This window comes from Euprymna scolopes, chromosome 40 (assembly GCF_053919585.1).
Source record: "Euprymna scolopes isolate OS-2025 chromosome 40, ASM5391958v1, whole genome shotgun sequence".
Classification (NCBI taxonomy): domain Eukaryota; kingdom Metazoa; phylum Mollusca; class Cephalopoda; order Sepiida; family Sepiolidae; genus Euprymna; species Euprymna scolopes.
The window spans coordinates 12,716,445-12,860,623 of record NC_136521.1 but is presented as its reverse complement, the minus strand read 5'-3'; the positions used below and the strand labels follow the sequence as shown (position 1 = coordinate 12,860,623).

Sequence of the window (144,179 nt, the reverse complement as noted above, 5' to 3'; positions counted from 1 at the left end):
TTGAACAAACGTTACTTAGCTCTCTTGAGACAACTGGCTTTCGGCCTGTGATTAGAGTCGTGTTTCGCTTTTTTTTATACCGAAAACCGAATGTAACGCGTGCCGATGCGGGAAATGTTGAATAATTAACGTTTGAAAGTCAATAAAATTAAATAGACAGGCGAGCTCCGTGGATAACTCTGAGATATTACAATTTATAGATGATATAAAAAGTTTTAGTTGTGAACCGAGCAAGCGCTTCTCTGAATGAAGCCTTTTGTGGACATCGAGGAAAAGCGTACATACATACATACATACATACATACATACATTTTCGCTTTTATATATATGTATAATTCTAAATATGCATTGAATTTTATGTTGAAACTTGAAAATGTAAACATTCAAATTTCTTAAGATTTTTATTTTTTGGGGGGTCTGAAACGTCGCTCATGAATGTGAGAACCAAATAAGGGATGTGAGTAAACGAGGCTGCCAAAAGTAAAACCAAGGTTCATTTTCTATTCTTCATTTGATGATGATCGTTAAGAAGGGCTTTCTCTTTATAATCACGAGTTAATGGAAACAAAACCCAAATTCTTTACACTTGGTATGAATTAATAAATGGTTGGATGAAGCCCTGCCACAACAACTGTTTAGCAATTTTATGCGGCTTATTTGTGTGTATAGCTCGGAGAGCTTCGTCACATAGTTGAGAACAAGATTCTACCACTTATCATAATCTTCCAGATATGAGAGACAGCATAGGAGTACTAGAAGTAATGCCTCCTATACTTTTAATTCCGCCCAAATTGATCAGAGGGGATTGCAAATTGTATTGTTATGATGACTGAACTTATGCATTCATGACCTAAAAGTTTCATCTATTTGTTCCAGATATTGATGATGTGAGACTCTAAGAAAGCAATCCGTGTCATGAATGTGTGTGTGTCAGAAATAGAGACATATCATTGAATACCTGGCAAAAGTTCATTGAGAATGCTAGTGACTATGTAAATATATATAGTGAAAATATATTCTGGAGTACAAAATGTTACTCGTCTTAGTGATACTACTCCTGTCTTCGTAACTCTTCAACTTTTTGAGTTTAAAAAATAGGCTTTACTTTTGTGACGACTCTCATTAACATTTACGTGGTTATCCTCTTGATCTTTTATAAAATTTTCTTTTTGTGATTTCTTAACACAGCTACAGTCTAGTAGCCAGGAAATCTGTTCAAACCACATCAAAAGAAGAATTTGTCAATTTAGTTCAGTTGTGATTTGACAAAATCCATAAGGGAGTATATAAATTTGAAAAAAAAAAAAAAAAAAAAGAAAGTGGGATTTTCATTAACCCTTTATGACCTGAATTATGACGTAGATGATTAAAAAATATTCATTGTTAATTTTAGATGGTTTAAAGAGTAATGATACTATGATTTCACGACTTTTCATGATAACAATCTTTCATTATGAAGTTCAATAGTTAAACAACCACTAAGAATAGATTAATTAATTGGAATTCATTATTGAGATGAGTATTATTTATTAATTTATTTATTGCGGGCTATTACCACCTGACGAAGGCCAGAGGAATAGTTGGCGAAACGTCATGAAACAACAACTAAAAGATGAGGATAATAGTCCAAAAATAAATAAATGAATACCACTGAGAATTTTTGCATTTCATAAACTTATTTTGATTATTATCCATTGTGATTGAAAAAAAGTGTTTGACAACAAACAAAAATCCTCCACTCTTTGAGACAGATGGCGGCATACAGATTATTAGCAATGGACAGTTGCAATCTGGAGGTATTTGGCATCTATCCAGATACTGAATACATACAAGGCGTGTTTGAATCAATTCTCACTTTATTTATGCCATTATATTCATTTATTTACAACTGAATGAATTAGTTCAACCAGGTCATAAAGAGTTAAATTCAATCAAACTTTATGAAATGTTGAAATTTAAACCCCATAAATACTTCTAAGTTGTCTTTTACTCTTTAAGTTAGAAATAACACTTTTTTTGATTTGTCTCTAAATTCCAATATTTTTTATAATGATATATATATATTTAAACTTTCAATCAATTAATTCTTCTGGCAGTTTTTTTCTTGGACACTATTGTGCATATTTTTTTTTTTTGTGACTTCATAAACCAAGATGGCTGAACTTTTTAGGTAGCAATTGCAAAGTCTGACTTTTAGGGGAGATGTAATCAATGCAAATTAATTTTTTTTCATTTTTTAATTTTTTTTATGAGTTTTATTTTTTACTGCCTTGTTATGTATTTTTCTAAAGAACTTTTTTTTGGTTTCTGGGTAGTCCATATATGGAAGATCCATGGTTGGCATAGAAATTTTGGCTGTACTTCTGGGAATGAAACGGTTCCTAAAAATGTACCAAATTTTTTCTTTCAAAAGTAAAGGATTTATCTCTTTGATTTTTAAATTGTATTGATTGGTTTTGTTTTAAATTGGCATTGTTTGTTTTCTGTCTTTTCAGAGGAAATGTGACCAGTATTGGCCAAATGAAGGGACGGAAGATTACGGCATTATGTCCGTGCGACTGTTGAGCACTTTCGCACGAGCTCACTATACTGTGAGAATCTTTTCCCTCAGAAATACTAAGAAGAGAAAGGTATGCTGGCAATCTTTTTTATTTTCTACTATTGCAATTACGTGGGGGGGGGGGACAGAGAAAGTAATGATATTACTATAACTACTACTAATAATAATGGTAGTAAGTTGAAAACTAATAGGAAATCATGGTGATGGTGGCATGCGTTTTCTTGTTACAAAAGGAGGGTTAATGAAATATAAATGAAGATTGCAACGTTCTTCTCAGTATACTTTTGGAATTCAGGTGAAGTTGTTTTGATATGCTGTGAGTTATGAAACTCTGGAATTATAAAAGAAATTTGTGAAAACAATAATTATATTGTTGATCTGATGTCAAATACATTATTTGTTTTAATTTCGATATTTCTGTAAAAATCAATTGTTTACATATTCCATGCCCATGGCGATCTTGGGGATCAGATTTGAAAGTTAAGTTAGAGTATCCTTTAATTACGAACTCATCTAGGGAAATAGTCTGTCCAAAGCCAGTTTCGCTTAAAAATAAAAGGTCTGGTTTAGTCTCCTGTAATTGGGTTTCAACTTCTGGAATAAAAGTCTAACTGACATATGTAAGGGAAATTATGGTGATAGATTCCCCTCTCATGAACTAAAAATGAATAAAATAAATAAATAAAATAATCAGCTGGAATTCATCACTGTCAACTTTCTTTCTCAATTTCGTTGCGTTCTCCCACCACCTCTGTCAAGAGGCATTTTATTACGTTTACGTTTCTTCATTTTTGAGATGAGGATTGGTTATCCATATTATTTGCGTTCATCGCATCACTGTTCTCACCATGAGCGCCATTTTCACAACGTTTCAACTCTCCGGAAACAGCTTATGAGAGTCAAGCCCCCCCTAAAGAAAAAAATCATGACCTGTGTATATGAGATCCCATGTAAATGCAGAAAGCTATTCAAAGGTGAGACATGTCGTTCACTAAAAGTACAGTTAGAAGAACATCAAAAAGCCGCAATACATGGAGAGATTGAAAAATCAGGTATAGCTGATCATATCCGGAGGATGAAGTAAAAATTATAAACAATGGTGAAAGCCAAGTGGAAAAGAAGCAATTACTAAGTAGATCTAGTATAGAATTTAACATGGGAACCGTTAATTATAAGTAATAGATAATATATACAATAATAAGTAATACAATTTGTGTGTGTGTGTATATATATATATATATATATATATATATATATATATATATACTCAGTAATGTATAGTAATTATAATTAGTAATAAATAGTGATATTTACAACTAGAAATAAGAATAGGTCTCAGCCTCCTAAAATTCATACTAAAACTGTCCACAAGTGCAGTGGTTGGAGTACTTTAAAAAATCAATTGTAAAAGTGATATTCTCGTGAAGGTCGACAGTTCAATTCTCAGTGTGGGCGATAGAACAAGAGTCTGCTACCCCTATGAAGTAAATAAAGGATTTCATTTGAAATTCCGTCCAAGTTCCCAAGTTTGACAGAAATATTCCCGAGTTTGAGAAATACGCCTGGAGAAAGTCGGAGGTGAAACAAAATACTCAAGATGAGAACAGTAGTCCGGAGAATCCAAATAAAATCAATTGTTAAATTTGACTCAAAAACCAAATTGAATTTTCATTTTTCACTGCTTATGTCATCAACAAAATATAAATTATTATATATAAATTATAAAGAGCAATGTGTATTTATTTGTATAAAAATGAATTGCTTTTGTCAACATTAATAACTGTTGGTTAGTAGCAAACTGAAACCCATTCTAAAAACTAAACTAATCTTTTTTTTATTTTTATTTTTTTATTTCTTTAAATATTTTGAAATTTTTTTTTTTTTTTTTGTCTTTTCACATTTTCCTTCACCTGTAAAGCACTCAGCTGAACGAGTGGTGTATCAGTACCATTATACGGAATGGCCTGATCACGGTGTGCCAGATTACACATTACCAGTGCTTACTTTTGTGCGCAAATCTGCTGCTGCCAACCCCCCAGGGGCTGGTCCAATTGTTGTACACTGCAGGTACGTCACACATACATACTCCACTCCATTTTTTTTCCTCTCCTATGCATTTACATGCCAAAATCCAATAAATAATAGAAAACATGTTTAAAAAATATTTTTAAATGATTACTCGTTCTGTTCTATACTCTAAAGCAGTGGTTCCTAAGCTTTATTACATGGTGGCATGCTACTGAGCTGTTTCAATTTTCTGTAATACACCTATCATAAAAAAAAATTGATAATTAAATGAATGTTTAATATTTGTCAGTGCTTATACTTATGGAAAATTCCAAACATCCGAAAATTTAAACAAATAAATTTTATACTTTTTTTTTTTCTTTTTAGGTTATCAATATCACATACATAATAATGTGTTTGTTAATATTTATTAATGATGGGATGATTTCAATATTTTTCCCCAATTCCGATACATTTACTGATTCTAATTCTTTTAAAATTTCTAAACATAGAGTTGTGTGTAGAGGAAGGTTGGGTTATCACAAATGTACATATATTTTTGTAAATGTAAAACAATAGATTTATGATTGTTATCAATAGATTTTAGTTTCACTGGTATTTTAAAATCAATAAATATTTATATCATCGTAATTATGAGTTGTGGAAAATGAAGTTTAAAATAAAATCAAAGGGATAAAAAAAAATAAATAGAATTGTTTTAGACATTGGAAAATAGGCACAGATTTTTCTGAGTCCAAAAAGTTCTGTTTTTTTTTTTTTTCAATTCTTGATTCCGATTATTCATCTCAACCCTAGTTCATACCATCACAAACATCTTTGTTTATGATGATATGAAAGCTGTATTCGACTTAGAACAAATTGTAACGTTAACTTTTAACCTATTCATGGCACAGCAGTAATAATTGGGAACAATTGCTTTAAAGCAAAGAAGAGAGAATAAGTAATTATAAGTAATTATAAGTAATACTCAACACATACTTCTTAATTTAAATCTTGAAATATTTGTTATTCAAAAAGAAAAATTACATGTTTAATGTTGAATTAACACATGGTGATGACATCAGAAAATATTAATTCTGAAAATTAGTTTATAGATCGAAAGAGTAAATCGGTTTGAGAGGAAAAATGAAGTGAAATTATCTTCCTTTCCAAGTTAATAAATTGGTGACTGAGTTTTGATAGACAGAGGGAATGCGTTTTAAGTGACATAAATAGAGAGTATCTGTTTTGAAGGAGAGACACAGACGAAGCTGACTAGTTTTAAGAGAAGCGAATGGACTGAGCGGATGAGTTTTAAGAGGTGGACAGACAGGACAAGTTTTGACAGGTGTGCAGATGGAGTGGACGAGTTTTGAGAGGTGTATGAATGGAGTGGGTGAGTTTTGAGAGGTGTGCGGATGAAGCGGACAAGTTTAGAAAGGCATAGAGAGACAAGCGAGCTGACGTGTTTTCAGAGAAATAGAAAGAACCGAGCTGACGTGTTTTTAGAGATGGACTGACAAAGCGGACAAGTTTTCAGACAGACAGACAGAATCAAGTTGATGAGTTTTTAAAGAAAGGCGAATCTGACAAGTTTTCAAGAGAGAGATAAAACGAGCTGAAGAATTTTGAGAGTGGTACGAAGCGAGCTGATGAGTTTTGAGAGTGAGACGAACGAGCTGATGAGTTTTGAGAGTGGTACGAAGCGAGCTGATGAGTTTTGAGAATGAGACGAACGAGCTGGCAAGTTTTGAGAGAAAGAAAAATTGGGAGACTTTTAGAAATCTTTTTTTTAAGAGGGAAGCTGCATTATTAACAGCATGTTGAGAGAGAGTGAGTGACAAATTTCGAGTGGAAAAGAAATGGAATAAATTTTTTAGAAAGAGAAGGAACGAGTTACAGAACGAAAAAAGTAAAACAAAGATGGAAATGTCTTGATTTGATTTTAAATGTTTTTTTTCTTTTTCTTTGTCTTTCAGTGCTGGAGTTGGTCGCACGGGGACGTACATCTTGATTGACAGTATGATTCAGCAAATTAAAGACAAAGGCACTGTGAATGTTGCAGGATTTCTATTACACATTCGCCAACAGCGAAACTTCCTCGTCCAAACAGAGGTAAGCGTACACATGCATGCCAAATAGATTTGGTAGAAAATCTTATTTTTAGCAATATTTCTGCTACCTCTTTCTAATTTAGATATTTTTTAAAACGTATGGTCGTCAGATGATGGGGCTGCATTTTTTTAATGCACTATTTGCATTGCTATATGCTGCAAGGTCTTTCAAGCTGCACCAGTTAGGCAGTAAAGAGCAGACGAGGCAGAGTTGCATCATATCGTCCACTCTCTACCCGCAGATAGTTGGGTTGCTTTTATAGCCCCATTTAGTAATAACAACTTTTGCTCGTCCTATTCCCATTCTCGGGCAGTTAAGTGTTTCCCACTGTACCCAGGCTGCTTCACAGCTAGAAAGGGAGGGCCCTAGAAGCCAGAGATTCTTGTGTCAAATTCTCTAACCCTCTGGTTCACACTTATAGTCTGGTCCCTTCTTGGGGTGTTGTTAGGGGCTCAACATCGCTGAGGAAGCTTTTTTAGTTAAATCGTTTGGTTGTTGGTTCCTGCATTTATTACTCGTAGCTAAACAGATCGTTATGAACATGTTACATATATGAATGTGCTGTGATCATCAAGTTTCTCTTGGCTGTATAAATAAAAAATTATTTTTGTTTAAAATGAATACGAGACACTTTCCTCTCTTCCGTTTTATTTATAACGATTGACCTGATGACCTTTTTCTCGCCAGCTTTGCTTTGCAAACTCTCTGAGACAGAGTTCCCTGTGTCGATTGACCTGATGACCTTTTTCTTGCCAGCTTTGCTTATTGCTTTGCAAACTCTCTGAGACAGAGTTCCCTGTGTCGATTGACCTGATGACCTTATTTTTCACCAGCTTTGTTTATTGTTCTTTTGCTGATTTTGGTCTAACCCATTTTAATATCGGTTAGCTTTTTTGGCCGATTGACGTAATATTGACGCATTCCAGGCACCATGAATACAGGTCACTTTATTCCCGGGATTGTCTCATTGTGTTCTGGCGATTCCCAGGACACCCTCTCCGTGACAGACAGAGACACACATACACACATCTCTACTATTTGTATACGTTTGGTGTCAAGCCACATAAAGATCGTACTGCTGCCATATGAGCATTTTTTTTTCTTAGAGTGTCTTTGAAGCATGTTTTCATACAACAGTTTCCCCACTTTTTGCACAGTCGTTTCCATTATTCTTGTGTTCTGCAAAATTTTTCAAACGGTACCGATTGAGCAGTAGAGGGCAGACAAAAACATATTGCATCGTATAGTCCTTCTTTCTGTTGTCTCCCTTTATATTAAGATGAAAGAGCTTTTTTTCTTTGTGTTAAGTTCTTAGAGTGATCTCCCTTGCTTGGTGATTGTGGATTATTGATTGGAAAACAAATAATGAATCACCATCAATCTGTGATGGGAGTCATGTGAAGAGTAAATCAACGTTAGTCATGAATGTTGTAACATTGGAATGATTAATCGGCTTCATAATCGGGGAATTGGAAAAAATAGAACTTTTGGGGGAATCGGAAAAATTTGGAGCCTATCTTTCGGTGCCAAAAGCTATTTGAATTGTCTGTCTTATTTGATTTTGTTTAAAACAAAATCTACTTTTACTGATAGTAATAATAAAATATTTATTGATTTTAAACTACTAGTAAAACTAAAATCCAAAAATCATCCCCCAACAAACCTATTTTTTATGAAAATATCTGCATACTTATGTTTGGGTTTTTACTGGATTTGAGACTAAATAAGAATTCTATTGTTAAACATTTAGAGATTTCTAAAGAATCAGGAATTTATCGGAATTGTCTCATCACTGTCTTTCTTTTTCTTTTTTTTTCTTTTTTTTTTATAAGAAATCATCTTATTCAGAAAATGCACCGATTAAGCAATAGAGGGAAGACAAAATTGTGTAGCATCGTATGCTCCTCGTTCCTTTCCATATTTGTAGATGGTTGGGTCGGTTATGTAGCCCCCATCTAGCAAGAGCAACTTTTTAATTGCCCAATTCTCAAACATTTGTACCTCCCCGACGTAACTACCCCCGACAAACCCGACAAGCTACTAAGTCTCATCCCTTTACAGTAGCGATCCCTAGGTGCAAGAAAGCCTTTTACTCCAATAGTTTCTTCCCCAGAACTGCGGGTCTTTGGAACTCCCTTCCGGGATTCTGCTTTCCCAACTGCAATGATATGCAGAAGTTCAAGTGTAATGTTAACAAACCTCTTTCTACTCATCTCCCTTCATAATGACCCCGCTAATTAAGTCCTAATAGTAGCCCCCTGCTTCAAAGTGACACTGTGCCTTGTTTGGGGTGAAAATTGAAAAAAAAAAAAAATTTTTTTTAAATTCTCATTTTTAGTTGTGTTTTTAAGACGAGTTTGTGTATTTTATGTGGCGTCTGCAATATCAAATCATTCACTTTGTGTTTTTCTTTTTTCCAGGACCAATACATGTTTATCCATGATGTCTTGGTCGAATTTATCCTCGGAGGAGGGGATACGGAAATCCAAGATGCGAAGATAATGAAATATTTTGAAGATTTAGAAAAACCAAATACGCATGGAGAGAATCATCTAGAGAGACAATATGTGGTAAAAGTTTTTTTGTCTTCTGTTTTATTTGTACCATTGTCCAATGAGCTGTCATCTTCCACTGACCAATGGCCTGTCATCATCCCTTCCACTGACCGATGACGTGCCCTCTTCCGTCCCGCTTACCGATGACGTGCCCTCTTCCGTCCCGCTTACCGATGACGTGCCCTCTTCCGTCCCGCTTACCGATGACGTGCCCTCTTCCGTCCCGCTTACCGATGACGTGCCCTCTTCCGTCCCGCTTACCGATGACGTGCCCTCTTCCGTCCCGCTTACCGATGACGTGCCCTCTTCCGTCCCGCTTACCGATGACGTGCCCTCTTCCGTCCCGCTTACCGATGACGTGCCCTCTTCCGTCCCGCTTACCGATGACGTGCCCTCTTCCGTCCCGCTTACCGATGACGTGCCCTCTTCCGTCCTGCTTACCGATGACGTGCCCTCTTCCGTCCCGCTTACCGATGACGTGCCCTCTTCCGTCCTGCTTACCGATGACGTGCCCTCTTCCGTCCCGCTTACCGATGACGTGCCCTCTTCCGTCCTGCTTACCGATGACGTGCCCTCTTCCGTCCCGCTTACCGATGACGTGCCCTCTTCCGTCCCGCTTACCGATGACGTGCCCTCTTCCGTCCCGCTTACCGATGACGTGCCCTCTTCCGTCCCGCTTACCGATGACGTGCCCTCTTCCGTCCCGCTTACCGATGACGTGCCCTCTTCCGTCCCGCTTACCGATGACGTGCCCTCTTCCGTCCCGCTTACCGATGACGTGCCCTCTTCCGTCCCGCTTACCGATGACGTGCCCTCTTCCGTCCCGCTTACCGATGACGTGCCCTCTTCCGTCCCGCTTACCGATGACGTGCCCTCTTCCGTCCTGCTTACCGATGACGTGCCCTCTTCCGTCCCGCTTACCGATGACGTGCCCTCTTCCGTCCCGCTTACCGATGACGTGCCCTCTTCCGTCCTGCTTACCGATGACGTGCCCTCTTCCGTCCCGCTTACCGATGACGTGCCCTCTTCCGTCCCGCTTACCGATGACGTGCCCTCTTCCGTCCCGCTTACCGATGACGTGCCCTCTTCCGTCCCGCTTACCGATGACGTGCCCTCTTCCGTCCCGCTTACCGATGACGTGCCCTCTTCCGTCCTGCTTACCGATGACGTGCCCTCTTCCGTCCCGCTTACCGATGACGTGCCCTCTTCCGTCCTGCTTACCGATGACGTGCCCTCTTCCGTCCCGCTTACCGATGACGTGCCCTCTTCCGTCCCGCTTACCGATGACGTGCCCTCTTCCGTCCTGCTTACCGATGACGTGCCCTCTTCCGTCCCGCTTACCGATGACGTGCCCTCTTCCGTCCCGCTTACCGATGACGTGCCCTCTTCCGTCCCGCTTACCGATGACGTGCCCTCTTCCGTCCCGCTTACCGATGACGTGCCCTCTTCCGTCCTGCTTACCGATGACGTGCCCTCTTCCGTCCCGCTTACCGATGACGTGCCCTCTTCCGTCCCGCTTACCGATGACGTGCCCTCTTCCGTCCCGCTTACCGATGACGTGCCCTCTTCCGTCCCGCTTACCGATGACGTGCCCTCTTCCGTCCTGCTTACCGATGACGTGCCCTCTTCCGTCCCGCTTACCGATGACGTGCCCTCTTCCGTCCCGCTTACCGATGACGTGCCCTCTTCCGTCCCGCTTACCGATGACGTGCCCTCTTCCGTCCTGCTTACCGATGACGTGCCCTCTTCCGTCCCGCTTACCGATGACGTGCCCTCTTCCGTCCCGCTTACTGATGGTCTGTCCACTTCCCTCCCATTGACGAATGGCGTGTCCCCTCCATTTATACTAGCCAATGGCCTGTATCCTTCTCTTCCAATTGCAAACTGGATTTTAATGTGGCACATCATAAGCCAACTCACACCTTACGAATAAAAGGATTGAGTCTGTAAAACTATTTTTTTTTCTCTTTTCAGCTGGCCACGACTCGAAGACCAAAGGAACATGAATATTCACAAGCTGTTAAACCTGTGAACGTACCAAAGAACCGTATTCAAGAGATGTTGCCAATTGATATGAAGAGGGTTTTATTGCCAGTTAAACCAGGAGTCGATGGCTCCGACTACATCAATGCTTCATATCTACAAGTAAGTCATCGTTGATATATAAAACTTTCTTTGTTGAGATGTAAGATAGAATGAGGAGTTCTTTGACACATGCTCCCCCTCCCAATCAGATGCCATTCAATCATTATAAATGGAATAACAGAACTGATTAAAAAAGAACAACAAATAACGCCACTGTTTACTCTGGGATTATGTTTACTTTTTACAGCATTTGACATTAAAATTTCACTCTTTGATATACATTTTTGACGGAAGTTCTTCCTTCCTTTTTCCAATCTTGTGGTGGTGGTGCCAGCCTCAGTAAAACAAATATCTGTTCTTTTTGATGCTGTACACCCTAGAGAGAACCTTGATCTCACTTTGTTGACATGTCGGTTTTCTGCCGAGGCACAAGTTCCTGTAGAACCTAACTTCTAATAGTGGGGCAGATTGCTGAAACAATCTTTTATCACTTGGTGCTTGTATCACTAAGTGAAAGATTCTTATGGAATATTGAGATAACCTGCCCCACTATAACTGAAATTTAATTCTATGAAATATCGAAAATTTAATTAAAGGATGTTAAAAAGAAATTGAAATCTTGCTTAATTGCTGTCGAATAACAGCCATGGTCAGCCTGCAGGCAACCAAGCAATTTAAGTCAGCACTGAATTCATCATAGTTGCCAATCTTTGGATAATTACCGCTCATTTAAGCAGTAGAGATTCCGTGGGGATTCTGGTATAAACATGATAAATGAGAATTAACATGTACCTTTTCAGAAGTTACTCGGGATTGATGAGGATCAATGAATATTTTATCATATCCAGGTTTAGTCATTTTCTCTGTTTTTCTTTTTTTTTTCTTTTTCTTTTTTTTTCTCTTTTTTCTTTTTTTTTTATTTTTTTTTTTTATTTCTTTTTCTTTATTTGTTTTTCTTTTTTTCTTTGTTTTTCCTTTTTTCTTCGTTTTTCCTTTTTTCTTTGTTTTTCCTTTTTTCTTTGTTTTTTCCTTTTTTCTTTGTTTTTTCCTTTTTTCTTTGTTTTTTTTCTTTTTTCTTTGTTTTTTCCTTTTTTCTTTGTTTTTTTCTTTTTTCTTTGTTTTTTTTCTTTTTTCTTTGTTTTTTCCTTTTTTCTTTGTTTTTCCTTTTTTCTTTGTTTTTTCCTTTTTTCTTTGTTTTTTCCTTTTTTCTTTGTTTTTTTTCTTTTTTCTTTGTTTTTTCCTTTTTTCTTTGTTTTTTCCTTTTTTCTTTGTTTTTTTTCTTTTTTCTTTGTTTTTTCCTTTTTTCTTTGTTTTCCTTTTTTCTTTGTTTTTCCTTTTCTCTTTGTTTTTCCTTTTTTCTTTGTTTTTTTCTTTTTTCTTTGTTTTTTCCTTTTTTCTTTGTTTTTTCCTTTTTTCTTTGTTTTTCCTTTTCTCTTTGTTTTTCCTTTTCTCTTTGTTTTTCCTTTTTTCTTTGTTTTTCCTTTTTTCTTTGTTTTTCCTTTTTTCTTTGTTTTCCTTTTTTCTTTGTTTTTCCTTTTCTCTTTGTTTTTCCTTTTTTCTTTGTTTTTTTCTTTTTTCTTTGTTTTTTCCTTTTTTCTTTGTTTTTTCCTTTTTTCTTTGTTTTTCCTTTTCTCTTTGTTTTTCCTTTTCTCTTTGTTTTTCCTTTTTTCTTTGTTTTTCCTTTTTTCTTTGTTTTTCCTTTTTTCTTTGTTTTCCTTTTTTCTTTGTTTTTTCCTTTTTTCTTTGTTTTTTCCTTTTTTCTTTGTTTTTTCCTTTTTTCTTTGTTTTTTCCTTTTTTCTTTGTTTTTTCCTTTTTTCTTTGTTTTTTCCTTTTTTCTTTGTTTTTCCTTTTTTCTTTGTTTTTTTCTTTTTTCTTTGTTTTTTTTTTCTTTTTCTTTCCTTTCTTTTTTTTCTTTTTTTTTTTACTCCAATGCTAATTTGTAGCCTCCGTGAGACCCAGAAAAGATGTACCATTAGCATTTTGTCTTATTAAAATAAAAAAAATTTCTCTGTCTGTGATTTTGTGCTATGAAGCAACCTACCAAAGTTAGTGACAATAGCTATCATATATAAACATACACATGCGTGCCTTGTTGCACTTAGTTTTATTTATTGATTTTTTTTTTTTTTTTTGCCAATAAATTGGGTTTGATTTTCAGATTAGTATATGTCCTCAGATCACAAAGCCATTATGATTGTGCTTTACAGATAGCGTCAAACAATCTGAAATGGTAACTCATCTACGCATATGCTAACATACAAGTCCACCAGAAATCAAAAAAGAGGCAGCTAATGAGATGACATTTACATAGATGTCCAGATATGTTATTATTTTGGGTGGTGCTGAATCCATGTAAGCATTCTCTGGTAGAGGCGCCTCAGGTGATTAGCAATAAACTAAAAGAGAAAAGGCAAAACTTGGAAGGGTGGACCACCTAGAACTGCACAGGACCAACAACATACCACAGTCAATAGGGAAAATGTCAATTCAGAAATGGCATAAATTTTATTGATTTTTGTACCAAGGGGAAAATATTTCAAGATTCAGGTTTAAAGTTGCTTGGCCACGCCTTCTAACGATAGACATACACATGCTCTATACATGGCTTGTTGCACGTTGCTATTTTTTGCCAATAAATTGGATCTGATATCCATGACCCTAACATAATATCAATAGAAAATAGATAATTGCAGTCATAATGTTTATTTTCTTAATTTTTTTTGTTTGAAATTTTTAATAAACATTTGATTTTTTTTATTAAAGATTTTCTTTTTTTTTTTTTAACTTATCAAAATCTTGTTTAAAATTTTTTCTTTGTTTAATTCTACCCTAAATATTGTTTTGATTTTCCAGGGTTACAATCGTACGGATGAGTTCATCATAACACAGCATCCTTTGGAATCAAGTGTTGAAGATTTCTGGAGAATGGTCTGGGATCAGAACAGTGCTGCCATCGTCTTACTTACAAAGATGGATGGTGATGTAAGTCTCTCTCTCTCTCTCTATTTGTTTTGCCTTCTCTCTCCATCTTTTCTCCCCCTCTCTCTATCTTTTCTTCCCCCCTCTCTCTATCTTTTCTTCCCCCCTCTCTCTATCTTTTCTCCCCCCTCTCTCTATCTTTTCTCCCCCCTCTCTCTATCCTTTCTCCCCCCCTCTCTATCTTTTCTCCCCCCCTCTCTATCTTTTCTCCCCCCCTCTCTATCTTTTCTCCCCCCTCTCTCTATCTTTTCTCCCCCCTCTCTCTATCTTTTCTCCCCCCCCTCTCTATCTTTTCTCCCCCCTCTCTCTATCTTTTCTCCCCCCTCTCTCTATCTTTTCTCCCCCCTCTCTCTATCTTTTCTCCCCCCTCTCTCTATCTTTTCTCCCCCTCTCTCTCTCTCTCTCTCTCTCTCTCGACTTTATCAATCTTAATCTCTTTGTATCTCTCACTCACTCTTTCTTTCACGCCTTCTGTTTTGCTTTACGTGTTTGCCTTTTCACTTTTTATGTGACTCTTCCACACTAATGCACTTATTGTAAATTTTCATCTTGTCGACAGGACTATGAATTCGCCAATTACAACCCAATGTAGACGATTGATATGTTGTAAACCAAATAAAACTTAACATGCAAAAAATCACATCACATTCATTACTTCAATTATAAAATGTATGAATTCACATTGGTTAAATAGCAGTTTGTGTTCAATTGATCGTTTACAATCAGCTCCTTTCTCTTTCGTTATCTCTCCTTTATCAATCTCAATTCTCTCCCTTTCTTTGTCTTCTCTCCGTTTGTCATAATTACATGTTAAACTTTAAGATTCAAATCCTGTCACATCTATTGTGTTCATTTATTCATTAATTATATTGCAAAAGGTATGAACCCCCATTCCTTCAATTTCAATAAAAGTCATTTGTGTTAAATTTTCAGTGAGTTTTGCATTTTCAAATTCCATCAGAGACAATCCAAACTTCAATCAACAACTTTTTTCTTTTAATATCCATTTTTTTCTTTTTTTTTTTTTCTTTTTTTTTTTTTTCTTTTTTTTTTTTTTTTCTTTTTTTTTCCAGGAATTTAAAGAATTTTGGCCTGAAAAAGGTGATTCCATCCAAGTTGATGCTGGGAACTTTAAACTGTTTCACCGAGAAGAAGACACGAGTTTAGATCCTGTCACTCATGATTTCATTATGGAGTCGACACAGGTTTGAGCGACTTTTATTTTACTTCCCTTTTTTTGTCTTTTCAGCAGTCTCCTCCATTTATATATAGTTTAAAATTTGAATAAACAGATAAAGCAGTTTTTTAAAACCGTTTAAGTTGCCCACATTTTATTTAATGAGAAACAAAAATTGTTCATAAGTGTGGGCTTTGGGGAGTGTGCCATTGCTCCCAGGTCCACTCTGACCCGGAGTGATAGTACCTGTTATGGTCCCAACTATGGGTTAAATAGAAACCGACTTGAAAACAACAAATATATTCTAATTAAAAAATTTTTCTTCAAAATCTTTGGATTCGGCATTAAATAACCTGGAAAGGGTTGATATGCCGTAAAACAAAAACAACCAACCAATTTCCCTTTTTATCTGTGCTTAAATCTAAGCGAAAATGCCATGAACAGTTTTTTACCCTAGTGTTGCTCGTCTGTGGAACAATTCTGGACAAGCAGTGATTTATTCTATTTTCCATGCCCCAAAAAGTTGCAAAGCACTTGTTGATGTGCAAATGACCTCACAAAGCAGTGACTGTAATGAATCTTGAGAGGGGTGGGGGGTGGGGGTATATGTTCATCAAGGAAAGTAAAGAAAGAAATTAGATAAAAAGATGTATATATTCGCATCATATGAATGACTTCTAACGGCTTTATTGGTGACTTTTAAAAAAAAGTATGTTTTGCTAAATGAAACTTGCTAAATATAAGTATGTTTTTTTTTGTTTTTTTTTGTCATATAATTAAATTATAAATTGTGTTTGGGAGATAAGTGGGTGCTGGGTAAGCTATAGTTGACAATTCGATTTTTAAGATATATCGTTTTAAGCAAAAACATAAAGCCACACTTAATTGTCATGTTGAAAAATAGTTAATATATCCAAAAATTACGAAAAACCATTGAGTAGAACAACTATTGTTTTTAGTAAAATAAAACGTCTATTGCTATAGACAACCAATATTATAGCCATGACACAAGTAATCTAAAATATTCTTTTCGGAGTTATGTTCCCTGCATATACTCTCCTACTTCCTACTCTATAACGTCTTGAGAAAAATGCGATTTTGCCCAATTTTCCGTAAAAATTACTTTTAACTAGAAATAAATTTCAACTTGATTTTTCATAGTTTTTGGATATATTACTATTTTCGGCATGACAATTACATACATAATGTTGTTTTTGCTTAAAACAACATTTAAAAACTGTCAACTGTCTTAACACGCACTGAAAATTGTATGCAAATACTTAATACTTTGTTTTTAATAATACAAAATTGAACAAGGGAAGTACAATTACCTCCCTTACTTTTGAAATTTTTTTTAGTAATCCAAATGTGTGTATGTGTGTAAATATTTAGCCGAGAAACTCTTAAACTACTGGTCACATAACACAGAAATTAACAAGGATGGCTTATAATGAGTAAAATCTTTGTTTGGATGGATGCGTAACGTATACAAAAATGTCGGCCAATTGAAATGCAAAATGTTCATTTCAACTAGCTTACCTATTTCTATTACTTTTGTGCATGTGCAAATTCATTCATAACTTGAAAAACTTTAATTTTAAATCTTTTTCATTTATCTGTCAATAGCTTAGATGTTAGGGACCGTGACTGAGACGCTAAATGTTTTGGTTTCAATTCTAGCTGATGGCATCCAAGTGATTTCTTTTTAACTTTTGAAATCGGTACTATATATTAGGTACAATGTAATATTCAATACAGAATTTGCTCTGCAATAATAAATATGAAATCTGCATGAATTAAAATATATTTAAACATATTTTACGACCGGGCAAGGTCGGATCCCCATGTTAGTATGAAAATATATTACATTCCATTTAATTTAAACCAAAAAGTTTGTTTTTAACAAATTAAATTCACAAAAAAATATATTTTTTAAATATCATTTGATTGAATTATAAATTAATGATTTTTTTTTTTCTTCATTTTCTTTAGGATGACTATGTCTTAATGAGTAGGATTATTGCTACTACAGAATGGCCAGAGGAATGTCAGCCTCTTTACACAGTGTTTGAATTCATTGAAACTTGCAGGAAGTGGTACCAACAATATAACAGTGGACCTATTATTGTTATAGACAAGTAAGTAATATTGTGTTCATCATTCTCTGTAAGGGTTGTGCTTTCTGTATGAATAAAGATTCATGGCCGCCATCGATATACAAATACATTTAACAAATACAAACCGATTTTTTTTTGTATTTGGATTTTTAGATGGTTATTATTAATATAATAGACAAGTAGTGTTGGTCTCCCCTTCCTAAATTTGCAAAGTCATTGCAATTTCTCTCAAATTTAATTTAATAACAGAATGAGTTTTTTTTTTTGTTTTTTGTTTTTTTTTAAGCAAATGCTTGCCTGAGGTCCAATCTATGGTCCTCCCTTGCCAAACTTTCACAAACGATACGCGACTAGCTATAACCAATATTAACAATTTCCCCCACTCTCTAACTGCCTAAATCTAAACATAGATTCCATGAACAAAGTTTCTTTCTTTTATATATTATTTTCTGGTTAAATCTTACACTGAGGTCATCAGAACTAAGGCCATTTGTAACATTGACATTACACATCCATCGTATCATTCTTATATCATTTCTCTCCATGCAACACATATCCTCAACTCTCACTGCTCAGGTTTCATTTCCATACATAATTAGACTGCACACACATATCTGACAGACTATTCAATGCTCCACTGGTTGATAATCGCAAAAGTTACCTGAACTTACTCCAACTTCTGACTCGTGCAACCAGACTAACACCTGCTCCACCAAGGTAGCAAATATTCTGAATCACTTCAACAGCTTCTCTATCCAATTATACTTCCTCCGCACTCTGAGTTCTTATCGGTCTTTGTTATCTTATACTTTTTAAAAATTTGACTAAAAGTAACCAGTAAGGGTCAATGTTCATTTGTTTTCATTGTAGAAAGTTCAGAAATGTCAAGGGTATTTAAAATAAATTTATACATTTTTTGTTTTTTTGTTTTTTTTTGAGCAGGCGACAATGTGAAAGAATTAATTAATTGTGTGTGTGTTAGTGTGTGTATGCTTATGACTGCAAGCATGAATTGAGAAATGTATCATTTTAACTTTACCAATGCCCAAAAGAGGGACAAGGGAAGTGGACATAAAGCAAATGTTAGCCCCGTTGTGGACTTTTGGCACCAACATTTTATTGAAGAAAAACTCTTGCTTTTAATGCTATGCACTTGATAAATGTTTTAATAAATTCAGAGAAATGAATTTAATTGGCTTAAAATATTTTTATTTGATTTTGTGCACTGAGCTATATGTGCTGAAACGATTTTAAGCATTTTCATTTTGGCCACCAAAGAGTAATATATATCTACATGGTGTGTTGGCTACATGCCAGTAACATAGAACACGACTACTTCAGAATATGATCATTGGACATCCAGAAAATCTAAAATAATGCAGAGACACATTAATTCTTTGTGAGTGTTTTTAAATCCTTGATTCCCTTTGAATTTTTCCGGCATTCCTGATGACCATCTTTACCGATCCTTTAGACTGTAACTTTATTTGTTCCTATGTTTACCTTGTTTAGCAACCCTTCACAATTTTTGCGTTTCTTTTTCCAGACATGGAGGATGTCAAGCAGCCCTTTTTTGTGCTCTGTGGACTTTATATGACCAGCTGCATCATGATAAGTCCATCGATGTCTACCAAGTTGCCAAACTCTATCATCTGAAGAGAACTGGCATCATTGGGACTAAGGTAAGGGCATTGAGGCTACTTTTACTTTTGGATCTATGGTAAGAACATTGATACTTTACTTTTGGGTCTATGATGAGAACATTTTTTTAATTTTTACTTTTTGGGTTTAAGGTAAGATCATTGGGACTTTTGGGTTTAAGGTAAGGACATTAAAACTATTTTTACTTTTGGGTGTAGACATCGAAATTACTTTATATTAGGACTATCTTGAGCATTAAAGTCAGGATATTGAGACTATTTTTACTGGTAAAGTAATTGTACCCAGCGTTAAAGTTACTCATAACTGAGGCTATGACAACACCATGTTCTTTTCATTGTGTTGACTCTCGAGTATATATCCAACACAGACACAATTAATCAACCGAGAACCACATCACTCTACATAAAAATATATAAAATTAGCATTGCTCAGGTGTTTCGAGGTGTATATTGAGCAAAAAAAAAAAAAAAAAAAAAAAAGCGGTCAATTTTTTTAAGTTTGACCCCTATTATGACCCCTTAACATTTATTATTTTGGGCTCAAATCAAGTTATTAAGTTAGATCCATGTCCAAGGAACCTATATCTAAAATTTCAAGTCTTTAGACCCAAAATTGTCGGAGTTTGGTAGAGTTTTCAACGGGCAAATCGTTGAACTTTGACCCCCTTTACAGCCAAATTTTTGGCCGAAAATCGATTACAAAGATTTTCCCAAATCTCAGTACCCTCTATAGCAAATTTCGAGTCTGTAGACTGAAAATTGACAGATGTTGCGTAGGAAAATGTACACAGACAGACAGACACACACACAGACACTTTCACTTTTATAGATATATAGATATCAATGGATATATACCTGAGAATCAAAACAAGGAAAAGAATATGCTGTTGTCATAGCGCTAATTATAATAGAAGAAAAATATTGTTTTGATTCTTCCTTTCTATTTTGCTTTTGACTTTTTCTTTTTAAGATTTTTAACTTTATTAATTTTTACATGAAGCTCAACTTTAATTTTTGCTATCATTTAAATAAAGATAAAAGTTGGGCCTGTTTTTTGTGCTAATGGTAAAATCAAAAATGCAATATTTCAAGTTGATTCGACTTTACAAAATAAATGAACCATCTTAATTATATGTAATAGGCTAACTAATTTGCATATTGGCTTTGAAAAAATACATTAAAGTTTACAAATTTTTTTCTCTCTTTTTTCAATGATTAGTAAATCATTTTATTTTTCTATTTTCTGAGACAAATATTAATCATTTGTGTTTGTTTCTTTAGAAGGACCAACTTGATTTTCAATAAGTTGTGATCTGTTTCTAAATGAAATGCAAATTGATTTCTTTATTTTTCTTTCTTTATGGTCACATTTAAAAGTTAGATAAATTGGACTAAGTATTAAAAATCATGTATTTGTGGCCCAAATAAACTGGCTTTTACGATGAATGGGGCATCTTCTCAAAGTGATGTTACCTCAAGTAACAGCATGAAACTAGATACTCCACCAGACTAGATAAATTCTTGTCCTGGAATCCAGTAAGACAAAGAGACCAAAAACAAAGATGTGTTATAACATATTTAAATGGTCCCAACTTCTTTACTAACATTGTTTGAAATTTAAAGGAGAACTTTAATGGAATATTTGAATAGCTATGTGTCTTATTTAGATAGCAAGTGTTAGCCCCCGAAAGTGGAGCCTCCTTGATTTCTGAGAATTTTGACTGAAGTAGAATGGAACAAAAACAAATTTAAAAAATTATATTCTAATGTATTGGAACAACCTATTTATGTATTCATCAACGTTTCATCTTTATTTCAAGACTTCTTCAGAATGATTGAACTGACGGGGGGGCGGGGGATCAATCATCCCAAAGAAGTTTTGGGATAAAGATGAAATGTAGATAAATGTGTGTGTATATAATATAAATATATAATATATATATATATATATATATATATATATATATATATATATTATACCTTATTAATATTTTTTAACCAAAAATTTTAATATATTAAAATTTGGTAAAGTTAATATACCAATAAAAATTAGTCAAAATTAATTGATTCAATTATTAAGCTTCATGATTATCAGTTTTTAGATCAAGCAAACTTTTTCACAAAATCAAGACAATAAAAAATGATAGCATAATATTCATTACAATTGTTTCATAACTATTCACACAATTTCAAACATTGTCATTCAAAAATATTCCAAAATAGCCACTCAACTGACAGTGAAATACACTATTTATACATATATGAACATTCTTCTTGATCTCTATTTAAGAGAGCAAGCATATATATATATAAAGAGAGAGAATAAATGACAAAAATTTATATTGCCAAATTCATGATGTTGACCATCTTAGGATTTATTCCTTTAATTCAGTTGACTTATACAATTCTTGACATACAATTTTTCGTAGCGCAAAATCAATCAATTTTATATCAATCAGTGAATCTATTATGCCCCTGACTCATCAGAAGAAATAGCAACAATCAATCCGTCAACAGTAAACAATATTTATTAATCTTATTAACTTGAATTAAAATTAGAATTTTCACTTAAATATACATTTATTTAATTATAATTAAAATAACATGTTATCTGATTAAGAAACTCTGGAACTTTAATATTAGAGAATTAGGTTGGTTGGTTGGTTGTTTTTGTTTTACGGCATATCAATCCTTTTCGGGTTATTTAATACCGAATCCAAAGATTTTGAAGAAATTTTTTTTTTAATAGAATATATTTTTTGTTTTCACGTCGGTTTCTATTCAACCCATAGTTGGGACCCTAACAGGTACTACCACTCCGGGTCAGAGTGGACCTGGGAGCAATGGTAATTAAAGGGTGGCTCCATACTCCCCAAAGCCCACAAGCTGGGGCTCTCACCACTGGATATAGTTTAAGGTCATATCCAGGACCCCCATTGAGGGACTTTTACCCTCTGCAGGGGGGCAGTCGGCGTATTCTAATGCCCCACCAACAGGGCCGAGAGAATTAGGATATATGCAATGTTAAACTAAAACTTAACAAGTTCATAAAATGTTGATCAATACTAGATTGTGTGTTGAACTGATTAAAGTTTGTGAAAATAAAATAAAAAAATATTACTTTCAATATAAATAATGATGATGGTGATATTGATAATAGATAAATAAAAATTAAAGTGAATGTAAGTAACCAATTTACATTCAACATTAGCAGAAATGAAGTATAACTTAATAACTTTGGTGCAAGTTTGTCTCTGCTTTATCGTTATTTTTATGGCAAGTGCTCAGCTGAGCTCCAATCTATGGTCCCCCCTCGCCAAACTTTCACAAGAAACACCCGTCTAGCAGAAAACACTATCACTAATTTCCCCCACTCTTTATCTGTGCCTAAACCTAAACGTAGATTCCATGAGCAAAGCTTCTTTCTTAGAACATCACGCCTATGGAATTGACTTCCGTTTTCCTGCTTTCCAGCTGACTACAATATGGTTGTCTTCAAGTCTAACGTAAACAACTTTTGATGAGCCGTTTCATATAAGTTAACAAATTTACCGAATTTCGCTTACTAACGATTACTATATTGTCCGATTTCTACTGTACACTCTTTAACCCTTATCCTCGAGTGGCCTCTTGGCCTTGATAAGTGGGGATGCCTATGTAAAAAAAAAATGACTATCGATTGAAATAATTTTTAATATTAACATTTTATATTGGACAGATAAGTGAATTAATTTATAATATAAACTGATTAAATTTTTTTAATAATATTAAGTGAAAGACATTAAAACTATATTAAAATTAATTCTGGATGACTATGTGTTACGAAATGTTTATAATATGAATGTTAAAAGAGAAGAAAAAATGAAATTAAAGAAGAAAAAAATTAAAATAAATATAAGAAAAGTTGACATCTTGCTAGATTTGTTCCAACTCTGCCTCACTTTAATTCAAATAAATTTAATTATTTACAATTACGATAAAAAGGAGTTTTCAGATAATTTTTAAACTTAACCTAACGTAAATATAGGTTTTGAATTGTATAATTCTAAAAATTATAATTCTAATAATAATAAATTTGATTATAATAGTCAACAGAATTGAATTATGTATGGTTTTCGATTCAAATCAATTGATTAATTATAATAATCGTAATGATCAATCGTTTTTTTTTTTAAGCTTAGTTTAGTTTCGTATATACAAACATGTATAATAGTTTATGATTTATTGATGTTATTTTCATAAGTATGTATACACAAATTATAATCAATAAATTTACTAATTATTAAATAGAACATTTTGGTAGAAGATTCATAAATTAATTAAAATTGTTAGTACGAATAGTTGGGTCTAATGACTTTGTTTGATAAAATTCAAAATGGCGTAATGGAAAAATAAAAAAAGTATTTGCAGCTTCTCTTCCAATTTTCGGATTTTAATCATGTCAAATCACACCTCATTTCCTTTTGATGGATTGATTGTTGCTATTTCTTTTGATGAGTTAAGGGTATAATAGATTCACTGATTGATATAATAATTAAGTGATTGATTTTGCGCTACGAAACAGATACTGTCAAGAATTGTATAAGTCAACTGAATTAAAGGAATAAATGATAAGATGGTCAACATCATGAATTTTAGAATATAACTTTTTCTATATTGCTCTGTAATTTCATTGAGCTTAAATAAGGATTGGTATATATTATAAGAAAATATATTTCTACAGAAATATATATATATATATATATATATATATATATATAAAACAAATGAATGACAAAAGTTTATATTCCAAATTTCAAGATGTTGACCATCTTACCCTTTATTCCTAATAGTATGTTTGACATTTCATTGGTAACGTAACCTCTGGAAAACAATAACCTCAGATTTTGAAATAAGCACATCAATTCATTTACAGCTTACATAGTTAATAATTTTATTTCATATTTTTTTTTTCTTTTTAGGAAAATTACCATTACATGTACAAAGCGATTGATAGCCTGTGCAAGCATATGGCCGAAAAGGAGAAAGAAAAGGAGACGTACCGAACAGCCACACTGCCACATCATAGAACGATCAAAAATGGTGTTCTGCCTAATTCCAACTTCCCTGGACCCTGGGCAGACGTGTGAATAGACATGTGTATACACATATATGTCTATCTCCATCCCTCCCCTGCCCCTTTCTATGCCCACCTCCCCACCCCATCAAAAATGTTCTGCCTAAATCCAACTTTCTCGGACCCTGGGTGAACGTGTGAATAGACACACACACACACACACATATATATATATAAAGCTTGTAGAATTTTATCTTTCTTCTAATGACATTAAAATAACTATGATACATCTTTTCCTAGGTTCCATGACTTCGTGCTGGGGTGAAAAATTTCTCGAAAGATATGTTTGAATTCTGGTTGTTTTATGCCAGAAATGCGTCCCAACGCCTCCTTTGCTGCTCAAGTGAGGGGTAATTATTATATTGTTTGGTTATCTGTAGGCTGCAGCCTGTTGTACTAAATTTATATCTGTGTTAGTAACATTGTATGATTCAAAATGCTTTGCTCCAACGTCTTCAATTAAAGTTCAGAAAATTATATGAAAGTTTACCTCAATTGAAATTTGATTACATAAGCAAATATTAATATACATATATGTACGTATGTAAAATTAGAAGAGGGTTTAAAAAAAGGTTAAGTGATGTTGAGCTTGGCCAATACTAAAATGGGTGACCATTTGATAATGCCAGGTACTGTATGTGCTCTGAGCTTGGAGAGAGATGGGTGCCGCCAGGCTATTCTTGTCCAAGACATGCTGTATGAAATAATACAGTGCCCGCATGACCCCAGAGGGTTAAGGGACACATCTGTGTGTGTGTGTATATATATATATATATATATATATATATATATATAAATATTTATTAAAATAATTATTAAATACCTACGGACACTAGAGTTTCATCCTTTTGGGAAGCATCAGTGCAGGATGTCATGATTAACGCCAGTTGAGAGATTCAAACTCTGGCAACAGAAGTCACGTCTGGCTTTATTAGCAAAGACCTGAACCATTTGGCTACCGTCAACCGCGAGAGATACATATATATATATATATATATATATATATATATATATATATATATATATATTGCAAACTTTGCTTTCATATAAACTGTATCATCTGTAGAGGTCTCTAGTTACTGGTAACTAGCTGACTGAAACATGCTAATGACTGTGTAGCAACATATTACTGCTTATGTAAAAACAGATAAAGAATATATATATATATATCTTTGAAAAGGGTTAAAGAAGTATTAAAAGACTTCTTTGATTGTTGACCTATCAAGATGTGTGAAACTCAACAGGTACAGTAGAGCTTAAATATAATAATAGACAAGATAAAGCTATATATACATAGATTTATTTGTCAATATAATAAGGAAAAGCTATGGTTGGAGGGGGGGGGTTATATGCTCTTTATACCCAGGTATTTCCAAACCTAATGTTTCTCATCAGAAAAGGAGCTAGGTTGCAAACATTTCAATGCGACATCTAGCTAAGGCAATACCTGAGGGGATAATACTGTTATAACCCGACTGTTATAGAGGGAAGTGATGGATGAAGGGTGTGCAGAGTATCTGGGGAGGTATAATGTAATTGAATTAAAGCTAACTGGGGACTTGGGAAAAATTTTGAGTTATAATGAATTGGGGAGGGTATGAGAAATAGGGGATAATATAATATGGAGGAACGTGGTGATGATATGGAGGCAAATAGGAAGACTGCAGATTGACATTTTTTTGTAGTCTCATGACGTGAGATCTCTGCAAAGAGATCACTACAGAAACATGTATGCACATATGTAGCTAATGTTTGTACAAATAAACATATTATAAACACCCTCTGTTCATTCATCGAGCACTGTTTAATAAACACAGGAGCTTCAGTAGATTTACATCTAGGAAACTAAACCTATACAACCATTATATATATATATATATATATATATATATATATATATATATAATTAGCAGATGAGTATTGGCTGAAGAGAGCTTGATATGAATATCTAAAACAGTCCTAATTATCGGGTTTGAAACTGACGGTACCAATGACTTATCTCATCTAGCAACTTTCTGTACACAAAATATATATATATTCAATTATTAGAAGTAGTTTTTATAAATATATTTCCAAGGATATTTAAAATGGTATCCAAGGATATTGTCTGAATTCCTAATACAATAAGAGAAGTTCAGTATTAGAAATAGAGCATTAATTGAACTTATATATTTATATACTTATATATTTATATACTTATATATTTATATACTTATATATTTATATATAGGTTATAAGAGTTGAAAAACGAATCAATTATTCAAAACCACACATATTTATTTGCATATTGTCATATGTTCAACTTGCAATTACAAATCCCTTAAGTTTTTACTTATCTCATCAGAAGGTTAAGTCACTGCCTGAAATAATAAAAGGTTGCTTCAAATATTTTTGCTTTAAAGTTTAAAAAGTTTCTAAGCAATTTTAAGAAATGTTGACGACAAATGAGAAAGATTTTTTTTTAAAGTTGTATTTCTATAGAATAAGAACATTTTTTGCAAATATAATATATATATATATATATATATATATATATATATATGACAAAATTTATATTCCAATTTCCAAAATGTTGTTCATCTTATCGTTTATTTCTTTCAGCATGTTAATATGTTCAATTCTTGACAGCACCTGTTTCATAGCGCAGAAACAATCATATCTGACTCATCAGAAGAATAATTTATTAACTAAAAAGAAATAAAGAATTTTGGTATGATTTCTTAAATCTAAAAAAATCTGAAGAGTAGTCGCTTTGTTTTTATGATATTTACAGAAGCTTTGATTTTTGAAAAATCAAAAATTGTGTAGTAATAAATTGTAAGATGAACAACATCTTGGAATTTGAAATATAGACTTTTTGTCATTTATTTGTATATTGCTCTGTAGCTTTATCTTATTTTACATACATCGAGCTTTATAAATAAAAGGATTGGTATAAATAAAGGGTGAAACATAATTAAATAAGCAAATTTTTCCCCATATATATATATATATATATATATATACATATGTATGTGTGTGTCTATCTATATCTTTCTCTACATCCCTTCCCCACTCTCTCTATCCCCCCCATCTCTCTCTAAATGGTTGTTTGCTGCTGGATATATTAAATACCGCCGTTGCCACCACCGCCGCTCATTGCCAACTGATCCGTTGTGTCGTTGTCGTCGTAGTAGTTGTTGTCCTTTGTGTGACAAAACTGTTTTTAAAAAAATTTTTTTTTTTTTTGCTGTCGGTGGTGGTGGGGGATGATGGCATCCTGAGGACCCTTTCCCTCCCTTAGGACCCTGCCCAGCCCCCCCTCTTCTTTTCTTTTTTTTGTTTATATCTTTGGACCGCACCCGCTACCAAAATTGTTCGACTCTTGTGCGTGCGCCACCTGCTGCTGCTACCGTTAACTGTTACAGCTAAGCACCTGCGTTAGCTACAGTTTAAAAATGTAGACCGTTGAAGATGTGAACGGTGTGAGATTGATGACTAACAAAGAGCGCACGACCTTGCACCGAGATAAAGACCAAAATAATTTAAAAAGAAAATAATATAAAATATATTTGGATCAAATTGTATAATGGACATTACCATAATCACCTCCGTAATCGTGCTCAGATTAAAAAAAAAAAAAAAAAAAAAGAAAAAAATTATAAAAAAAATATATTTCGACAAAAGTGATTTTTATTTAACTGACCTCGTATTCAAAACTTTTTTTGCAAAAAAAAATCTCAGATTGTCAAGAACAAATTTATACTACAAAAAAATTCACGCAGACACATTTTGATTTAAAAGGGCAGAAAGAAAAAAATTTTAATCATTCCCCCGCTCTCTAAACCTATCCCCGAAAAAACTCAACTACAAAACTGCCTAAGAGCATTATTTAGTCTATGACTAGGTTCATCTCCCCATAATAACTAAAAATGTAGAAATCTTACTGCATGTTTTTTGTTTTTATAGAAAAATGATTCATTCGGTGAGCATAATTTCTGCTATAGTAACGATATTATCTGTGTGAATCAAGGTGATACCTGTAAGAGGCCTAGTAATCATGCAACTAAGATCCAAAAACTAAGAACAAGCATGGTTATCATAATGTCACCATGAAATAAGTATTTTCTTCATCTGTAGAGCAAATCAAATGCTTATATATGTAACAGAATTCACCAGATTTTCCTTAGTATAATCTTTTTTGTTATGCTAGTCCCAAGCTATGACAAGGTTCACAATAATGGATTTTTGTCCTCGCTTGGCAAAAACACAGACTTGGCTTAGGTTAAAGCCAGTTTTACGAAGATTAGTGTGCAGGATGTATGTCTCATCATCAGCCTCCCGCTCGGCCTGCTTAATAATGTGCTCATTCATGTTTATATGGGCATTATCATCTTCCAACCCATTTTAAAAAATGAAATCGCCAAAGTTATTGAAAATTAACTGGTCTGAATCAAGTCAAAAAATTTTAATGCATTTTCAATCAAATTCTATCGTCACATCTATTTAATCAGTTTTGACAAACATACGTTTTTTTTTTTTTATTTTAGTCGGAATAACTTGTCTAACTTTACATAAATAGAGGCAAAAAAAACGTTTGTTTTATTTGAAGAACATTTAGATGACAAAAACAACCGTGAAATTTTCGTAAATCTCAATAACTTCTTTTCTCAAACTGCTAGACTTTGGAATTCCGTTTCTGTTTCTTGCTTCCCTGACTGTACAAACATGCAGAAGTAAGTATTATAGCGAACAGACGTCTTGCTGCTCAACTCCCTACATAGTGTCCCTGTTAGACATGATCCTAATTAGTAACCCTTTACGTCTAAGTGGCAATGTGCCTTGTTTGGGTTGAAAAACATTAAAAAAAAAAAAATTTTGTTTTTAGATTTAAAAATCAAAGTAAATAAGTCAATGAATCAGGTTGACTCAGATTCTTCTGATTCCTTCCTGAACTGTTATCTGAATCTTTCTTCAATTGCTGATGACATCAGTGTGCACCCATATTATAGATGCATTATAGTTCTTCGCTAAATGAACGGGTGTCATGAACTCTGTTTGCTGCCATATTTTCTCTACCAAAGTGTCTGTGGATGATTGCCATTAGCTATACCTGCTCCATTTAGCATAGTATTCGTTAATATCATCTTAGTTTTAATTTTCAAATCTAAAAATAAAAAAAAAATGTAAGTCATAAAGAGACGGTGGGGGAGGGTCCATCAAAATGTAAAGGAAATGATTCATATTTTTATCTCTAAAATAAGAATTATCTCCCTTTTCTTTTGAAATTTTTAGGTCATTATTTAAAATAGTCTTCATTGCTGGAATAATTATTTCTGGAGAGAAACTGGAGCGAATGACACATTTTTTTATGCTGTAAGGATAAAAGGGAAGAAATGTTTAGTCAGAATCAAATATCAATTTGTCAGATATATTGCTATTTAGGTCCAATATGGAAAATCTGACAATATAATTTTAACTATTGGATTTAGGTTTGCACATGCTTGTCCCCTGTTGTGGTTCGTAGCTGCATGACTTTCAGGCCTATTATAAGTATCGCCTTGGTGTCAATCATTTATAAATTGGTTCTGTTTAAAAAAAAAAAAGAAGAATAATAATAATTATCTTCCCCCCCCCCCCTCACCACACATAAAAAAAGAACAAAAAATGCATAATTACAAGTTATGAGGTCAGTTTTTAAAACAAAAGATTTAAAAAGAAAAATGAACAAAAAAAAGTGCACGTCCTCTCAAAAAAAAAAAAGAAAACAAAACAAAGGATGTAATTGCATCTTCATCTAACAATTAAATTTAAGACGAGGAAATTCCTTGTGACGTCGGCCCATCTTAATATGAATAATATATATTTGGAAAATTTGAACAGTAAAAAAAAACAAAAAAATGAAAATCACAAACAGACAGACAAGAACGAAAAAAAGAAAGAAGGAAAAAAAAAGGAACAAAAAAAAGAAAGAAAACCCACCCAAGTCTCTGTATGTTTTTTTTTATTTCTTTTTTTTCTTTACAGTATAAATCAGAATAATCGCTCCCCGCCCCCTCTCCCCTGCTCGCTCTCATTTTTTCCCCTCTTCTTTACCTGTACCTTCTCTTTTGCTTAGTGCTCTGTTTCTTTCGCTGTATGAAAACCTATGTACATATCTTTATTTTTATTTATCTCACACAGAAAATAAAACAAGCGAAAAAAAAAAAAAAGGGGGAAAAAAAAAGGAGGAAATATATTAAAAAAAAGAAAGAAAAAATATCAACAACAGGAAGAAAAGAAAAATTATATATATTAGTATAACCCGGATATAAGAGAAATTTTCTCTGGTTCCAAATTAGAGCCTGTGTTAATGTACAGTGTAGCCCGGATGTAAGCGGGTTATGGGCTGGGGACACCGTCTCTTATATCCGGGTTGCACTGTATATATAATTCTATATGCTTTGTATGATATGGCGAGATGTTTTAATACGTTGTCTTTATCAAACGACTTCCTCAGCAATGAGTGAAGATGTTATTTTGAAATTTTATAAATAATGACATAGACTTTCTATCTCTCTCTCTCTCTCTCTCTCTCTATATATATATATATATATATATATATATATATATATAAAACAAAGCGCTACTCTATTGCATAGTGGGCTTTTTTATTCGGTTGGGATTAAACTATCTATATATAAATACTGGTATTTATATTAGATTATAGTTTACTATTGCGTATATATCAGGTAAACACTACATCCTTTTGATTTCATTACTATATATATATATATATATATAGTAGTGTGTTGGGTCTGTAAAAATAGAGTAATTTCTGTAGAAAATTTTGTGTAGGAGAGAGCTCCATGCGATGCAGAGCAAGAATAAAAGTTAGGAAGGAGAAGAAACTCAAAACAACTTGTTAACAATTCATCATAATTTTATTTCACCTCGCCATGGACATCAAGGATCATCAGACTTGATTAAGCTTGCAGTGGTTTAACTGGAAAATGAGAGCGTTCATGCCGTCTTGGTGTTGCTTAGGGATGGAGGGGGAATTGGTAAAGAGGAGGGGGAGGGTAAATAAATAATGAGAAATGGCTTCCAAGTTGTGTTGAGTTTCTTTCGAACTTATATATTTCTTTATACTCTCTAACTTATATATTTCTTTACAAGAAAAGGTCACATTTCTAGTTTTTTCTGTAAAATTTAATGTCACGCTTTAGGGAATTCTTAAAAAAAAATACAAAAAAAAAACCCTAAATTATCAAATGAATATACATTAGTCTCACCACATCAATTGATTTGATCATATTGTTTGGTTTGTCAGTTTTGTTCCAATCATCAATATATATATATATATATATATATATATATATATATATATATTGATATATATTATATTTTAAAAACAATATATATGTGTGTGTGTGTGTATGATATTAAACATAAAAACAATTTGTTTATATAGTTCAGATCGATTTTCATGAGAATTAATTTAAAAAAAAAAAAAAATGGAGCTCAATATCCAAATCTTCAAATAATTATTTCATAATTTTCAATAATAAGTTACAGATTAGTTATATCATACTGTGATTTAATGTCACTTTTGTATCATGTGCAAGATTTTTTTTTTTTTGCTCCGAATCGACATTAAATCACAATGATACAACTCTGTATAATTTTATGTGTGACATAAAAAAAACAAAAAAACTGTTGTATTAGATACATAATGATACTACGAGAGAATTTAAGTAAAAAAAAAAAAAAAAAAAAAAATTTGGAAGAATTAAGTAAAAAAAAAAAAAAAAAAAAAAAAAAAAAAAATTAGAAGAATTAAGAGATTTCCTGAGTCACCATAGATTCGGCTTCCATAACCAGGGCCATTTATCCCACATACTGGTCATTTAAATAGCTAAGACTAGGAAGTAAATCTTAAAATGTTCTGATTGTGGAGAGTGATAAATATATATGGTTAATGTCAAATTTTAAACCCAATGTATGAAAACCTCCAAACATTTTTATGAAATTAACTGATGATGCCATGGTCGACTAGGTCTAGCAAAACTGAGTTACACAAAGCTCTGGATGCTTTTATGTAATCAAGATAGTTTCTTTTGTATGAAGATATAAATAAGCTATACTCTTGCTTCAATAATTGGGTACTCTGACCAATTTTTTCTAGAAATATGCTGTATCTGCTATACTTATATGTTCTGTTGGATTAAAAGAAATTCGATAGTGTTCAATCATTCTATAAGAGCTTTAATATTCATTATTTTACAGAGATTTAGATTTCATGATGCTAAAGGTTTTGTGTCTAAAATAGAGCCTGGCAAAAACTGATTTTAACCAAGCATTTTTTTTTTGTTTTGCTAGGCTCCATTTTAATGAAATCTAAACTACTGTAAAATCACAAATAAGTGTGTGTGTGTGTGTGTGTATATATATGTACATGTATAACTATATATAATATGAACTAACTATAGAACAATAACTTGCAAGCGTTTCAATCTAGAAAATTCTATCATGGGAGATGAATATTTTTTAAAAAGAATGAAATATTTGTGGCCCATTAGCCATCCTCAAACCCTCTTCTATTTTTCTCTCTCTCTCTCATTCTTTGTATTTATTTCTTATCAAAAGGTTTCCTCGGCAACAAAGATGTTATTTTCAAGTTTTTTTTTGGGGGGGGGGGGTTACAAAGACTTTCCATTCTCTTTCCTTCTATTTATCTCTTTACTCTATTTAAAAAGAAAAAGAACTGTATTTCTAGTTTTTATGTAAAGTTTTGTTGTTAGGAGATTAAAGTTGAGGAAATCCTTCAAGACAACTTAAATTAAAACATAAAACTCCCAAGAAAATGATAAGGTTTGTCAGCATTAATCATAGAATCTAAGATACAGAAGGAAATTGTTTTTTTTGTTTTTTTTAATAAATGGAAAGAGATAGTCGTTAAAATAAAATAAGACACAGCCGCCAAAGTTTAATCAAACTAAAAGAAATTCTTCAAACTATAAACAAAAATGGGAAATGCTGAACTTTCTATGAAAATTTCAGAAGTAATAGGTGTAAAATGTTTGAAAAAAAAATTTTAATGGGATAATTAAGTAAAAAAAAAGAAAAAAATGTGATAATTAAATAAAAAAAATGGGAGAATTAAGTAAAAAAAAAAAAAAATGGGAGAATTAAGTAAAAGAATGTAAAAAAAAAAAACAGAATAAGATAAAAAAAAAAAAAGGTGAAAAATGTTTTTTTTTTTCCTTTTTTTTTAATTAGGTCTACATCATTCTATTTAATTAGATATTTTTTGTGACTCTTCCAAATCTGTTCACTTCTCCCTTATCACAATAATTGAGATCACTGCTAAATAAGGTATATTTTACATACTTCATTGAACTGTTAAATAAATATGTGCCTGAACACACAAATTTTATTTTTAATTATTTCAAATTGTCAACACATTGTGTTGACAATTTGAAATGATTAAAAATAAAATTTACAATAGTAAATACTAGTTCATCACATGTTTAAGCAAAGAATGTAAAAACAAACAAAAAAAAACATTTTATATTTGTTTTATATTTTTTGTTTGAACAATTGATGATGAGCTAAGGAGGTAAATTTTATATTTCATCATTTCAATTTCTTAGATTAAGGTTCTCTAATACTGAGTAACCTTTTATCATGATAGGATCTAAGATAAGCATTTAGGCAATCTTGGTTGAATAGAAAACATGGCTGCCCGCTGCTGGCGTCACTTGCAAACTTAAAATTGCAAAATCCAGATATATGAAACAAAAATAAATAAAGTATAGTTTTTTATGCAAAATAAATAAAACATTTTTTTACATCTTCTATTTTTCAGACAATTTCTTACATAAATCATTTGAAAGCGATTCATTGATTACATTTTTTTTTTTTTCCATTTTTCCAACAATTTATTACCGATTGCAAGAAATTCTTTCATTTAAATATTTTAATTACATTTCAACAACCATGCACGAATCTCATGATGAATCTATTTAATAAAAAAACATGTAGTCACAACTTCTTTTTGTTTTATTTTTTCCTATTTTATTTTTTTATTTTATTTTTTGCATCAAAAATTATTCAAACATATTTCATTTTATATATTCAGATTTCACAATTTTAAGTTTCCAAGTGATGTTAGCATTGGCCAGCCATGTTTTTCTAATCAACCTTCGATAGCAAAGATTGCCAACATTTATATTATTTAAACACACACACATTTTTATATATTATAATCCTGTTCCAAAAAAGCAACACTTAATGTTCCTTCATCTGTACGCGCGTTTGGAAAAATCCATATCATCATTTTTATATCAGAGTAAAACTTGACAAACTTTTATAATCTTCTTCATCAGCAATTGATTTCAAAATTAACTGTTTATTTAAAGGCGTTACCCATGCAAATGAGTGTCAACAAAAAAGGCAGCGAGATACATAATATATTATCAGAAATAAATCTCAAAATTTATACATAATATCTGTGTATGTTCGTGCAGTTGTCTGAACAAACTGCTTCTATAACGTTCTGTGGAGATAAAAAGAATAAAAACAAAAAAAATGATAGATGTTTTTTTTGTTTGTTTGTTTGTTTTTTAGCGTGTTGATTTTATTTATTTATTATTTTTTTTGCATGGAAGGCAGCATTTCTCCCAGGTGTGTTTCTATACCAACCGCCCTCTTGAATAAAAGGGGCCTTACCCTGCTTTTCTGACTTGAACTGTGAGCCTTGCTTTCACCTCATTCTGTTCTTTCAGTGATTACCTCCCTTTACTTAAAAAAAAAAAAAAAAAAGCTGCCATCTTAACCACACTTTTTCTTCCTCAATTTCTGAAGATGAACAAACACAAAGAAAATAGAAATATATTATTGGCTGTACCTACACGGTGTTGTCTAGGAGTATAAGAAAAAAATTATTACTTTATTAATAAGATGGTCGCCCTTCCCCTCCTCAACAAGCCATATTACAACTGAGATGTAAGGGGCTTCTGTGAGGAGCATTCTAAGTGGGGAGTTGTGTGATTTTTAATTTTGTAAATAATTTAAAATATAACGTTTGTGTGTGTGTATGTATGTATATATATATATATATACTAGTTGTATATGCCCGGCGTTGCCAGGTTGAAAAATATTGGCAGGTACAGGGTTTAATCACTTACTATTTTAGATACACCGCATATCCTAACTTAGGATTTCCTGGAAGGATAAAATAAATCACTTTTCGTCTATGAAAATTAAATGGGAAATAGCTTAAAGGTGAAATACCTCTCACAGTTTAAATAAACTTCTATTTTTAAAGAATTGTGAACAGACAGGAATACGACTTTATTATAATATATATAATTTTCTTTACTTATACAAACCTTATTGGTTGCATATCTGTACATATATCTTTGTATAAAGAAGGAAAATTATACAGTATTTTAGCGCTACTTGTTATTAAGCATTATTTTATAAACCCCAGAGTTTCATTGGATTAATATCTTGAAAATAACAGCAATCATTATATAAAATAAAGAGTAAATCTCTAAGAAAGAAAAAATTATCAAGATAAAAGCTCAACACTATCAAGGGGAGCAGAAAACAATATTCCTCATCTTTCATTTAATATATATATATATATATATATATATATATATATATATATATATGTACCAAAGTTCATGATGTTGGACATCTTATAATTTATTCGTTTAATTCAGTTGACATTTACAATTCTTGACGGTATCTGTTTCGTAGCGTAAAATCAATCATTATATCAGTCAGTGAATTTATTTTGCCCTTAAATTGAATAAAAGGAATAAATTATAAGATGGTCAACATCATGAACTTTGGAATATAGTCTTTTGTCATGTATTCACTATATTGGTCTAATTACATAGAGCTTAAATAAGGATTGGTATATATTATAAGGAAATAAAATACATTTCCACAGAAACATTATATAATATATATATAATGCATAAGTGTCTTTAAGGTTGTTGGTCCATAGATGTTAATCCAATGATGCTACAGTTTTTAAAAGGTAGAGCTCAATAACAATTAGATCTGTATTTTAATATAAACGATCAATTAGCCAAATATTTTTGGCTACATATATGTGTACATGTTCCAGCTGCAACTTAATTCAATGTTCAGTTTTCTCAGGCTACAATAAATACAACGGGATCATTTGTCTTTTCAGTATATTTACTGTGACCTGGGGAAGCCAAACTTTGAAAGAAAGTCACCACTAAAACGTGTGTGCATATATGTAGCCAAAAATAGTTGTACAGATGAGAAACTATACTAATGTGTGTGCATATATATATATATATATATATATATATATATAAAATATTAATATGCAAATATATCTATGGCATGTAAGCTACAAAGAAGGGTCCATGTTTCCTTTCCATAGAAAATCATCAGACATGTATGTTGAAATAAGAAAGCAAAATTATAATTCATAAGGGTCACATGACTAAATTGAAAATTATTTTTTTTAATCTATCGTTAAAGTTTTATGTTGAAAGTTGTACGTTGTTAGTTCAAGGTTGAGTTGCATGACACGGGCAACAGTATTATGGTGTCACAATGTGTTGAAAAAAAAAAAAAAATCAATAGATGTGAAAGCTAGAATAGAGATTATTTAAAAACTATATGTTGCATATTTTAGACTTTCCATGTTGTCATTGACGTGGATAGACTTTTTACCATTAAAATGGCTGTTAAAAATCCATTCAGATCATCAGCTCTTCATAAAATGGAAAGAAATCAAACATATTATTTATTTCTGACAGTATGTTATGTATTCAGCTGCTTTTTTTATGTTATTGTCTAGATGGGTAATATTACCAAATAAACTATTTTTATCAAGTCCACGGGGTTGGATATTAACTAAGAACAAATAAAGTGAAAAAAATGACTCGTACTGGGACTGTACCTAATAAATAACACACATTTGCTTATATCTGCTTTATTCCACCTTTTTTCTTCATTTTTTTTTACTTATTTCGTTCCATTTTGTTTCAAATTTCAATGTGGTCTAATTGTAAATAGCCTACAGGGGAGTATGTGCAATTTTTAATAACAAAAACATTACAAAAAAATAAAATAAAAGGAAAACAATTACAAAAAAATTTTAAAATAAAAAAAAATTGAAAAAAAATTTTTTTTTTTAATTAATAAAAAAAATATTTATATATATATATATACATATATAAATCTAAAAAAAAAAAAAATGAACTAAAATCGGGGGAAAATACTTATAAAAATAAATAAAAAAATAAATAAATATTCAGCACCTCCAAAAATGCAAATTAACATTAAAAATGTATATTTATGATGGTGGGAAGGAAGGGAATGTTTTTATTTTTCTTTCTCATTTTTCTTTTATTTAATTTATCGTGTGTAGAATTAAAGCAAAATATAAAAAATATATAATTCATAAATCTACAAAATTATAAAAATTATTTTTTAAAATGCGCTTTTTAATCTTTAAAGGAATTCATGAATTTTTAAAGTATTTGAAAAGAAAAATTTTTTTCCCCGATTAATCTAAAAAAAATTTTATCATTCATGAATTTTCCAAATCATGCCTGTTTCACTTTGTTAGGATTTTTACATATTCTTAGTATACATAAGTATGTTTATACATATATATATATATAAAGATTTTTGGTTGTATAAAACTTTGTGTTTTAGAAAGAAAAAACAATTGTTAGGAGAGAGAAAAAATGTTTCCTATATTCAATATTCACAAAAGCATTCAACTAAAATTTGAATGTAGAAAGAAAAAGTTTTTTTTTCACGCTCTTTCTCCGTACTATACAATGTTGTCCCTTGAGTAACTATGACTCCATTTTTTTTCTTTTTAAAATGCTAATATATATCTATATATAAAATGAACTCTCCCGTCTATTTCAACGTATGAGGTTCCACCACAACAACTAAGTTGTTCGGAAATCCACAGATGAGTTGCTTATAGTGGTGAAGGCTTTATGTAGAACCAACCACACTTTTTGGTATTACTGCTAACCTTCATCGGTGCAGATGACTGCCACAAGACAGAGCACACTGTAGACATATATATATACACACACACACACACACACACATATATATAATCTCCATACAGTACTGTTTCGCTGTTTCACAGCTCATCATTGCGGCTAGACAAGCAACTACCCCAAGGCAGGATCGAAACCCGGCTGCCAAAATGAGTCGTAGCTTCTAACCATTGCGCTATGTGGCTGCTGCTATTCGGGCAGTGGATTAACAATGTTTTGACATTGTCCAAATACCTAAGCTCAATTTGTTTACACAAAGAGCATCGCTTAATACGCTAATGGTAATTTGTATATCACTTCCCAATATGCTCAACCCGAGATAGGGAGCATTATATATATATATATATATAAACAACTTAGAAAAATACAAAATTATGACATGTTCAATATAAAGTTTACAAGTTGCAAAAATTTGACATCGACAGAATTATAGTGTAAACGTGTTTTTGAGATAAATTAAGTTTCTTCATCAACATTTCATTAAATAGTTCAGTCAGACAGTGGACCGCAAATTGGACCAAGGATGCATTAAACGCTTTCAACAATATTAAAAACAACTAAATTAATATTTTTTGTATGGCTGGCTAAAAAAAAAAAAAAATCAATCTTATATTAAACAAAAACAAAGTCTGTGTGTATGTATACATGCACATTACATTTTTTTATATAAAATTGATACATATATGGGCTTAATTTACTTCACTGCTTTGTTTTCTTTATCTAGTTAGGATACCATCAAAGTTAAAGAATTTGTCTTTTTATATATATATATATATATATGAAATCAAAATATTAACAGAGCATTCGAATTAGTTTCAATTAGGGTTAAACTTTTTCAAACAATCTAAGGACAAAATTGAAATTTTCCTTTGACTTCATCTAAGGTCATTTAGGCAATTATCAGTTAGGTCCATAAAATAACTTAAATATATTAAAACATAAATGAGATTAATTTTTAAATAAACTTTTTTTATGAAAGCCATTTTACATTTTGTAAACAACAAAGTTTTGTTTATCTAATTATGCCACTATGCTAAGCTTTTTTTCCTTTTTTTTTTTTTTACTTGCCCTCATATTACAAAAATTTGAACTTTTTCTTTCGAGGCAAAAATTGTATAGATAGTGATATTTGAAGTTATTTTTTCCTAAAAAAAAAAACGAAAAAAAACCCCGAAAAAACTCAAATCTTCCGACCAGCAATATCTCTTTATGGGCAAATCTGGGTGAATACCACTAGTGTGTAAGTAATGTTTTCTTTTTATTCCTATTTTATTGTTTGATAAGTAAAACAAACAAAAAAAAAAATCAACAAATTTAAAAAAGAGCAATTGTTTGTATTTTAAAATCAAAATTATAATTTTTAATCTGTAATCCAATTTTCTTTAAAAAAGATTTTACATAGGATTTTTTAAAAGAATTTTATTTTTTGATATTTTTTTTTTAATTTAATAAAAATATTCAGTATTAATTGTAATAAATAAAATGAATAATAATTTAATGTGTATTTATTAATTTCTAATAGAGGAGAAAGGTGCACAGACGATTTTTGCCTGATAAGTTTATTCATATAGAGAAAAACAGTTGTAAGGGTTTCTTTTACAATATATTTTCTTTTTAATCCTAAATGCACTTTTTTTTATTGAAGACAAAAATGAATACAAATCAAACATTTTTACTAAAAAAAATTGTAAAAACAAAGAAGAAAAATTTAAACACACATTCCCTCCTACTTCCCTTTCTCATTCTTCTCCTCCTCTCATTCTCTTCCTTCTCCCTTTTCTCATTTAACTCTTCCTTTCTCTCTTCAGCTGTCTCCTCCTCTCTCATTCTTCTCTCCTCCTTTCTCCTCTTCTTTCTCTGTTCAGCTGCCTCCTCCTTTCTCATTTGCCTCTACTCTTCCCCTTTTCCATTCTCTTCGTCTGCTTCCTCCTCCTTTCTCATTTGCCTCTTTCAGCCCCCCTCCTTTCAAATGAAAATAAAAATACAAAAAAAAAAAAAAATAAACGAAAAAGTATAATGCATAAATAAGACCCAAATCACCTAAATTACTTGTCCCCTTAAAATGCAAAACATATCTCATAAGAAAGCAACAAAAAAATAAATAAAACCCTTTCAAACCAAATCAAAAACATTTGCAATTCTAGACAGGACGACTGTTTTTCACTGTCATTAGTCTTACTGTTTAACTAATTACCAAAAAGAAAAGAGAGAAAGGGGAAAACCTCTCTTCCTGGCTCGGGGACCACAAAAAAAAAATTTTTTTTTTTTTTTTTTTTTTTTTTTTTTTCAAATAATGATAATAATAAAAATTCCGTGCTGATAAATGAATAACAGCCTATGCATTTATATAATTTGGGGCTGGTGGGTTGGTTGGTATTGAAGAAAAACCTCCTTTTTTTTTCTTTTTTTTTTTTTTTTCAAAATCAATTTATGCTTTGTGTTGTATTTTTTTTTATGTGCAACAGCATTTACGTTTTTTTCTCTCCATATTGTGTATGCAAAGCTTGGAAGAACGACTAGAAGTCAAATAACAAATGGAATGGCAGCAAACATTGAATTCAACTCGAACCCTGGAGATTGGACCATCTGACGATCATGCAGACAAATGAAACAATCGTAAGCGTGTAAAAAAAAACAAAAAAAAACTTATGTGACACACACACACACACACACATATATATATATATATTAGCGATGGGATGATTCCAATATTTTTCCCAATTCTGATACAATTACTGATTCCGATACAATTACTGATTCCGATACAATTACTGATTCTGATTCATTATAAATCTCTAAATATCATTCAAACACTACCGTGTTTGAATATATGGTCAAGTGGCGGATTTAGTCATTTAGAACTGCTTTAAAATTTCACTGCTCATTTTTCGCCCAAATTTCAAATAATTATTACAGTTTATAGATCACCTTAGCTATATTGTGAAAAAAAAATTCAATTTTCGTTCAGTAAAACAAATTATGATGAATTTACTGGTGTTCAAAATCGTAAAAAGACGTGAGGAGGTGAGCAACGTTTTTATGATAGGTTTCCATAGCAACCACGTCACTTCAGCGACAAGTATTGCTACTAATTCACTGCTGTTGTGAAAAGAGAAGTAACAAGTAAGACAAAGAATGAAAGGGAGATAATTGTGGGGGATTTTATTGAAAGCAGACGAGTACCGTACATTGTTATTACATATGTGTTTATGGGGCAAAAAAAATCAGACTGAAATTAAACAAAGAACAAGTGAATTTATTGAAAGCCTGGAAAAATCATGGATTACAATAGAAAGATACGAGTATGAAAAGTAGTATAGTTAAGCTTAAACATTGAAAGGAAAGGACTAGTTGTTAAAACTGGAAAAGAAAAGGACAAGATTGTCTAGTAAAAAATATTATAATATTAAAATACTAGCATTTCAGCCCGGCGTTGCCCGGGTGTTTGGAGGTGTATGTTGAGCAATAAAAAAAGAAAAAAAAGGTCAATTTTTTAAAAACTTTGACCCCTATTATGACCCCTTAAAAGTTATTGTTTTGGGCTCAAATCAAGTTATTAAGTTAGACCCATGTCTAAGGAACCTATATCTAAAATTTCAAGTGTTTAGACCTAAACTTGTCGGAGGAGTTTGGTAGAGTTGTCAAAGGTTAAATCGTTGAACTTTGACCCCTTAACAGCCAAATTTCTGTCCGAAAACCGATCACAAAGATTTTCCCAAATCTCAGTACCCTGTATATCAAATTTCGAGTCTTTAGACTTAAAATTGACAGTTATTGCATAGGGAAATGTACACACACACACACACACAGAAACGTTCACTTTTACAGATATATAGATTGTATAATATAACTTAAAATATTGCAGCATTTTTTTTTTAATTCAATTTAACATATAATCAATTTTAAATGCTGCAATATTTTACGTTATAAGTTTATATTTTTTACTAGAATATCTTGTCCTTTACTTTTCCATGTTTAAGCTAAACCATGTTACTTTTTATGCTCACATTTTTCTATTGTTACTTAACTATAGATTGCTATTTTTACCCGATTAATGTGAAAACATGTCAAATGTGCAGATATTTTCCTATACACAATAATAAATATTTGTGAGAGATGATCTACATATTTTTGTTTTAGCAGCATTTTAAAATCAATAAATATTTATTATTTCATCATTATTACCAGCAGTCGAAGATTTTGATTTAAACAAAAGCAAATGAAGAAAATTAAAAGAATCATTTTGGCATCAGAAAATAGGCACAAATTTTTCCGATACTTCAAAATGTTGAGATTTTTTTATTTTATTTTTTTTATTTTGATAAATCGTCCCAACACTAATATATAAAGGGCATTATGTCTATCTGTCTGTCTGTCTCCATATTTTCAAACTCTGTCTCTTCTGAAACTGAAAGTCGCAGAGCGGCACTGGGGCCTTCAGATGATAGGATTTGTTTATGAACCATTCTTTTATGGGTCTTTAGCCGGTTAAAATATTTTTTAAAGGGTCAGAATCGAAAAAAAATCATTATACATTTTGTACATTCATCTTAGTTTATTTTTAATTAGTTCATATGCATGCCACATTGGTAGTGTGGTAACATCACCAGCTTTGAATGCTAATGTTTTGCTTTCGGTTTCAATTCTAACTGATGACAATCAAATATTTTTTTTTTTTAAATTTTGAAATCGGGACTCTATAATAATAAATACAAAATCTGGACAAATTAAAACATCATACTAAGTAAACACTGCAAAAAAAATGAAAGAAAAAGTTGTTTTTTAAAAAAAATTTAAATCAATAATTCTTAAGCAATTTTCTTTCTTTTTTTTTTTTTTTTTCAGAAAATCAGAATTATATAAAACTCTTTTCTATTTTTAATAGAATTTTAAATTTTCCCCTAAAAACACCATTCACCACCATTTTTGTATGGATGGAAAAATATATTTAAATATTTTTTTAAAAGGTTTTTGAATCAAATTTATTTTTGTCTAAATAAGATCTAGGTTGAATAACTATAAGAATATGCAAAAATATTATAACACAATTACCTGAGTTTCAAGTAATTCCATCTTTTATGTCAATGTATAGATTTCGCGTGGTGAAATTAAAAAATTCAAAATTTATCATTACTATTAAAGAAACTACAGTAGCCTTTTCAAGACAAAATAGACTCATTTAGTTCAAACGTTTGTTTTGACGATTGAGTGAAGTGTAAGGGTTAATTGTTTTCATAAATGAGATATATATTTGCTGCCTATATAACCCTCAAAATTAAGCAACGATGAGGCTGGCCAGTACCAGATGGGTGACCATTTTGGGAATGTTAGGCGCCGCATGTGTTTGAGACAACAGCTGCATCTAGTATCACACTTGGTCATCTAGACCCTGTCTTGCCATCAGAACCAAGTGTGGCAAATGCAAGTCACATCATCATCAGATTGTTGACAAACTAATGATGTTTCTATTTATTTGCCTCTCCAGGAGGGCAGAGTTAGACACAAGATCGTTTTTTAATGTGCGGAAAATCAAGTTCCCCAAAATGAAGCAATCTGGATAAGAACAAAAATAGAAATTGCCCCAGTCTAGAAAGATTTCTCCTTCATTGAACGAGGAAAGCATAGGTTAAGTGTAGCATCAGAACAGATAGTGCACTCTGATCTTAGCCCCAAAACTAGTGATGTTTGTGGTCTTCATCGACAACAGCGGATGATATAATCCCTTTCTTCATTTGTGGTCAATCCTACCCTTAAAATATCTTTTTAATGTAACCAAACAGGCAAATATACTTTTTTTAATAATTGAATTAAATTATAATTCCAAACGCTATTTATGGTGAAATACCTTCAATATTATGTTATTTTCGCTTTATATTTTTCCTTTACACAAATTTCTATCAAGCTTTAAATTTTTCCTAGTAAATAACCGTAAATTAAAATAAACTAAAATTGCTTTTTTTTCCTGATATTTTTTTTATATAACATTTTTTTTTTTTTTTTTTTTTTAAATTGAATGTATTTTTAATTTCATGATTACAATCCTTTTCGTATACAACAATTACAATTGTTCTTTTTGGTCAAGATCAAAGTGTAGTATCTGTTCTTCAGATGCTGCACTTCCATTTCTTGTTCTCTTTCGGTGGAGGATCATTCCTTCACGACTGAGACAATTTTTTATTTTTGTACCTTTTCTCCACGTTAAAAAACGACCCTTAAAAATTGTGGCATTGTGTAGCGGCAGACTTAGATGTAATTTTGGAAACAGGGGAGGTAAGAACTGTTTGTAAATACACAACAATTGTTTTTAGGCCGTACAGTCTTCCATAGATGAAGTAATATCGCGTAACAAAAAAATTGCTGAAGGAAATTATAATTGTAGCAAAATGCGCAGTTATTTATCAAATTTTTCTTTTTTGGTATCGATTCCTCAAAGAATTTCCTATATAATATTATATTAGCAAGAAAATTATTAATTTATTATTCAAACATTTAAAAGTATTGTTTTTCTATAAAAATAATGAAAATATATATATATATATATATATATATATTTTTTTTTTTTTTTTTTTTTTTTTTTGCTAACTTGAAAGATAATAATTTTTAACATATTCAATAAATTTCACACTTCAAAACACAAAAGATGAAAAATTAAACACATTCAAAGTTTGGATTTTCAACCTTAAAATCTGATATGTGCACAGTTGTTTTTTTTTTTTTTTAATCTACAATCACCCTCCCACAATACAATATATTTTGTTCAGTTTCGACTGATTATTTTAAGCATATTTGTAACCACAAATAAAGAAGGGGGTTGTAGGCAAAATATATATGTATGCATATATAAATATTGATTATATAAAAAAAAAAAGTTTACCATTATAAAGTTCATTCTTCAGTTAATAATCGGTGAAAATTTCGTCTTGATTAGATAATTACCTGATTTTTTGGTAGCTTTTTTAAAGAGAGAATCCATGAGTGAACCCTTACTCCCGCCTTCTGTTTTGGCCGTGCCTATATTTAAGCGTATTTTACGACCGGACAAAGCTTGCCCCTCCTTCTCCACCACTAGTGTATTTGTGTGCATATATATATATATATGTATAATTCAGAACTGTGCTTTAGAAAAAGGGTCAAGTTCCGAAATCTCATGAGAACGTGTGACCTTGTCAGTGTAGAGAAAGACTTTATTTTTATTATTTTATTTATTTATTTTTTATTTTTTTTTAAAAATAATTCTGATTATTTTTTTTATATACTTGTAGCATTAGCAGGGAGACCTGACATTGCTCGGGATTGAATAATTATTCATACTCGCATATTTTTATTATCTAAATCTGTAAAATCGCCTATTTTTCAATCAAATTGATTGAATTAGTTGAGGACTCATTGATTTTATAAACTTATTTGTCATATAATGACTTGCTTTAAAGGCTAAAATGTAAAAGTTCAGTATCATGCTTCAATTGTGCTCTAAGCGTTCATTCATTTCAAACACGCCGCTATGCTACCAAAGAACCTACTGTTGATTTTATGTCTGGCCTTACTGCTTGTGCAGTCATAATGGCTTAAATTTAAGTTTAAAATGCAAAAGTCAAGTATCATGGTGCAATTGTGCTTTAAAGAGAAACATTAATTTCGAACACGCCCCTGTCATATCAAAGAACCTATTATTGAACTTATATGTCGGCTTGCACCTTTTTATTATACTAGCAGTTCAGCCCGGCTTTGTTTGGGCCCTATGTAATGCTGATAACTTTATGTGCATATGTATATTTTAAAGTTTGGCTCGTGTCCAGGTAACCTACATCTAAAATTTCAAGTGTTTCAACCCAAAATTGACACAAGAATTCGGTAGAGTCTGCAAAGATCAACTCTTTCAACATTGGTCTCTTGGCAGCAAAATTTTCGCCCGAAAACTGATGTCTGAATACTCCTTATTTAAAGTTTCTAATGTTTAGACCCAGAATTGGCTGAATAGTTTCACAGAGATAGCAAAGGTCAAATCTTTTGAACAGTGATCCCAAATTTTCGGCCAAAAACTGATTAAAAACTTGCCCTATGTCTGAATACACTTTATGTAAAATTTCAAATGTTTAGACCAAAAATTGGCTGAGTAATTTGGTAGAGACCGCAGAAGTCAAAAAATTTTCACGTTGACCCATTAACATTTATTATTTTGGGCTGAAATCAGATTAAAAAGTTTTACCCATGTCCAAGTAACGTACATCTAAAATTCCAAGTGTTTAGACTCAAAATTGGCAGAGGAGTTCGGTAGAGTTTTCAAAGGTTTCAAAGGTCAAATTGTTTAACTTTGACCCCTTGACAGCCAAATTTCTGGCCGAAAACTGATTTTTGCCAAATCTCAATACCCTTTGTGTCAAATCTTGAGTCTGTATACTGAAAACTGACATAGTAGTTTGGTAGGGAATTGTACACACACATACAGACAATTTTACTTTTATAGATATATAAATTTACTATTGTATTCAATTTTCGTTTTCTAGGTGGTGAATAGTGGAGTGATTACCTCCCCTTCTCCCCTTTATTTTTGTTCTTTCGTTGCCTACTGTTTTTACCGAGACGTAACACCAAAAGATGGAGGAAGTGAGGAAGCATGGCTTTGAAAATCCTTTTGCCGAATACAATGTCCAGCATGTTAAAAATATACCATTTGTTGTAAAAATCTAATGGATAAACATCTGAAGAAGTTGGTGGGGACAGGATATTTTTATGGAAACATAAATCGTAAAATTGCCAACTCATCAATGAAACAGCTGTAATGGAAAAAATCCAGGAAATAAACGAAGGTTATAAAAAAGAAAATGTGAGTCTTTGAATTTTCAACAAAATTTTTCACTATATATATATATATATATATATATATATAATCTTATAAATACAAGACTGATAAATTAAAAAATGTATCGATTTTAAATGTGGAAATTGATGAATCGCACAGGTAAGAAATTCATTTTTATAGTATGAAAAGGTTAGTAATTGCAATTAAGAATAGGAAATTGGATCAAATGTTTGTAACATATCTTCTTCCTAAGATTAAGGGTGGTGGTGTTTGATCAACACTGCTGGGGAGCCATGATGTAATATACTGTTTTGTTTTTAAATCCCCGAAACCGTGTTTCATGGTAAACAACTGATGATCCCTTGAAAAATAAATTATTGGTATTATAGTAAATTCGAGAGCGAGTTGATGCAGTGATTGCAGGTGATTAAATGACTTACTGACTAGATTGTTCTCTAACGAATGATAAAAAATATTTTTTTGTATAGTTTTAAAGGTTAAAAACTTCCAAGACTGTGTGTGTGTGTGTGTGTGTGTGTGAGGTTGTTTGTACGGCAACCGAGAAGGTTAATAATAGAAGTATCTAAGGATTTTTTTAAATGGAGAATTTTCGATATAATAAAAAGCTCAAAGTGCAGGTGGAGCTTAGATACAAGAGTAAAATATATTGATAGAAAAGTATATACTGGTGTATATAGATTTTTTGATCAATTTGAAACAAGGGAATACAATATAGTGTGTAAAGGGTTATAATAGCTCTTTATGCCAGGCAGGTGATTTTTAGCCAAACAATTTTTTTTGCTCATCCTAAAGATATTAATTATTATAAACATATTCAACAAATTTCACACTTCAAAACACAAGAGATGAAAACTTGAAGTGTGAAATTTGTTGAATATGTTTATAATAATTAATATCTTTAGGATGAGCAAAAAAAATTGTTTGGCTAAAAATCACCTAAGTGTTTCAAAGGGAGATAAATAGTGTATAACTATTGTTAATTTTTTTGAATAATTTGTGCGTATATATATATATATATATATATATATATGAGCTCCTTGCCTCGTTGTTAGCATAACTGAGTGTTTTCCATCAAAAGAAAGTGAAGCTTTTTTACAATAAATATTAAAAACTCGTGTTTTTTTTTTTTTTTTGGAGGGGGGGGGGTTATGATGCGGTAATAGTTAAGTTACTTAATGATGTCTATTTAATTGCCATGTCAGAAGTACTTAACTTAAGTACTTCTGACATGGCAATTAAATAGACATCATTGCTTTTAATTGAAATTGACACAAAAAAATAGTAGATACCATTGTTTTATTTTTTAAATCCATCTTTTTTTTTTTTTTAATTCCGCTTTCATAGTGTAGTTACTGTATTTATTTGCTTCTCCGCCAAAGCAAATTAGGCACGAGGCCGTTTTTACTGTGGGGTAAAAACCAGCTCCCCTAAAAGTAGGCAAAAAGGGGGCACTCTGGTTACCAAAAATAATGTAATAAAAGTGTAGCATCTGCAGAACAGATACTACACTTTGATCCTGACTCGAAGGCCAAGAACAACAGAAAAAAAGGCAAGTCTGTTTTATAGTGTAGTTACAACGAAATTTTTATGGCATCTTTTGTGTATTAAATTGTTAGGTTAAAATACAAAATAGTTAAAAAAAATAAATAAATAAATAAAACAGCTATACTCTGTTCATGATAAGAATGGGTTTCTAAATAATAATGTTATTTCAGGACAGTCTGCATTCTGCACAAATACCAAAACTTTTTGAAAAACTTACCTGCTTAATTTTAGAGGGGTCTGTCTAGTTTAGCATTAATCACCTACACAAAAGAATGTCCCTACGGTCAATTTCAGTTAAATTTTGTTGTTTAGCGAACTGACCTCTGTTTTTAATCTAAATACGAAACGGGTAAATTTTTCCATTTTTATAATCTTAATGTCCGTTAAAGTTCGTTAATTTTGTATTGGTTTGGTGCAAAATAATGTCGTTTTTTAAATTAAGTTATGATAGTCGTAAGTAGTAGATTATGCAGGGGACATAACTCGTTTCTCCACTTCTATTTTGAATTGTCTCCCTTAGATCACGATATATTTCTTTACCCATAAGCCTGTAAATATAAATTGAATAGTTAGTGACTACTCTGGACCTTGAAATGAAATGAAATAAAATAAAATAATTACTAGACCTTATATATATATATATATATATATATCTCACTTCCAGGACCTGTGGAAATTCCATGGAATAAGAAATATATTTAATCAACAAATATGCTTTGAAAAGTCTGATATTTTTCTGTATAACGCAAAAAAAAAAAAATAAAAATAATAGTTTTTTTGGACAGAAAAACCAGTTACATGCAGTAAATATGAATTTATTGAAATTTTTATAGAAATTATGTCCAGTGTATTTTAAATTTGAAGGATCTGTGTACCAGCGTTGCCCAGTGAAAAATATTACACAAAACCAGAACAGATTTGGTAAAGAAAATCTTTCTCTGGAAACAAATTAAACTATGATTGTCTAGTGCATTATCATATGTGAGTCACGTAAATTTCTAACTATGGATGAATAGTTAAAAAAAATCTTAACACAAAGAGATAGCAGTGGTTGCTAGTAGTGGTCACAGTCTGCTTTGGAAAACTGCAGGCACTGGCCGCCATGACCAAAATGAAATCATCTAGCTTCCATTGTCGTGCAGTGGCAGCTAGCAGAAAGCCATTGACTGTCATTGTTGGCACTGATGGTTGCTGGTGATTAGTGTTGGTTTAGGGAGATTACTTGCAGGTACTGATGTTTACTAGTGGTAATGATTGCATTTACAACTGTCACTGGTGGCTATGACCAGTAACAGCCTAAATTGGACTGCTCCAAAAATAAATTAGCTGGCACTAGTGGTCACTGGCGTTTAGCTGTGTTTTAAGGCACTTTCTTGCGTTTACTGATGGGAACTGGCTGCTGCTGCTGCTGCTGCATGTATCGGTCATTGTTGATCATGACCATTGTTGGCATCTATTGGACTCTTCCAAAATGAAATCGCCTGTCCTCAATTGTCATTACTGGTAAGTAGTGTTGATTTGGGATAATTACTTATGACTGATGCCTACTGACGTTTAGTGATTGTTTGAGGTATTTGATGGTCACTTGCTGATTGGGCATTGTCGGCCACTGTCGATCATGACCCTTTTCAGCATCCAAAATGAAATCGCCCGTCTTCAACTGTCGGGTACTGTCATCTTGTGGTGAGTACTCTCATCTAGTAACAGTTTGTGCTTTTTAAGGTGGTTGAATAGCTAAAAAAAAAAATCTTAACACTGTCAAATGATATCAGTGGTAGCTAGTGTTGTATTTATTTAATTGTATACAGTATTTATTGTTTATTAAATTCTGAGGTGCATCCCATGTTAAGAATGGCTTTCTAAATAATCTTATTTCATCACAGTTCGTAATCTGCATAAGTACGTATGTGTGATGGCTCCGTTCAGTCACTAGAGGCAATAGATACCCCCCTGTAAGAGGTAGCTGTGCATGTAATTTTGAGGCAAGGGTTGCGCAAGCACTAACTGCAACTCTCCTGAATCAGCACTGCTTGAGACTAGTGGCGAGGAGAAGTGTTAAATGCCAGGATAAGCAGAGAGCACATACAGCACATGAAATTTGCAAATGGTCACTCATTTTAGTAATGACCAGGCTCAATGTTGCTTAACTTTGGTGATCTAACAGGAACCCGTGTCAATTCACATGCTGTATTAAGCGATAAACGCATGAATGTAGCACACACAAAAAATAAACTTATGTAGCATGTACTATACACAAAATAATTTTTTGTGACCAAATTAAAATCTTTATTTATTTTTTTTTAATGTTTGAAATTTGAAAATGCGAGATTGAAATGAACAGAAGTCCTCATAAAAAGATGAAGAAAAAACAGTTTTCCAGAGCAGACTGTGGTCACTACTAAAAACCACCGCTATCTTTTTGTGTTAAGATTTTTTTTTAGTTATTTATCCAGTGACAGTTGTAAAGATAGTGCCCACCAGTAAACACCAGTACCTGTAAATAATCACTAGGGCTGTGACAACAGCATATTTTCATTCTTTTGACTCTTGTGTATATATCCGTTAATATCTTATATGTTTTTATATATAGACTGATGTGGTTCTCGGCCCTAATAATCATCCTAAACCAACCCTAACCACCAGTGCCAACAATGACAGCCAGTGGCTTCTGCTAGCTGCCACTGCAAGACAATGTCAAACAGTAGAAGCTAGATGATTTCATTTTGGCCATGGCAGTCAGTGCCCGCAGTTTTCCAAGGCAGACTGTGGCCACTACTAGCAACTACCGCCATCTGTTTGTGTTAAGATTTTTTTTATCTGTTCATCCATAGTTAGAAATTTATGTGACTCACATATAATAATGCACTAGATAATCATAGTTTAATTTGTTTTCAGGGAGAGGGGGATTTCCTTTACTGAATCCGTGTTTAATGCGGATTTATGTGTGTTGCTCTTGAATGCATGTTTCTCTTTTCTGTGTTAACGTATGTTAAATATTATTTTTAGTTAATATATTAGTCTACTACCAGGCAGGGGGGGGTGCTCGGTCATAAAATACGCTTAAATATGATATTTTGATTTGTCCAGATTTTGTATATATTATTATAGAGTCGTGATTACAAAAGGAAAAAAAAAAAAAAAAAAAAATTTGGGTGTCATCTGCTAGAATCAAAACCGAAATCAAAACTGTAGCATTCAAAGCTGGTGACGTTACCACTGTACCAATGTGACACGCATATGAATTAATTAAAAATTAAACTAAAATGAATGTAAAAAGTGTATAACTTTTTTTTTTTAGTTTTGACCCATTTTTGACCCCTTAAAAACTATTTTAACCGACTAGACTCATAAAAGAATGATCCATAAAAATTCCAATCGTTTGAGGCCCCGAGCGCCACTCTGTGATTTTTAGTTTCGGAAGAGATAGAGTTTGAAAATATGAAGACACAGATATACAGCCGTTTATATATTAGATTAATGGTTTGTGATGGAAATAAAAAGAAATTGCTCAAGAATATATACGGTAATCTTTAATGGCAAAGAGTTAAATCTCCAAAATAAATACTTTTTAATAGAAAAATGAGTGAAAATTGAGCTCCGTCTGTATTTGCTTACACTTATGTAAGCTGTTGTTTGTGCACATTAGATGCAAACTACAGGGCGGTCGCTAGAAAAGCGGGGGATTTGTCAAACAACGATTTATTTTTACAAAGAATAATTTTTACAAAGTTTTTCAAAGACATGTTATAATATAATCATAGATACTCAAAATGTCGTCCGTGCACTTCACTGCAGCGTCTTAACCTAGAAATCCAAGCTCGTGTGGCGTTTTGAAGGGTAACTTGTGGGATATCATTCCAAGCTCTTGCCAAGCACGTTTTCAAGTCATCAATAGAGTGTATGTCACATCGACAGTTCTGTGGCTCTGGTAATAACAAGCTCCAAGCGCAGTAATCCATGACATTTAAGTCTGGACTTTTTGAGGGCCAATCTTCTGGTGCAATGAAATCAGGGGTCGAAGCACTTGTTGTGTGAGCCTTGGCACCATCCTGCTGCCATGTCCATGTTTGGTTGTCCCTTACATTTCGTATATCGTTAAACATCTGTGGACACATCTCCTCACAATAAACTTGCTGGTTTACTGTTTTTTTTCTTCCTACCTTCAGGACTCTGATAATGTCCTTCAAGAAATCGAAGCTTCATTTTGCAATACAATGAAACAACAGCATAACAAAAAACAGCTGCATATTGTCAAACTCCACAAGCAGATCTCCCTCAGGTATGTCAGATTCTACATGCACTTCTCAGTAAATGCGATCATTTTGTCTGTTCAAAGGCGGTCGCAAAGAGAATCTTGCTTCGTCCGAAAAACCATACTCTTCTCCAAGCAAACTCTGGTTCAAAGCGAGCAATCAGACCAAGCGACTTGTTTTCGCACGCATATCCTGATGTCGCTCAGTGAGGAGGTTAGATATTATTCGACCGAAGCATTTCAGTTCATTTTCTATAATTTGTAATAAAACTGTGTATTGTTCACATTAAGCAGTCTGGCAGTCTGTGTTGTAGTGCTATATCTATAAAAGTGAACGTGTCTGTGTGTACATTTCTCTACGCAGTAACTCTGTCAATTTTTAGTCTACAGATTCGAAATTTGATATACAGGGTACTGAGATTTGGGAAAATCTTTGTGATTGGTTTTCAGCCAAAAATTTGGCTGTTAAGGGGTCAAAGTTCAACGATTTGACCTTTGAGAACTCTACAAAACTCCTCCGGGCCTAAACACTTGAAATTTTAGATATAGGTTCCTTGGACATAGATCTAACTTAATAACTTGATTTGAGCCCAAAATAATAAATTTTAAGGGGTTATAATAGAGGTCAAAATTTAAAAAATTGACCGCTGTTTTTTTTTTTTTTTTTTTTTTTTTTGCTCAACATATACTTCCAAACACCCGGGCAACGCCGAGCTGAAATGCTAGTATGGTAAGCAGAGGTTTCTGTTTTTGTCGAAGCGAGGAGGAAGCAAAGAAACCATATTAAAATTAAATTTTAACTTCATCATTCTGAAATAATATATTTATTTCATTGGAAACCATTTGAGATGAGTAATTTATTTATTTATTTATTTATTTTATTTTTTAATTTATTTGTTTATTTATTTATTTATTTATTTATTTGTTTATTTATTTATTTATTTATTTGTTTATTTATTTGTTTATTTGCGGACTGTTATCCTCATCTTCATAGTTGTTATTTCTCCATGTTTCGGCCAACTATTCCTCTGGCCTTCTTCAGGTAGTTAACCGTGATGGATAAAAATGCTGAGTCTGGTAACTGTATCTGCATTAATCCTCTATCCACTGCACAACAGGCCCATGGCGCAGTGGATAAAGGCATTGAATCTCTAGGGCCCCAGGTTAGCATTGTTTGAAGATAGCGGTTTCAATCTTACCCAAAGCAGGTGAGAGGTTTAGTTCGCCAAAGCGTCGTGAGACAACAGCAACTATGGAAGGCAGTAATTACTGGGGACACAGTTACAGGACTCCGTATTCCTATCACCTGAAGAAGGCCAGAGGATAAATTGGCTGAAACAAACTAACAAATAGACAGGTATGTTCGAGTGGAAAAACGTCTAATTATTTATTCATTTATCACTCCTCTAGTCACTATATAATCATCGGCAAACCAATTTGCTGGCAATTCTGGTGTATATAAAGTCCGTTGGTGGTATGGAACTTTGATTTCGGGAGAAAACATCTCCCCTTTTCAAAAAGAAAATAAGATGGTGAAAGAGACCAGGACCGCAGCAAGAGGCTAGTACTGCAGTCAGATGTAATTAGTTAATTGTGTAGGTAACTGGGGATAATTTTCTATTCATTATTACTTTTTGGCTATATTTTATTATTTGTAATTTTGTTATTTTTTTCCTTATTTAATTGTGTTTTTTTTTGGTACTTGTACAGTTTAATCAAGACTAAAAAAAAAAAAAAGAAAATATCGAAAAAACTTTATATTGTAAGTATCCCTTATGGAATGAAGTTTTCCAGAAAAAAATGTCCGGAACGGATATGTACAATATCACTTTTTTTTTTTTTTTTTTTTTTTCCTCTCAATATTTTCAGTTTTTCAGGTCTGGATTAAACTGTAAAGTACCTTTTTTTTTTTTTTTTTTTTTTATAACATTTTTATGGTTAACTTTATTATCCTACTATGATAATGTATTTTTTTTATTTATCCATTTGTTTTTTAATGTATATATATATATTCAGAAAGTGAGATGATATAATTATGTTCACATTCAAACTATGTTGTAGCTCATGCAAGCCAACAAACTGGAAGTCTAAGACACGAGTTTCATTCTCATTGGTTAAATATGTCCAACTTTGGAATACTTTTACATGTGAGGCAAGTACCCAGCCACCTGAGCAACAATGCAGCACACAAAGTTTAATAGCTAATTACAGATACAACAAATTGCGATGAAATCCGACTATGGAATTTATCTACTTCATCTCAAACAAAGAGTGTGTAGTCCTCCAACCACAGAACTGAAGCCGATATGTAAAACTATAATTCACGCTGAAAGAATATTTACCTGGAATTCAACGGCGATAAGTTTATGTGAAATAAATTTCCACACATCCCAGCATCTAAAATTAACGAATATGATTGTTGATTGAATCGGAAAAGTCTGACGAGTCGCACGATGATGTTCACTCTACGCAAGTCTGAATGCTTCTTTCTTAGAACTGCCCACGTATGGAGCACTCTTCTGCTGGCTTACTTCTTGACCGACTACAATATCGTTACCTTCAAGTGCAATGTAAACAAGTTCGGAAAAGTCTGATGAGTTGCACAACGATGTTCACTCTACACAGGTCTAAATGCTTCTGACCACTCCCCCCCCCCCAGCAACCATGCTTTTATAGTGCCTGGGCGCACCTCAAAATCACATGGGTGCTTCTTCGAAGGGGGGGGGGCGCACCTCATCTTTGCTTGCACTCTCGTCCGTGGTCTGTGGACTGAAAAAAGCTGTGTTCCCTGAGAGGCCACTGATGACTGCATAACCTCTTGTTCAGCTCCCCCTTACATAAACTGAAACTCTTTAAAAAAAATATGACAGTACAATCTAAAAATAAACTTAAACCAGGCTTAGGGTCAAACAAATCCAACTTGCTTCCTCCCTTGAGGCTTGCATTCACGAACATCCATGGGCTTAGAACTAATTTAGCTGATGTTGAAGCATTTCTCCCAGCAAATACCCCGGATATCTTAGCACTAAGTGAGACTAACCTACACTCCTCTGTCCCCTCTAACTATTTTAACATACCTGGATATCTCCCATTCTGCCGTAAGGACTCTGACAGACATATGCACGGACTTGGAGTAATACCCTTCCCTGGACTAGAGAAACAAACCTAAAATCGGACGATCAAGCCTTTATGTGCTTTAGACTAAACATGCAACATAACATTAGCTACTTTTATTTTCTCTCCCTCAGCCCAGGACTGCACCATAATAAACAAAGTCTCTGACAGCATAGACACAGCACTCTCCTTCGACACTAGCACACAAGTACATGTATTTAGTGACTTTAATGTCCACCACAAAAACTGGCTTGGATTCTCTACTTGCGCAGATGCAGCGGGCAGCACAGCACATAGCTTCTCTATATCTCCCTCCCTATCACAAATGGTTACATTTCCAACCTGTTTCCCTGACCAGCAAGAACAACACGCATCACTTCTAGATCTGTTTTTGACCACAGTTCCCAATGATTGTATAACGAATGCCGACAGCCCACTTGGGAACACTGATCATGCAGTGATAATGGTTGAAATAGCCCTAAACTCTAGAGCTAGTGCTCAAAACAATAAGATATTATAAAAAGGCTGACTGGAAAGCCATCAGAGATCTTATCAGAGATGCCCCATAGGGAAATATTTTTTCTCTTCCTGCTGAATAGTGCGCAAATGAGACCACTGAATGGTTCAAAACAGCAATTGAAGCACATTGTTCCCATGCGGAAATTTTATAGCAAGCCCCACTCTCCCCAATGGTTTACTTCTACTTGCGCAAGTGTCATTGCTCAAAGGCAGCATGAATACCGCAGATTTAACTGACATAAGTCCAATTCAAACAGACAGAAGTATATAGAAGCTAGAAGTAACGTTAAGAAAGAAATAGCGACAGCTAAGAGAGAATTTACTGAAACCACTAAAAAACGCATCGAAGCACAAAAATTAGGAACTTGTGACTTCTGGAAAATCTACAACAGTGTAGTAAATAATGGGCAATCAACAATTCCCCCACTAACCAACAATCACGAGGTTGTTTGCTCAGCAACCGAGAAGGCTAACATGCTTGCCAGTCAGTTTGCTTCAAACTTCACACTGGACCCTCTCAACCACCCCCTACTTGACTTTCCTATGCGGACAGACGCCACGCTAGACAATCTGAAAATCACCCCTGCTCAGGTGCATGCTATCATAAAAAACCTTGACACTTCAAAAGCATGTGGACCCGATCTCATCCCAGCTGTGCTATTAAAAAAGTGCTCAGCCGAAGTAGCTCCAGTTCTCTCCAAACTCTACAACAAATGCCTTAATGAATCTTGCTTTCCGGGCTGTTGGAAAACTGCCTCTGTAGTACCAGTATTCAAGAATTCTGGCGAAAGAACTGACCCATCAAATTATCGCCCCATTAGCTTCCTCCCACTTTTTGCCAAAATATTTGAGACCTTAATTAACCATTCTCTAGTCCATCACCTTACAGATGCTAAACATCTGACTGACCAACAATATGGATTTAGACAAGCCTGTTCCACAGCAGACATCCTAACTGTAATCTCTGAATGTATATACCATTCACTGGACAAAGCGGGAGAGGGCAGAGCGGTAGCTCTAGATATATCTAAGGCTTTTGACAGGTATGGCATGAGGTTCTCCTCAGGAAAATTAGATCACATGATATCACTGGTAGAATACTTAACATAATTAAATCCTTCTTAGATAAGAGAAAAATTCAGGTTGTCCTCGATGATCGTACATCTAAACAATATGATATAAATGTGAGAGTGCCTCAGGGGTCTATCCTTGGACCTCTATTGTTCCTAATATTCATTAATGACCTCCCCAACAAAATTGTTTCTGAGATGGGTATATATGCTGACACCACACTATAATAGGCACGACATGAAAACAAATGAACACATATCTAAAGAAATGGCCTAGAGGATGACCTCCAATCTGTAGTGGAATGGGGACAAAAATGGATGGCCACGTTCAATGCCACCAAGACTAAACTAGTTTCATTCAATTATTACAAGAAACCTTTGAGGTGGAACAATTACATTGAAAGCATTGCCAGGGCCGCAGCGAAGAAGGTAGGCTCTCTCTACCGTACTAGAAATCTACTAACACCCGAAAGTATCCTGTACCTTTATAAGGCCACCATTTGCCCATGTATGGAGTATTGCTGTCATATTTGGGCTCGTGCATCTGCTACTAGTCTCTCGCTCGTAGACAAGGTTCAAAAGAGAGTCGCCAATCTGATAGACCCTGAACTGGCATCTAAGCTTCAGCCTCTGTCCCATCGATGAAATGTAGCATCCCTCTGCCTGTTCTATTAGTATTTTAATGGTGAACGCTCTAACGAACTGCGAGCACTTGTGCCCCCACGATGTAAACACCCTCCACAAACCCGACAGGCAGCTAAATCCCACCCCCACACTGTAGAGATCCCTAGATGTAAAAGAGTTTCTTCCCCAAGAACCGCTAGACTTTGGAATTCCATTCCAGGTCCCTGCTTCCCCAACTCTATTGATGCGCAGAAGTTCAAGTGTAACGTGAACCAACATCTTGCTGCCCAAATCCCTACATAGTACCCCAGTAGTTGTTGCCTCTGATAGTAGGCCCCTACACCAAAGTGGCGATGTGCTTTGTTTGAGGTGGAAATGTAATAAAAAAAAAAAATAAATAAAAAAATGTGAGACATAATTTTTCGAGAATTGTGTGAGACCATGAGCATTAAAAAAAACACAGTTGCCATCTTGAGTCTTTTTGTTCTCCTTCTCAGCAGGACAGACAGATACGAGCACGTTTTTGCAGTAAGCCTTCTCTATTTTCCTCCACATTGGTCCTGGATATGACCTTAAACTATATCCGATGGTGAGGCCCCAGCTTGCGGGCTCTGGGGAGTGTGGAGCCACCTTTTAATTGCCATTGCTCCCAGGTCTACTCTGACCCGGAGTGGTAGTACCTGTTAGGGTCCCAACTATGGATTAAATAGAAACCGACTTGAAAACAACAAATATATTCTATTAAAAAATTTTTCTTCAAAATCACCGGATTCGGCATTAAATAACCTGAAAAGGGTTGATATGCCGTAAAAACAAAAACAACCAATCAACCAATCCCCCCCCCCACATTGATCAAGCTTTACTTTTCGCACTGTTTAAGCTAATCTTTTTTTATTACTAGATGTATCCAGCATTGCCCGGTATTAAATCCAATGTAAAATTCCTTTTAAAAGAAATGAAAAAAAAAAAAAAAAAAAAAAAAAAAAAATGGAAAGAAACCGACTTGTACATGCAAGTAGTTTTTTATCAAAACAGTTCACTTCTTGTAAAAAAAAAAGTAGTTTTTTATCAAAACAGTTCACTTCTTGTAAAAAAAGTAGTTTTTTATCAAAACAGTTCACTTCTTGTAAAAAAAGTAGTTTTTTATCAAAACAGTTCACTTCTTGTAAAAAAAGTAGTTTTTTATCAAAACAGTTCACTTCTTGTAAAAAAAAGTAGTTTTTTATCAAAACAGTTCACTTCTTGTAAAAAAAGTAGTTTTTTATCAAAACAGTTCACTTCTTGTAAAAAAAAAAGTAGTTTTTTATCAAAACAATTCACTTCTTGTAATAAAAAAATACTCAAGCTAAGAGTGAAACCAAAAGACAGTAAGTCAAGTACGATAACCATTAGACCAGCTTGCCACGTTTTTTAAAACCTACTTATTCTTAACATAATGTGAACGATTCATGCATGTGCAGTCGTGAAGCAGTTGACAAACAGATAAAAATCGCAAGTACCAATTTTTCAATTTTACTCCTTAGCAGTCCCTATTTTTTTGATAAAACCAATTAAAGTTTTTTTTTTTACATATCTGAACACCCTATATACCAAATTTAAGTCTGTAGATCAATTTCATTGAGTATATAGGTTGAGAAGTGCCCTTACATACATCTTCACTTTTATAGATATATAGATTACTAACAGGCAACCTGGCATTGCCCAGTCATAAGATATGCTTAAAATGTGATATTTTGATTATGTATTTGTTACTATAGAGCCAATTTTCTATCGATTATTATATTGTACGTAATATATCTACCATATTTGATACCAAAAGTTAAAAAAAAAAAAAAAAAAAAAATTGACTTGGGTGCCATCACCTAGAATCGAAACCAAAACATACAACTCTCCAGCCTCATTCCTTTGCTTCTGAGCCATGCCCATATTAATAGTAAAAAACAAGTGAAGTATACCTAATCCCCTGTGAATGCACAGTGAATGAGGCATGAAAAATAAATCTAATGGATGGGGCAAAAAGTGTCATATTTTGCAATTTTGAGGCATTTGTGACCTCTTTTGACCTCCTGGTAACGCCGAATCCCACTGTAAATGGATAATGCTGCAATTTCAGGCCTTAACACATGTATATTTGAGTTGACCACCGTGAAAAACCACTATATAGTCAGACATATCAAGTTTTTGTGGAGAAATATGAAAAAAGAGCCACAAAAAAGGGCATTTTTAGCACTAAAGGTCCCCAGGGATGAAATCTAGAATTTTGCCAGGATCACCCATACTGGATTTATATTAAGAACAATGGGCTCCACATTTTGGCCAAATTTCAGAAAAATCTAATGGATCGATAAAAAATTATGGGTCAAAAGTGTCATTTTGGCCATTTTGGGGCATTTTTTACCTCTTTTGAGCCCCTGGGGACGCAACGGAGATTTTTTTTGCAAAAAATTTTTTTTTACTGTGCACATCCATTTAATGAAATACAATTTGTGGCAAAATTTCAGGAAAAAACTAATGGATGGTTATCTGGCAATCTTCCGGGCACATGGAAGCATGGATGTCACTGAAAACATGGGGCCCTTCCCGATAAATCAGGGAACAAAAAAAAAAAAAAAAAAAAAAAAGCGTTGTTTAACCTATGAATGTAGGTTTGTGTATGTAAACATGTTTAGTCGACTACTCCTACAGGATGAACTCTTTTGTTTTCAATTTTCAGCCCTTAGAAGCAACTTTTGCCAGCTAAAAACCAAATCGAAAGTGTGCTAGAAACCAAAATTTCTGCTTTGTCAGAGATGAGTTTGGTAGCGACTTTTCGCACATACGGACAAGATCACTTATAATTATTTCTGTGTGCTGGAATGTTTTAATCCTATATTCAATGCAATTATGCAGAATGTAAAAACTATGCATAAATAGAATTCAGTATAATAGTGAAATAAAGCAAATCGTCTAATAAGAAACCATAAAAAATGAATAATTAATTAACGTTCATTTTTCAAAGGAATATGCAAATTAGTTAACCTTCATGTAGTCGTTCACACATCAATGTTAAGAAGTTCATTTTAATAATTTTTAGTCGCGTGCAAGCGACTCTATAAGTCACTCCGTCGGTCAGTCTGTCCATAACACTTTTGTGCTTGGCCTTTTTGGTTAAGATCAAAGGTCTGTCATTAATAGATGCTGTTCTTAGCTTTTTAAGTTTTTCTTGACCTTTTGGCCAAGATCAAAGTGTGGTATATGTTCTGGCAGATGTTGCAAGCAGGGACCATATGTGGAGCCAGCCCCACATGTAAGACCTTGGTCAATGTAGGGGCAACCCTTCATACTAATTGTCACTATCCAGCTCCCCTACTCCCCGGGGAGTTGGTCCCCATTTCCCCTTCACTCCTCACATTAAAAATCGGCCTTGTGCCTAATTTGCTCGGTGTGGGAGCAAATAAATACCCTTTTTTTGGTCTTTTGGTCAAAGTGTAGTATCTGTTCTTACTACATGCTGTACTTATTGTGATATAAAGTGGGGGATCACTTTTCTGTATTAATTTAATGTAAAATGATCACCCACTTTACAACCAGTCAGTCTCAAAGCCATTCAAGTCATTCTCCAGATCATTCAAGTTGTTTTTGAAGGATTCCAGTTATTTTTTTAAGCATTCAAGTCATTCTTAAGTTCATTCAATTCATCCTTAATTTCATTAAAGTCATTCTAAGTCATTTACTTTTTATTTATTTAAGTCATTTCAGCCCATTTTTCGGTCATTTTAGTTTATCTTTAAGAATTTCATGTCAATCCTACATTCACGCATTCATTCATTACACGAGAGCACGCGACTAATAGCTATCGGCCTTGTTGAATAGAAAAAGTAGGCTTTTCATATACATGTCCGAGCAAGAAGGAAAAAAAAAACCCGGAACTTTATAGATATACTAGCAGGCTGCCCGGCTTTGCCCAGTCGTAAAATGCACATAAATATATTTTTATTCATACAGAAACTGAGACCTGTGCATGTGAGTATTATTTTTTCTTAACAGTTCACGTCTTGTAAGTAAAAAAAAAAAAAAAATATGTATACTAGGGCGAAGATCAAAACCAAAACCTGAAGACAGTGTCAGGTACGATAACCACTCGACCAGCATGACACGCTCTTTAAAAAGAGTTTTCAAACTGACTTATATTTAACATAAAGAATCTATAACGTGAACCATTCATCCATGCACAATCATGAAACATTTAGCAAACAGAAAAATCAACGACTCCTACACAACCAATTTTTCAATTTTGACCCTTTTTTTTACGGATGAAGACCTATTAAAAAAGTTTTCCACATGTCTGAATAACCTATATACCAAATTTCAAGTCTGTACATTAAAAATTTGTGGAGCATATAGGTTGAGAAGCGTCCTCACACACATTCTCACTTTTATAGAAAGACTAGCCTGGGTGTTTGGAGGCGTGTGTTAAAAAAAAAAAAAAATAAATAAATAAAATAAAAAAATGGTAGCAGGCAGGCTCAAACCTGTACCATGAAGGAGAAAAAAAAAAAAAAAAAAAAAAAAAAAATTTGTGACGTTTTTGCCATAGCGTCCATCGCCAAACCGGAAGTGGCGAAGGTTTTAATTAAGGCTAGTCAATCGAAAAGAGTGTATGACTTTCGAAAATATTGGCAAAGAAAGCGACCCGTCCTTGTCAAAAAGTGCCCAGTTGAGGGTGAAGGAATTAATGTTTTTGGCCAATTTTTCGATATTTGTCATCCAAGGTGTTGAGCTTCAAAACTATACTGATCTTACGAAAATCCATCGCCTCTGTCATACATTTATAGAATGGATTAATTTCACAGCAAAGACGCTTGAAAAAGTACAAAATTATTTTATTAATAAATATGAACTTGTTCGTTTTTTGTACCCCATTTTATGTACTGCAAAAAAAAAAAAAAAAAAAAAAAATTGTATAGTCGCTTGCTTTTGGACCTTGTCCAGGAGAGATAGGCTGGTAGAAGATGCACCAGCCCAAATATGTTGTGCCTAATTCATACATTTTTAGTAAAACCGGTTTTAATATCAGTGTTGGAGCAAGAACAACAACAAAAAAAAAAAACTCAACTTTATAGGTATATAGATTACAAACTATAAATGTACATATATACATGATTCTATTGAACTGGAGACTAAGGGAGATAATTTAGTGTATTAAGTTCACAACAAAGACGATAAGGAAAAAAATATTTTATTAAAAATAGAAATTTGTTCGGTTTTTGTTCCCCATTTTATGTTCTGAAAAAAAAAAAAAAAAGTTTGCTGTACAGAAGTTGAGATTCATTACTTTTTGATATGTATCAAGTTTTTATCTCTTTGCGGTTTGTAATTTAATAATTTGGAATATCGGAGCAATAATTTTTTCCAGTAACAGGTCACATCTTTCATACGCAGATGGTGCCAAACATGGTATCTTCCCCTAAAAAAAAAAAAATAGAATAAAATAAAATAAAAATTGATTTAGTGTCTTTATTAAAAAATAAATAAATAATTTGTAAATAAATATTTACAAAAATTTTCAAAATTATTTATTGATAATTAAATAATTTGTAAAATATTATTTAAAATTTGCAGAAGCCTTGGTTGTAATAACAACCACCACTCTAGTGATCTCTGAAACATTTGACGTTTGCTAAATTCAAATGTTTCGAATAGATTAGACTTGAAATCATCTGGGTTTTTTTGTTTTAGCTGTAAAACAAATATGAAGAATTAAATTGGATGAAAATGCTTCTGTATATAGATCAGCAAATGTAATTATACAATAAATTATTCTAACTGAAAAGGAATTACTTTATAAAGAGGATTTAATTAATTACTCACTGACCAGTCCATTGAATTTTGTTAAATTCTGATGTTGGGTGAATAAACGCAAGGGACACAAGTCTGCTTTGCAAAAATGCACATTACCTCAAGCACAAAAATAAAGTTTTTTTTTTTTTTTTGCCTTTGAGCCAAGATCACAGTGTAGTATCTGTTCTGATGCTACACTTCACCTTTTCTGTCCTCCGTCAATGGATCAAAAATCCTTCATGACAGAGGCAATTTTAATTTTTATTCCAAGCCAGAGTGCCCCTTTTGGGGAGCTGGAATTTTCCCCACGTTAAAAACTGACCTTGTGTATAACTCTGCCCTCACGGGGAGGCAAGTAAATCGGAACAATAAAGGGTAAGGAGGAACTTTCCTTTCAAAAGCCAAAATGTTCAATCGTTGTTCTTAAGATCAACATTTCTATGCAGCCAGAGATTTAGTTACTTTTAAATAATACAAAATTTACAAACTAACTCAATACTAATCCGCATCTGAATGAGCGTAATATTTTCCTTGCCATGATATTGGAAAAATTTTAACCTAAATTCTGATTTCAACAAATGAAGCATGCGTAGTCCCCCGTGAGTGCACAACAAGTCTCCAGGGGACGTCAAATCCTGGTGAAACTGAACAAACAGTACAGTTTTAGGCCTTAACATGTGTAAATCTGAGTTCTGCACCATGCAAAAAAAAAAAAAAAAAAAAAAAAAAAAATGACTTCGTCCATCATTACGGACAAGGGTGAATTTACAAGTCCACCCTCCTTTTGTCAGGGGACCAAAAATAATTCTTTTAATTTTGCTACTGAACTTAATTTTCCATTGCTAGTACAACCGATTGTTTTTAAACTATGATTAAAACTAAAATTTACAGATCATAATCTTCAACTATGACATTTGCTGACTATAAATTGCAACTAATATTTTCGTTTACCTACTTGTAACATTAAATATTTTTTTTAAGCCTTTCAAGTTAACATATAATTAATCCAGAAAAAAAAATATTTAATTGGAATTCATTATTGAGATGAGTATTATTTATTAATTTATTGCCTCATCTTTTTAGTTGTTTTTTCATGACATTTCAGCCAACTATTCCTCTGGCCTTGGTTAGGTGGTAACCGCAACAGGATAGGAACTCTGAATCTCCTAACTGCATCCTCGGCCATTACCGTCTTCCATAGTTGTTGTCGTCAGGATGCAGTTAGGAGATTTGGAATTCCTATCCAGTCGCAGTTACCACCTGACAAAGGCCAGAGGAATAGTTGGTCAAAACGTTGTGAAGTAACAACAGATGAGGATAATCGTCCGCAATAAATGAATAAATCAGAAAAAAGTTTCCAATGCCAAAAACGATTCTTTTAATTAGTTTTTCCATTGCTGATATGAATGATAAACATTTATTGATTTTAAATTATCAATTATAATGGCTCTTGTCTTGGGGAAGCTCCATGTCGTGACAAGCTTCTGCGATGACCTTCACTACTGATCTGAAATGAACACATCAAATCTGTTGCCAATATCACTGGAAAAATGGTTGGATCATTCTACTGTTCCAGTAGGTATCTCACTGCTGATGCAATTCTCTATCTATATAAGAGCCAAGTACATCCTAAGATGGAGTACTGTTATCACGTTTAGGCAGGAGCTGCTCGGCACACCCAATCCTTGCTTCATAGAGTTTAAAACCGCCACGAAAATTACGATAGCGCAGAGATAGGCTTGCAATGTCTCTTGTGGGAAAGAGGTTGCAAGGAAGAAAAAAGAGGCATCATCTAAGTTTCGAAGCCGATTTTGAACTCTATGAAACTAGGATTGGGTGTGGCAAGCAGCTACTGCCCAAATGTGGCAACAGTACTCCATCTTAGGACATACTTGGCTTTTATACAGATAGAGAATTGCATCAGCCATGAGATATCTACTGGAGCGGTAGAGTGATCCAATCATTTTTCCAGTGATATTGGTAACAGATTTGATGAATGTGTTCCATTTCAAATCAGGAATAAAGGCGAGTCTCAGAAGTTTTTGAAGACATGGAGTTTCCCCAAGACGAGAGCCATTCGTTTCAATTGGGGCATGATGGGGGTCAGAGCGATTATGGTGAAAGGAGAAAAGCTTGGTTTTCAATACATTAAAATTAACCAGCCACCTTTTCCCCCATTGTACCATGTTCTCAAGATCAGAAGAGAGAGAATCAGAAAGATCTTGGTCGTTGCTGGCCTTTGAAGTATGCTTGAACATTTTTAGTTTCTAAATTTAAAAAAAAAAAAAAGGCCAAAACCTCACATCTATTAGAGACTATAGCAATATACATAATAAAGAAAATACAGATTTCCACTTGACTTGTAATAATAATAATCTGTTATAAAAAAAACAATTGTATGTGTGTACGTCTAACAACAACAAAAAATGACTTTAATACAAACCTTTCTGCAATCTTTTTAACAACTTTGTCATTTTCTTTGGCAAATTCCAAGAGTTCCCTTTAAAAAGAAATTTCAAAGTATATATATATAAAATAAAACTCATATTTTTTTTTAATCTTAAAAGAAAAATAAATAAATAAAATCTGTGGAATTGTCTTCCGTTTTCCTGCTTTCCGGCTGACTACAATATGGTTGTCTTCAAGTCTAACGTAAATAAGTTCTTGATGAGCCGTTCCATATAAGTTATCAAATTTAACAAATTTTCATTACTAATGATTATTATATTGTCCAATTTCTACTGTACACTCTTTAACCCTTATCCTTGAGTGGCTTCTTGGCCTTGATAATGAGTTGATACCTATGTAAAAAAAAAAGAAAATGTCCAAAGTGAACAAGTTCTAATTGAATCGTCCCCCTAAGTAATATAAGTTACAAAATTCCCACTGTTTACTATGCTAAAATCACAATGACTAATGTATACCTATTAACCCTTATCCTCGAGTGGCCTCTGGGCCTTGATAAGTGGTGACACCCTTGTAAAAAAAAAAAAAAATAAAAATAAAAAAAAAATTCAATCAATATCATCAACTGTTAAGGGGACATCACATCAAACAAGCACCAGAAAGCTATAACGATATGGTTGTTGTAGAAAAGAATGTCGAATAGATAAGGTAACAAAATCTTAGCTTCTCAAGTTCAACAGCTGGAGCAGAATCATTTAACATTCATCCTCTGTTAGTTAAACGAATAAATTCCATTAATCACAACTATATAAATCGCTGTTGTTTTCAAATCAGTCAGACAACATAATCATAATTTTTAAATACTGTAATATGTAGTAGAGACGGAAATATCCAAACGCAGCTATTATGTCTCTAATTTGCATGACTATTTTTACATGGTTTATAATAAAGTAATGTTTGGTGTAACACTATCAATAATTCCCCCCACTCTTTATCTATGCCCAAACGTAGATTCCATGAACAAAGTTTCTTTCTTAGAACTGCATGCCCATGGAATTGTCTTCCGTTAGTCAGCTGGAAAGCAGGCTACAGTATGGTTTGTCTTCAAGTCCAACGTAAACAAATTCTTGATGAGCCGCCCCACTTAACAAATTTAATGAGTTTCCATTACTAACGATTACTATATTGGCCAATTGAATACTGCACACTCTTTAACTCTTATCCTCGAGTGGCCTCTTGGCCTTTATAAGCGGTAATGCCTATGTAATAAATAAAATTTTAATTTTATTGTTCTATATGCATGGGATTTCGTCAGTGTTGGGAATAGGGAAACAAAAAAAGAATTTTCTGGGCATATCAGAAAATTTTTTTGTCGATGCCCAAAAAAAAAAAAAAAAAAAAAAATGTATATTTTGAACTACAAATAAAAATAAAATCCATAGATTCTGACTACCCGCAAGTGTACTTTTTACTTTAATGCAAATGTATATATTACACAGGTATTTACGATAATCCCCCCTCTCCCAAACAAATAGCAAAATATTTAATGATTTAAAAAGAATTGGAATCAGTAACTGTATTGGAATCGGAAAAAATATCAGAATCGTCTCATCACTAGTATTAATCAGAGGAATTTAAAAGAATATATTTTCTCAATCTTCCTGCAAATATTATTTTTATTAATCTTCAAGAGGTAATTTATATAAAAACAAATGTATCTTAGCTAGCAAGAATTTTTTTTTTTTGATGTCTACGAGCATTTAGAGAAAATTTACTTATGATAATCTATTAAATAAAAGACAGTTGTATGTGTGTGTCCAACTAAAATTTAAAAATTACAAAACAAAGAACCACAAAGGTAGTATATTATTGATTAGCATACCCGGGATTAATAACATCTAATATCCATAAAAAATATATTTATTCTTTGAGGTTGAACAAAGTCAGATTTTGTTATGGATGGGGGTGAGGCGGGGAATTTATTTTTATTGAAACATTTTTATTATACAGGGTGTCCAAAAAGTCACTGAAGGTTTTAAACTTAAATAGATTCTTTATTTTTGATTATATCTTTCTGTAATTTTAACATTAGGAAAAGTCAGAGCTAGTCTGGGGAACCTGGTGGCCATTTGACATTTCTATAGCGAGAAATAATGTTGTCACCAAAGCATTGCTTGAGAAGCTCCAGAGTGTCTTTCGTTGTATGAGCCATTGCCCCATCTTGTTGGAATAATAACCCGAGCCTATTTTGAAGTTGTGGGTGTAGGAAGTCTGTAATCATAGTCCGGTATCTCTCTCTAGTAACAGCGACAGCATTTTCATTTTGATCTTAAAAAAAAAATAAATAAATAAATAAGGTCCAATAATCTCCTCCGTTACTGCACTTTATGAGATGCAACTGCTTTTGATGAATTGCCCTTGGATTTTCAGAGCACCAAAATCTGTAATTTTATTTGTTAACGAATCCATTCAAATGAAAATGGGCTTCATCTGACATAATCCACCTTTGCAGAAAATTGGGGTCACTTTGGAAAAGTTCTTTGAACCGTTCTTTAAAAATCTTCAGGCTTCAAGTGTTGAACAAGCTGCACTTTATAAGGAAAAGAGTTTTAAACTGTGCAGAATATTGTGTAGTGAGTTTCGGCATATCCCAAATTGTGTGGAATGTGGTTAAATCGATGTTTCAGGTTGATGCTCCATGCTCTCTTGCACTTTTTCGCCATTTTCGTTTGTGATGAGGTTTCAAGGTCTGCCAGCTTGCAGAAGATCAAGTACAGTTCCTTGATCTTCAAATCGGAGCACAATGTTTTGAATTGTGTTGTGACTTGAGCTACCTTTTACATGAATTTTTTTTTTTTTTTTTTTTTTTTTTTTTTTTTTTTACATGGAGGTCACCACTTATCAAGGCCTGGAAGCCACTCAGGGATAAGGGTTATTGCATGTACAGTGATCAATGGGAAGCACTTGGAGTCAAAACAATTGACCTTTGATTTTGGTAAAACAATTTCACAACTTGCGTACGTTGTTCAATGCTATACTTATCCTTAATTAATTACCAAAATATCTAAAATAGAGAAAAAAATAATCATTAATGGTAAAAGAAGATTTTCAACCCTTCAGTGACTTTTTGAACACCCTATATAGAAAGGGGAGTGACTTATATCTATATATCTATAAAAGTGAACGTGTCTGTCTGTCTGTCTGTGTACATTTCCCTACGCAATAACTCTGTCAATTTTTAGTCTATAGACTCGAAATTTGAAATACCGGGTACTGAGATTTGGGAAAATCGATGTGACGGGTGTCAGCTAGAAATTTGGCTGTTAAGGGGTCAAATTTCAACGATTTGACCTTTAAGAACTCTACCAAACTCCTCCAACAATTTTGGGTCTAGACACTTGAAATTTTAGATATAGGTTCCTTGAACCTGGATCTAACTTAATAAAGTGATTTGAGCCCGAAACTATAAATTTTAAGGGGTCATAATAGGGGTCAAATTAAAAAAAAAAACTTTTTTTTTTTTTTTTTTTGCTCAGCATACACCTCCAAACACCCGGGCAACGCCGGGCTGAAATGCTAGTTATCTATATAAACAAAAATGTGTGTAAATATTTAACCAATAAACTCTTAAATTACCGGTCACATAATACTGCAATCAATATAGAATATAGTCATCATATTTTGGATGATTGAATAACACGTACAGACATATCGGCAAGTTGAAATGCAAAAATGTTAATTTTAACTTGTCGACATTTTTATTTATTTCTTTCTGCGGCCAAATTTAATTTGTTTCTTTTATGTTAAATCTTTCTCAATAGTTACATCGGTAGGAGGCATCTGGAGTGCTACATGTTTTGGTTCCAATGTTTTTGTTTTTTTTCACTTTTGAAAGCAGTACTATATATTAGGTACAATATAATGCTCAAGAGAGAATTGATTCTGTGATAATAAATATGAAATCTGCATAAATTTAAATATATTTAAGCATATTTTACAACTTTGATTTTTTGTTGTTTAACATGTAAGCAAAAATTTTTGGAAAAAAAAAAAAAAAAAAAAAAAATTAAATTATCTCCCTTGATCTGATATTTTCCCACCCTAAAGTAAAAATTAAAACAAAAACAAAAAATTCTTACTGGACATTCGCCATGTTATTGGGGACTGGAATGTAATGGATCCATGGTTTCAAGGACGGATAAAAAAATTCCAACCAATCATCGCCAACGTGAAAGACCAAAGACTCACAGATGAACAGGTGCTTGTAACGAAAGCTGGCAGCCACGCCACGGAAATTGAATAGATACCTGACAAGTAGAATAGAAAAATAATTTACATCATGACAGCAAACCTTTGTACATTTAATTGGCTTTATAATAATAATAAGTAACGAGTTAGTTGTAGCTCCCTCTTACCACAGGAAATGTGACACAAGGTCAAGTACAAAAAAAAAAAAACATTCTGGCTTACCTAAAAAAAAAAACAAGAATGCCAGAGCAGCACATTGGTATCCCCCCTGTAGTATTCATTAATGACCTCCCCGACAAAATTGCCTCTGAGATGGGTATATATGCTGATGACACCACTCTATAACAGGCATGACAGGAAAAAAAAATGAACATATATCTAAAGAAATGGCAAAAACACTAGAGGATGACCTCCAATCTGTAGTTGAATGGGGACATAAATGAATGGTCACATTTAATGCTGCGAAGACTAAACTGGTTTCCTTCAATAATTACAAGAAACCTTCTCTGCCACCAATAGCAATGGCCAGTGACTCTTTATCTGAGAGTACATCTTTCAAACTGCTTGGCCTAACGTTCACAGGAAACACGAGTTGGAACAATTACATTGAAAGCATTGCCAGGGCCGCTGCGAAGAAGGTAGGCTCTCTCTACCGTGCTAGAAATCTACTAACACCCGAAAGTATCCTGTACCTCTATAAGGCCACCATTCGCCCATGTATGGAGTATTGCTGTCATATTTGGGCTGGTGCATCTGCTACTAGTCTCTTGCTCCTAGACAAGGTTCAAAAGAGTCGCTAATTTGATAGGCCCTGAACTGGCATGTAAGCTTCAGCCTCTGTCCCATCGACGTAATGTTGCATCCCTCTGCCTGTTCTACAAGTATTTTAATGGTGAATGCTCTGGCGAACTGCAGACACTTGTGCTCCCACGACGTAGACACCCTCGACAAACCCAACAGGCAGCTAAATCCCACCCCCACACAGTAGAGATCCCTAGATGTAAAAGATCTTTCTACTCCAGTAGTTTCTTCCCCAGAACCGCTAAATTCTGGAATTCCATTCCAGGCCACTGCTTCTCCTGTACTGACGTGCAGAAGTTCAAGTGTAACGTGAACCAACATCTTGCTGCCCAAATCTCAACAAAGTACCCAGTAGTTATTACCCCTGATAGTAACCCCCTACACCAAAGTGGCAATGTGCCTTGTTTGCGGTGAAAATATAATAAAAAAAAAAAAAAAAGTTATGATGAATTTTCTGGTGTTCAAAATCATAAAAAAAAATCAACGTAAGGAGGTGAGCAACGTTTTTATGGCTGGTTTCCATAGCAACCACGTTGCTTCATGCTGTCGCGAAAAGAGAAGTAATGAGTGAAACAGACAAAATGAAAGGGAGATAATTGGGGGATTTTATTGAAGCAGACGAGCGTCGTACATTGTTATTACGTATGTGTATGTTACGTTTATGGAGACAAAAAAATAAGACTGAAATTAAAGAACAAGTGAATTCAATGGAAGCCTGGAAAAATCATGGATTACAATAAAAAAAATGCGAGCATGAAAAATAATATGGTTAAGCTTAAAAATGGAAAAGTAAAGGACTAGTTGTTAAAACTGGAAAAGAAAAGGAAGCAGACATTCTAGATAAAAATATAAATTTATAACTTAAAATATTGCAGCATTAAGAATATTTTTTTTTTAAAAATTCAATTTATAAGATTATATAATCAATTTTTAATGCCTGGTCAATATCTAATATAACTAGCTGTAATGAGCCGATCTATCTATCTCTCGCAAGTACATAAAGTTGTTTTGTATCCACAGACAGTCAAAGACCTCAATATGACGACTACGATGACAACACGCGTGTATAATGATTTATACATGTAAATGTGATACTACAGGGTGGAACTAGAAAATTGTCACCCTAGAAAAGACGACATGATTCCATTTCCGTTTGATGAAAACCTGTTTTCTGTTTTTGTTGGAGATCATCTACTAGTTGGCCAGTTGCATACAAATCCCAAGAGTGATAGGAGCCTTCTATCATGTTTGAAAGTGACACAATGTTCAACGAACGAGATTGGAGATGCACCGCTCTACAACTCATGCTCTCTACCAATCCTAGTTATTACAACAGGACCATTGCCAGCACCCTCAATATGCAAATCTGGACGGTTCAAAACTTGAGGGCACAGCTCAACAAAGTTTCCAGCTGCGATTGCTGTCTTTTGCTGTGGTTTCAAGTGAGGGCCACATCATGCCACCTCACATCTTCAAAGTCAACACCAAAGTGTACCTGGATGTGCTGAAGAGTGTGGTGATCCCCTGGTGCAATCAGGTGGCCACTAATAACGATCATTATAATCGTTGACCAGCACATCTTTCACCATTGCCCTGCCAATAGCTAATATTGTCACTTATGGCATAAATTAAGACTATGGGATTTTGATTAAATATGAAGGTTCTTACTTGTAGTTACAATGATCTTCTAATTTGATTTCTTTGGCTGGTTCTCTGCCTAAAGTGTCCTGAAATAAAAAAAATATATATATATATATATAAATAAATCAAATAATGACATTTTTTTTTTATATATATATATATATAAATAAATCAAATAATGAAATTTAAAAAAATAAACACTTTTTAAAAAATTAAATAAACCACAAAAATCTTCCACACATTCCTATATTGAGTCTTTTTCTCACTCTGACATTGATGTTAAAAGCCTGCTTTTTTTATTTAAAAATTATTAAAACAAACTTAATATACTCAGTCATGGATAAGTGAGCGACTACATGAAATTTAATTTGCATGTTCCTTTAAAAAGCGAGCGTTAATTACTTTTTTTTTTTTTGTGGTTTCTTATTAGAGGATTGGTTTCATTTCACTTTTTCGCTGAATTCTATTTATGCATAGTTTTTACATTTTGCATAAAATTTAAGATAAAAACGTTCTAGCACATGGAAATATACATATATAAAGTTAACTAAGGCTGGAGTGCTAAATGTTTGGGTTTTGATTTTAGTGGATGGTATGCAAGATATTTATTTTATAATTTTTTGAAATCATAACTATATATTGAATAATAAAGAGAAAATTTGCTCTGTAATAAATAAGAAATGTGCACGAATTTAAATGTAATCTTTATGCATATTTTATGACCGGGCAATGTTGGGTGGCCTGCTAGTATATATATATTTTTAAAAATCTCAATATAAAAAAAAAAGAAAAATTCCTAAATATTGTTTTAATTCTATAAAATGATTCAGTTTAAATAGCTTTAAAATCTTTCAACTGTTTAATGTATGAGAAGTTGCAAAAAAACTTTTTTTTTTTAATTCTAACAATCTTAATGGTTTCAAATTGCTTTGGTCACAAAGTAAATCATTTCTAGTCGATTTAATTAATTTATTTCGGACTATTAGTAAATTATTGGTAAATGTTTTTTTAACATAATATTGAATTTATATATATATATATATATATATATATATTATTCCTTAATTGGAATTCATTTTTTGAGATGAGCATTATATATATTAATTTATTTTATTTCGGACTATTATTCTCATCTTTATTAGTTGTTGTTTTTGATCTTTTATTGGTTTTGTTTATTCACAACGTTTCAGCCAACTATTCCTCTGGTCTTCGTCAGGTGGTAACCGCGACGGATAGGAACTTTGAATCTCCTAACTGCATTCTCAGCCATCACTGCCATCCGTAGTTGTTGTCGTCTCACCACATTTTGACCAATTAACCTCTGGCACGCTTTGGGTGGGATTGAAACCACTATCTTCAGACAATGCTCATCTGGAACCGTAGAGATTCAACGTCTATCAACTGCGCCCGTGGCCCTAATGACAACAACTACGGATGGCAGTGATGGCTGAGAATGCAGTTAGGAGATTCGAAGTTCCTATCCGTCACGGTTACCACCTAATGAAGGCCAGAGGAAGTTGGCCGAAACATTGTGAACCAATAAAAAGATCCAAAAAAACAACAACTAATAAAGATGAGACTAATAGTCCAAAATAAAAATAAATTAATATATAATGTTCATCTCAAAAATGAATTCCAATTAAGGAATAATATATATATATATATATATATATATATAGTCGATTTAACTTCGTATTTGGATTATTTTCAAGACTAGCAGACTGTCAATCGTGGCCCAGTTGTAAAATATGCTTAAATATATTTTAATTTATGCACATTTATCATCATCATAGATTCAATTCTCTATCGATTATTATATTATGTCGACATTGTTGAATACCAGTGGTAGGTAGAGATACAGGACAACTGGAAACAATGTCGATTCAGTAGAGGTGTGGTTGATGACTGCAACTCTTGCCACAAAAATTTCATGTGCAGGCATCCTGACAGTGGGTATCCATAGTCTATTAGCCTTTTTAATTCTATTATAATCTATATTATTCTAAAAATTGTATTTAAAAGTAAAAAAATATGACTTTAAAATCATAGAATGTTTTAAGCTCTATTAAAAGATGGTTCAGTTGGAAGAAGCTCAAACTAAAGATTGCAAGGTTTCGCTTCCTGATTATGGCATATGCTTTATTTGTTGAGAGTTTATTATTCAGTATAAATATGCAATATTCTAAAGGCTAGCAGGCGACCTGGCATTGCCTAGTCATAAAATATGCTCCAACATGATATTTTAATTTATCCAGATTACGTATTTATTATTATAGAGCCCATTCTCTATTGATTGTTATATTGTACCCAATATGAGTGATTTAAAAAATTTAAAAAAAAAAATGACTTGGGTGCCATCAGCTAGAATCGAAACCAAAACATTTAGCATCCCAACCTTAGTTGTTACCATTAGACCTAAATCCATACGTATAAAAAAAAAAAAATATTTAAAAATTAAGGTTGTTCAATCAATAAACGTATATTTGCGCATATGTTGAGAAGCATTTTAAGTCAACTGCAAAGTTCTAATTTTTTTCAATTTTAACCCCTTAGTAGCTATTTTTTTCTGACTAAAAACTAAACAGACACAGTCACACACACACACACACACACACACACACACACACACACACACACACACACACACAAGGAAAGTAAATAGGAGTATATAGACTGGGATGCTTCACTCCAATGGCTCAAGAGCGAAAGACTTCCATTTGACGGAGAAAGACTCAAGATCAGGGCTTACTCACAAATGGATTAAAAAAAAATTGCTGGCCTACAAGCAAATGGCCAATGACGATTTTACCACTCAGCGATTAAGAGCTTAAGCCACCTAATGTCTGCGTGCCAAATCTTATTGGCAGATGGCCTTCACACTGCACATCACAACAAAGTATGTAAATACCTCCACTGGAAGATCTGTGGAGAGATGCAGATTGACAAACATCTGGGAACATGAACCACCACCGATAACATCAAATGGAAAAGTGACCATGTTCTATAACAAAGACATACAAGCGGGCAGATACATAAAAGACAAGACCATCCAGCCAGATACTGTAATATAGAACAAGCCTGAAAGAACTACACTCATTATCGATGTCACAGTCCCAAATGATTTGGGTCTTAATAGAACTGAACGGGAAAAGATAACAAAATCTCAGGACCTAAAAAAATTATCTAAAAACGACATGGTCTCTGAAAGAAATAAACATTATACCGGTTTTGACAGGAGCAACTGGCCTAATAAAAAAGAACCTTCATAAATACTTAGAAGCAATCCCTGAAAAACCAAGCTGTAACGAAATACAAATAGCAGCCATAAAGGGAACAGTATCTTAAAAGAGCCCTCGGATATAAATTTAAGTCATAACAGAATCAAGTGTTAGCTCTAGGAGGGATTAACCCCTTGATCTCTTAAAACTTAGTGAAGTAAAATAAATATAAAATTAAAAGTGACCTTTTCTGAGGAATGGTCCATACCAAACTATTCTGTCAATTTTGAATCCTTAGCGGCAATTTTTTTCTGGCTAAAAACTAAATCGAATTTTTTTCTTAAGTCCAAATACCCTATATGTCAAGTTTTAAGTCTAGACCCAAAATTTACAGGAGTTTGTCTGAGAAACAGTCTCTACCAAACATACCCCACTTATATATATTTTATAAAGTTTTGCTTTTTTTTTTAGTGCAGTTACAATATCCGATGTAAATCGGTAATCCTAGACATTATGCCAAAGTTACAATTATTTTGTTAAGGTAATGTTTTAAGCTCTATTTATAAAGAAATCCAAAGAAAAGCAGTTTGCAGATTCAAAAACAAGGTTTAAGTTTCTGACTCCGCTTTTTTTCTTGGGGGAAGTTATTTATCATTATTAATTTATTATTAATTTATTATTTATTAATTTATTATTTACTATTAATCTTATAGTCTCCATTTCTAAAAATAGTGAAAATCTTTGATATTTTGCAAAAATTTTGTTTAAAAAAAATTGCAATCGATGGACAGCCACACTGACAAAATCTCATATATATATATATATATATATATATATATATATTTATTTATTTATAGAAGACTAACCGGGTGCCCGGCATTGCCCAGGTGTTTCAAGGTGTGTGTTGAGCAAAAAAAAAAAAAGTGGTAGTAGGCAAGCAGGCTCGAACCTGTACCATGAAGGAGGAAAAGAATGTGAAAAAAAAAACATGGCGTGTTTGCTGTTGCGCCCAATTGCCAAACTGGAAGTGACGAATGTTTAAATAAAAGCTAGACAATCTAAAATAGGCGATGACTTTCGAAAATATTGGCGGGGGAGGGGGGGGGGAAGAAAAAAAAAGCGACCCATCCTTGTAGAAAAGTGCCCAGTTGAGGATGAAAGAATTAATGTTTTTGGCCAATTTTTCGATATTTGTTGTCCGAAGGGTTGAGCTTCAAAATGTTACCAATCCTGTGAAAATCTGTCACCTCGGTCAAAACTTTTAGGCAGACATACATACATTTAAACAGACAGGTGAGATTTATATTATAGATATGTATAAAATTCTCTGCCCTATGTGTGTGGAATACCAGTGTGCCCACACCTCTAAGCTACGCATACGGCATAGTTAAACAATGTTAAACTTGGCTTTTTGTCTGGTTTGGAACGATTTCGATTAGAAAAAAAATAGATAATCCAACATTAAAGGATTCAACTTTGTTTTCTGATTTCATTTTTATTATTTTATACCTCCATTGATTTCCAGGCTTGGTTTTTGGTGTATTCGGCATCGACAAGATGTGGTTTTCTCCTGGATAACAAAATTAAAGGATCTCGTTCAGAACTTGTCCGCGAACCTCGGAAGAAACCTTTGTTTAACTTTTGGTCCCAGGGCCATTTGGCAGCATTTCTGTAAGAAAAGATATAAAAGAAAATGTTTTTTAAATTATATAGAAATTATGTCCCACAAAACATCCGAAGAAAGGACACGAGATAGATAGATGGAAAAAGAGAGAGGGGGAGGATAGATATATAGAGAGGGACATTGGTTGTTTTTTTTTTTTTTTTTTGCTTTACGGCATATCAACCCTTTTCAGGTTATTTAATGCCGAATCCAAAGATTTTGAAGAAAAATTTTTTTAATAGAATATATTTGTTTTCAAGTCGGTTTCTATTTAACCTACAGTTGGGACCCTAACAGGTACTACCACTCCGGGTCAGAGTGGACCTAGGAGCAATAGCAATTAAAGGGTGGCTCCACACTCCCCAAAGCCCGCAAGCTGGGGCCTCACCACTGGATATAGTTTATGGTCATAGAGAGGGACAGAAAGAAAAATGCATCATACATTTTACTGTTGATTATACTCCCTTTCAAGGGGAGGCAAAATGTTCTTATGCAAAAAAAATTACTTACGTTGAAATAATCTTCCGCTGCTGGTCCCACCTCCCCAGTCCGGTTGGGTAAATTGGCCACACTGCTGGACCACCTTCCCAGAATGTCCAAGCTGGGTACATGATATCCCAATTATCACTGGCCTGAAAAGAATTTCGAAAATTAAACATTTTGAATAACAGAAAACGAACAAATGATATCTTCAGAGTTTGTTGATTGTGAAATGAATCAGCTGGCCAAACATTTTGAACGGAAAAACACATTCTCTTAGTTTCTGTTGTCTGCCGTGTAGTTAAAAGTCTCTCACCATCATAGGCCAAACGTTCATCAGGCATGCAATTTCTTCTTCAGCCCTTGGTGCATTTTCTTTCTCTCTGTTGCGACATCACTTATTACACTGGCCCAATTTTTTTTTTTTTTTTTAATTACATTTTCACCCCAAACAAGGCACATTGCCACTCTGATGCAGGGGGCTACTATCAGGGACATAAGCTACAGGGGTACTATGTGGGGAGTTGGGCAGCAAGATGTCGGTTCACATTACACTTGCACTTCTGCATGTCAGTACAGTTGGGGAAGCAGGAACCCGGAAGGGAATTCCAAAGTCGGGTCTGTCGAGGGTATTTACGTTGAGGGGGTACAAGTGCTTGCAGTTCTTCAGAGCATTCACCGTTAAAGTACTTGTAGAACAGGCAGAGGGATGCTATATTTCGTCGATGGGACAGAGGCTGAAGTTTAGAGGACAGTTCAGGACCTAATTTTTCATGCTGCTGCTACCAGCACTAGCGGCTCTAGACCCGACAAGCAGCTAAATCCCACCTCTTCACAGTAGAGATCCCTAGATGTAAGAGAGCCATCTACCCCAGTAGTTTCTTCCCCAGAACCGCTAGACTTTGGAACTCCCTTCCGTGACCCTGCTAAAAGTCAAATATGAACATGTAAAATTATAGAGGAATAAAAAGTGAATCAAATGAGGTATAGGTTGTTTAAACAGTTACATTCAATTTAGCTTAAATTCGCGGTTTTTGAAAAAATGTCAAGCGTGGACTTTCTTTTTGGCACCACTATATATATATATATATATATATATATATATATATATATATATATATATATATATATATACACACACACATACATACATAGAACCCCGGGATACGGCATTAAAAATTAGTAAAAAATACACCACAGTATATAATAATATATACATGTGTATAAATAATTATGAATAAGACTGTAATATTTTACAGTACTTACTCTGGTAAATACTGTAATCGGGGGCTGGAAAAACATCATATTCCACATTGTAACACCCCCCCCCCAAAAAAAAAAAACTTAACTTAGGGCTACCGTATCCCAGGGTTCTACTGTATATATAAAAACTACTCAGTTTATGTGATTTTTGGAATATGTAAGTTTCCTTACATGATTGGTATGTACATCATAAGCATGTTTTTTTTTTGAATTAAGGTTATTTGAACTTGCACCAATTTATTTTCTATTGTTTTTTTATTTTTATTTTTTTTTCCTGTTACAAGAAAAATATTCCATTCAAGAATACTAAGAAAAGGGAAAACGTACAAATTTTTTTTATAGGCGGTGCCATATGTCGAATCTGGGACTTACTGAGTGATGCGTTACAAATGGTTCTAAAATTCTATTTACAAAAATAGTTACAGAATTAAATCTACCAGAATGCATTTTGATTTCTTCATAAGTTAGAAAATAAAACTTACTATTTTACTGAAAGAAAATACCGGAAGTGGATCCTTGAATTTTGTTGCCTGTGGATAATCATGGACGTTTATGGCCAATTCCATGTCCGGAAGATCGTCGATAATTTTCAAAATGAAGTGCTCAATACCACTGCATCTGGAAAGCGAGAGAGGACCGCAGGATTAGTAATGATCAGAACAGATAGGCAGCTAAATTTATTGCAGACTATTATCCTTATCTTAGTTGTTTCAAAACGTTTCCCCCGCGACAGGATAGGAACTCTGAATCTCCTAACTGCATTCTCAGCAATTACTGCCTTCCATAGTTGTTGTCTCACCATATTTTGGCCAAGTAAGCCCTTGGCCAGTTGTGGGTAGGATTGAAACCGCTATCTTCAGGCAATTCTCACTTGGAACCGTAGCGATTCAACGTCTATCAACTGCGCCACGGGACCTGAAGGGCGATCAAAGTTGGATTTTTTGATCTTATAAATCCACGTTTATTTATTATCTGATCTTCCATGGTCGGTTCCGTACCGAATGATATATTATTTAATTGGAATTCATTATTGAGATGAGTATTATTTATTAATTTATTTATTGCGGACTTTTATCCTCATCTTTATTAGTTGTTGTTTCACAACGTCTCGGCCAACTATTCCTCTGGCCTTCGTCAGATGGTAACTGCGACGGGATAGGAACTCAAAATCGCCTAACTGCATTCTCAGCAATTACTGTCTTTCCATAGTTGTTGTCTTGCCACGTCGTGAAACAACAACTAATAAAGATGAGGATAATAGTCCGCAATAAATAAATTAATATAAATAATACTCATCTCAATAAAGAATTCCAATTAAGGAATAATATATATACCATTCGGTACGAACCCGACCATGGAAGATCAGATAATAAATAAAAGTGGATTTATAAGATCCAAAAATCCAACCTTGATCGCCCTACGGGGCCTGTGGTGCAGCTGATAGAGACTTGGAATTTTTTTCCTCAAATTAGAACCTTAAAAATGTTCTCCAAGCCTAAAAAAAATCCCTAAAATGTCTTACATGAAGAAAACAGATTGGAACTCAATTGATCATCTTTCATGAAAATAATAGAGCAGAGAAAGACTAGCAATTCTCTGTCCAGCCAGTGAAAAAATTCAAGTAAAACAAGGAATCAATGTCTATTTAATTAGCATGCAATTTGTAGCAGTTGTACAAGAAATCTATTTTGTTTATATGCACTTGTAATATCCTGTGGTTTGTAATATATAATTTATTGGTTGCACTTTTAACAAATGCATGTCCATAGTATATAAACACTGATATTTTTTCAGCTGTAGCTTTTGAAACCAAATAAACAACTTGTTAAATCAACAAAGTTTATTTACATTTCACTGATAGCATATGACAAGAGAGTGTTTTGTTGGTATGTGGGTTTGATGGAGTGGTGTCGGTGGGACGGTAGAAATGTCACTACTGTCAAGTCGCTCTCTCTCCCCTGACTACCTTTGTTTTTTTAGGTCTTACATCGGAATTTGACTGTTCATTTATTTTGACAAAAGTTTATTTTGACATAAATCAGAATATCTATTTTATTGCTTTGCATTTTTTGGCAATTCCAATCCATGCCGTCCCATTGTTCTATGACCCTAATTCTTAGATCGGAATGTAAGCTTGACATCATCGCGCAGAATCTGATTTAGCATCTGGCTTTGCCCGGATCCCGAATTTGCATGTATGCAATACATCTACTATTTTCCCAGCATTGTCTGTCACCTATGCAACATGTTGAGTTGTTTGGTCAGCATACCGATGAATGCATCATTGATAAGCACACTAGGACTTCCTGATCCACAAAGGGAAAAGGAGGACAGATTCAAAGTGATACAAGATCCAACAGATGTGGCATCATGTGGGACCAGAGGGAAAAAAAGAACTTCCAATCCTCAAACATGGGAAAGAGAAGGAAGTGTGACACTATCGCTTGGGTAGGGCTCTGAAGGTTGCCACCCATCAATATAGATAAGTGTCTCATCAGTGTAGCTAGCACCATGAAGTTCAACCCCTAGGCCAAGTGAAGTAGAGCTGGTGTTTGCCAACTAATTATCATAATACACTATTTCTCATACTAGCTAATTATGTTAGCCATTCATCCACTAGTATATATCAGGATATATATAGTATGTTTATTATACAAACATTACTAGTTACATATGTGAATACATGTTTCAGTAGAATCTCAAGTTAGAGAGATCCCCTCATCAGACCTAGAAAAAAAAAGTGACACTGAAACCAATAATGTTTGTGTAATAAACAGACTATATACCTGTTCTGTCCTCGATTGAGCACTCTTTAATAATCACACGGATTTCAGTGGATCTTCATCTAGGAAACCAAATTATACAACCATTATATGCATCTGTAAAAGTGAAATTGTCTGTGTGTCTGTGCGTGTATGTGTACATTTCCCTACCAAACTACTCTGTTAATTTTCAGTCTACAGACTCGATATTTGACATAAGGGGTATTGAAATTTGGGAAAATCTTTTTAATCAGTTTTCGGCCAAAAATGTGGGTGTCAAGCGGTCAAAGTTCAATGATTTGACCTTTGAAAACTAACAAACTCTTCTGCCAATTTTGGGTCGAAACACTTGAAATTTTAGATGTAGGTTGACATGAATCAAACGTTTTAATTTGAGCCCAAAATAATGAATGTTAAGGGCTCAAAATTGGGGTCAAAGTTAAAAAGAAAATTGACCTCTGTGGTCTAGCAAATTACTCAGCCAATTTTTGGTCTAAACATTTGAAATTTTACATAAAGGGTCTTCAGACATGCAGCAAGCTTTTTAATCAGTTTTTGGGTGGAATTTTTAGCCAGAATGTAACAGTTGTGTCTGATGCCTAAAGATTATCTTATGTTTCTTGCCTCACCACAATGCTTAAATACTGCCCTGTGCTGTGGCTGAACAGACCAAACCTGTGGCAAAATATATTCACATTAGAACCTCTGCATAATCAGATCAAATATTTGCTCAAAGATGTATTGGTAATCTCCTTTGCATTGTGTTCTGCAAAACGGGCTGCCTCAGAACTGTGTGAATGAACATGCATTATTGCCGCGTTTTCAGAGTTCTGTATTGTCTAACTATCGTGATGTTCCTGAGTTTTATGCATTCCCTAATTAACTTAAAAGCCTCTGTCTATTGCTAACGTTTTATGACTATGGCTCAAAAGAAAGAAAAAAATTGCTTGTTAAAAACGAAATAAGAAGAAGGAAAAGAAACATCTCCTGGTCACTTCGATCGAACGCCAAGAATCTCACTAAAAAAAGATGTGAAAATAAGGTGAACTAAAAAGGAAACCTCTTTGGTATGGTCACATTGAAAAGAATGGAGTTTTTATATTAGTAAAAGTCGATTAGTTGCTTTTGTTTTAAGTCATATCAACCCCAATGGGTCATTTAATACCGGATCCAGTAATTTTGGAAAAATATTTTTATTCTTCAAATATTTATTTATGGTGTTTAGTTTGGCTGTTTTGTTGCTGAGGAAAATTGTTTTTGTTTTTGACCTTGCAGAGCATGAATTTCCAAAGAGAAAAAAAAACAAACAAAAAAATAACAATAACATCAATGGTGGTTGCATTTTTGTTCAGACATCCTGACATGCTAGCACCATATGCCCTAACAGATATTACCACATTGGGACAAAGTGAACCCGAGAGCAATCATAACTAAGGACAACACCACATTTCTTTGCATCCCCAAAATGGGACCTCATGACTGGATGTCTAATACCCAGGACTAGAAAAGTCGAGGTAGCAGGTCCAGTTCACCTTCCTGGATTATAATTATGTGCAACATCGTCATCCCTGGCTCCTATCCTAGAAGCCGCCCAAGGAAAAAATGGACTAGCTGCAGCAATGAGGATTTAAAGAGCACCGGCCTCAAACTGGAACAAGCAATGGATCGAGAGTGGTATCGAATGAACATTGGACTTGATCGACATGGCAGAACTTCCAACCCTCAAACACGGGGAAGAAAGGAAAGTGTGATGCTATCGCTTGGGCGGCACTGAAGATGGCCAGACTACCAACATGTATAAGTGTCTCATTAGTGCGGCTTTTTAGGACAAGTGATTTGGTTTGGTTGTTTTACAACATATCAACCCCTTTTCAGGTTATTTAATGCCGAATCCAATTATTTTGGAAATAGTATTCATGTTGCATCTTCAATCGCTAGTTTGTAGTGCTGGGTTTGGTTGTTTTATAGTGGATTTTATCGTTTTTGTACTCTGCCTTGCAGAACATGAATGAGTTTAGCAATTGGAGAGGGAAAAAGGGTTACAGTATTAATGCTTGGTACATTTTAAGTTAGGAAACCAGTCAGGAAGTGGGAGGAGATAGAAAGAGAAATGGGAAATGGAAAGAAAGAAAAAGAGACAAAAAAGGTGGATTGTTGTTTTTGCAGAACATAATTAAGTTTTGCAAAAGGAAGTAGAAAAAACAAAAAGCATCAATGTTAATGTGCATTTCGTCTCAGGATTGGTTGATTGCTTTTGTTTTACGGCATATCAACCCTTTTCGGGTTATTTAATGCCGAATCCACAGATTTTGAAGAAAAAAATTTTTGATAGAATATATTTGTTGTTTTCAAGTCGGTTTCTATTTAACCCATAGTTGGAACCCTAACAGGTACTATCACTCCAGGTCAGAGTGGACCTGGGAGCAATGGTAATTAAAGGGTGGCTCCACACTCCCCAAAGCCCACAAGCTGGGCCTCACCACTGGATATAGTTTAAGGTCATATCCAGGACTCCCATTGAGGGACTTTTACCCTCTGCAGGGGGGGGGGGGAGTCAGTGTATTCTAATGCCCCACCGACAGGGCCATCATCTCAGGAAGCCAATATCTTCAGGCAGCCTGATCTGGTCGCATCGGCTAGGCCAAGTGAAGTAAAACTTTGAAAGCATGGAAACTGTTAAGGATCGACTCGAGAGAAAAAGGGGATACATTAAGACCTGGGCAGAGATAAATTAGTTTGGAAGTCAATTCCTAAAAGCTACCCAACACATGCCCACACGTCCAACGTTTGTAAAATTAAACAAAAAGTCATAAGTGCACTAGCTAATGGAGATTTTGTGGGATCTATAGGTTGAGAAACGCTGACGGAATGACCCGCCATCATGACGACGATGATAAAAGATATGGATTTTTCATATTTGAATTCTTTGGTGTTATTTGCACAACTTTTTGGTCGATGTAACCCACGACCTTCTTCAGGTATATCTTGTTGTACTCTAAAATCTTTTTGTCAAACTCTGGAATCTGTACAGAACCCTTTATTTAATCCACAGAGGTAGCATGTTCTTGTTCTGTCAGCCACGACAGAGTAGAAGTCCTAAGTAATTTGCAATTGTATTTTTGAGTGTCGCCCCAGTACTTTATCCACTTTACCTTGCAAGGACCCATGGCGTAGTGGATAAAGTAATTGATAAAATTCCTCCTCTTGAGGTTGAAGGTTCAATCCTCAGAGCAGTTGAGACTCAAGATTGCAAATTATTTAGGACTTCTACCCAGTTATGGCCAACAGAACGAAAGCATGCTACCCCCATAAATTAAACGTCAAGCATGCGAGATTGCCCTCCATGAGTGAAAAATTTATTTTCACCCTGACTAATGTGTGTTCAAATTTTTTAAAAAAATCCAAGGTGTGGTTATTGAGAAAAGTGAAAACAAATGAATGGACAAACGATTTGGGGGTCAATTCTACCCTTATAATGCCCTCTAGGTAGGCAACCAGAGTTATCCCAGGAAATCTGTTCTGGCAAAAAAATTTACTTTCACCATGACTAATGTTTGTTCAAAATTTAAAAAAAAAAAAAAAAAAATCCAAGGTGTAGGTATTGAGAAAAGTGCAAACAAACGAATGAGAGTAAACTACTAGGTCCGATCCCTCCTTCGTTGGGGGGGAGGGGGGGGACCAAGAAAAGATCCCATTAAAAACTATACGCAGATTCCCAATAGCATGATACCCTTATAAATTAAAAGATTCCATTCAAAACTATGTGCAGATTTCTGATATCAATAGAAAGATTCCCAAGTTCGAAAAGATACACGTGAAGAAGACCGAAGGTTACATAGATCGAAACGTTGTGAAAATAAAACTCAAGATGAGAACAGTATTCCGAATAATACCCTTATAATACCATTTCGCTGTTTTATTCAGATCGATATTTTAGATTTTTTTCCCATATCATATATCTTGTCAAACTCAAGAATCTGCACAGAATTTCAAATGGAACACTTTATTTAATCTACGAAGGTAGCATAGTCTCATTTCCTCAGCAATGATTGAGTAGAAGTTTTAAGAAATTCATAATTTTATATTTTTGAGTGCCATCTGCATGAAGGATTGAACCTTCAATCTCCAGAAGAGTGTAAATTTGTAACTGAATTTTACCAAGTACCTTTTTTTTTTTTTTAAATCTTACCAAACACTTTTTTTTATTATTATTTTACTTGAGAGTCACCACTTATCAAGGCCCGAAGGCCACTTGAGGATAAGAGTTAATGAATGTAAAGTAGTGGTGTAGTAATCGTTAATGGTGTAAATTGGGTAGAATTTGATTATTTATTGGGATGGCTTAACAGGAACTTGTTTACATTGGCTTTGAAGGCCACCATGTTGTATTCAACTGGGAAGCAGGCCAGCAGAACAGTGTTCAACAGGTGGGTTCTGGGAAAGAAACTTTGTTCATGAAATCTGTGTTTAGATTTAGGCACAGATAGAGAGGGGGGATCGTATATAGTGGCTGTAGCTAGTCTTTATTCACTATGTCACGGGTCCTTGCAGATTCCAGAGGTTTGACAAAATACGCTTGAAGAAGGTTGGAGGTTACATCGACCAAAATGTTGTCAAAATAACAGTAGTCAGACGAATCAAATCAGTCCTCATCTCAAAAATTTGGAAACGTTAAGAATACAAATAATAATTTACAAGGTGATCACCACTTATCAAGGCCCGGAAGCCACTCAGGGATAAAGGTTATTGGGGTTTGTATTACTGTACACATAGATTCGAAAAAGTTGTCAAAAAACAAATATATAACAAATAAATGTTATCAAAGGCAAGATAAGTTACTTTTTTGCCAAACTGGATATATTTTTTGTGTTTTTATTCAATGTAACATATTTATTCAGCTCGAAAAACATACAGTATTTACCGATGTATTCGAAAATTCAAGATGGCGTCTCACACCCTCTTTAACACCGTAAGTATGGAAAAAGGTGTTATAAATAAAAAACTATACAAAATACTATTAAAAACCCGCCGAATATATGTCAACCTATGTCACGGTAACATATATTGAGCGAGTTTTTAACAGTATTTTATCCGATTTTTTATTTATAACATCTTTTCCCACACTTACCGTGTTAAAGAGAGAACAAGACGCCATCTTGAATGTTCCAATACATCGGTAAACACTGTATGGTTTTCGAGCTGAATAAACATGTTACATTGAATAAAAACACGAAAAATATATCCAGTTTGGTAGAAAAGTAACTTATCTTGCCTTTGATAACATTTATTTGTTATATATTTGTTTTTTGACAACTTTTTCGAATCTATGTGTACAGTAATACAAACCCGATATAAATATGGAACATCTATAATAGATCTTGAGTTTACTTTCGGCGGCTGCGTAATTATTGCTTGCCTTATTTTGTCTTTTAGTCCTCACATTCCAAGAGTGATGTTCAAAAAAAATTTTTTTTTTTTAATTTTAGCTCCTAACATCAAGTGGTTTTATGTCTTGTCTGGAGCGATTTCCAGAAAATAAAAAATTAGGTGCTAACACCGCAAAATAATTCCAACTCACCTGGATGGAAACATGCAGTTGCTGTCCCTGTACAATTCATGGTTGATTATTTGGTAAAAGACGCCCATTCGTTTTGCTTTTGCAACCTGCTCTCGAGTGATGACCTTTTCATGCTCCCACACTCGGAGGTCATTCTCAATAACTCTGGAGATTAAAAAAAATAAATAAATAAATAAATAAAATTAAATATTTAAAAACAAAGTAAACAATAAAAAATTTATTCATATATGTATATTTCAACAGAAAAATGCGAGCACGAAAAGTAATATGTTAAGCTTAAACATGAAAAAGTAAAGGACTAGTTGTTACAACTGGAAAAGAAAAGGACAAGATATTCTAGTAAAAAATATAATAAATTTATAACTTAAAATATTGCAGCATTAAGAATTGATTATATATTATAAATTGAATTTTTAAAAAAAATTCTTAATGCTGCAACTTTTCCGATTTTAACAACTAGTCTTTTATTTTTCCATGTTTAAACTTAACCATATTACTTTTCATACTCACAGTTTTCTATTGTAATCCATGATTTTTCCAGGCTTCCAATAAATTCACTTGTTCTTTATTTAATTTCTGTCTTATTTTTCGTCCCCATAAACACATAACAATGCATGGCACTCGTCTGCTTTCAATAAAATCCCTCCAATTATCTCCCGTTCATAAGCGAATTAGTAATAACAGTAGTCACTGAAGCGACGTGGTTGGTATGGAATCCAGTCATATAAAACGTTGCTCACCTTATATATTTTTACGATTTTGAATACTAGAAAATTATAATTTTTGTTTTAGTGAAAATAGGTGATCTATAAATAATGTAAATAATTGTTTGAAATTTGGTCAAAAAAAATGAGCCGTGAAGTTCTAAATGACTAAAACTACCACTTAACCATATATTCAAATACTACTGTGTTTGAATGAGATATATATATATATATATATATATATATATATATATATATATATATATATATATATATATATATATATATATAAGAATACAAATTTAAGACTGTAAAATTATATTTTACATGAATTTATTGCTTGGCAGGATCATGACGGGCTCCTTGCCCAGACCAATGTGACTCTTCCTCTCCAGAGTTTCCTGTCTTCCATCAGTTGCCGCAGATCTTCAGGTTCACAGTTGGCATCGTGTGCTATTTGTTGGATGTACGTGGATCTAGATCGTCCTCTGCTTGCGCGTCCTTGTCATGGAGTCCATCACCAATTCATGCTTGCTCCTCAGACAAGGACCGGCAAATCGAATGCGTCTTTCTCTGATGGTATTAGATATGACAGGTAGATTGCCATAAAGTTGCTGCTTCGTGGGATGATTTTGCCAAGATATATTTAATATTGTTCTTAGCATACGGGTGTATGTGCCGTCTAGTTTTCTTTCCGATCTTTTGGTGAGTGTCCAGGTTGTAGCACCGTAAACAAGGACAGACTCTACCACTACCCTGAAGAACTGCCTTTTCAGTTTATCAGCCAGTCTCGAAGTCCATACTGAATGTAGCCCATCCAATGCGGTCCATGCTTTTGAGATGCGAATTCCGATATCTCTCTCTGTGGAAACTATGTTGCTGCCCAGATACGTAAACTCAGCGACTTCTTTCAGTGTTGATCCAAACAAAGCCCTGATCTCTCCCTTCACATTGAAAGTCATAAACTTTGTCTTATCCGCATTTATGTGGAGACCAATGTCATTTGCAGACTTTTCTAGCTTACGTAACAGTGTTTGTACATCAGCAGTGCTGTTCGCGAACAAAGCAATATCGTCTGTGTAATCTGCATCAGTTATGTGTGCTGATTGATGACATCTGTTTCTGGATTCATTTAGGGTGAAGCCTAGCATGTTGTGTATATCAACAGATACTCAAATAAAATATATTGAAATTTTCTTAATCTACAGAGTTTCAAAGAAATGCGTTCTTCTCATAAGAAGGAAGATATTAGCAAATGAATATTATAATGAAGCTATGAATTTGCTGATACTGGCATTAATTGAAACAGCATTATATGGAAACTAGTCATAAAAAAAAAAAAAAACCCAAAAAACTTTTCATGAAATGGAGAAAAAAAATGAACTCTTTGCAAAAAAAAAGAAAAAAAAAAGAAGAAAAAAAAGTATTTAGCTGAGGGTTGATTTACAGATCCAATTACTATTAAATATTTATTTGTTGAAATCATAACCACTTAATACTTTTTTTGTGCTCACATCCCCTTATTGCGAATTTGTAGCAGTTGCCGACATCAGTGGATTTATTTTTTTACGAACTGATATAAATTATTGCACAGTAAAAATAATTAAATTAAAATAAAAATCATTTAGCAAGTGTTGTCAAACGCAACTTCATTAAAAAAAATTTTGTTTTGTATGGCCCGTGCAACACCAGGTACCCCTGCTAGTAAAGAACAAAGGAAAGCACATTAAGTTTTAAATTTATAAAAATCTAAATGTAAAATACATGTTTTTTTTTAACTCACCTTATCAATAATCATCAAATTGGACAGAGAATCACCAACCCAAATTTATGAAATACAATAATTTTTAGATAGTAAACTTCTTTGGCTATTTTGAGGACAGACTATATTCCCCCCACCCACACTCTTAAAAATATATATGAAATAAAGTAATTATGACATCGTAAACTATTTCAGCCATTTCCGGGACTGACCCCCCCTCCCTCCTTTCTTGAAAATAAAGTAACAAAGTAATTTTGAGATCGTAAGTGCTTCAACCATTTCCGGAACCTACTCCACATTCTTCTCCCACTCTTTAAAATATATATGAAATAAAGTGATTTTGAGATCATAAACTGCTTCAGCCATTTCCAGGACTGACTTCGTATTCTCTTTGCCACTCTTAAAAATATATGAAATAAAGCAATTTTGTGATTGTAAACTGCTTCAGCCATTTTCGGGATCGACTTCAGATTCCATCCTCCTCTCTTAAAAATATATCTTCTTCTCTTCTATCTATCTTCTATATAAATAAAATGAACTCATTTTTTTTCTATCTATCTATCTTCTACCTTCTTCTATCTATTCTTTCTATCTTCTTCTATCTATATAAATAAAATGAACTCATTTTTTCCCCTCCGAGTTTAACCTTAATAGGATTGAAAATCTAGACATTTTATGCAGATGTACTATGCACAAACTGCATCACGATATCTGAGGTGTGTTATAGGCAGATTACCTATCCACTACGTCACTGATCAGAGCTTCCTATATTTTATCTGGTGAGAGTTCACTGCTAAAACCGGTTACGATCATTGGAAGTAGTAAAGTCATCTCTCTAATAAATTCATACTTCCACCGCCACCCATTTACACCATCCGTGACCGTTCACAGGAGACAATTCCGAACGAACACTGGTTAAGGTTTTTATAAAAACTGGACTGCAATTTAAGTGAAACGCACCATGCTTACTTTTACGTTGGTTAAAAATCCAAACAAAAAAAAAAAAAAATCCAAAAAACTTTACATTTTCTTTTATTGAAATAAAACTTATAATACTCCATTCCGTTTCATTTCGTGTCCTTCGACAATTTTAACATCGTTTCTTTTGATTTTTTTTATTTTATTTTTTTTATCCAAATTAATTTCTTCTCTCTTTCTGTTTTTCATCTTTCGTTTAAGATCGTTTCTTTTTACTTTTTTATTTATTTATTTATTTTTTTCTTTCCTCTGTTTCCGTTTACACAATCTTTCCATCTTTTACTTTATTTCTTCTCTCTTTCCAGTTTTCCTCTTCCTTCGGCAGTTTAACATCGTTTCTTCGAGCCACAGCAACGCATGCCAGGGTACAGCTGGTATGAAATAAAGTAATTTGGAGGTTGTAAACTGCTTCAGCCATTTCCATGGAGAGAGAGGATAGCTTCAGGCGCGAGAAAGTTTTCAGAGCGAAAGAACCAAATTTATGAGAAGCAGAAGAGCATTAAAATTAAACTAAAAACAAAATTTGATTTTAAAATGGCTACCAACCCTTCATGGCAGCTGCAGTTATCCTGTTGACACGGCTTGTATTTCTTATTGGCTTCTTCAATTAAATCCAAATATTTCTCCCATTTATTCCCTGAAAATAAAGCAAAGAAAAAAAAACAAAAAAAAAAAAAAACATTATTTATACATGCAATAGTTACATGATTTGGATGGTTTTATTTTATTTCATATGAACCCTTTCCAGAATCCAGTATTTTTTTTTGGGGGGGGGAAAAAAAGGTTTTATGCTTGTAGTTCTTCATATTCTCAAATATTTGTTCATGATATTTGGTTTGGTTGTTTTGTTTTACAATATATCAACCCTTTTCGGATTATTTAACGTTTAATCTGGTAAGGTGAAACCAAACACCATGAATAAATCTTTGAAAATATAAAGAAATACAAGCATAAATTATTTTTTCCACCAAATTACTGGATTTTGCATTAAATGACCTGAAAAGTGTTGATATGCTGTAAACTAAAGTTGTTTTTTTTTTTTACAAAAGGAGTTACCACTTAAGGCGTAGACGCCACTCGAGGATAATGGTTAATGAGTGTACAATAGTTAATGGGACAATATCGTATTAATCTTTAGTAGTGGAAATTTGGTAAATTAGATTACTTAAGGCAATGGTTCATCAAGAACTTGTTTACATTGGACTTGAAGATAACCATACTGTAGTCAGCTGAAAAACAAGGAAACAGAAGAGAGTTCCACACAGGCGGGAAGTTCTAAGAAAGAAGTTTTGTTCATGGAATCTACGGTTAGGTTTAGGCACAAATAAAGTGTGGTTTCAGATAGAAATGTTTTTTGTGAAAGTTTGGTGTTTAGTGAGGGGAGACAATAGATTGGAGCTCAGACGAGCACTTGCCAATAAAAATACTGATGAAGCAGAGACAGGCTCGCAACATCTCGTCTGTGGGAAAGAGGTCGCAAGGAAGAGAAAAGGGCATCCCCCACTAGGCTATGACATGTTAATCTTTTGTGTGTCAATAGCCGATATCTTCAGACATCCTGATCTGATAGCACCAGAAACAGTTGCAAGAAAGATCTATTTTGTTTACATGCAATATCCTGCGCTATGTCGAGTTGTGATTTGGTCGATATAGGTAGGTGTATTGATACAAAGGCGATTAGGACATCATTGCTCATTCTCATAAACAAGTTCCACCAGCTATTTTTCAAACTTCTGTGTAGACTGCTTTTGTGACTTGCTTATTCAAATACAAATGCGTACAGACACGGTCGACTCACTAAAAAGGCTATATCCTAACACTCCATTCATACCGTCACAGTAAATTATTGTTATGGACGTGTAGTGAACGATAAAGCTTACACTTCAATGCCCAAAATTAAAATGCTTAAAATCGTTTCTGTGCATACAGCCCAACGGATTCACTCGTCTGAATTAATCTATACTAGCGCGACCTGTGGAAATTTCAGAGTGGCATCTTTCATACGTAATATATTGCTGCTGGGCATTCCCTGGACGTTCAGCGTGAATGGGGACTTGGCAATATTATTGTACCTATTTACAATGCCTCCCCACGGGACAGAGTTAGACACCAGGGTCGTTTTTTTAACGTGGAGAAAAGGTACAAAAATAAAAAAATTGTCTCAGTCGTGAAGGATTGCTCCTCCACCGAAAGAGAACAAGAAATGTAAGTGCAGCATCTGAAGAACAGATACTACACTTTGAGATATTAAATCCTTTATTCATGTTAAAAATACAGTGAAAATCAACAATGAACAAAAAACTTAGGCACATGGCCAACTCAAAAGGAGGGATTGTGTGTGTCGTTGGTCATCCTTGTCACTCCAAAACTAAACAAAATCAAAAGTTTCTCCCAGCTAGTATCTTCTCTCACCATAATACCGCATTCACTCTTTCATACTGGGGGACGACCTACTTAACTCCTAATTTTTCACTTTGATCTTGGCCAAAAGGCAAAGTTGTAGCCCTTTTGTTAAAACTGTAAAAGTATTTATCTAAGTAATCTGGTTAATGTAGTGTCAGAATATATCTGGTTATTACGGTTTATCTCCAATTTCCTTATAGGAGTCTGTGACTTATTTCCATTGTATGAGTGCCCTGTGCGAATGGAAACCCCACGATATCATGACACCATTTTTAGACAGAACAAATTCTACTCTTGGGTCATTGTCAGAAGACAAATTTCACATATGACCCAAAAGCAACATTTTTTTTTTTTTTTTTTTTTTTTACATTGTGTCTTCGGTGATCGGGAGATATTATTTATTAAAAAGGAGGATAAAAGTGGTACAAGTATTAAATTAGCGTATCTATATACAAATTTCATGTTCGTAGTATGTTATCACCTTTTATAGTCTTTTAATAAATAGGATCTCCCGATCATAATTTATAATCTGAAAACCGTTACGTTAATGGTACTACGGTATTAATATATCTATAATATAAAACTGAATGTGTGTGTGTGTGTCTGGTCATGAATAGGCTCCTATATGATTGACTATTTTAAAAAACTGATTATATATAATGATAGATGTATCGAGACATAGGAATGGGCATGTTTGATCTGGCAGAACGGTGGTTCATTAAAATTGTGGGGTCTGCGTTCGCACCTGGTCCATAAAGTATGGAAAAAAAAAATTTAAAAATTAAAAAAAAAAAAAAAAAACCGTTTACAAGTGTTTTTGATATAGATGTACATAAGAATACTTTGATAAGTATGTTTTAACTTAAATAGGGGATGGTATAATAAAATTGTGGGGTCTGTGTTCGCACCTGGCCTCCATAGAATGGAAACAGGCACAAACTTTAATAAAGACTTTTCATACCTATCTGCGTAAGTATACTTTGATAATTATGTTTCAGTTTGAAGAAATATGGTATAATAAAATTATGGGGTGTTCGTTCGTGCCTGACCTCCATAGAATGGAAATATATTGCAAAGTTTAACAAAGTTTTTTTAAATATAGATCCACAGAATATTGTGATAAGTGTTTCAGTGTGAACAGGTATGGTATTATAAATTATGGGGTTTATCTATTTTATTTTTACTTTCATCATATTTTGCTTTGGTTTTGATACCCCCAAATTCGAAGCTATCTCTTCACAACCCTTCCTTTTCATAACCTATCATACTTTAATAAATCAGAGTCCATTTTCTGTAGGCTGTTTTTAAACCAAGTCAACGACGTGTACTGCTAGTAAATAAATAAAACAGTAGATGTATGTATGTGTACGTGATTGTGTTGAAAATATTTAACCGATGAACTTTTAAACTACAAATCAAATAGTACTAAGAATAACAAGAAAAAGCTATCATAAACCAAAGATGGTTTAAAACGAGTAAACTCTTTGTTTGGATGGATTAATAACGCGGACAGAAATGTGTTGGAAAGTTGAAATGCAACATGTTCATTTCAACTTGTCAACATATTTCTATTACTTTTGCGCATGTGCAAATTCATTCATATGTTGAAGTGGTTTAATTTAGAATTTTTCTTATCTATGTCTCAATAGCTCAAATGATAAGGAATGCGTCTGTTTTGGTTTCGATTCTAGCTGATGGCACCGAAGTCATTTAAAAAAAAAAAAAAAAAAAATTTAGAAATCAGTACTAATATATATATATATATATATATATATATATATATATATATACTAGCAGGCCGGTCGTCGTGGCCCGGTCGTAAAATACTCATAAATATATTTTAATTCATACAGAAACTGAGACATGTTCATGTACGTATTATATTTCTTCTAAACAGTTTATTTTTTGTAAGTAACCCCCCCCCAAACCCAAAATACTCGAGCTGAGATCTAAACCAAAACCTAAAGACAATGAGTTAAGTACGATAACCTTAGACTAGCTTGATACGATCTTTAAAGTGTTTTCAAACCAACTTATTCTTAACATAAGTAAGCCGGCATGTGAACGATTCGCACATGTGTATTCGTGAAACAGTTGACAAACAGATGAAAATCCGATAATCACTACCTACCAATTTTTCAATTTTGACTCCTTAACCCTTTTTTTGGATGAAAACCGATTAAAAAGGTTTCCACATATCTGAATACCTTATATACTAAATTTCAAATCTAGATAAAAGATGAGAGAGAGAGAGAGAGAGAGAGAGAAGACATTTCTCAACCTGAATATTCATACGAATTCTATATAAATTAAAATATATTTAAGTGTATTTTATGACCAGGCAAGCCCCCACCCCCTTCCACTAGTAAAAAAACATTAAAATATTTTCAGCCAATCAGATACATTTTTGAATTTATCAAATTTGCCGCTTTGATCCACCTCAAATGTACAAAAATGTTCGAGCCCAATTTCACGTCAGATCTAACATTGAGTCTTTGCCAGCTTCATTCGCCCACCCCCTCTTCGTTGTGCATTAAAAAAGCGTTTCTCAACTGAAACGCACTCACAAGCATATGTACTCTGACACTAATGCACAAAAATTCATTGTCGTCTGCTCATCAAAAACAAATGTACAGACTTAATTTTAATTAATGGGGCCTGTGGAAATTCCACAACGGCATTTTTCATGCTGGCCATTCTGTGGACGTTCAGGCCCTTTTGTTACAACTGTTAAAATATTTATCTACATAATCTGATTAATGTAGTGTCGGAATATATTTGGTTATTATGGTTACTCTCCAATTTATAGGTTGGTTGTTTTTGTTTTACGGCATATCAACCCTTTTCGGGTTATTTAATGCCGAATCCAAAGATTTTGAAGAAAAAATTTTTAATAGAATATATTTGTTGTTTTCAAATCGGTTTCTATTTAACCCATAGTTGGGACCCTAACAGGTACTACCACTCCGGGTCAGAGTGGACCTGGGAGCAATGGTAATTAAAGGGTGGCTCCACACTCCCCAAAGCCCACAAGCTGGGGCCTCACCACTGGATATAGTTTAAGGTCATATCCAAGACCCCCATTGAGGGACTTTTACCCTCTGCAGGGAGGCAGTCGGTGTATTCTAATGCCCCACCAACAGGGCCGCCAATTTATAGGAGTCTGTGACATATTTCCATTGTATGGACGACAGGGCAAATGGAAACGCCATCTTGAGACAGAACAGATACTTAGCTTAGATCCTATTTAGAAGACCAAGAAGGTATATTTTACAATCCAAAAAAGTCATTTTTATTTATTTTATTTATTTATTTATTTTTTACATGGAGTCTTCGGTGATCGGGAGATCCTATTTATTAAAAATAGACTGTGATAACATACTACAAACATTAAATTAGCACATCTATATACTAATTTCACGTTCATAGTATGTTATCTTCTATCCTCTTTTTTAATAAATAGGATCTGCCAATCGAATAATTTATACTCTGGAAACTATGACGTATGTACACAGGTTAAAAGGTACTATAGTATTAATATATAGATATTCCTAACTTTTCGCACTGAACTTTCTTTCCACAATGGAAACAAAACACTGATTCTTATCAATAACTTGATGAAATGCAATTTGTGTGATTGAGTGAGGGAAGTTTTCATTAGTTTTTCAAACCTGTGGATAATTGACTGTCCTTAAATTATCGACTCGAGCTTCCTTAACCTTGATTTTTTTTATTTTCTTGTTTTACAAGGATTTTAAGAAAATTAAACAATCTGTGTTTTCATATCTATGCCGATTTTAAAAATATATAAAATATCTTATTTTATCAATTTATGATTTTGAATTCATTATTGCCCGCCTCCCCCCCGAGAAATTGAGGGTGGACCTGTAAATTCACCCTTGTCCGTTTGTCTGTCCTCACTTATCAATAACTATGACTAATTCCATTTACAAATCTCCCATTTCGCCCCCAAAAGTCCCCAGGGGACGTCAAATCCTGGTGAAAATGAACAAACGGTGCAGTTTTAGGCCTTAACATATGTAAGTATGAGTTCTGCATCATGCAAAAAAAAGAAATGACTAAGTCCATCATTTGACCCCCACCCCTCACACTCCCTATTTAACCCCAAAAGTCCACAAGGCCTTTACATATTTAAATTTAAGTTCAGCATCATGCAAAACTGAGAAATAAATAGACATAAAATTTTGGACAAATATGGTAAAATAGTCCCCAAAATGGAGTGTTTTTATTAGCCCTAAAAGAGACCCTGGGCACACCCAAGAGTTATCGCAAAGTATAGACAAACAAAATTAAATCAGTTACAACTTTGGAGAAAATAAAAATCCAAGGTATCAATGTTTTTTAATAAGCATAAAAGTGTCAATTTTAGCCATTTTAACCCAAAAAGCACTGTTACTTTTTTTACTCATATCATGCTTAATGTTTGTGCAAAATTTCAACAAATTCCAAGGCGTAATTATTGATAAAAGTGCGGACAGATGAACGGATGAACAGACAAGAGTGAATTTACAGGTCCACCCTCCTTTTGTCGGGGGACCAAAAACGGACTTTTACACATTTCTATTTAAGCATGATTTTCATATATACTTTTTATTCAAAAGAAATCTACATCCAAGTAGTAACCTCATTTGCATATTACATTAAAGAAAATCTATTTTAATAATTAGCTCCGTGTTATTAATTATTTGTGATAATAAAATTGTCTTCATTGTTCTATTCTGAAATATTATTTAAAATTGATTTATTTAAATTATTTTTCATTTACCGTATATTTCGGCGTATAAGGCGACCTTCAGATAAGACGAGGTACAAAATTGGAGTAAATTTCAATAAATTTATCATATATCGGTTGTATAAGATGACTGCTAAATCACAAAACCATGTTTGTTTAACCTAGGTTACAGATTGCAACATCCAGTATGTTATGAAATATTGGTTTTTAAAAGATAATTTTTTTTTTAAAGGTCGTCTTATATATATATATATATATATATTTTTTTTTACACGATGGTCACCACTTATACATGCCCAGAAGCCACTCAGGGATAAGGGTTATTGCAAGTACATTACGTTAGTGTGGAGATTTGATGAAGTGTTTACTTAAAGGGCGGTTCATTAGGAATTTGTTAACGTTGGACTTGAAGACATCCAAGTTGTAGTCAGGTGAGAAGCAGGCAGACGGAACAGAGTCCCACAGGCGTGCAGTTCTAAGAAAGAAGCTTTGTTCATGGAATCCACGTTTTGATTTAGGCACAGATAAAGAGTGGGGGAAATTTTTCACAGTGGATTCAGCTAGACAGGTGTTTTTCGTGAAAGATTGGCGAGAGGGGACCAGAGATTGGAGTTCAGACGAGCACTTGCCATGGAAATAACGATAAAACAAGGATAGGCTCGCAACGTCTCTTCTGTGGGAGAGAGGTTGCAGGGTAGAGAAAAGGGCATCCCCCACTAAGCCACGAAGTCTATTTTGTACTCTGTCAAGGCAGGATAGGCTGTTTTTAGCAGCTCCTGCCCAGATGTGGCAGCAGTATTCCATCCTTGGACGTACTTGGCTTTTATATAGATAGAGAATTGCATGAGTAGTGAGATATCTTCTGGAGCGGTAGAAGGATCCCACCATCTTTCCAGCGACCTTGGCAACAGACTTGATGTACGTGTTCCATTTCAGATCAGGAGTAAAGGTCAAACCCAGAAGCTTGTCAAAACACGAGGCCTCTCCCAGATGAGAGCCATCCATCCCAATTGATGCCAGGTGGGGATCAGAGCATTGATGATGTAAGGATAGGAGTTTGGTTTTAGATGTATTAAAGGTAACCAGCCACGTCTTCCCCCACTGAACCATGCGCTCGAGATCAGAGGAGAGAGAATCAGAGAGAACTTTGTCATTTACAGCCTTTGATGTGTTGCCGTAGATGGTCGTGTCATCAGCATAGATGTCAACGAATGATTTAAGTATGTGTTTAGGGAGGTCATTGATGTAGATCAGGAAGAGAGTTGGGCCCAGGATTGACCCTTGAGGGACTCCAGCATTAATACTGCAGGCCTCTGATTTTTGTCCATCGACCACAACTCTTATGAGCCTATTAGAGATAAATGATTTAATGATTGAGAAAACATTTCCAGTTATACCGTAGCTGGAAATCTTGTGAAGTAGACCCTTATGCTATACCTTGTTGAAGGCCTTTGATATGTCAAGAGCAATTGCCCTAGAAAGGAAGCCTTTGTCAAGAGATTCACTAATCCTGTGAGATATAACCGTTAGCACATCTGCTGTAGATCTTGCAGAACGGAAACCATATTGCGTGTCACTAAAAAGGTTGTTTCTGCTGAGGTGGTTGACTATTTCTCTATTTAATATGAATTCCAGCAACTTACTCATGACACAGGAGATTTATTGGTTTGTACTGAGAGGGAGATGACTTATCACCTGAATTCTTAAATACAGGGCAAACTGATGAGGTTTTCCAGGGAGTCGGAAAGCACTTCTCTTTAAGGCAGCGCTTAAACAGTTTCGTAAGTATGGGAGCAAGTTCTGGTTGAAGCTTTTTTAACACTATAATTGGAATGCCGTCAGAGCCAGTTGCTTTACTGGAATCAAGGTTCTGTATTAGCTTGGCGACCTCATGCACAGATATTTGTATGTTACCTAGCGTGTTCTGTGTTATAGGAGGAAATATGGGGAGTTGATGACCTTCGTCGCATAGGGTAGAATTAGCTGCAAAGTTCTTTGCAAATAGTTTGGCCTTGTCTGATGCTGACGAGATGACCTCTGGTCCATTGATATGCCAAAATATTCAGTAATTTAATTCCAATTATTATCACACTACATCAGTTGCCTTTTAAAACGGAAGTAAGTTTATTTATTATAGCTGTGAGAGTTATTTCCTCTTTAAGCTACCCCCCCCGTTTAATTTTCATAGACGAAAATTTCTGCTACCATAAAACCAGCATGTGATCCACTTTCAGGAAAATTGTAAAAAGTTAATATATTCAATATGTCTCATATAGTATGAGACTAAACCCTCTGCCCACCAATATGTTTCAACCTGGCAACGCCGGGGTATATGCAACTAGTATTAACTTTGTAACAGATTTATTTTGTTTATATGTATGTGCAATATCCTACGTTATGTTGAGTTGTAATTCGGTTGGCGTATTGATACATATGCAAATCGCCTATCACTGAAATGCACACAGGACACCTATGATTTCCTGGGCAAATACAAAGCAGTTCGAGTTGAGACTTTTATGCAGACGAACTAGTATTCTCTCTTCTAGTTATCACCATGGTAACGAGGAGCGGGAATAAACTCAATATCAACTTGAATCATATTATGCCTGCCGAACAAGTAACTCAACTCATATGTTTGCATTCCTGTGTTCTTATTCAAGTTAAATAAATATATTGGCATTTTCCTTTAAACTCTGGTGATTATTTTCTTATTCAAGTCAAATACCTATAGACATGGCTGTCTCCTGTCTCAACAGACACCACAACGCTACAAGTTTTGGGTGAGTGCCTTATGCGATATGTATATATTTATAATTTACTTGTCTGTACACCCAGTGTCACAAAATAAAAATGATAAAAAAAAAAAAAAATAAAATAAAAAATAAAATAAACCATCATCACAAACATTAATTAATGACAAACGAATTACCTTTCTTTATAGTCGCTTTTTGTCAGGTAAAATTCAATAAAATCATTTCCTCTCCAAACATTAAAAAACAGCTGTCTGTTTATGGTTTCAGAATAGAAAATATCTGCAAAGTGTACATTTTCAAAAATAGAGATAGAGATAGAGAGAGAGAGTGTGTGTGGGTGTGTGTGGACTTCGGCAGCATATTTTTCATTTAAATACACGATATAATACAGCACCTAATGTTTCCGTTTAATTATTCAATTTTTAAAAGTTAATTCTACTTTTTGTATAAATCACTCGTCTGTTAAATTGCTGCATATGGGATCTGCTGATGTCTTTTTTTTTTACATTTTTGCGAGTACATTCAACTGGCTATTTTATTTTATAATTTAAAAACAAAAGTCATGTTGAGAGGCGACTAAGACTTTTTCTTTATTACAGTTTCTTTTAAAAATTTACAAAAAAAATGCGAGTGGATGGACATCTGTTCCTTTATAATTTATATAAAAAAATTATTCAGAAAACAAAAACAAAAAGATGTTGTGTGTTGAATTTTCATTGAAAAAAAAAATCTAAATTTAAAAAAAATAAATTCTTTTTAGCTTTAAAAATGAAAAAATTTTTTTTTTTTTTTTTTACAGTGATCACCACTTATCAAGGCCCGGAAGCCACTCAGGGATAAGGGTTATTGCAAGTACATTACGTTAGTGTGGAGATTTGATGAAGTGTTTACTTAAGGGGGCGGTTCATTAGGAATTTGTTAACATTGGACTTGAAGACATCCAAGTTGTAGTCCGGTGGGAAGCAGGCAGACGGAACAGAGTTCCACAGGCGTGCAGTTCTAAGAAAGAAGCTTTGTTCATGGAATCCACGTTTTGATTTAGGCACAGATATAGAGTGGGGGAAATTTTTCACAGTGGATTCAGCTAGATAGGTGTTTTTCGTGAAAGATTGGCGAGGGGGGACCAGAGATTGGAGTTCAGACGAGCACCTGCCATGGAAATAATGATAAAACAAGGATAGGCTCGCAACGTCTTTTCTGTGGGAGAGAGGTTGCAGGGTAGAGAAAAGGGCATCCCCCACTAAGCCACGAAGTCTATTTTGTACTAATATTATGTACTGAGATAGTAGGCAGGCAGGCTCAAACCTGTATTGCGAAGGAATATATTATTTTAAATTCGATGCTATTTATTTGATTTTTATTTTATTCATTTTATTTATGTGTTTAAAAAATTTTCAACTACCGTCGAATTTTCCGGGGTTCTGCTAGTATTTATTAATATGCTAAATCCGAGTTAATCAAAGTTTGTTTCTGTAAGGCATTTTTCCTATGTATTTTAGCTAGCAAATATATGCTCCCTCTGTAACGTGGGTACTGACGCAAAGGTACAAACAAAGGAAAAATTGTTTTTTCTAACTGTTCATTTTGTCTGCCATGAGATTAACAAAACCCTGCCGTCTCCACACCAGCTTAAAAGTCTCTTGACACCACACGTCCATCTTATCTGGTTTAATTTTCTTTCTGCTCCTTCACAGCTATTTCTCCCTTTGACATTAGACGTCCATCTTCTTTGGCGCACACTTTTCTTTCTCTCGTCCGCCCACATGGAGACTTTTTTTCTTTTTTCTTCCGACACAAGCCCACAGACACTTCCTAATTTGCATATGTGCTTCTTTTCGGCTGCTGCTGCTGCTGCTAATATTTTCGCAATCAGCTATCTTACAGCTCTTGCTGGTATTTTCCCCACATGCTTATACACGTTCTGTTACATGTTTCTGTAGGCAGTTTGGGTGGAGAGAAAAAAAAATGTTGTAGTAGGCAGGCTCTAACCCGTAATGCGAAAACGGAAAAGAAAGTGAAAAAAAATGTGACGTTTTAGCTGAGGTCTCTATGGCCCGACTGGAAGTGGAGAGTGTTGAAATTAAGCATAGTCAATCGGAAAGAAAATTATGACTTGCCAAAATGTCGACTAAAAAGTAACCCCTCTTTGTACAAAACAGTCGAGTTTAGGGTGTAGGAATTAATGTTTTTGGTCAATTTTTCGATATCTGTCGTCCTAAGTGTCGAGCTTTGAAACGATACTGATCTCATCAGGATCTGTCGCCTCTGTCGAAAGTTTTTGCGAGACACACACACATTTTACCTGTTATATATTAGACTAGCCTGGGTGCCCGGCGTTGCCTGGGTGTTTGGAGGTATGTGTTGAGAAGAACCCATATTGTGAAGGAGGAAAAGAATGTGGAAAAAAAAAAAAAAAAAAAAATGTGACGTCTTTGCCAATGCTTCGATCGACAGACCAGAAATAGCAAAGGTTTAAATTAAGGCTAGTCAATCAAAAAGAGGATGACTTTCGAAAATATCGGCGAAAAAAAAAAAAAAAAAAAGAAAAAAAAAAGCGACCCCTCCCTGTCGAAAATTTCCTACTTCAGCCATTTTTTTCAATATTTGTCATCCAAAGAGTCGAGCTTCAAAACGATACCGATCTCGTGAAAATCCGTTGCCTAGGCAGACATACAAACATACATTAAATACATGCGAGATTTATATTCTAGAAGAAGATTAGCCATTTTGATGGTGATGCGAATCTGTGGACATCCATCCCACCTCAAAGTGTAAGGAAGCAACCCAGTCAGATTCTATGTTTCAATGTTTTCTCCAATTTACAATGAATTCAAGTGATTTTAAATCATGGCCTTATGCCAAGCTTAAGTGAATTTAGTTGCGCTTCACCTTCCATCGTCTCACGTTTAAACTGGTATATACATATATAAAAAAAAAATAATAATAAAAAGGAAATTCTCATTAATTTTCACACCTGGCAACGCAACAGGTGTAACTTTTTATAACCTCGTGAACAAACACGACTGTTGCCAGTCAGCAAAAACGCCAGTTGATTACGTGTAATTTGTTTGACAGCATATCAACCATGTATGGGTTATTCAATCTATATATCTATAAAAGTGAGAATATGTATGTGTGTGTGTGTATGTGAGGACACTTCTCAACCTATATACTCAATGAATTTTTGATCTACGGACAAATTTGGTCGGTTGTTTTTGTTTTATGGCATATCAACCCTTTTCAGGTTATTTAATGACGAATCCAATTATTTTGAAGAAAAATTTTTAATAGAATATATATATATTTTCTTTTTTTCGTCGTTTTCTATCGAACCCATAGTTGGGACCCTAACAAGTACTACCACTCCCGGGTCAGAGTGGACCTGGGAGCAATGGCAATTAAAGGGTGGCTCCACCCTCCCCAAAGCCCGCAAGCTGGGGCCTCACCATCGGATGTAGTTTAAGGTCATATCCAGGACCGACAAATTTGGTAGATAGAGTATTCGGACATGTGAAAAACTTTTTAATTGGTTTTCATCCGGAAAAAAAAAAGGGGCTACTAAAGGATTAAAAGTGAAAAATTCATACGAGGATGGGTGGCCGGAGGGGGGGGGGCGGTTAGTCGAATTTTTATGTTTTTTAAAGACGTGGCAAGCTGGCCTAGTGGTTATCATACTTGATATTTTGGTTTCGATCTCAGCTAGAGATATTTTTTTTAGAAGTGAACTGTGAACATGATACTCGCATGCACAAGTTTCTGTATGAATTAAAATATAATATTTATGCATATTTTACGACCGGGTAACGCCTGCTAGTAGTCGAGTTTTTTTTTTTCTTGCTCTGACATTGATATTAAAAGTCTACTTTTTCTATTTAAAAATTTAAACAAACTTCTTAATATACTCAGTCATGAATATGCAAGCGACTATATGAAGGTTAACTAATTTTCAATTCGTCATTCATTTTTTATCGGTTCTTATTAGATGATTAGTTTCATTTAACCATTACGCTGAATTTTATTGATTCATAGTTTCTACATTGTGCGTAATTGTATAGAGTTTTAGATGACACAGAAATATTTTTATACATATAAAAGCGACCTTGTGTGTGTGTGTGTGTGTGTGCGCATACGCAAAAAGTCTCTACCAAACTCCTCTCTGAATATTGGGCCTACAGAGTTGAAATTTGATATTTAGAGTATTTGGATATGTGTAGCACACGTTCGGGATAAAATTTAAAAGAAAACAATTGATCTTGGCAGGAGTAGTCGACTATACCTTTATGAACGAATGTACATTCAGAGGTTAAGCAACGTTATTTATTTTTTTTTTTTTTATCTATTTATATGCATTTGGCCGTGGCTTACAGGCTAAGGAATGAGGTTGGAGAGCTGTATGTCTTGGTTTCGATTCTAGCCAATGACACCCAAGTCATTTTTTTCAACTTTTTTTTTTTTTTTTTTGTTTAAAATCGCTATTATATATTGTGGACAATCTAATAATTGATAGAGAATTAACGTTAAAATAATAAATTCGAAATCTGCACGAATCAAAATTATCATATATATAAAAAATAAAATATGCATCAAATGCGCTTGAAAGCCAAATCACAACGCAATATTAGGAAAATAAACAAATATTTTACTTGTTTGAAATTTATAATTTAAATATATTTCAGAGCCAAACTCCATCCTCAGTATGTTGTATTTTTTTTTTCTTGCCATGTTGTAAAGCTGGAGAGAGAAAAGTCTGCTTGTAAAGATCCGCACGTTGTATCAGCAGTTGTATTTTGAAATTTGTTTATTTTCCTAATATTGCGTTGTGATTTGGCTTTCAAGCGCACCTGATGCATATTTTATTTTATTCAAATTAAATCGACGTTTCTATAATGGAACTCACACCCTTGACGTTTATCTCGCGTTGCCAACACACAGTTCCAACATTTCAGAACACAACCGCTGAGAGACAAAGCGCAGATCTTCACAGACTTTTCTATCTCTAACTTTACAACATGGCAAGAAAGATAGAAAAAAAAGGAAACAATATACTGGGGATGGGGTTTGGCTACGAAATACATTTAAATTATAAATTTCAAACAAGTAAAATATTTGTTTATTTTCATAATATTGCGTTGTGATTTGGCTTTCAAGCACACTTGATGTGCATTTTATTCAAAGTAAATCAATGTTTCTATAAGGGAGCTAACACTCTTAACACACACACACAAATATATATATATATATATATATATATAGATGTGTGTGTATTAACTAAGTTTTAATCTATTGAAATGAAACAGTATTTTTTCAAAGTGCTCACCGCACACACACACACACACACACACACACACACACACACACACACACACACACACACACACACACACAGTATATTTCGACGTATAAGGCGACCCTCAGATAAGATGAGGTTCAAAATTGAGGAAAATTTTAATAAATGTTTGTTTAGCCTAGGCAACATCCGGTACCTTATGAAATATTGGTTTTTAAAGATGATTTTTTTTTTTTTTTAAACTTTGACGGTCGTCTTACACGCCGAAATATACGGTACAGGGCGACCCAAAAAAGACGGGCTCCAACTCTAATTGGGCCTGTTTCTTAGTGTTTTGTCCGAATGAAATGAAACTTTGGTCATAACTCGTTTATTGTATTCAAAACATCACATCAAAACACTAGGGTCTTTGGCCTTTATTTTTTCTCCGTTCTACAGCATATGTTCTAGATGGCCTCCATTTAGCTTTTGTTTTTGTTTTTTTGGGGGTCACCCTGTATATCTTCTATCTATACACATACAAAGTTGAGGTTTTTGCCGAACTTGCATTGATATGAAGAGATTACTTTTTCTATTTAAAAGTAATAAACTGAACTCGTTCAGAGATATGCGAGCAACTTAATAACGCTAACATATTCCTTTGAAAAGTGAACTTTTATTATTTATTCATTTTTATGGTTTCTTAGGACGATTGGTTCCATTTTACTATTACGTTCCGTTCTATTTATACATATTTCCTACATTGTGCATAATTGTGTAGCATTTGTAATGTCAAAGTTTAAGCACATAAATATACTAGCAGGTCGCCTGGCATTTGCCCGGTCATAAAATACGCTTAAATATTTTGATTAATGCAGATTTTGTATTTATTATATTGGACTCAATATATAGTAATGATTTAAAAAGTTAAATAAAATTTTTTTTAAAAACCCAAATAGTCCACCAGTCCACCACTGAGAATCGAAACCAAAACGTTTAGCTTACAATTTAATTTTCCCTTTGACGTTAATGCCCGAGCTATGTAGATATGTTTGCTGCAAGGCTAAAAATTAAAACATTAACCAATAGCTATTACGTTTTGCATGCATATTAGTAATGCCGTCGTTCGACCTTCACTTGCTAAATTTCATTTTTTTTTTTTTTTTTAATATTTTCACACTTTTGCACAAATGTTCCCTGGCTAAAACCCAAATATGAAGTTTTGCATGGGGTTGAAGAAAACCCTATATATTAAGTTTCATGTCTGTAGACCAAAAACTGATAGGAGTTTCGTAGGCAAAATTTTTAAACAAATGTATATATGCATACATAAATATATATAGAAAGAGTGACCGAAGGTTAACTAATTTACATATTTCTTTTGAAAAACGAGCCTTCATTAATTAATTATTCAATTTTTATGCTTTCTTAGATTATCGATTTCATTGAACTTTTACGCTTAATTTTCTTTTTTTACACGGTGCATAATTGCATAGAAGTTACGATGAAAACGTTCTAGCACACCATGCTTTTATATGTATATAAAAGTGACTTTGTCGGTGTGTGTACAAAACGTCTCTACTAAACTCCTCTCTGATTAGTTTACAAACTTGAACTTTATATACACACACACATATATATATATATATAAAGCTTTGAGAAGGAGTTTATTAATCAAAGCAAAAACAAACTCAAAAACAAATATAAATATTGCTATTAATATAGTAATCCCAACCAAATGAAAAAGTTCCATACATTCACTGACGATAGTAGACCTTACGAAAGGTAACACACCAGTTTTGGAGTAATCTGCCAATTAATAAAAACTAACTAAACTTCTATTTTACACCTTCGTTCTTACTATTATATATATATATATATATATATATATATATATATATATATACTAGCAAAAGTACCAGTCGTTGACTGGGTTCAAAAACAGCCTACAGAAAATGGACTCTGTTTTATGAAAGTATGATAGGTTATGAAAAGGAAGGGTTGTAAAGAGATAGCTTCGAATTTGGGGGTATCAATTTTATTATACCATCCCTATTTAAGTTAAAACATACTTATCAAAGTATTATTATGTACATCTATATCAAAAACACTTGTAAACGTTTTTTTTTTTTTTTTTTTTTTTTTATTCCCATACTTTGTGGACCAGGCGCGTACGCAGACTCCACAATTTTAATGAATCATCATTATGCCAGATCAAACATACCCATTCCTGTGTCTCGATACATCTATCAGTTTTCTATAATAGTCAACCATATAGGAGCCTATTCGTGACCAGACACACACACAGACTTCAGCTTTATATTATAGATTTATATATTTATTTATTTACGTGCATAAAATTATACCTATGGACACACGTGTTTCTGGCTTTTAGCTGTCGTCAGAATAGGTTAGGATCGAACTCATGACATCAGTATTCACGTATATATATATATATATATATATATATATATATATACATACATACATATACTAGCATGGGTGCCCGACGTTGCCCGGGTGTTTGGAGGTGTGTTGAGAAAAAAAAAAAAAGTAGTAGTAGGAAGGCAGGCTCGAACCCGTACCATGAAGGAAGAAAAGAACGTGAAAAAAAAAAAAAAAAAAAAAAAAAAACGTGATGTTTTTGCTATTACGACCACCGCTAAACCGAGAGTGACGTAGGTTTAAATTAAGGCTAAACAATCGAAAAGAGGGGATGACTTTCGAAAATATCGGCAAAAAAAGCGAACCCTCCCTGTTGAAAAGTGTCCAGTTGAGGATGAAGAAATTAATGTTTTTAGCCAATTTTTCGGTATTTGTCGTCTGAAGGGTCGAGCTTCAAAACGATACTGATCTTGTGAAAATCCATCGCCTCTGTTGAAAGTTTAGGCAGACATGCAAACATACATTTATATATTTGTAGCTCAAATTTTCGACCCAAACCGATTAAAAAGCTTGCCCTATCGCTGAATACACTTTATGTAAAATTTCAAATGTTTAGACCAGAAATTGTCAGAGTAATTTGGTAGAGACCGCTGACGTCAAATTTTTTTAAACTTTGACCCCTTAACATTTATTGTTTTGGGCTCAATTCAAGTTATTAAGTTAGATCCATGTCCAAGGAACCTATATCTAAAATTTCAAGTGTTCATACCTAAAATTGGCGGAGGAGTTTGGTAGAGTTCTCAAAGGTCAAATCGTTGAACTTTGACCCCTTAACAGCCAAATTTCTGGCCGAAATCTCAGTACCCTGTATATCAAATTTCGAGTCTGCAGACTGAAAATTGACAGAGTTATTGTGTAGGGAAATGCACAGACAGACACTTTCACTTTTATAGATATATAGATAGATATATTTGGACTTCTTTTCTACATGGTGCATAACTGCGTAAAGTTAGGATGAAAATGTTCTAGCACACCGACATGTTTTTATATTTGAATATATAAAATACGCATCAAGTGCACTTGATAAATCACAACGCAATATTAGAAAAATAAAACATTTTACTTGCTTGAAATTTATAATTTAAATATATTTCGGAGTTTAAACTCCATCCTCAGTATGTTGTTTTATTTTTTTTTATTTTCTTCTTTCTTGCCATGTTATAAATTTGGAGAAGGAAAATTCTGTTCGTAAAGAGCCGCGCGTTGTTTCTCAGTGGTTGTATTTTGAAATGTTATATATATATATATATATATATATGTAAAAAGTGACCTCATCAGTGTTTGTGCGAAACGTCTCTACCAAACTCCTCTCTGAATGGTAATATGAAGCGAGAATTCTTTGATGAAGGAAGGAATTATGCCGGTTTTCTTTTTTACGGAAAAAAAATTTTTTAAACAGGAAATTAATACATTTCCCGTTGAACAATTTTAAATAAATTCATTTGAGCGTGATTAATTTGATATTTTCAACATTCTCACTTATTTACAAGAACATGAACGCTCTCGCGATATCTGGTGCAAACAAGTTTTCTTAAAGCACATGATGATATTAATCATTATTGATGTCACTCATGTTTAATTCAATAAAAATGTATAGTTTAACATGTCTGTAAAACTAACCTCAATGTTATTTTGTTGTATAGCAGGGGGTTTCATATTAGGGATACATTAACGGTACCGATAATGACAATACCGAGGGGGACATATAACGGGTACATGTAATACAGGATTTGAGACGATGAGAGATGGGAATTCATTATTGAAGGGGGTGTGTAATACTGTACTTTTACATCAGATTGGTGAATCATTACTTATGATGGCGGAGGGGGACACATTACTTGGAAGGGGGTTATACAAAGATGATTAACACATTACCTTCAATTGTTGAATGACGACCCGAAGACAACAGTTTCAAAAATCGATGATGTTCTTTATTTCATTTGACCGGTCGAATGACGTCAGGAATTCACATTGGTTCTACATGGTTAAACTCCTACGCCTTTACCTCTGAGAGGACCCTCCTCTGACCATGTCAGCTCTTTCCGACTGACTCTGCTGACTGCTCGACTTTTCTAATCTGCTAATCCTAGCTCCTATTATTGAGAATTCCCTTTTTGCTATGACGTCAGATGTGTGGTTCCAAAACGTGACCAACTCACATGGCGAAGCACATGTTTGTCCAAAACACACTTCTGCAAACAAAGAATTCGCAACTAACCTATTTTTCAACCTAACCTATTTTTTTTCAATATATTTTTAATTTGTATTGTTCATTCTTTTTAGCTGACCTTTTTAATTCAGTTTTCATAAAAGAATGAACAATTAATTCTTTTTACAATGCAAACAATATCGAACTATTTTATATGGAATTTAACAATAGCGAAATTCTAACATTACAACTTTAAATCTATTTTCGAACCTTGCTTACAAGGTTCGAGTCTCGGCTTATCCTAATCCCATTTTCACTTATCTAATGTTCTTATAATGGAAAGTGGACAGCCTTTCCTTGTAACAATTCCAAATCAACTAAATTAAAAATAATACATGTTTCCACTTGAAGTATATTCCGTTTTATTGCTGTATATATTTTATTCTCATTCGTTTTATTTTTAATGGAATGGTTGGTTAGAACATCGAAAGGATTTTTAATCTTGTCTGTGTGTTATCGGTATTTTAAGTGTTGTCATTTTGTTGGAGTTTTAACCAAAGCACAAAACCAACATGAACATTTTTCAACAAAGCACGAAACCAACATGAACATTTTTCAACAAAGCACGAAACCAACATGAACATTTTTCAACAAAGCACGAAACCAACATGAACATTTTTCAACAAAGCACGAAACCAACATGAACATTTTTCAACAAAGCACGAAACCAACATGAACATTTTTCAACAAAGCACGAAACCAACATGAACATTTTTCAACAAAGCACGAAACCAACATGAACATTTTTCAACAAAGCACGAAACCAACATGAACATTTTTCAACAAAGCACGAAACCAACATGAACATTTTTCAACAAAGCACGAAACCAACATGAACATTTTTCAACAAAGCACGAAACCAACATGAACATTTTTCAACAAAGCACGAAACCAACATGAACATTTTTCAACAAAGCACGAAACCAACATGAACATTTTTCAACAAAGCACGAAACCAACATGAACATTTTTCAACAAAGCACGAAACCAACATGAACATTTTTCAACAAAGCACGAAACCAACATGAAAATTTTTCAACAAAGCACGAAACCAACATGAAAATTTTTCAACAAAGCACGAAACCAACATGATTGTTGTAATCAAATACTTATTAGATGTATGAAGCAAAATGAAAAATGAATGAAATAAATGATACGAAAATTTTCGTTTTCGAATAAAAAAAATGAAAATAAATTAAATATTTTTAATGAAACGGAACAAAACAAAATGAACCCAGGAAAAATACATTTGCAAACCGTAAATAATTATCTCATTAGCAGGCAAATTAATTACGAAAAAGCAAATGCCTGTCTATCTTTGGTTGCCCTGCTGGTGCTTTAAATAAGAAAACAATTTTGATCAATTTCGCTCAGGGGCAGTTCTAAAAGCACAGAAAGCATAGTTGACTATGAAGAACATTTTTTTTTAATTTTTTTTTTTTTTTTACAAAGGAGTCACCACTTATCAAGGCCCGGAAGCCACTCGAGGATAAGAGTTAATCACTGTACAGTAGTCATTTCGACAATAGCATAGTAATCGTTAATAATGTAAGTTTGGTAGAATTTGATTATTTAAGGGGACGGCTCATCAAAAGCTTGTTTACAAACATGACCGAGCTATGGAAAAGTTAAAACAACAAAACAAAAATCGTAACATCAATGTTTAATGTATTTTAGGCCAGAAAGCAAATATCTCCAGACAGCCTAATCTTGTGGCGCCAGGGTTTTAGTGGAATGCGATATTTTTTTTTTATTTACTTATTCAGGTTCAGTAAATAATTTTCAAACTTAGTTTCTTGCTGAACTTGTTGATTTGTTGATGAACATCATTCATTGATTTTCGTATTAAAAAGAATTGCGGTTTTATAAGAAGAACTATTTGAAGTTGAAGGTTACCAACATCCCTAAGTATAAGTGTTTCTGTGGAACGAACTAGATTCAAACTTGGCACATCCAGGTTGCCAGTAAGTGTCATTACTAGAGCTGTGACAACAGAATATTCTTTTCATTGTTTTGACTCCAGAGTATATATCCAATAGAGTTAATCAACCGAGAACTACACTAAATAAAAGCATATAAGATATCAACTGCTACACTAGGTGTGTGGTGAAATTTCGTGAAAATAGTGAATAATTCCACCCCATCTTTCCAAGCTTATAACTCCTCGAAAAATGTAATTCAAGCCCTAATTTTTTTTTCAATTAAAAGGAGCAAGGACCAAGGTTCCATTAAAAAAAAAACAAAAAAAAAAAAAACAAAAAAACAAATAACGTGGTTAAAAAAAAAAAAAGGTTTTAAACTTCAAACTTTACAGGCAAAATTCTAAAAAAATACTACTTGTTTTTTCTTTTAAATTTGAATATATTATTTATTGACCTTTTCTCTTCAATTTGTGAGTAAATTAGTTATTTACTTTTCGGTGAGTAAATTAATTATTTACTTTTTAATAGAAACTTGAAAATGGGGGGGGGGGCGTGAATTAAAAAAAAAAACGTTTGTCTAAAATATTATATTCGGTTTATTGGAAAGAGCATAAAATTTCACACTGACCCTGAAAATATCGTAAAAATAGAATCAATAGAAAAATTGATAAATTTTTAAAGTTTAAAAATTGAAAAATATTGAGTTCGAAAAATTCATTACTGTTTAAAAAAAAAAAATCAGTACACCGAAATGACTTGCATCGGATTGTCAGTTATGTTTGTTATGGATATAAGTTGAAGTATGAATCAGATGATTGTTGTTGGCGTTCGTTTCTCTGATATTTTTCCAGTTAGAATTCTTTTTTCAGAAAAAGAATTGGGTTTTTACAAGAAGGACCATATAAAGGTTGGCAAACTCCCTAACTGTAAATTTTTCTGTGGAACGGACTGGATTCGAACTTGGTACATCCAGATTGCCAGTCAGTGTCGTTAACCACTTAGCCACCGTCAGCTTTTTTACGTTGTCGATTGTAAGTTTTGGTGCTTGTTAAGATAGAGTCAACAGATAACTTTAAATATGTAGTTTTAGCCAAAACAACAGTACTCGTGTAATTCGCATGCCGAAAATAGTAATATATCCAAAAATTACGAAAATTCATTAAGTAGGACAACTGCTATTGTGTTTTTCGTAAAAAAAAAAAAAAAAAAAAAAAAAAAAAAAAAAAAATGAAATAAATTTTTTACTATCAGCTAAAACAAATCGTTAGCCATTACATTGGCGAAAAGAGGGATAAGCATGTCCCCTCTATTCGCAGTCTTCATGGTGTTTATATCTAGGAAAAATGCCATTTCCCAATTTTCCGTAAAAATTACATTTAACAAATTTAATTCTAATTTTCTACTCACTGAATTTTCGTAATTTTAAGATATATTACTATTTTCGACAGGACAATTAAAAACTGTTTTTGCTTAAAGCTACATATATAACAAAAATCGATCCATCAACTCAAGCACCGAAATTTTTTTTTTAATTTGTAGATTAATATCCTCTAGGGGCCTCTTTCCCCTTCAAAAATAGAAGCGATTACATGCGAACACGGAAGTTGGAAAGAGAAATAAAAAGAAAAATATTTCAGAATTTTAGAGTGGGGATCAGTTTCGCTTAACACATATTTACAAAAAAAAAATCGATCCGTTTTAACAAGCACCTAAGCTTTTAAAAAAGGTCTTATCGAAACTCTTTTTGACAAAAACCGAATAAAAATGCAATACACACACCGAAATGACTTGCATCGGATTGTCAGGTATGTTTGTTGTAGACACAAGTTGAATGAGAAAAAAAAAAATCGAAATTTGCTGCCAAACTAGTTCTCTGCAATTATTTACATTGCGGGTTGGAAAGTTTTCATTATAATTTCGTGTTTTTTTGTTTTTTTTATATTAAGCAGGATACTAAAACCTAATTTCAAACATCGTAATTTACACAGGTAAAAGGGAGAGAACTTGAATGCCTACTAGACACTGTCCTCGAGTGTCTAAGGTCTTTCTGTACAGGGGTTTGTCAGAAAAATCTGGCATTAGGATACTTTTTCCATAGAAGTAAACCCTGACCAAATATTCAAAATCACATTTTGTATTCGCTGCTCAAATAAGATCTCCTCACTATGGCTAACTCACATTAGCTTTTACGAGGAATGGTGCACCTTCTCCAAGTGATGTTATTTCAAGTATCCAGCACGAAGCTGGATACTCCACCAGACTAGATAAATTCTTGTCCTGGAATCCAGTAAGACCATGAGACCAAAATGAAAAATATACTACAACATATAAAAATGGATAATTGGGGGGAGGAAAATTATGTTTTCAATTTCTTTAACTCAGTGTTTGAGAAATAAAGAACTTTAATGGAACATTCGAATATCTATGTATCTCATATAGACTTCAAGTGTTAGCCCTAGGTTGTGGGCCCCTTGATTTCTGAGAACATCGACTGAAATAAAATAAAACAAAAAAGTAAAACTATTAAAAAAAAAAAAAATTTTTTTTACACTTTTAATAAAGATAAAAAGTGTATTTATATACATTTTTTTTTTTTGATAAATATATGGGGGTACCAAAGGGAAAATTATTCCCAACTCGCATTTAAGTAAAAATGCACTTTCGCAAATAATTGAATTCATTCAAAACGTATCGCAAAAAAAAACAAAAAAACAAATAGCATATTATATTTTTTTTCTAATCTAATTAAGCCGATGATGAAGGTTCTCATACTGGATTTCTCTCTTTTTACTATTAGGTCCCATTAGACTGGAGACAGACTTCTCTCTGGACTACTGGACTGCTCGGGGGACCCCCCCCCCCCAAAAAAAAAAAAACAATGTTCATTATTTCAGCTGTTTTGAAGACTTTCCAATCGGATTATATGCATCGTCACGCCGGACTTATTTTTTAATACCATTCTCTCTAAAAAACTATTTTGCATTTTGGATCAACTTGAGAATTTTCATGCAAGCTGAAATATTATGTGCGGTTTGTTTTTATATATATATATATATATATATTTTTTTACATATCCAACATTTTTTTCACTCTTTGTTTGGCAATTTATAACTAAAATAAATTGCGGTTTCACTTAATGCCTTTACTAGCAAATTCTAGCATTGCTACAAATATAATTTGCTGATTTTTTTATGTCCTCTGATGAGAAGAATAACAAGAACAGCATTCTTTGAAACCTTACAGTTTTAATTTTCTTTATATATATATATATATATATATATATATATACATTAATGCTGGGACGATTATAGGAATCGGGAATCAAAAAATATTGGGACTTTTGGGGTATATGTATCGGAAAGAGTTGTGCCTCTTCTCCAATGCCAACAACGATTCTTTTAATTGGCTTTTTTTAAAAAATTTATTTTTCTTTAAAAGAAAAATATTCTATCGCTGATATTAATACTAAAATAGTGAATATTTGTTGATTTTGAACTATTAGTAAAACTAAAATCGATAGATCATCCCTCACAAGTGTGTTTTCACGTTCAAGAAAATATTTGCACATTTAACATGTGTTTTTACGGTAATCGTGAAAAACAACCATTTTATAGTTAAATATGTATATATTAGTTTTGGGTCGATTAATCGGAATTGGGAATCGAAAAAAAAAAAAAATCAGTAATTTTTGGGGTATCGGAATCGGAAAAATTTATGCCTATTTTCCAATGCCAACAACGATTCTTTTAATTGGCTTTTTTATTTGATTTTCTTTAAAGAAAAAATATTCTACCGCTAATAGTAATACTAAAATAATGAATATCTATTGATTTTAAACTATTAGTAAAACTAAAATCGGTAGATCATCCCTCAAAAGTGTATCCGTACATGTTTTTACGGTAATCGTGAAAAATAACAACTTTATAGTTAAATATGTAGAGATTTGTAAAGAATCGGAATCGGTAATCGGGAAATTAATACGGAATTGGTAATTGTATCAGAAAAAATTGGAAAAATTGGAACTTTTGGGGTTATTGGAAAAATTTGTGCCTATTTTCCGATGACAAAACAATTTTTTCAATTATGTTTTTTATATTTTTTGTTTAAAATAAAATCTTCCACCGCTGATAGTAACGATAAAAAAATATTAAAAATTTTAAACTACCAGTAATACTACAACGTATAAATCATCTGCCAGAAGTATTTTTTATGCTTTAGAAAATATCTGCAAATTTAATATGTAGAAATTTATAAAGAATCGGAATCAGTAATTGTATCGGAATAGTCCTATCATTAGTACATAATTCACTGTGTTTTAGAATAAAGATCCATACAAAATTTCAGCCAGATCAGCCCAATAGTTTCCGAGAAAAAGTAAAACGGACAGACATACTAAGAGAAAAATGGGATTATGTAAGCAAATAAGGTAATTACAGCTTCTCTTCCAATTTTCGGATTTTTAATCGTCCAAACGCACTTTATTTCCTTTCGGTGGATTGATTGTTGCTATTTCTTCTGAGGAGTTAAGGGTAAAAATAGATTCACTGATTGATGTAATAATTAAGTGATTGATTTTGTGCTACGAAACAGATACTGTCAAGAAGTGTAAATGACAACTGAATTAAAGGAATAAATTGCAAGATGGTCAACATGACGAAATTTGGAATATAGGCTTGTCATTTAATCACACACACACACACACACACACACACACACACACACACACACACACTATATTTACCAATGGTGAAAAAACCGGACTAGAGTGCTCAATGTATAGCCAGAGCAGTATATATTTATTACTCCGAGTCCAGAATGAGTTTACGTATTGTTTCAGCTAGGGGCAGCAGCTGACGACGCTAGTCGAATATTTCCTCTTCTTTTTGAGGATTTTCCCCTAGCTGAAACAATATGTAAACTCATTCTGGACTCACAGTAATAAATTTTCTATATATATATATATATATATATATATATATATATATATATATATATATATATATTAATTATAATATTCCGAATTTTATTATGTTTATATAATTGAGAATTCGGTAATCGTTCATATACCAATAAATTTTAAGTCAGTATAAAGTGACTTAATTTGTAAGTTTCAAAGTTACCAATTTTTGTAATCGAGCATTCATATATTATTTTAACAAAATCAAGACAACAAAAGTTGGATTGATAACAACAAGTAGTGTATTTCCATTGTTCGTTACAAATGTTTCGCGACCATTCGGACAATTTCAAACCTTATATCGTTTGAAAATATTCACAAGGACGGCCTCTCATCAAACGTATGGGGGAAAAAAAAACACCTTTTTAATGAACAATATGGAATCCATTTCCTTTTTAAGGAAAATAATGCAATAAAAGATTTACCTACATTTATTCCTTCAAAAGTTTTTTTTCCGAAAACGAAAAAACCTCTGAAGGAAGAAATGTAGGTAAATAAGTATTTTCGGATATTAAGCAATGCAATTTAACATAAGGAATTACACATGTTAAATTACATTGCTTAATATCCAGAAAACTACTTTTTTGCGGAAAATCTCAATGCGATATTCGTTTTCAGCATGCCCGAAACGATGGAAACCAAGTAAAAGTTTACCAGATTTTTATCCTCGGTCCCAAAAATCGCCAAAGACTAGACCATTCTCGTCATGACATGGTTCTTGTTGATTGCGGTGGGATATTAGCTCTGTGCAGTTCTAGGAGGTCCAGGCTTTGCCTTCTCTCTTTGAGAAGCAGTTAGCTTATTGCTAATCGCCTGAGGTGTCCTTACCGGGGAATGCCGACGGGGGCTGGTTAGGCACATTTTGCAGGTCAGAATACCCTTCGTCGGGCCGGGGAGGGGGGGGGGCGGGTCGGCGCTGTTTTTAAATCCCACTTTCTGACCTTAGTGTGATAATTCTTGCAGTGGGAGAAGACTAAATACCCTAACGCCTGTACTTACTGTAGTTTTTAAATTCATCTTCAAAATATTAAAGGTGGGAGGGGGAGGGGGTAAATACCCTCCTGTTTGTTCGCTGGGAATTTTACCAGTGTTCGTTCTGATTGTAGCAACACGAGGGGTGGGTGTGGGTGCCCCCCCCTCATTAACCCAGAGATCTTACACTAGTGTTACTGGAAGAAGGGATCTAAAATCTCACTTGTTGGAAGGAAGAAGAAAAAGGAATTTAAGCAGTTTCTTTGTTCTCCTTTTTAGTCGCAATGGTGAAGTGTCATTTTCTGATTGGACAAAAATTCAACTTCAAGAAGTAGGGGGGGGGGAAGAAAAAGAGAAAAAAAAGTCAACTCTCAAAGACCCGATATTTGATATGTACTTCTTAGATTCTTTAAGTTTTTTCTATTTTTTTATTTATTTAAGTGGGGACGGACACACATCGTAATACACGTTTCAGGGCACAATTATGCGAGGAAGGGGTGGGGAGAGACAAAAATTGATGCCTAAGATACAATCGACATCTTTTTTTGTCCCCCCCCCTCCGACAAAAGAAGGGCGAACCTGTAAATTCACCCTTGTCCGTTCGTCCGTCTGCACTGCACTCAATAACTATGCCTTGGAATTTTTTAAAGTTTTGCACAAACATTAAACATGATACGAGTAAAAAAAAGTAACAGAAAGGATTTTCTGGGGAAACTCCGGTTGCCCCCCTACAGGTGTCTTTCGGTTTAAAATGGCTAAAATTGACACTTTTGTGCTATTAAGTAAAATCGATGCCTTGGATTTTTATACAACTTTCTGAAAAGTTGTAACTGATTTCTCTATAATTTTGTTTGTCTATACTTCGTGATAACTCTTGGGTGTGCCCCAGGGGCTCTTTTAGGGCTAATAAAAACACTTCATTTTTGGGACTATTTTACTATATTTTTTCAAAATTTTCTGTGTATGTCTATTTATTGCATGGTGCTGAACTCAAATTTAAATATGTAAAGGTCTTGGGGACTTTTGGGGCTAAATGGGGTGGGGTTTTTAAAAAAATTTTTTTTTTTTTTTTTTTTTTTTACATTTTCACCCCAAACAAGGCACATTACCACTTTGGTGTAGGCAATGTGCCTTGTTTGGGGTGAAAAAAAAAAAACAAAAAAGAAAACACCCCATTTAGCCCCAAAAGTCCCCAAGTTCAGCACCATGCAAAACTGCTAAATAGACACACAGAAAATTTTGAAAAAATATAGTAAAATAGTCCCAAAAATGTAGTATTTTTATTAGCCCTAAAAGAGCCCCTGGGGCACACCCAAGAGTTATTGCAAAGTATAGACAAACAAAATTATTGACGGTGTGAGACTAAGAAAGCAACCCCTGTCAGAGACGTGCATCAGAAGCAGAGATTGAGGATGGGGGTGACCATGTAGAAAAATAAATTCTGGAGCACAAAAGGTCGCTCGTTTTAATGGTACCATTCCTGTCTTCGTAGCTCTAACTTTGAATTAAAAAAAAAAAAAAAAAAAAAAAAAAAAACACCCTCGTGTGTGTGCGTATATCAGAACCAAATTATAAAATTTGGATTGTTAATATTGTTTTAAGTTCTATAAAATTCTTGAGTAAAACTAGTTTACTAGCTTTAACATAATGCGGTGTAAAATATTACCAAAAAAAAACATCTATAATATAAATCACACCTGTCTGTTTAAATGTATGTATGTATGTATGTATGTATGTATGTCTAAAACTTCCGACAGATGCGACGGATTTTTACAAGATTGATATCGTTTTGAAGTCGACCCTTCGGACAACAAATATTGAAAAATTGGCTAAAAACATTAGTTGCTTCATCCTCAATTGGGCATTTTTCTACATGGAGGGGTCGCTTTTTTCGCCGATATTTTCGAAAATCACCCCCTCTTTTTGATTGACTAGCCTTAATTTAAACCTACGTCACTTCCGGTTTGGCGATGGGCGCAACAACAAAGACGTCACATTCTTTTACTCCTTCACGGTACGGGTTTAAGCCTGCCTACCACCACAGCGTTGCTCGATCAGACAATATGTTTAAGCAAGATATTTTAATTTATGCAAATTGTGTATGCATTATAGAATCAATCGTTGCCTGATTATTATATATTACGAGGAATAATTTGCCCTGTGGACTAATTTGGAAAAAAAAAAAAAATAAATAAATAAAATAATAATGATGAGTATGCCGTTCATCAAATTTCGTCTTTGTTTTTTACACTATCACGTCAGCTGATTTCTGGGTTTGACGATGAATGCCCTGGAAAAATCCCTTCTGCTTAATGTTTACTTTTAAAATATGCAGACGAAGAAATGATTTGCGGAGATTTTAAATGGTATCTTTTTATTTATTTTTTTTTTTTTATCAGAAATTGAACTCATTAAGAAAATTAAAATAAAATGGTGAGGTATCCCCGGGCTTGAACATGGGATCATTCGATCTGTAGTCGAATGTTTTACCACTAGGCTATATCTCCAGATTATAATAAATCTGTTTTTTTTTTTTTTTTTAAATAAATTATTTGCTGAAATTTTATTATCTCCCTTGCTGGTGTCAGATCAAATATTCCCCTGTAAAAGCTATTTTTAAGATCGGATTTTTTCGATATTTAGTGAATGAATTTCTGCACAAAACATATCTAAGACATAAATTACCTTTGTGTGAAATTTCCAAAAGATAGGCTCAGCTGTTTCGGAACCTGTGAGGAAAGAACACACACACACACATACACACACACACACAAAAGTGACTTTTATATGATAGTGGAGATTACACTTATATTAAGAACACGTTTGAAATAATCGTTAACTTCTGTTTGTATGAAAACTCCATTGATTTTTTTCTGGCGATTATTTCAAGTAGGGACTGCCAAAATTCGCAACAGAATTACCCCACCCTATATGTAACACGATGTAACTTCATTATAAATTAATATTATCAGTATAACTTTTGTACCATTTAAAAGAAGAAAGGCAAAATAAACCAGTAATAATTTTTCTAAATTTTTTTCATCGGACGAAAATAATGAAATTGCGAGACGAAAATCGTGTTTACATAATTGGTGCTTTAAAACAACGTTCCCATGTAGTAGACATTCCGAACGTGAAAACGTACCCGTATTTAATAAATCTAGCAAAAATCAACTAATGGTCAGATTTTCGTGAAATTTTCGATATTTATCCATTTTAGAATGAAATTACATATAAAATGCAGTTTTCGTGAAATATACGAGGAGAAATATTTTTTTAGTGCGTGCCCCCCCCCTATTTATTTTTTCGAAATTTGAACCAAAATATATTGAAATCTATCGAAATTTCTATTTTATTATGAAACATAAGAGTTCAAATAAGTAAAAAAATATATTTAAAACAAAATTTTAATACAAATATTGAACACAAATTTACCTTGAAGTTGCAATTAAAAAATTGATATAAACTTAATGTTTTTTTTTAGCGTTTTTTCCGAATTAATATATACTATAATCAGTTGAATTGCCAAAAAAGAGAAACTTCGTAAACATTTTTTAAAGATTAAAATTCCATTATTTCAAAATGTTCCGGGTGAAGTGTTTAATTTAAACACAATTAATTAAAAATCTGTGTTGTAACACAGATTTTTAATTAATTGTGTTTAAATTTTTTTTTAAAGATTAAGTTTTAATATAAACCTGACTCTTGTCAGCTATTTTATCGCCAGATTAACACCAATTTGAAAATATTATTGCACAAATATTAAGCATTTTTGTAGGCCCCCCCATATTTTGTTTGTCTCTTTTTACAGAACAAAATATGGAACCCCGTAGGTAACCAAACGAACATTCAGTAAAACCGTATTTCATATTTAATATGCAAATGTTTATACTATTATTAATCGTTAAACTGTGTAAATCTTAAAACCTAACAAAATTATAACAAAGATTAATTATTAATTGCAGTTTGAAGATAAAAAAGGTTTTAAAAATCATTATGCTTTTCCATAGTTCGTATAGTTAACACGAATCTGACGTCACGGAAACATGCGGTCCATTTTTCACAATCGTTTGGCAGACCCTAATTTCAAGCATATGAAAATATTTTGGGCATTTTTATTTTTTTTTTTTACAATAACCACAATAAATAAATAAATAAATGATTAATTTTATATTTTAATTTATTTAAAACCGTTTATTTATTGTTTTTAAACAAAAATAGTGCCAAGTTTGCTAAGTTATGGCGTGGTGGTGGTGGTGGTGGTGGGGTCTGTTTCGTCGCAGCTACTTGGACCCTCGATAATTGCTCAAACACTAAAAGAGAAAACATCCAGTAAAGGTTTTCAATCGTGTGAAAATAGTCTTTCTCTGTTCGTAGTTAGTCGGAACGCTTGACGTCACGACTAAAAATCTATGGATACCTATTCCTAAAAAGCACCGAGATATTCTGAAGGTTTCTACGGCAAGTAGAATTAATCGGTGCTCTGCGGTGCTTCTACAGAATTTGAAACAACCAAAAAACTAAACAAGTGCTCGCTCAACACGGATGTTGACAGAAAGAAAACATCTATTTTTAAATAAAATAAAAATATCTACGGATTTAATAGTTCCGTTTTCATTTGGGGGGAGAGGGGCTGGCACCCTAGAGGGAGGGAGGTTCTTAATTTTGTTTCAGGATAATATTTAAAATTTTAATACAATTTATTTAAAATTTGAGTGAAAACCCGAAGGAAGAAAAAAGTTTTTCCGTACTTGTAAAAAACGGATATCCAAATAATTTTATGCTGCTTATCATATTCCAAAAATCACGTACATCGAAGTAGTTTCATTTCAAACAAAGAAAATAAAAATTTACGATTTTTAGCGATTTTACTGCTTTGAACATAAGGCGTATTTTTCACTTCGCCATTTCGATTCGAGTTGTTCTCCCTTTTTTTTTTTTAATTTTATTTCATTGGATTTAATCATGGCCGACGAAAACACTCGCCTGCCTCACTCAATCGTAAAATTTGATTAGCTGGAATAAAAATTGGACCAAATTACGTGATTTTTGGAATATTTCATCTTTATTCCGTGACTAGTACTTACATCATACAGTTTTTCTTTCCGTGTTTTCTTTACTGCCGCTGTATTCTGTATTGCCGCCATAAGTGCCAATTTGAATAAGCACCAATTTCATTACTTACGGAGTTAGCCTCGATCGTTGACGGAGAATCCCGGGTCAGCCCCGGCGGAAATGATCGAAGCAGTTTACGATTTGGAAATCGTGAAGAAAGTAAAAGGAGTACTTGTGCATCTATTTTACACAGGCAGGAAAAAAAAGGAATGCTTCTACAGAATTTGAACCGAATAAAATTGACTTTACCGAAACTGAACATAAAACTTAGGAGTAAAGAAAGTAGTTTGGTTCAAATTCTGTAGAAGCACCAAAGATGTAACTGTTTAAAAGACGGGTACGTCTACAAAATTTGAACCGCCCCCCCCCAAGTTTTAGATTTAATTCAGCAAAAATTGCCTTGGTTAGGTTCAAATTTTATACAAAGACCAAAAATAAATGAAAATAAAATTAAAAATAAGCGTCTTTCAAATCATAAATCGATTCGACCATTTCAGAGACTAACAGGATACACATTCATTGCAAATACCACTTTTTTTTTTTAATAAATAAAAATTATCTGCATTTAAGTGTATTCGCGGCCCTTTGTCCCTTTTAGGGGGGGGGGTCCTTACAAATTAAGATGTAATTTTCATTTAAAATTTTGGTACTTATTCATCTGTATTTGCTCTCTGCTTATCTCGGAATTGTTTCCAGTGGTACTAGACTTCTCCTTGCCACTGGGGCACTGGACTCAGGCAGTTCCGATTTAGGAGGCGTGGGTAGAGATTGCGCAACCCTTGCCACACAATTATACGCGCAGCTGCACCTACTCAGGGACAGGGTATCCTTTGTCTTTCGAGACTGGACGGAGTTCGATCGATTCAGCTATATTACCGCGCTGAAATAACGTTATTATTTAGAAACTCATTCTTAACATGTTTTTTTTTGTAACTATTCTGTACTTTCACGTAATTTGATAAACAAAAATATAAAATTGAATTTAACTCGAAAATATTGTTTTTAAATTTGAATGAAACGGGCAAGATATTCTAACGGTCTTTATAGTACGATTGAATCAAACAAGTGCCCGCCCGGCCCGGGTCTGTTGACATAACGAAAACAAAGTTGTTTTTTTTGTGTTCTTTTAACGTCTTTGGGGTTTTCTAATTTTATTTATTTTGGGGGATATATATACCTTATTTTAATCTAAATCTGAAAAATAAGTACTTACGCAGACAGATGGTGTTGAAATAACATTATGTAGACACCCATTCTTAATATAGGGAGGAGAAAGCGTTCTGTAACTTTCTGTACTTAACAATTTAATAAACAAAAGCTACAGTAAAGAAAAAAATGCTACTTATGTTACCATGCTAGAATAACATTTTGAAAGCCATTCTTAACATGGGGAGGGTGTTTTGTAATTATTCTCTGTCACCTAACAATTTAATAAAAAAAAAAAAAAAAGATATCGTAAAACTTTAAGTTGAAAATATTACCGTAAAAAAAATATTAAATAATAAAAATACCACAGTAACATAAATGCATAAGCACCAAAAAATGAATTTAATTCCAAAATCCTATCTCAATAAATGAAAAAATAAATGTATAAATGCCATAAAATAAAAATCAAACAATCTCTATAGTACAATGGAACCAAACAAGTGCTCTCTGAACGCGCACGTTGATGTCAAAAAAAAAAAAAAAAAAAAAAAATAATACAAATGCCAAACCTTTAGTCGAGTATTTAAAAGTTGGATCGTTGGTTTTTTGTTCCTTTTCCTTATTTTCGCAGGGGCCCTTTGGTTGGCATGTACCCCGGTCAGAGGACGGGAGGGCCACCACCAAAGTCTCGAGGAAAAAACACGCGACGAGCAGAGTGATCGTCAGACCCGACGACTCTGAAGCCATTTAGTACTTAAAGTTCGAGAGTCGCCGACGACGTCAGAGATTTTCACTTTCAAAGGCCCGCCACTCTCGCGTCGCACCTGCTTCGTTCGTCTAGTTGCGTTGTTGCGCTCTCGAGATGTTTACTTCTTTTAATCACTAACCATTATTATCGCTCAACATTGCGGATTTCTATCTCAGTTTTAATGAGATCATTTTCAGAAAAGACTGTCAACCTTTTCGGCATGGCACGTTTTTGAAGAAGTTTTTTGAATGGATTTAGAGATAAATATTGATTTAAAATAAAATTTATATAACAAAAACATAAAAAAAAAGCTTAGCATAAAGGCCGTCACGTTTTGCGAATGTTTATTACCACACAAAAAAAAAAAAGAAAGAAAGAAAGAAAGAAAAAGTAGATTTGTAGATTAACACTCCCGTTACTTTCACCATCAACGAGATTTTACTTTTTTTAAAGAGATTACGTGTGGACACAACGAAAAAAACTTGGCAGAAAGAAAAACATTGGCAAACGTTTAGAAGATTGCCTCTGGGGTGTCAGAATTTTTTTTAGGTTTTTTTGACACCCCTAACACAAAACTGCGAATAAAAAAAAAAAATAAAATAAAAATAAAAAAAACTCGTAATTTCTCTTTTTAAAGTGGGTTGTTTATTTTCTTTATGGAATATACTTCCAAAATAAACTATTAAAGTTGTTTAAAAAATAATAGAAATATTATTTTTTATTTTTAAAAAACAGTGTTTACAAAGTGCCTGCGCGCGTTCACGCAGCCATTTTTTTATGTAATAAAATCAATTGAATTTTACGAGTTAAATTTTTTCAATTTTTAAACTTTAAAAATCTATCAAAATTTTTCTATTGGTTCAATTTTTAAGATATTTTCAGGTTCAATGTGAAATGTTATGCTCTTTCTAATAAACCGAATATAATATTCTAGACAAGCGTTTTTTCTAGAACCCTCCATTTTGAAATGTCTATTAAAATGAAAATGATTAATTTTCTCACCTCAAATTGAAGATAAAAGATCAATAAATAAAATAAGCTAATTTAAAACAAAGAAAAAGAACAGTTATTTGCAAATTTACCTGTAAAGTTAAAAATTTAAAACTTTTTTTTAAAAAAAAAACACGTTGAATTTTTTGTTTTTTTTTTAAGTGGAACCTTACAATGTTGTTATATTGTTCAGAAAATTTCGTAGAATTACGATAATTTTTCTATTTCATTCAATGATTTTTTTTTTCTTTTTAGATATTTGAACAAAAAAAAAATCACTCCATGAAGAAGAAATAAAATATTAAATCAAAAACTCATGTATTTCTTTAAGAGCGAAAAAAAAAATAAAAAGTCGGTCGACTGTTTTTTTTTTTTTTATCGACAAAACCTGATAAGTGAAATGGGACTATTTTTCAACTACGGTAGCCCATATTCACTGCCTTTTGTTTACAGGCAGCAATAGAAAGGGAGATTAATTCTGGCGCTTAAAGCCACCGAAGTTCTCAACTGGAAGAAAAGGTGGCGTTTGTCTCCCTTTATTCTTTATTTTTTAATACTCTCTTAAAAAGTATTTTATTTAAAAAGGACATGGAATATAAAATATAAATATGGATGAATTCTTAACAATGAAGAATGGAAGTACCCATTGAATAGTATTTTTTATAGGTAAGTGATTTTTTGGAATTTATATATTTTATCGAAGTGAGTTAAAATTCGTTGATTTTATTTAAATCTTTTATAAAGAAACCCGATTTAAAAAAACAAATATTGCATAATTTGCTATTAAACCTGTTATTGTTTAAATTTTGATTTTTGCTCTTTTAATTGAAAAAAATAGGGTTTGAATTACATTTTTCAAGTAGTTATAGGCTTCGAAAGATAGGAGGTCGAATTATTCAATTTTTTATCACATATTTTTAATGGCGTTTTCTGATACTGCTATGAGTACCCCCTACCTTTAAATTCCACAATTTACAGATTTTTTTTTTCACATTAATCTCATCGATTATAAACTTAACTCAGATTACAAAAAAAAAAAAAAAAAAAAAAAAATTGGCGCTTCTACACTATCAGGACGAAATTTTAAATGGAGTTTTCAGATAAAAAAAAACAATGGTTTCTACTGATATTTTTGGTCAATTCTAATAAATCACAATGGTAACTTCCAAATTATGTAGTCGAGATTAGCTGAATATTAATGAATTATTGAAAAAAACAAAACAAAAAAACAAAACAAAAAACAACTTTAATCGTGTTTAGCAGGTGAAAAATTGCGGCAATTGTTTAAATTGGAACGGAAAATTACCTCCCTGTTGAACTCTCCTGTGTCTTACGACCGTTTTCCTCAAATTCTATTTTTATTTTCTTTAATAAATAATTTTCTACTTTATCGATTTTCGTAATTTTTGGATATAATCATCTTAAAAATACGAGGAATACGTAGATATGATTGTTTTCATGTGAAATTCAGTTTTACGATTTCCGAAATTTCGTCCAAATAGTGTGGAAGCGCCAAAAAATTTGAAAAAAAAAAAATTATTAATTATTGTTGGGGATCAGCTTTCAATTATAACGTTCTACTAAATTGAACACCCACTTTATGACCATTTCTCTCACGTGACCGGTGAATATTCCCGTCTAAAAAGGGGTTGGGGTAAAATTTTTACTTTCTTTCCAACTCGGTGACGACATTTAGGTTTTCGAATATGCTGAAAACGAATATCATAGTAATGTCCTATTTTAGCATCGGAAAAAATTCCAAAAATATTCGCTTCAAACAAAAAATTGAATAAAAAGTTTAATTTTATATAAAAAAACAAAAAAAAAACACATTTTTTTTTGTTTATGAGTAACTTAACTTGTCATTTTTGAAAGCTGAACATAAGTTTTGTCTGTGCATAATGTAACGCGTTATTGGTCTCCTCCTCTGACAAAGGAGGGATTGACCCTAGTAATTCACTCCCGTCTGTCCGCTCCTCTGTTCATACTTTTCTCAACAACCACACCTTGGATATTTTGAAATTTTGCACAAACATTAGTCATGGTGAAAGTAAATTTGTGCCAGAATGGATTTTCAGGGATAACTCTGGTTACCCCCCCCCCAGACTGACGCCACACTGGATGATCTGAAAATTACTCCTTCTCAGGTGCATGATATCAAAAAACCTAGATACCTCAAAAGCTTTTGGACCCGATCTCATCTCGGCTGTGCTATTAAAAAAAAATGCTCTGCTGAGGTTGCTCCAGTCCTCTCCAAACTCTTCAACAAATGCCTTAACAAATCTTGCTTTCCTGACTGCTGGAGAACTGCTTCTGTGGTACCAGTTTACAAGAATTCTGACAAAAGAACTGACCCATTAAATTATCGCCCCATTAGCCTCCTCCCACTTTTCGCCAAAATATTTGAGTCCATAATTAACCAAGCTCTAGTCCATCACCTTACAGCTGCTAAACTTCTGAACAACCAAGAATATGGATTTAGGCAAGCATGTTCTACAGCAGATATCCTAACTGTAATCTTTGAATGTATATACCATACATTGGACAAAGCAGAGGAGGGTAGGGCAGTAACCCTAGATATATCTAAGGCTTTTGACAGGGTATGGCACAATGGTCTTCTCAGGAAAATCAGATCATATGGTATCACTGGACGAATACTTAACATAATTAAATCCTTCTATAACATAAAAGGCAAAATAGGTGTATGTGTGTGTGTTTGTATGTCTGCCAAAAACTTTCAGTGGATGCGTCAGACCATGACAAAATTGGTATCGTTTTAAAGCTCGATGTCTCGGACGACAAATATCAAAACATTTGCCAAAAACATTCATTCTTTCACCCTCAACTGGGCCGTTTTTTTTTTTACAAAGAGGGGTCACGTTTTTGGTCGATATTTTTACAAGTCATTCAAACTTCACATCAACAACATTGCATGTAAGATGTTATTTCGACCGCCCATGACGTCACAATCACAATCACGATGGGTGCACCGATAAGACCGTTTGCTATTTTTCACCTCCTTTTTCTCTGGTGTGTTACACGTTCGAGCCTGCCTATTACTCCTACTTTTTATTTTTTTTGCGTTTGCAATTTTGCTTTTTTTTTTGTTCAACCAACACCTTTACACACACCTCCACACACTCGGGCAATGCCGGGTACCCAGGCTAAAAGAGAAGAATCCAGGTTGTCCTCAATGGGTACATCTAAACAATACATAAATGCAGGTGTACCTCAGGGGTTGATCCTTGAACCTTTATTATTCCTGATATTCATAAATGACCTCCCTGACCTGATAAAATTGTCCCTGAGATGGGTATATTTGCTGATGAGACCACGCTCTATAACAGGCACGAGGGGAAAACAAATGGACACATATCTAAGGAAATGGCAGAAAGACTGGGGGAAGACCTCCAATCTGTAGTGGAATGGGGGAAAAAAATGGATGGTCACATTAAATGCTGCCAAGACTAAGCTTGCTTCCCTTAATAATTAAAAGAAACCTTCTCAACCACCAATAGCAATGGCTAAAAATACATTATCTGAAAGTACTTAACGTTCATGGGGAACAGGAGTTAGAACAGATACATTGAAAGCATTGCCAGGGCTGCTGCAAGGAAGGTGGGCTCTCTCTACCATGCTAGAAAGTTACTTACACCTGAAAGTATCCTTTCCTCTACAAAGCCACTATTCCCTCATGTATGGAGTATTGTTGTCACATTTAGGCTGGTACACTAGCTACTAGTGTCTCACTCTTGGACAGGGTTCAAGAGAGAGTCACCAACCTGATAGGTCTTGAACTGTCATCCAAGCTTCAACCTGTCCCATCAATGAAATGTTACATCCCTCTGCCTGTTCTATAAGTATTTTAATGGTGGATGCTGTGACGAACTACAAGCCCTTGTACCCCCTTCATGTAAATATCCCCAACAAACCCGACAATCAGCAAAATCCCACCCCTTCACAGTAGATATCCCTAGATGTAAGAAGGCCTTCTACTCTAATAGTTTCTTCCCCAGAACTGCTAGACTCTGGAACTCCCTTCTGGGCTTCTGTTTTCCCAACTGTACTGACATGCAGAAGTTCATATGTAATGTGAACAGACATCTTGCTGCTGAACTCCCAACATAATATCTCTGCAACTTATGTCCCCGATAGTAGCCGCTTTCATCAAAGGGGCACTGTGCCTAATTTGGGGTGAAAATGATACGTTCATTAAAAATGTATTTTTTTGTTTTTCTAATTTTTTTTTTTTAATGTTTAGCCTATTTCAAACTGCTATACATTATTTCGTAAAAAAATAATTAAATTCCATCAAAAATCATTTTTATTATTACAAATTATTTCATCAAGTGAAAATTCTATTTTTTATTTGATTACAAAATTTAAAAATGTTTTTCTAGCAAATTAAATTACCTTAGAATTTAATAAACAAAAATATTGTAAAAACTGAATTTAACTTGAAAATACTACAAAAAAAAAAGCTTTTTAAATTTAGGGTACTTGTGCTATTGAATCAAGACATTAAAAAATGAAAATATTGGAAAAAAAAAAGTTGTATTTACGTATCCGTTATGGAATGAAGTTTTCTGAAAAACAATTTCACTTAATTTAATCAGGTGGGTTTTTTTTTTTTTTAAACTACTTGATCAAATTAAGTGAAATTTTGTTTCGGAGAACTTCATTCCATAACGGGTACATACAATATAACTTAAAAAAAAAAAAAATATTTTCATTTTTTCATGTCTTGATTAAACCGGGCAAGTACCAAATTCAATAATCAAGTAAAAAAAAAAAATAGAATTTTTACTTGATTAAATAATTTGATATACAGGAAATGATTTTTTGTCTTAATTTAATTATTTTTACTCTGTAATAATTTATATCAGTCTGAAATATGATAAACATATAAAAAAAAAGTCCATTGATATCGGCCAACTGCTACGAATTCGGAATAGAGGCATGTGAGTGAGAAAAAGCAAAAGTAGTTCAGGGAGACGTCTCCTTCCTACAGGAGAACCGAGAACTTTATTGGTTCCATTGTACTATAGAAATTGTTTGAATATTTCTTTTTTTTTTTTTTTTTTCCTGTGTATATGCAGAATTCAGATTGTGCTTCTTTTTTTTTTTTTTTAATAGAATTTTTAAGTTAAATTCAATCTCCCATGAAAAAAAAAAAAAAAAAAAAAATGGTTACCTGCTCTAAAACGCTAGAAAGGCTCGAAAATAAGGGGTCGTTTTGTGTTAAATGTGTATGTGAAATTGATCCTCTATTCTAAATTCTAAAATAATCGCTTTTTTTAAGGATGTTCGCGCGTAATCGTCTAAAAAAGTAGAATCTAATTTTGAGGGAGGTGGGATGGAGGTGATTTAACAGAGGGTACTAATTTACAATAATACTTGGCATTTGCCGTCAATATTGAGAACTGAGTATTTATATTTTTTTTACTTGGTATTATTGTATAAGCTAGTTCACCCAAAAAGGAAAAATGAGATTCTATATTTTAGAGGCGATGGCATGTAGAGTCATCCTGAAAGATTTAGCCGTAAAACTAAAATAAATAAATAAATAAATGTTTTAAACTTTAGTGTGGAGGCAGGTGTGTGCAAATAGGGTGTAGGGGGGGGTTGAGGTAGTGGCCCCCGGGCATCTAATCATATTCAAACAATCCTCCTTTCTCATAATATTTCTTAATACTAGGACTTATACTTGAGTCTTTGGGGGTATATTTTTTACTTTTTAATTTAATTTTTTTTTATTGTCATTTCATCTCAAACAAGGCACAGAGCCACTTAGTCGTGAGGAGCTACTATTCGGGACCAGATTTGCAGGGATACTATTTAGGGAGTTGGGCAACAAGATGTCTGTTTACATTACACTTTAATTTCTGCATGTGGGTACAGTCAGAGAAGCAGGGGCCCAGAAGAGAATTCCAAAGTGCAGCAGTCCGAGAGAAAAAGCTATTTGAATAGAAGGCTTTACAGCATCTAGAGACCTCTACAGTGCAGGGGTGGGATTTTGCTGCTTTTGTTGCGAGTATTGTCGTGGAGGGGGTACTAGTGCTTTGAGTTCGTCAGAGCACTTGAAGCATGTGTAAAACTGGCACAAGGATGTTACGTTTCAGGGATGGGACAGACGTTGGAGTTTAATTGATAGTTCAGGACCTAATAGGTTGGCAACTCTTTTTTTTAACCCTGTCTAGGAGCAAGAGATTAGTGGCAGATGAACCAACCCAGATATGGCAACAAGACCCCATGCATAGGTGAACCGTAGCCTTGTAGAGATACAGGATACTCTCAGGCGTGAGTAGCCTTTTAGCATGGTAGAGAGAGCCCACCTTAATCAAGGAGTGCTTCCCGGGCATCACCAGACCTCTAAATGCTACAAATTCATTATATAAAATTAACGTAAAATTATTACGCACTTTCTGACCAGATAGTATTTGAGAGACATGCAACTATTTTCTAGTTTTTATTAAAATTTATTTGGGGAGGCGGAGGGGATGATCTTTTGTTATCCCGACAGATAAGGTTAAGACGGAGTATGTAATATTAAAAAAATATGCATATATATCGTGAAATTTTTCGGGCTAATTCTTTAGAAATAGTGACCTTTGATATTTTTACACGTACATGGTCCTTCTAGCTCGAAAATAGGTGATCAATCTACCTAAAATTTATATAAGAAAATTGATCCCAAATCCCAAATTTTTTTTTTTGAGGGAGAAATAAAGTCCTTAAGTCCAAGTTAACGACTGGCAGTCTCTTCATGATCGTATTCAGTTCACCATCCATTTAAAGCAACTGGCCCTGACGGCATCCCAATTATAGTGTTAAAAAAGCTTCAACCTGAACTTGCTCCCATAATTACAAAACTGTTTAAGCGTTGCCTTAAGGAGAAGTGCTATCCAACACCCTGGAAAACCTCATCAGTATGCCCTGTATTTAAGAATTCAGGTGATAAGTCCTCTCCCTCTCAGTACAGACCAATAAGTCTCCTGTGTGTCATGAGTAAGTTGTTGGAATCCATACTAAATAGAGAAATAGTCAACCACCTCAGCAGAAATAACCTCCTTAGTGACACACAATATGGTTTCCGTTCTGCAAGATCTACCGCAGATGTGCTAATGGTTATATCTCATAGGATTAGCGAATCTCTTGACAAAGGCTACCTTTCTAGGGCAATTGCTCTTGACATATCAAAGGCCTTCGACAAGGTATGGCATAAAGGCCTACTTCACAAGATTTCCAGCTACGGTATAACTGGAAATGTTTTCTCAATCATTAAATCATTTCTCTCTAATAGGCTCATAAGAGTAGTGGTCGATGGACAAAACTCAGAGGCCCACAGTATTAATGCTGGAGTCCCTCAAGGGTTAATCCTGGGCCCAACTCTCTTCCTGATCTACATCAATGATCTCCCTAAACACATACTTAAATCATTCGTTGACATCTATGCTGATGACACGACCATCTTTTTTTTTTTTTTTTTTTTTTTTTTTTACAAAGGCATCACCACATTATCAAGGCCCAGAGGCCACTCAAGGATAAGGGTTAAAGAGTGTACAGTAGAAATTGGTCAATATAGTAATCATTAGTAATGAAAATTTGGTAAATTTAATAACTTATATGGAACGGCTCATCAAGAACTTATTTACTTTAGACTTGAACACAACCATATTGTAGTCAGCCGGAAAGCAGGAAAACGGAAGACAATTCCACAGGCGTGCAGTTCTAAGAAAGAAGCTTTGTTCATGGAATCTACGTTTAGGTTTAGGCACAGATAAAGAGTGGGGGAAATTATTGATAGTGTTTACAGCTAGACGAGTGTTTCTTGTGAAAGTTTGGCGAGGGGGGACCATAGATTGAAGCTCAGTTGAACACTTTCCATGAAAATAACGATACATCAGAGACAAACTCGCAACATCTCTTCTGTGAGATAGAGGTTGCAAGGAGGAGAAAAGGACATCTCCTACGAGGCTACGAAGTCTATTTTGAACTCTATCAAGGCAGGACAAGTCCTTTCTAGCAGCTCCTGCCCAGATGTGGCAACAGTATTCCATCCTTGGACGTACCTGGCTCTTATATAGGTAGAGAATAGCATCAGCAGTGAGATATCTACTGGATCGATAGAAAGATCCCACCATTTTTCCAGCGGCCTTGGCAACAGATTTGATATATGTGTTCCATTTAAGATCAGGAGTAATGGTCAAGCCCAGAAGCTTGTCAAAACTTGAGGCCTCCTGAAGACGAGAGCCATTCATTTCAATTGATGACAAATGTGGATTAGAATGTTGATGATGTAAAGAGAGAAGCTTGGTTTTAGATGCATTAAAAGTAACCAGCCACTTCTTTCCCCATTGTACTACGTGCTCAAGATCAGAGGAGAGAGAATTGGAGAGAACTTGGTCGTTTACTGTCTTAGATGTGGTACCATAAATGGTAGTGTCGTCAGCATAAATGTCTACAAATGATGTAAGGATATGATTTGGAAGATCATTAATGTAGATCAGGAAAAGAGTTGGGCCCAGGATAGATCCCTGAGGGACACCGGCATTAATACTGTGAGCTTCTGATTTTTGCCCCTCAACTACTACTCTTATGAACCTATCAGAAAGAAATGATTTAATAATTGAGAAGACTTTTCCAGCTATACCATAGCTAGCGATCTTATGAAGTAAACCTTTATGCCATACCCTATCAAAGGCTTTAGATATGTCAAGAGCAATTGCCCTAGAAAGATTGCCACCGTCGAGAGATTTGCTAATCCTATGCGATATAACTGTAAGGACATCTGCTGTAGATCTAGCAGAACGGAAACCATATTGAGTGTCACTAAGAAGGTTATTTTTGTTGAGATGGTTGATTACTTCTGTATTTAACACAGATTCTAGCAACTTACTCATGACGCACAGGAGACTTATTGGCCTGTACTGAGAGGGGGATGAGCGATCACCTGAATTCTTAAATACAGGGCATACTGATGAGATTTTCCAGGGAGATGGGAAACTATTCTCCTTAAGACAACGTTTAAACAGTTTTGTAAGTATGGGCGCTAATTCAGGTTGAAGTTTTTTGAGTACTATAATTGGAATACCATCAGGGCCAGTTGCTTTACTCGAATCAAGGTTTTTGATTAGCTTCGCAACATCACGTACAGATATACGTATATCACATAGCGTGTTTTCTGATACAGGAGGAAATATTGGGGGTTGGCGGTCTTGGTCGCAAAGGGTAGAATTAGCTGCAAAGTTCTTGACAAAGAGTTTGGCTTTGTCTGATGCTGACGAGATTACCTCAGGTCCATTGATAATAGTTGGGATGGAGCACACGCTTCTGTTCAGGATTCTGTTTGCTATTTGCCAAAACTGGTGGGAACCAAGCCGCTGCTCAGCTACTTTGGACTTAACAGATTGAGCATACAACACTCTTGCGTTCCTTATTACTTTCTTACAATGGTTGCTGGCAGTCCTGAAAACGGCTTTAGTTTCCATACATCTATTACGTTTGAAGCAGTGGAAAAAGTGATTTCTGTGCGCAATGGCAGCAGCACATTCTGGAGAGAACCATTGCTGGCTGTTAGGTTTTTGCTGAAACTTTTTAGAGGGTATGAAATGGTCAATACCTACAATTAACCATTCAGTTAGGTCTAATACTATAGAGGACACATCCTTTTTAAACATGGAATGCAGAGGTAGATCAGATATAAATGTACGGAAGCTATCCCAGTCAGCCTTAGTGTATCGATATACTGTACGATGAAGAGGTACGTCTGGGGACTTATTACATTTCATTTTTATCTTAATTGATACAACAGAGTGGTCGGAAGATCCAAGAGGCGACAGAACAGAAACTGAACATAGTTCAGGGCAAGTTGTGAGAAAAAGGTCTAGTAGGCTCGCATACTGGCCGTCATTATCGGGCACACGGGTAGGTTCCTGAACAATCTGAGTGAGGTCATAGGCAATGGAGAAATCATGACAGAACCTCCCCTCATCATCGGTCTTGTTTGAGTGGGTCAACCATTCGACGTTGTGAACATTGAATTCTCCACATATGTGAATGTTAACTGAAGGATAAGTAGAAAGGACTTGGTCAATTTTCTCAGATATGCTTTGAAAGATAGTAACTCCGCTGTTGTGGAGGCGATAGAGAGTAAATATAAATGCAGTAGTGTGAGCTAAAGCAACCCGGAAGCACATATAGGGTAAGTTAGGATCTTCCCTGGAGATGTCCCTCCCACATGGAAAGCTATCTTTAATATAGGCACATATTCCATGCCCATGGCGATCTTGGGGGTCAGATTTAGAAGTTAAGTTAGAGTATCCTGAAATTGCAAACTCATCTAGGGAAATAGCCTGTCCAATGCCAGTTTCACTTAAAAATAAAAGGTCTGGTTTAGTCTCCTGTAATTGGGTTTCAACCTCTGGAAGGTTAGAACGAAGACCCCTGATGTTGGAGAAGGAGACATGGTAGTAGGGGTCTTCGTTGGAAGTTGGAGAACCGGGTTTAATCGTGTATTTTTTCTTGAAACTTGTCATGATGAAATTTTGGAATTTGTGGACTAGGTCGACAGATTTACTTAGAGCAGGACAGAGAGGGGAAATTAAGAGAGAAAAAGAAACGAAGAATTTTTTTATTTTTTATTTGTAGCTAATGATAAGGTAAAGCCGTAACAATTACCCACTAGTATGGCATCGAGAGGCCCCACCAGAAGCTACTGCATGGTCCAGAATCCATTCACCAAATGGCAATACAGCAGCCCCAGTACTTTGCACCTGCTGATAGGACAGCCTCCTTAGTGGTTAATCCAAGGTTCGGGTCCCTGACTATCAGGCGGATAACGTCAGCCCAGACAAAACGTTTACCTCCAGCACCCTTACTAGTGACATGGCTACAAGGATAGACATAGAAACAGAAAATTTCCGCCATCTCAGCCAACTCTTCGCAAAAATACTGCCAATGATAAAGTTCTCTCTGATTCTCTCTCCTCTGATTTCGAGTGTGTAGTTCAGTGGGGGAAGACGTGGCTGGTTACCTTTAATGCATCTAAAACCAAGCGCCTATCTTTACACCATCAACGCTCTGATCCCCATCTAGCATCAATTGAAATGGATGGCTCTCGTCTAGGAGAAGCTCCATGCTTTGACAAGCTTCTGGGTTTGACCTTTACTCCTGATCTGAAATGGAACACGTACATCAAGTCTGTTGCCAGGGTCGCTGGAAACATAGTGGGTTCCTTCTACCGCTCCAGAAGATATCTCACTACTGATGCAGTTCTCTATCTATATAAAAACCAAGTACATCCAAGGATGGAATACTGCTGCCATATCTGGGCAGGAACTGCTAAAAATAGCCTATCCTGACATGACAGAGTACAAAATAGACTTCGTGGCTTAGGGGGGGATGCCCGTTTCTCTTCCCTGCAACCTCTCTCCCACAGAAGAGACGTTGCGAGCCTGTCTTTGTTTTACCGTTATTTCCATGGCAAGTGCTAGTCTGAGCTCCAATCTCTGGTACCCCTCACCAATCTTTCACGAAAAACACCCGTCTAGCTGAAACCACTGTAAAAAATTTTCCCCACTCTCTATCTGTGTCTAAATCAAAACGTAGATTCCATGAACACAGCTTCTTTCCTAGAACAGCACGCCAGTGGAACTCTGTTCCGTCTGCCTGTTTCCCACCTGACTACAACTTGGATGTCTTCAAATCCAATGTAAACAAATTCCTGATGAACCGCCCTCTTAAGTAGACACTTTATGAAATCTCAACACTAACGTACAACGTACTGTACATGCAATAACCCTTATCCCTGAGTGGCTTCCGGGCCTTGATAAGTGGTGACCTCCTTGTAAAAAAAAAAAAAAAATTCTACATACTGGCATGTGTTTGATCGCTTTAAGAAATCAACTTCCAAACTAACCAATCTCTGACCAGGTCTTTATTTATCGATTTTCTTGACAAGTAATTTTTATTTTTTATGTTTTTATTGTGTTTTTATTTTTCTTCCTTCTGTGAGCTGACCCTGCTACCATGCTACCTGCTCTATATCCAACAGAAGAACATAATCGATAATCAAAATAATTAAAATAATCCAATGAAAGAAGGAGCAGGTAATTTTGACCAAAGTTAACACCTTATGCAGCCTAACATCACAAATGCATTTGAGAAGTTTTATTAACACACAAGCCGAAAGGCCCGACATATAAAATCAACAGTTGGTTCTTTGATATGACGATGACGCTTTCGAAGTTAATGTTTCTGTTCAAAGCACAATTGAAGCATGATACTTGATTTTTACATTTTAAACTTTAATGCAAGCCATTATATAAAAATAATTTTATAAAATCAACGGTAGATTCTCTACAGTGCAATGTAGATTACAATGTATTGTGGTCTGTCACAGCAAGGAGACATGTAAAGCTTCCACCCAGTTCATTGTGATGAGTCCCCAACTTGAATATGCTTGAAAAATGGATGCTTTCACCAATTTCGACGACAATAAAAATATGGGACTGTAAAAAACATTCATTGATCATTATTCAATTCTGGGCAACGTCGTGTCTTCCTGCTAGCACTTTTATATATATATATATATATATATATATATATATATATATATATATATATATATATATATATATATATATAAGAGCAAATAGTTAATAAAACATGTTAAAAAACACTTTGAGAAAGAGTTAAAAACATACTGAAAAGGAAACACTTAATAAGTGGATAGTCCTTAATCCACAGAGTTTCGAAGAAATACTTTCCTTCTCATCAGAGGGTAGGAATTAGCAAAATGCGGGATCGGATTTTGCATTCAAAAGTATTTGATGAAACTGCAAGTAAGTCAAAAACCTTACTTGATAACAAAAAGTGAAGCAGAGGGAATATGGTGAAGAAAAAGGTGATTTCACGTGAATGGATAGTGAAAGGTAAGGTGTCCAATGACGGTAAAATCGAAAAATGTAAATCCAAGAAAGTTAATTAAATTTCCATTCGCACAAGTAAAATCCAAGGAAATCACGTAATTGGAAGATGGTCCAAAATAATCCAAAAGGCCGAAATCGGTGGAATAATTCAGAAATATGTACAAGGAAAAGGGGAACGAATTCCAATAATATTAATAAAAGAAAAATAAGATATGCGTTTAACACGGTTGCCGAGACAAAGTGTAATTTTTATTTTATTTTATTATATATATATATATATATATATATATATATATATATATATATATATATATATATGAGAATGAAACACTGAATATTCTGTGGAGCTTGATTGCCATATATATTTTTATAACTTGCTATATATATATATATATATATATATATATATATATATATATATATATATATATATATATATACTCCCTATCTTAGGTTAAGCATTTGGGAAGTGATACACAAATTACCATTAGCATATGAAGCGATGCTCTTTGTGTAAACAAATTGAGCTTAAGTACTTTGGACAATGTCAAAACATTGTTAATTCACTAAACACATAACATCAGCCATATAGCGCAACAGTTAGAAACTCCGGCTGTCGTTTGGCGATCGGGTTTCGATCGCACGGATGAGCTGTGAAACAGCGATACTGTACTGTATGTGGATGGCTATATATATATATATATATATATATATATGTAAATAAATGTTTAGAGGTATAAAATTTATAAACAGAATTTATAGAGGGCCCTCCGGCTTTGCCCGGGCAAAAAATATGCTTATATATGATATTTTAATTCGTCCAGATTTTGTATATCTATATAATTATAAAACTCAAATGACCTTGTAACGGGTGTTGTAATCCAACATCTGATTTATGACTTCCGGTTGCGCATGTGTACAGAAACAAATAATCAATGCGACAATAAAACATATTGTTTTATTGTGTACGCTTTCAGCGTCCCAATTGTTTTTTTTTTTTTTTTTGCATTTAAATTATCCAAATAAACAACTGTTAATACTTTCAGCATTTTTCATTTTTTACATCGTTCATTTCCATATTACGTTTAAGTTATTTTAACCCAATTTTCTTACATATAAATCTACTTTAACCTGTTGACAACCATAAGAGCATTTTACAACGGCGATTTACCCACAGCCTTTGTTTTTTTTTTTAATTTATTCTCCATTTTTTAATACACCTTTCTTAAAAAACATTCATACATTTTCTTCTACACTACCAACATACATAAATAACCTGAAAATGTTTTTTTTTTAAAATTGCGTTACAAATAAATAATCAACGCGACAATAAAATGCAATATTTTACTATGTACGTTTTCAGCGTCCCAATTCTATTTTCTTTTGTGTTTAAATTAAGATATATCAAAATTTGAATTTAACTTATCTGTTTTGTGTCTTTTTACACGGTGGTCACCTCTTATCAAGGCCCGGGAGCCACTCAGGGATAAGGGTTATTGCAAGTACAGTAGGTTCGTGTGGAGATTTAATAAAGTGCCTACTTAAGGGGGCGGTTCATCAGGAATTTGTTTACGTTGGACTTGAAGACATCCAGGTTGTAGTCAGGTGGGAAGCAGGCAGACGGAACAGAGTTCCACAGGCGTGCAGTTCTAAGAAAGAAGCTTTGTTCATGGAATGTACGTTTTGATTTAGGCACGGATAGAGAGTGGGGACCAGAGATTGGAGTTCAGACGAGCACCTGCCATGGAAATAATGATAAAACAAAGATAGGCTTGCAACGTCTCTTCTGTGGGAGAGAGGTTGCAGGGAAGAGAAAAGGGCATCCCCCCCCTAAGCCACAAAGTCTATTTTGTACTCTGTCAAGGCAGGATAGGCTGTTTTTAGCAGCTTCTGCCCAGATATGGCAGCAGTATTCCATCCTTGGACCTACTTGGCTTTTATAAAGATAGGGAATTGAATCAGTAGTGAGATATATTCTGGAGTGGTAGAAGGATCCCACCATCTTTCCAGCGACCTTGGCAACAGACTTGATGTACATGTTCCATTTCATATCAGGAGTAAAGGTCAAGCCCAGAAGCTTGTCAAAACATGGGGCTTCTCCAGAGCGTTGATGATGTAAAGATAGGAGTTTGGTTTTAGATTCATTAAAGGTAACCAGTCACGTCTTCCCCCACTGAACCACGCACTCAAGATCAGAGGAGAGAGAATCAGAGAGAACTTTGTCATTTACAGCCTTTGATGTGTTGCTGTAGATGATCGTGTCATCAGCATAGATGTCAACGAATGATTTAAGTATGTACTTAGGGAGATCATTGATGTAGATCAGGAAGAGAGTTTTGTCCATCGACCACTACTACTATCAGAGAGAAATGATTTAATGATAGAGAAAACATTTCCAGTTATACCGTAGCTGGAAATCTTGTGAAGTAGGCCCTTATGCCATACCTTGTCAAAGGCCTTTGATATGTCATGAGCAATTGCCTTAGAAAGGAAACCTTTGTCAAGAGATTCATTAATCCTATGTGATATAACCGTTATCACATCTGCGGTAGATCTTGCAGAACGGAAACCGTATTGCGTGTCATTAAGAAGGTTATTTCTGCTGAGGTGGTTGACTATTTCTCTATTTAGTATTTAGTATTTCCAGCAACTTATTCATGACACACAGGAGACTTATTGGGCTGTACTGAGAGGGAGATGATTATCACCTGAATTCTTAAATACAGGGCATACTGATGAGGTTTTCCAGGGTGTTGGAAAGCACTTCTCCTTAAGGTAACGCTTAAAGAGTTTTGTAAGTATGGGAGCGAGTTGTGGTTGAAGCTTTTTTAACACTATAATTGGGATGCCGTCAGGGCCAGTTGCTTTACTGGCATCAAGATTTTTTATTAGCTTGGCAACCTCATGCACAGATATTTGTATGTTACCTAGCGTGTTCTGTGTTATAGGAGGAAATATGGGGAGTTGATGGCCTTCGTCGCATAGGGTAGAATTAGCTGCAAAGTTCTTTGCAAATAGTTTGGCCTTGTCTGATGCTGACGAGATGACCTCTGGTCCATTGATGATGGTTGGGATAGAACGCACACTTCTGTTCAGGATCGTATTTGTTATTTGCCAAAACTGGTGGAAACCAAGCCGCTGATCAGCCACTTTGGGTTTAACAGACTGGCCATATAGCTCTCTTGCATTTTTTTATTACTCTTTTACAGTGGTTGCTTGCGTTCCTGAAAGCAGCTGTAGTCTCAGTGCATCTATTACATTGGTAGCTATGGAAAAAGTGATTTCTGTGCGTGATGGCAGCAGTACATTCTGGGGAGAACCATGGCTGGCTGTTAGGTTTTTGTTGGAATTTTTTAGATGGTATGAATCGGTCTATGCCTACAATTAACCATTCGGTCAGGTCTGATACTATACTATTCAGTGAACATTTACCTATAAGTATGGCAAACCACTTATAATTCAATGGCTGTAAGGTTTTTTTTTTTTTCAAAAATAAACAATTATAAACAGAACGACTCATAGAAATCTATATTCTTTTTTCATTTTAATATACTTTCATAAAAATGTTTCTGTTATTTCACAAATAAACTATTTTCTTTACGTCACAAGTGTTATGCTCATTAATTCCATAGCTTAAATAAAATACTGACCCAACGGGTCACCGGTAGTCAAAACAAGCTTCACTTGTTTTCATCGACTATTTTCTTTACGTCACAAGTGTCATGCTCTTTATTTATTTGCTTCCTCACTGAGCAAATCAGGCACAAGGCCGTTTTTTAGTGTGGGTAGGAAAAATCAACTCCCCCAAGGGGGCACTCTTGCAGGGTCCAAAATTAGCAATTGTCTGATATGAAGTGTTTCCCCTACATTGACCAAACTGA

At 33.8% G+C, this 144,179-nt stretch overlaps 2 protein-coding genes across 5 annotated transcripts in view; one reads left to right on the top strand and one right to left on the bottom strand.

The window, feature by feature from the left end:
• Nucleotides 1-24,847, top strand: part of LOC145265375 (putative receptor-type tyrosine-protein phosphatase mosPTP-1) — a 475,862-nt gene extending 451,015 nt beyond the window's left edge. For all 4 annotated transcript variants that reach the window (XM_080121163.1, XM_080121162.1, XM_080121161.1 and 1 more), the window contains 10 exons: nt 2,496-2,630; nt 4,479-4,627; nt 6,547-6,682; nt 9,103-9,252; nt 11,212-11,382; nt 14,177-14,305; nt 15,376-15,507; nt 17,472-17,617; nt 19,143-19,278; nt 24,219-24,847. In XM_080121163.1, coding sequence (XP_079977289.1) covers nt 2,496-2,630; nt 4,479-4,627; nt 6,547-6,682; nt 9,103-9,252; nt 11,212-11,382; nt 14,177-14,305; nt 15,376-15,507; nt 17,472-17,617; nt 19,143-19,278; nt 24,219-24,386 — 1,452 coding nt within the window. In that variant the 3' untranslated portion in view covers nt 24,387-24,847. The remainder of the gene's footprint in view (nt 1-2,495; nt 2,631-4,478; nt 4,628-6,546; nt 6,683-9,102; nt 9,253-11,211; nt 11,383-14,176; nt 14,306-15,375; nt 15,508-17,471; nt 17,618-19,142; nt 19,279-24,218) is intronic.
• Nucleotides 24,848-63,564: 38,717 nt separating this feature from the next.
• On the bottom strand, nt 63,565-126,732 carry LOC145265373 (protein O-glucosyltransferase 1-like). Its single transcript, XM_080121159.1, has 10 exons — nt 126,198-126,732; nt 92,234-92,324; nt 88,244-88,387; nt 80,386-80,521; nt 78,671-78,792; nt 78,007-78,166; nt 73,307-73,365; nt 70,729-70,896; nt 66,627-66,683; nt 63,565-63,809 (listed from the first exon to the last, which is right to left on the bottom strand). The coding sequence occupies exons 1-10, from the start codon at nt 126,373-126,375 to the stop codon at nt 63,674-63,676; spliced, it is 1,251 nt and encodes a 416-aa protein (XP_079977285.1). The 5' UTR covers nt 126,376-126,732; the 3' UTR covers nt 63,565-63,673.
• Nucleotides 126,733-144,179: the final 17,447 nt, after the last annotated feature.

Excerpts from the sequence above, each read along its gene's own strand:
- LOC145265373 (XM_080121159.1), bottom strand. The coding sequence starts at position 126,375 with ATGGCTTCAGAGTCGTCGGGTCTGACGATCACTCTGCTCGTCGCGTGT. Across the intron at positions 73,366-78,006 it reads AAGCCTGGAAATCAATGGAG|GACACTTTAGGCAGAGAACC; the intron begins GTATAAAATAAT and ends TTTTTATTTCAG. Across the intron at positions 70,897-73,306 it reads GAAGATCATTGTAACTACAA|GTATCTATTCAATTTCCGTG; the intron begins GTAAGAACCTTC and ends TCTACTTGTCAG.